The following is a 118,626-nucleotide window of genomic DNA, read 5'->3' as shown; positions in this document are numbered from 1 at the left end:
TTTCTGGCCAGACTCGGGGTGGCCGTATGAGCAACATAAACGGTGATAAGTTGTTCTCGCGACAGCTGGTCTCGGTTGCATCACTCCCCCACCTCTCAGCACTTCCGCCGCCACCACCCCCCCTGCTCAGTGCCAACACTAACCCCCCTCTCAACGCCACCACTATCCCATCTCAGTGCCACCACTAACCCCACTCTCAGCACCACCACTACCCCCCCGTGCCGCCACTAACCCCCCTTTCAGCACCACCACCAACCCCACTCTCATCACCACCACCAACCCTCCACCTTTCCTTTACTGCTCCCATTCTCACTTTTCTCTCAAAATGACGGTAATACCTCTTTGCCTCCTGTAAACGCTGTGAGAGTAGCTGAGTTCCTCGAGGATTTCTGTGTTTTTACTACAAACATAGCATCTGCAGACTTTTTTGTTTCACTCACTTTTCTCATTCCTCATCCCCTCTCCAACCACTCTCACCCCCTCCCTCCCCACCTCGGCCTCTGCCTCCCACCCCTCATTTTATGCTTGTTCTCTCCTTCCCACTTCAGTCTCAATAAAGGGACCTGACCCAAAACGTTAAATGACCCTTTCTCTCCACAGATGCTGCCTGATGTTCTAAGTGCCTCCAGCTTCTCTATGTGCTCCCAAGATTCCAGCTTCTGCAGTTCTCACGTTTCTTTTCCTCAAATGCCATAATTGTTTCAATGCAGCCACTTGCATTCATATACAACACAGCTAACATTTCCAAGGTTTACCATAGGTTGTTCTATTGAGCCTCGTTAGGTCATTAGACAATCTACAGTTTTTAGAAAAGATGTGATGGCATTTAGAAAGAAGTACCCAGCAAAGAACTACCTGGCAGATACCAACAATCAGAGACCTGTGCTTGCAGGAAAGAAAGTCGGTACACTAGAAGCAGCTGAGGGGGAATATTAGAGAAGTCTTTAAGATTCACAAAGGTGAACGTAATTTGAATCCTGAATCGTTGAGCCAAAGTTCAGTTGAAGGGAGTTTTCAGATATAATTATTTAAATCAGTGGGGAGATGAGTGGAATGGAAGATCCGAGAGGTGATAAAGGCACACAACATTCAATTAATTTAAAATAAATTTGTTTACATTTTAGTGGATAAATATGGTGTTGGTGGAAATTTGGATTTTAATGTCAATATTACATGCCAAAGATAACCAAATATATTCTTAATTGTCTCCCTGGGCTCAAAAAGACTGCAGATTTTACCTAGTCAGTGCAATTATCGATGGAGTGGGTTCATAGTTTGCACTTCAGAAGGGGAGGAATACAGAGAAGGGAGCTTTGGATCCAGTGGAGAACAATTCCTGACTCAGTTTCTCAAGCGGGTTAACTACTCAGTTTGCATGGAAATTAATTCAACCTTTCATTGTCATTCCCAAAGTGCCTTGTAAGTTATTGTTTTCTCTTACCAAATTACAGTTCGGCGGGCAGCAACCTCCTTTGAAGAAGACCGCAGAGCCCACCTCACTGACAAAAGACAAAGGAGGAAAAACCCAGCACCCAACCCCAACCAACCAATTTTCCCTTGCAACCACTGCAATCGTGTCTGCCTGTCCCGCATCGGACTTGTCAGCCACAAACGAGCCTGCAGCTGACGTGGACATTACCCCTCAATAAATCTTCGTCCGTGAAGCCAAGCCAAAGAAAGATAGTCCGCAAGGCAGAAACCAAACAGTCAGGTCGGCTGATTGACAGCTGGCCAGGTGTTGCTTTGTCCCCATGCTCTTCTGCAGGTACAGAGGTTGCCCCCTGCAGTAGGCCAGTGGTACACCACCACATTCACCCCCTTCTTTAAAATTGACCTGGGGTGGCGGGGGGGGGGGGGGGGGGAGTTGCAGTAAAGCCCCAAAACATACACAGTATTTACAGATTAAGATGGTCCGGTAGCCGTCGGAGTCTCTGCGACCGTTGCAGGACTGGTTCCTGGTTACTGGTTGGGGGGGGTGTGGGGGGAGGGGGCTGGGGCAGGGGCTGGAGCAGCTGGCGTAGTGCAGTGTGGAGAAGTGGCTGGGGGAGAGGGGTTAAGTCATGTGTATCGCACAATCTAAAGTCAGGCATGTACTTAAACATAGTCAATGACCTTACACTCGATCAGCAGATAAATTATGGGCAAAATTAACATCTAGCAAATGATACGCAGGCAATTCAACATATTGCATTTAGTCATCAACAATACACATTCCTGGTGATTAAGTTCATTTCTTCTTCAAGCACAGAACAGTGGAAAACTGTAGGAGAGTAAAAGGCCCTTCAGCCCATGTGATCTGTGCCAAATTATTTATTCCACCTGGTCCCAATGACCTAAACCCAGATCATGGTCCTTCATACCCCTTCCACCTGCGGGTTGATTTATGTGTGGAAATAGAACCCGAATCCACTACCTAAATAACATATGCTGGTTAGATCATTTCATTCCCTATGGAGTAAACCTACAGACCAACATTCCCAGTGTGTTCTCCCATCGAAAACAGACCAGGCCTGTGTCTGCAAAATGTTGCTTCTCTTTGAAGCTATAAATTAGGATGATAATACTACAAGAGTAACGCCTTAGTCAATTAAAAAAAAAATTTAACTTACAGCATGGTAGAAGCTGATTCCAGCAATTGAGATCTCTGCCACTCAATTAACTGTATATTTTTGGAGAGTGGGAGGAAACAGGAGCACCCTGAGGAAATCCACGCAGAACATGGAGAGAACGTACAAATTCCCTGTGGACAGCGGCACGCTAACCGCTGAGCTAACTATGGCGCCCAAGTGATCAGTCAGCACAAAGCTACTCATGTTTAATCCTTTCAGATCTTACTCGAACACAGCCCCATGAGTATCTTGGTAGATCAAATGCCACCCTTCCTTGGGGTGTGAACACTAAATTTAGGTACACTGAATATGATAAAACCCTTGCAGCACATCCTGGGTCCTCAATCTCAAGATTCAAGATTTTTTTATTGTCATGTAGTAACACAGAAAATGTGATATTAGAAAATATTTTGCATTTCATAATTTTTCTCTCTCTAGCCCTATCGTATCTAATCACTTTTTTCAACCCTCTTTACATGACAATACTTTTCAGAGATGGTAGAGAGAGGGGATTTGAAGCTTTAAGGATCTGTTCATTGATGGACATTTGTAATCATTTGAACAGATTACTGCTAAATTTAACTTGCCCAAATCTCAATTTTTTAGATATTTACAAGTCCAGCATTTTCTTGAATCCCAAGATAGTCTGAATCAAATTTTATAGATGAGTTTTTATTTAGCTTAATTCCTTCTCGTAAAGATTTAGTATCTATTATGTACAATAAATTGTTATGTTTAAATCAGGCTTCGTTAGTTAAAATCAAAAATGCTTGGGAACAGGATTTGACTATTGGATGTGGATTGGGGCACAATTCTTAAATTGGTTAATAGCTCTTCATAATGTGCTCAACATTGTCTATTACAATTCCAGGTGATACATGGAGCACATTTGTCTAAGGCTAAATTGTCTCATTTTTATTCTGACGTGACTCCCTGGTGTGACAGGTGTACGAGCGGAGAAGCGTCATTAATATGTTCTGGACTTGTCCTAGTCTAGAAAAATACTGGAGAGAGGTTTTCCATACTCTACCAAAAATTCTCAATCTAGATTTAACACTGAACCCTTTGGTGGCCCTGTTCGGTTCAGAGTCGCGGCATTTCTTTGCCTCTCTTTTGGTGAGGCAAGTGATTTTACTGAAGTGAAAGGGTGCTGCCCCATCTATTTATGATCAGTGGTTGCATGATATCATGTCCTGTTTGAACATGGAAAAGATTTGTTATTCATTATTAATTCAGATATAAGATTCTAGATGTTATGGGGGTTATTTATGATTCAAGGCCTTACTTTATAATTTTACTCCAATGTAATTAAATTGTTCAACTTGTATCTTTTCCACATTCCTTATATTAATTTTTTTAACTTCATTTCTCTTTTAATACAAGTCACATATAGCATTTGCCACACAGTTAGAGAAGGGGTTCGTTTGTCTCCTTTACTATTTTCTTCTTTCCTTTTTTCATATTATTAGTTTTTTTCTAAAAAAAAGCTACTTACTATTGAGAATATGAATTATGGATATGATTTACAATTTATGTGTTAATGATATACAGAATGTCTTATTTAGTTTATGTAACTGTCCATACTGTCTGAATGAACTGTTCCCTTTTTGTTTGTATGGTCTTTATTAAAATCAATAAAAATACTTTTAAAAGAAAATGTGATATTACACAAAAATTCCTTTAGCTTATTGTAAAGCAGACAAATATTCACCATCATCAGAAAGTGCCCATTGCCCCTTACAAACAAAGCAAAAGAGAGTTTTCCCTAGAGTCACTGAATGTCCATTGATTCATCTCAGCACCCTTTCACATCTAGTTCTGGTACCTGATACCCCTTCAGCCTGTTTCGAACCAGTCTCCAGAAGTCCACCGCCTGGTGTGAATCCTTTGACTGCAGTCACCAGCAGCTCGCATCGTGCGTGGGTTCCTCGTCTCAAGTCATCGACAGTCTGTGTGTTCTTCAGCCACAGAGCCACTTGCTGGTCCACCGCTGTAGTCACTGTCCTGTGGGTCATCTCCTCTGCTTCGCCTTCTCAGATGGGGATGATCTCCCCATTTTATGGTGCCTGGTACCAGTCCTCCACCCCCCCCCCAAGAGTCTGCAACCCCTCATGGCTGCTGCCATCATAGGTGTCGCCATCTTGGGGGCAGACCCAGCGGTCGCGAATTTTAAAATAAACCACCGTGAACTCCTTTACCAGGCTGTATAGAGTCGGACTGGGTGGATGGACCCTGTGGGGGGGGGGTGCTGTGTCTCCGCTCCCCATGTCTGCACACCAGCGGCAGCGCTGCCGCCACCACAGCTCTGCAGAGTCATTCTGTCCTGGGTACCTCTTGCACTGTCCTTGGTGAGGATTGTTGGCCCTCTGGCTATGCAGCAAGATGGCATCGACTGAATCGGGCAGGATTGGAGTGTTCTTCCTCATAATTTTCAACATTCCTTTCCTGCCTTGGAAGCCTCAATGAAAATCTCCCCTTTCGAATCTACCTGAGGCAGGAAATCTTTTTTAAAAGTCTTCAAAGACTGAGAGTAGGTTAGATACAAACCAGAGGACATGATGAAATGGAAAAAATTTAGGGGGAACTTCTTCACACAGAGAGTGGTGGGGGTGTAAAACGAGCATGTAGCTGAAGTGGTGAATGCGGGTTCAATTTCAATATCAAAGAGAAATTTGGACAGGATGGGATGGGAAGGTATGGAGGGCTGTGGACTGGGTGCAGGTCAGTGGGACTGGACAAAAGAAATGGTTCGGCACCAATTAGAAGGGCTGAAGAGGCCTCTTTCTGTGGTGTAATGTTCTGTGGTTCTGTGATTGTTAATTGTAGATTTGTGGTTTCACTAACAGCATCACTCAATTGTGCCACACATCTTCTGAAAGCCGATGAAACACTGCAGTAAATCTGAAACAGTCCAAAGCACGGCTCCCACCTGAAGGACGTTACAGTGCCAGAGCAGTGCTCACAGTGCCCTGGCTCCACACACAAAGACCAGCTCAATCGGGCTTCAACGTTTCACCATTTCTACTGGAGCCCAGATATTGAAGTGAGTGAAGTCCTGCTTCTGGCTTATTCTGCTTATTCCTTGAAGAGGGGCTCAGGCCCGAAACATCGGCAATGTATCTTTGTTTCCTGTGGATGCTGAACGACTGACTGAGTTCCTCCAGCACTTCAGTGTGTTCTTTTCCCCCCGAATATTTTTTTTCTTCTTCACAGATTTGTTTTATTTAAGGTCAGGTTGGTCACGGAGGACTGAACCTCAAATTCCCTCCCTCATCCACCTTCTTCCTGGAGAATTCAAGATTGTATCCTGTTTCTGTTTGTACTTGGAGCCAGCTTTGTTCACACGTTTTTATTGGAATTATTGTGCACTGTGGATTTGGATGGGATAACAACATAGTGAGCAAAACCCTTGCTGTTTATGGGAACTTGCTGTGCAGGGTGACACAGTTGGCGTAGTGGTTAGTCCAACACCCCTACAGCGCCAACAATCGGGACCAGAGTCCGAACCCCAGCGGTGTCTGCAAGGAGTTTGTACACTCTCCCCATGTCTGTGTGGGGCTCCAGTTTCCTACACCGTACTGGGATGTAGGTTAATTGCTTGTAAATTGGATGACACGGATTCATGGCCTGAAATGGCCTGTTACTGTGCTGAATGTCTGCATTTAAATTTAAACTGCCTGAAGTATTTCCTTCATTATGACAGGTGCCTGCACTTCCGGACAATCCAAGCACCACATTTGATAACATCCGCAATCACAACATGATTTCAAATGAACAGTGGACAAATAGAAGCAAAATGCCAAGTGCAATATATGGCAAGCAAATTGTGTTCAACATTAATTCACATCATACATCGAAGAGAAAAAGGCAAAAGCACACCAACACACGCAACTTCATGACCTTTGACTCTGTTCCAATTACTGAGAAATTAAATTAGATTCTCACAAACACAGATTTGAAAAACATCATGATTTACTCAATGTGATATAATCAATTGGAGGTCAATGGAGATTTTGCCTCTTCCCCGATGATTCCAGACCTGAACACAAAATTCCAGAGCGATCCTGAGGGAGGGCTGCACACTCTGATCTGCCATTGGCAGAAGCTTTCCAACTTGAATGAAAAAAAGTTTCTGAAGGAACTCGGGCAGTGTCTGTGGCGAGAGGTGGAGAATTGACTTTTCAGGCCCAGGACCCTTCATAGGTCATTCACAGATGCTGCCTGACCCACCGAGTTCCTCTGAGTTTTTCTCCAGATTCCAGCCCTTGTGGTCATATTCTTGTATTGTACCTGGACTGGAGATTTTCCCCCCGAATATTGAAGGAATACATCAACAGCCACTCCATAACTATCCAAATTTTACTTTAATAACTGTCTGTAGCTTTGTGGCCTTCTGTGCCAATGCAGAGGTTGAACCTGTTGCTTCACCAACGTCACTCCAATGTTGTAAGAAACAAACTCAGTGTATGTGGGGGTAAAGGGATGATTGGTGTTTCTGGCTGGGACCATGAATTGCCTCCACAGACATCATGAGTTCTTCCAGCAGGTTGCATTTTGCTCCAAATTCCAGCAGTGCCAAAGAACTCAAGTGGACAAAGGGGACAACAGTAGCATTCCAGCAGACCAAAGATGCCCTAGCAATCTCTTGTGTCTTCACTTTAATGTTGGACTCTGAGGGATCGTAGTGTTGCAGCAACACTTGCGCTGGAATCCCCTTGAACTGCCTGTGACAGATCCAATGAGCCTTGGGGGCAGCTTCCTTCTTCATTTCAGAGGAAGGGAACATCTGTGAAGAACCAAGGTCAGTAAATGCCGGCGTATAAGGAGGTCCTGAATGTTTAAAATGTCACCCCAAAACCAGAGGTAATCTTATATGCCAAGCACAAAATCTAAACCTTAACAGCAAAATCTCATAATTCCCCTGTCAAGTATAAAATACGAAGCTTAACAGCAAAGTCCCTGCACTCCCCCGCAGGGTCCATCTGCCAAGTCCAACTGCTGTCAGCTCTGTACAAGCTTTAAACTGCCTGTTAAAGAAGCCGACTGAGGTGCATTTTAAAATTCTGTATGCTTATAACATTTAAACCTGAACTGGGTAATTTGCATTTAAAATATTGTGAATTTGTGGACACAAGAGCAACTTGTCCGTGAATTACTCTTTGCGGACGATGCCGCTTTAGTTGCCCATTCAGAGCCAGCTCTCCAGCGCATGACGTCCTGTTTTGCGGAAACTGCCAAAATGTTTGGCCTGGAAGTCAGCTTGAAGAAAACTGAGGTCCTCCATCAGCCAGCTCCCCACCATGACCACCAGCCCCCCCACATCTCCATCGGGCACACTGAACTCAAAATGGTCAACCTGTTTACCTATCTCGGCTGCACCATTTCATCGGATGCAAGGATCGACAACGAGATAGACAACAGACTTGCCAAGGCAAATAGCGCCTTTGGAAGACTACACAAAAGAGTCTGGAAAAACAACCACCTGAAGAAACACACAAAGATCAGCCATCGTCATACCCACGCTCCTGTTCAGCTCCGAATCATGGGTCCTCTACCGGCATCACCTACGGCTCCTAGAACGCTTCCATCAGCTCTCTCTCCGCTCCATCCTCAACATTCATTGGAATGACTTCATCACCAACATCGAAGTACTCGAGGTGGCAGAGTCCGCAAGCATCGAATCCATGCTGCTGAAGACCCAACTGTGCTGGGTGGGTCATGTCTCCAGAATGGAGGACCATCGCCTTCCCAAGATCGTGTTCTATGGCGAGCTCTCCACTGGCCACTGAGACAGAGGTGCACCAAAGAAGAGGTACAAGGACTGCCTAAAGAAATCTCTTGGTGGCTGCCACATTGACCACCGCCAGTGGGCTGATATCACCTCCAAACGTGCATCTTGGTGCCTCACAGTTCGGCGGGCAGCAACCTCCTTTGAAGAAGACCGCAGAGCCCACCTCACTGACAAAAGGCAAAGGAGGAAAAACCCAACACCCAACCCCAACTAACCAATTTTCCCTTGCAACCGCTGCAACCGTGCCTGCCTGTCCCGCATTGGACTTGTCAGTCACCAACGAGCCTGCAGCAGACATGGACGTACCCCTCCATAAATCTTCGTCCGCGAAGCCAAGCCAAAGGAAGGAATCACAGTGGACCACGATGAAATAACCATGCAAGATCTTTTTTGAGTGAATCAAACGTATTTACTCTTCAGAACCCGCTCAATCTTTTAAAAGCCTGAATCCCGCCTGACATGCGCTGACATCACATGGCAGCTCGATGCCTTCTAGGAGTTGTAGTGCTGCCATAGCCCCACCCCCCAGCCCAGAACCAGCAGAAAAGTTTGTCTGTCTTTTAGGTGGTCAACCTCTGCAACGAACTGTTGGCTGCTGCAGTGGGGAAGATGTCCACATGAGGTGGTCTAAGCATGTCGATAGTGAAAGACTGTGGCTTTCCTCCAATGTCCAAAATACAGGTCGACCTAGTTTGTCTGAGTATCCTATAAGGTCCTTCATAAGGCGACTGCAAAGGGTGACCAAATGTTCCTCTATGGACGAAGACATATTCGCAATCTTTGAGCACATAGGAAGAGTGTTCTCCAAGTGAAGATGATGGTAATAACGAGTGGTGTCCAACTCGACTTTGGGAAGATGAAATTGTGCTTCAGCCTGTTGGAACCACAGTTCAGGCTCAGCTGTCCAGAAAGTTGGCAGCTTCACAGTAACGGCTGCAGAGTCCACGTTTCTCCAAAAATACGTTTTTGGATTCATCGGGGTTACCAATTGTGGCCACTTGAATCAAAGTGGACACGACGAAATAACCACACAAGATTTTTTTGAGTGAGTGAATCAAACAGATTTACTCTTCAAAACCCCCCAACCTTTTAAAAGCCCGAATCATGCGCCCATCACACACTGACGTCATCATGCACTGATGTCACATAACAGATTTGATGCCTTCTGGGAGTTGTAGTGCCACCATAGCGCCACTACAAATTAGTATATTAAATATGCCTCACTTGGGGTAGTCTTAATCAGCTCAAAACCTACATTTTAGGTGGAAATTCAGGGGGTCTGTGATAGTACAGATTCTATCACCAATGTGTATATGTACATGTGTACAGATGGTAGTGTAGGATGACCGTGATTGGCTGAGAGAGTAGCCACACCTACTGGCAGGTCTTAAAGGATTGCTCCTAGCCAGACCAGGTCATTCTGGACTGGTCGACCTACTTGTGATATGCTCCAGTCTTTTAGTTAATAAAATTGTAGTGCACATCGAAAGAACCATGGAGGGCCCAGGTAGTGGTTGTTCAAAACGGAGAGAAACCGTGGATGGTGGTTGACTACAGCCAGACAATCAACCGCTTCATGCTCCTGGATGCGTACCCCCTTCCACGGATCACGGATGTGGTGAATCAGATCACCCAATACCGTGTATTTTCCACCATTGACTTATGTTCGGCCTATCATCAGCTCCCGATCCGCCAAGAAGACCGACCTTTCACGGCCTTCGAAGCGAATGGGCGACTGTATCAATTCCTCAGGGTACCCTTTGGGGTCACTAATGGCATCGCGGTCTTCCAGCGGGAAATAGACTGGATGGTGGACCAGAATGGGCTGACTGCTACTTTCCCATATCTGGACAATGTCACCATCTGCGGCCATGACACATGCCAACCTTGAGAAATTTTTTCAGACTGCAATTCGGCTGAACTTGACCTACAATTTTGACAAGTGTGTCTTCCGGACCACTCAGCTCACAATTCTGGGTTATGTGGTTGAGAACGGGGTGGTCATGCTGGACTCTGACTGCATGCGTCCCCTCATGGACTTGCCCCCCCCCCCCGCCACACCCAGAAGGCACTCAGATGCTGCCTGGGTTTTTTCTCTTACTATGCCCAATAGGTTCCACACTATGCCGAAAAGGCATGGCCACTCATCAAGACCACCTCCTTCCCCCATCAACTGAAGCCAGAGCGGCCTTTGACCGCATCAAATCGGACATCGCTGCTGCAACGCTGCATGCCATCGACGAATCCATTCCATTCCAAGTTGAAAGCGATGCGTCTGACTTTGCACTGGCAGCCACTTTGAACCAGGCCGGCCGGCCGGTAGCCTTCTTCTCCAGAACCCTCCAGGGTCCTGAGAGCCAACACTCCTCTGTTGAGAAGGAGATCCAGGCCATAGTCGAAGCAGTACGTCGTTGGAGACAATACCTCACTGGTAGGCGCTTTACGCTGCTGACCGACCAATGCCCGGTCTCCTTCATGTTTAGCAATATCCAGCAAGATAAGATCAAGAATGACAAAATTGCCAGGTGGAGAATCGAGCTCTCCATCTTTAATTATAACATACTGTATCGGCCAGGTAAACTCAACAACCCGCCAGATGCACTCTCCAGGGGTACTTGCGCCAACATACAACTGGACAGGCTGCAGAAACTCCACGAGGAGCTCTATCATCCAGGCGTCACTAGGTTCGCGCACTTTGTAAAAGCTCACAACCTGCCCTACACGGTCAAGGAGATTTGCTCCATGACGCAAGCCTGCCCGGTGTGCGCTGAATGCAAGCCCCACTTCTTCCGTCCGGAGAACACCCACGTCATCAAAGCTACCCGCCCCTTTGAGCGTCTCAGCGTAGACTTCAAGGGGCCCCTACCGTTGACCAACCGTAACACCTACATCCTTATGGCCATCGACGAGTACTCCCACTTCCCGTTCGCTGTGCCCTGCTTGGACATGATTGCCTCCTCAGTTATAGGAACCCTGCATAACATCTTCGCCATCTTCGGGTACCCCAGTTACATCCACAATGACGGGGGTCCTCCTTTATGAGCGCAGAGCTGCGGCAGTACCTTCTAGAGCGTGGTATTGCTTCAAGCAGGACCACCAGCTATAACCTACGCGGTAATGGGCAAGTCGAAAGAGAGAATGCCACCATCTGGAAAGCGGTTACGCTTGCCCTCCGGTCCAAAGGTCTCCCCACCTCTCACTGGCAGAATGTGCTCACTAGTGCTCTACACTCCATCCGGTCCCTCCTATGCACCGCGACCAATGCCACCCCCCCATGAGAGGATGTTCTCTTTCCCGAGGAAATCCAAGTCGGGTACGACCATTCCGGCATGGCTGATGGTTCCCGGTCCAGTCCTTTTACAATGCCACGTCCGGTACTCTAAGAACGATGCCTTGGTTGACCGAGTGACTCTGCTCCATGCAAACCTGCATTATGCCTACGTTGAGTACCTGGACGGACGAGAGAACACAGTCTCGGTAAGGGACCTAGCCCAAGCCGGATCAGGCACAGCAGTGCCTTTAACCCAACCTCCCCCTATTTCTTCTCTCCCAGGTCATGTGCTTGAACAGAGGGACCAGCACCAACCCACCAACTCAGGTCAGACTGTCGACAACGCCATCGGGGAATTGAGCGAAGCAGTGGCCGCACACTACGGGCTTGCCGGTGACATGACTCCAGTGACCCCAATCCCGGCGCCACGGCGGTCACACCGTATGGTCAGGCCCCCTGACTGGTACAGCCCCTAACCTCCATCCACCCTGGGGTCGGTTCTCAAATAAGGGGTGAATGTGATAGTACAGATTCTATCACCAATGTGCATATGTACAGATGGTAGTGTAGGATGACTGTGATTGGCTGAGAGTGTAGCCACACCTACTGGCAGGTCTTAAAGGATTGCTCCTAGCCAGACCAAGTCATTCTGGACTGGTCAACCTACCTGTGATATGCTCCAGTCTTTTAGTTAATAAAAACCTTGGTTTGGATCAACAAGTCTTTGGTTCTTTTGACGCGCACTACAGGGTCATCTTAAACATGAATCGTCTCGTACACTGACCGGCATGTACAGTAAATGGTGTTAAACAAGAAAATCTTCCCACGCTGGGGTAGAGTGTAGTACACAAAGGTGCTGGAGAAACACAGCATGTCATGCAGCATCCAGAGGAAGTAAAGGATAACCAACATTTTGGGCCTGGGTCCTTTGGTACGAGCAAAAATCAGGCAGGCACCTGAAAAAAAAGGTGGGGGAGTGGGGAGAGGAGGAGGGACGAAGGGGCAGGGGTAGGAGCACAGGTTAACAGGTAATAGGTGGATACAGATGGGAGGTTAGGAAAGAAAAAGCTGAAAGGGTAGAGGCCAATAGGAGAGGGTAGGGAAGGAGACAGATGGATAGGGAAAGAGAGAGACTCGGGGTGGAGGAGGGGGGGGGGGAATTTAACCAAAGTTGATGGTCAATGTTAATGCAGACTGTTTGGACAGTGCCCAGACAGAATACAAGATTATTATGTATTAAGTGTATTGATTTATTACATTGGAGATTTCTTGAATTTTTTTTCAGTACTTTTAATAGTTTTGGACATTTCTGAAAAATTCATAATTTTTGACAACATTGAATACTGGCATGGTGAACCAACATAGCATGATGGGCTGAGTGGCCTCATTTAGTGCTGTGTCCATTTAATGCCAGGGTTAGTCACTTACAGCGAGATTTTCCAGCTGTTCTGTGAGTGAGGCTTGTTCAGTATCCCACATCCCTCTCCCCACACTATGACGTTCATTGTGCCACAATAAACAACCAGTGTTGTGGTCAGCTCCATCCAATGGCATGAGGCAGAGCTGGCTGCCATCCTCAGGTTCCAGTTGAGGAAATGCAAACTTTCTTCAATGGTCAACTGTGGACAAAGTTGGCTAAGATATTGGTGAGGCCACATTCAGAGTATTGTGTCAAGTTTTGGAAACCTAACTACAGGAAAGATATCAATAAGATAGAAAAAGAGCAGAGAAGATTTACTAGGAAGTTCCTCGGACTTCAGAAATTGAGTTTCATGGAAAAATTAAACAGATTAGGACTTTATTCCTTAGAGAGTAGAAGAATGAGGGGAGATTTGATTGAGATATTTAAAATTATGAGGGGGGTAGACAGAGTAAATGTAGACAGGCTTTTTCCATTGTGGGTGGGTGAGATACAAACCAGAGGACATGGGTTAAGGGTGAAAGGGGAAAAGTTTCAGGGGAACATGAGAGGAAACCTCTTCACACAGAGAGTGGTGGGAGTGTGGAACGAGCTGCCAGCTGTGGTAAATTCAGGCTTCAATTTTAACATTTAAGAAGAATTTGGATAGGTACTTGGATGGGAGGGTTACGGAGGGCTGTGGACAGAGTGGAGGACAGTGGGACTAGGCAGAATAATAGTTTGGCACAGACTAGAAGGGCCAAAGGGCTTGTTTTCTCTGCTGTAATGTTCTACTGAAGCTTTATAGCAGATAAGAAATACAGAAAAGCTGTAGATGCTGCAATCTTTAGTAGACAGAGAATTACTGGATTAACTCAGCAGGTCAGGGGTAGAAATGGTCAGTCAACATTTCAGGCCTGAACCCTTATTAAGGCTAAAATAGAATTCATGAAATTACATATTTAAAGAGGGCCCCACAGGTGATAGAGTACAGGACAGAGGGTATGGGGGGTACAGTGACAGGTAGGAGACCATTGCGAAGGAGAGTGGGGAAAGAAACATTAGAGAGATGAAATAAGTACAGGAGTAGGTAAAGGAGATGAAACAATGAAAAGAGATGGGGATGTGGTTACCTGAAATTAGAAAACTCCACGTTGCCGTTAGGTTTTAGGCTGTCCAGGAGGAACATAATGGGTTGTTGTTCAAGTTCACGCTTCACCTCACCCTGACAATGGATGATGCCAAGAACAGACCTCTCACTGTGGGAATAGTCAGGAGATTTATGGCAGGTTGAAAAAGGCAAGGGTGTGGGGCTGATGGCTCATTATTGAGACATGATGGGCCAAAGGTCCAAAGGTCACCGATTTCACAAAGTACCCGCAGCGCCCAATTACACTCAATTGACCTACACCCCCAGAATGTTTTGAAGGGTGGGAGGAAACCAGAGCCCCCAGAGAAAACCCACACAGACGTGGGGAGAACCTTCCAACTCCTTACAGACAGCGCAGGGATTCAAGTCCCGGTCCCGATCGCTGGTGCCATGATGGCCTTGCACTAACCGCTAAGCCAACCGTGCCGCCCCGATAATAAACAAATCTTGCATCTAAAAGCACGTTCGGCAAAAGATATTTGAAAATCTCCCATGTAAATCAGGTGCCTGAGCCTGTAGTCACATTCTGGTCATGACATTTGGGAATGTTGCCATTTCTCAACTGGTGGAATGACAAGTTTGGTTTGAAAACTTATCAACGGAAGTTGGCAGACTTTGTACAAAAAAGCCCATTTAAAGAAAATCAATTAATTTGGTTGCATCCGATATTAAATGACAATTAATAAATTGTAATTGTAGCTTTAAGATTGATGTGCAACAGCGCTGTTTTGAATTAGTAAAGGTACTCTGGTGTTTGTCATCATTATATTTGTCATGTGCAGTGATTATATCTAGCTACCAGGATGATAGCTATGTTTTCAATATGCTTTTTATCTTCATTCAAATTTTTGTAATTCTTTCTTGATAGTTGACAGATGTTAGGGCTCAATTGCAATGATATTATCTCCAGAGCAAATTTCCATGAAACTGCCTGAAAACATGAGCTTGTCCAACATGACATTGTGTCGTTGTTTAATGTCAGAAGCATTTATTTAAAGTTTAGCGTGACAACACTTTGCAGAATGGATTCACCCCTCACCATGCAGCCTCTCTCTCTCGAGTGGAGCCTACACATCAAAGGGTGGCAGTGTTGATCTTTTCCCAGTCTATCACGAACAACATACAAAAGGTTTTGAATTCAGTTCACTCTACTCTTCACAATGGTCATGTTATAAACAGTGCTGTCTAAATCACGAGATAAGTCAGGGGTCTCTGTAGCATTCTATAGACAGAAGAAAAATCAGCACCCGACCACTACCTGTCACGATCATGCCTTCCTTCCCAACAATTGGCTGAGAGTTGTTCAAGCTCATGAGTTCCAAAACCCGTGGAGCAGATTGATCCCCAGGATGAATAGTTAATCCTTGATCCATATGTGGGATTTCTTTTGAATCAAAGATCTACTTCAGGGACTTCCAATACCTGATCGTGGAAAATGCTGTCCTTGGGAATCCCAGAAATCAGATTAAAAGCCCACACACCACCTGCATAGCACCATAGCTGAGAAGTTGGCAGAATGATCCAAAGAATGAAGATCTACGCGATCCAGGGCAAAGTCATCAAATGGATCAGGAATTGCTTGGCAAAATAAGGCTGAGGGTGGAGGGATGTTTTAGTGATCGGGTGCCTATGATTACTGATGCTCCTCAGGGATCAGCGCTGAGATCCTTGCTGTGTGTTAAACACGTGAATGATGTGAATATAGGAAGCATGGTCTGTAAGTCTACAGATTGGTGAAGTCGTGGATAGTTTGGAGGGTCGTCTTAGAGTGCACAGTGATAAAGGTGTGTTAGTGAAAAGGGATGAGAAATGTCAGGTGGAGTTCAATCCAGATAAATGCGAAGGATGCATTTTGGGAAGACTAACGAGGCTAGGTCATCCACCATGAACGGTGGGGTCTTGATGAACAGAGGAATCTTGGATGTCCAGACACCCTGGGAGGTGGCAGTGTAGGTAGATAACGTGGTTAGAAAGGCTTGTGGAATACTGCCTTACATTACTCATGGTTCAAAGCAGGGAGATTATGCTCCAACTTTATAAATCTTCATAAGGCGTCAAAGCCTGCAGTTCTGGGTACCAGACAGATGCGATAGTGCGAAAGCAGGGGGTGCACAGTAGATTCACTAGGACATTGCCTGGGATGGAGGAGAGACTAAAGGACTTTGGTCTGTTCTCCCTGGAGCAGAGGAAACCAAGAGGGAACATAAATGAGGTGTATCAAACTATGAGGATATAAATTGGGTGGATGCAGTAACCATTCCCCCACATCAGAGTTAGAAAGTCAAGAGGAAAACATTGAAGAAATTCAGAGGTGATATTAGGGAGTCCCTTTTTCACCAGAGTACTTGCAAATGGATCTACCAAGTGTCTAGATACACACTCGAATCACTGAGGGACAGAAGCCAAGAAGTGGGAGATGGAATTAGTGTGGGTGGATGCTCACAGTTTCCTGCCTCTTAACTATAAATAGAAACAGAAAGTGCAGGGAATCCTCACTGGGTCAGATAGTATATGCAGAGAGAGAAAGACAGTCTATGTCTCAAGTTAATAACCTTTTCCTCAGAACTGCTCTTCACTTCTCACCAACCAACTGGCCTGCTGAGTACGTCCAACGTTTCCTATTTTTAAATATTAAATTGAGAGAGCAGCACAGTAACAGGTCCACGAATCCGTGCCACCCAATTGACCTACAACCCTCTGTGCGTTTTGAAGGGTGGAAGGAAGCTGGAACCCCCAGGGAAAACCCACACAGACACAGGAGAACGTACAAACTCCTTACAGACTCCAGTGTGGGATTCAATCTCCGATCCCGACCGCTGGCGCTGTAACAGCGTGGCACTAACTGTGCAGCCTCTGAGATCAGATTTCCAGAATCTGCCTTATTTTGGTGTAAGGAGGAGATCTTCAAGATGTGAAATGTTCTGATAAGTAGAATTATATTGTGTATGATGGCCGGATAATGACAAGGAATCATTTGATTGAAGAGGAAGATTGAAGTATTTCTTTAGCAGATCAGGTAATTAGAATGTGGATTTTCTTTTGTCATTAAACATTGTGGGAGTGAGGAAAATCTGGTTTTAATCGAGATTTGAGAGTGTAAGAGATCTGTCACAATTTTCATTGTCTGGGCTCACACAAGAACCACAGAAGCCCTGGTACCCATCCAATGTAGTCAGAGAGGAAGGGAGTGACAGAGAATAAATATTTGCAATCAGATAATATCCATTTTCCATCCAGGTTTCTCCACATTGAAATGAACCGCTAAGATGCCAACATTATTCTGGAATTGCACATTAGCGATTCCAAATCACAAGATTCGTGTGACTTGTGGAGCCCTTTCAGCTAAGTCCTCAGCTGAATTCTGTGGATGCATTCCTTCCAACTGAGGTCAACAAGAAACCTCCAGAGTCGAAACCCTGGCTGATCACCCCTCACTTCAATGTCAGGAAGCAAACTTGTCCATCTTGCGTGCGGGCCATTTCTGGGTTCCGTTTCCCAGGTGTGCGTCAGAAAATGGGTTCGGTATATCGTGACCATATCGTCACGGTCCAGAGGTAGATGGTTCTAGTCCTGGAGAAGCTGCTGAGGTAGAACCGACTGATTCTAATTCCATTCAAACATTTTTTTTTACAAAATAGCAGGCAAATATTCAGCTATTCTTCTAAAATGTCTTTGAAGCACTGAACGCTCTCATTGGCACCCTTACTCTCTGTAGTGTGCGTCGAAAGAACCAAAGACTTGTTGATCCAAACCAAGGCTTTTATTAACTAAAAGACTGGAGCATATCACAAGTAGGTTGACCAGTCCAGAATGAACTGGTCTGGCTAGGAGCAATCCTTGAAGACCTGCCAGTAGGTGTGGCTACACTCTCAGCCAAACACAGTCATCCTACACGACCATCTGTACATATGTACATATACACATTGGTGATAGAATCTGTACTATCACACTGTCCTAGGCATTTTTTTGGCAATGCGGAATCTCAGGGTTGTATATGATGTCATGCTCGTACTCTGACAATAAATCTGAGATCTGAAGTCTGAGATAGTCTTGTTCTTCTGCATTGCCAAAAAAACGCATTTTAGAAGGACAAACCAAGAAAGGACGCACACGGTAAATGGTTGGGCACTGAGGAGTGTGGTAGAACAGAGGGATCTGGAAATATGGAGACATAATTCCCTGAAAGTAGCATCACAGGTGGATAGGGTTGTAAAGTTTGGCATATTGGCTTCATTAATCAACATATCGAGTATAGGTGTTGGGATGTTATGGTAAAGTTGTATAAGTCATCGGTGAGGCCAAATTAAGATTATTGTGTGCAGTTTTGGTCATCTAACTACAGGATAGATATCAATAAGATTGAAAGAGTGCGGAAAAGATTTACTAGGATGTCACCGTAACTTCTGGAATAGAGTTAAAGGGAAAGGTTAACAGGTTAGGACTTTATTCCCTGGAGTGTAGAAGAATGAGGGGAGATTTGATCGAGGTATTTAAAATTATGAGGGGGAATAGACAAGAGTAAATGTTGGTAGGCTTTTTTTCCCCCCCACTGAGGGTAGGTGAAATACAAACCATGGGTTAAGAGTGAAAGGGGAAAAGTTTAGGGGGAACGTGAGAAGAAACTTCTTCACACAGAGAGTGGTGGGAGTGTGAAATTAACTACCCGCTGAAGTGGTGAATGTGGGCCCAATTTTAAGAAGAATTTGGACTAGTACATGGATGGAGAGGTATGGAGGGCTATGGCCTGAGTGCAGGTCAATGGGACTGGGCAGAAAAATAGTTTGGCACAGACTAGAAGGGCCAATAGGCTTGTTTCAATGCTGTAATGTTCTATGGTTCTACAAATGTCTTCAAAGCTACTGCTCATTCTTCTAACTGATGCGTTTACAGTGCCATAAGGACTTCATTGCTTTACTTTTCAACACAAGATTCAAGCAAGTCAGTGATACCAACCTGGAACTAAACTTGATTACCATTCTTATCTCGGAAAAAAGCCTCAAAAGTCACAAGCTTTGATGCTTTTTCTTCATATCAAAATCCCCGTTATCCAGAATTCAAGCAACCAGCAAAAAAAATCATGCAAATAGATAAAAAATACTAAAGTTTAAAATTGGCACCCCTAGCGGTCATGCAACACACAATCTCAAGCAACCGGAAAATTAACTTATCTGCCAATCCCCATAAAAGCCAGATACTAGGAGTTTTACTGTATCTGCTCTTTGCTTTATCTTGAATAAATATCAAGCAAACAGGGTTGAGTTTGAAATCTGAACCAAATGTTTCCACCGCATTGATCAAACCACTTTGTAATGATGGTAGCATGCACCGGGGCCAGTCCTTCCAAGAAGATGCCAAACATTGAATGACCAAGACACAACTCTGCCAACTTCCGATGGCATCTCTCCTTTTCAAATCACTTAATTTCTATCCATTTTCTCTTGTGATGGTTTTCCTTAGAATGCACTCCCGTCATATGTGTTCCTTTGGTTTTGGGAGTCGCGATAATGGTTATTTAGTGTGATTTAGTAAAGCAGTGTCTTTAAAGAACCAAAACACTGCTCGGCCAGATGGTGCTCCAATGATGTCCAGTGTTTGTGTGGGAGGCCGGAGTTGATTTGAATCAAATATTTTCATTGGCTGATGCACAAATAGAAACCAGTCCTGCTATTTATGGGAATGGACATGGGTAAGTATGCTGGACTTCAAGATGGTTCATATGTACAAGTGTCCATAAATCAACCAGTGATGGCTTCTATGCTAAATGTTGGTTCTGTATCTTTATCTCTGCTATATAAAGGGCACTGTTTGACCTGCTGAGTTTCTTCAACATTGTGTTTTTACTGCAGACTTTCATGTTTTACTCCTATACCCCAGCCTGTTTCTGCTGAGTTAGCTGGGCAGCTTGACCAACATAATTTTAGGGCTGTTGGTCTGATGCTGCCCCAGCTTCTACCCCACCTGTTCATTGTCCTGGGTGTCACTTCAGCGATCTCTGTCCACTTCTGCTGCCGCGCGATGTGCTGGCCCAATCTCCGCAATTGCAGGCCGCCACAAGATCATCGATATCGGAAAGCTTCTGGGAAATGCCCAAGATCATCGATATCGGAAAGCTTCTGGGAAATGGCAGGCGCAGAAATGACGATTGAAAAGTTATTTTTTAGCCAAGTTCAAAGGGATTTTTCTTTTTGACTCTTTGCTAATTTCTACACATTGACGACAAGAGGCGAGATCACGGGCTAGCCTCCACCTTGTCCTTCACGCTGCTGATACCTGCATTTCAACTTGGACGTAAAATAGCTCCTGAAAATGAGCATCAAACGGGAATTGTTGCGACGATTAAAATGTAACTCTTAAATCGTTTGTGTCATAACATAACATAACAATTACAGCACGGAAACAGGCCATTAGGCCCTTCTAGTCCGCACCGAACCAAACACCCCTCTCTAGTCCCACCTCCCTGCACAATGCCCATAACCCTCCATCTTCTTCTCATCCATATACCTGTCCAACCTTTTCTTAAATAATACAATTGACTCCGCCGCCACTATTTCTCCCGGAAGCTCATTCCACACGTCAACCACTCTCTGAGTAAAGAAGTTCCCCCTCATGTTACCTCTAAACCTCTGCCCCTTAATTCTTAACTCGTGTCCTCTTGTTTTAATCTTTCCTCCTCTTAACGGAAATAGTCTATCCACATCCACTCTGTCTATCCCTTTCATAATCTTAAATACTTCTATCAAATCCCCTCTCAACCTTCTACGCTCCAAAGAATAAAGACCTAATCTGTCCAATCTCTCCCTATACTCTAGATGCTTAAACCCAGGTAACATTCTGGTAAACCTTCTCTGCACTCTCTCCACTCTGTTTATATCTTTCCTATAATTAGGCGACCAGAACTGCACACAGAACTCCAAATTAGGCCGCACCAACGTCTTATAGAATCTCAACATCACCTCCCAACTCCTATATTCCATGCAATGATTGATAAAGGCCAGCATACTAAAAGCCTTCTTCACCACCTTATTCACTTCTACCTTCAGGGAATGATGTACCGTTACTCCTAAATCTTGGACAAAAAAAATGACAACCATGGGAGGAGGTATTCAATTGTCCATTTATTATATTTAATACATTAAAACAGCATTTTGACATTAGGAACCATTAACAGTAAAATGTTAATAACATTTTAAAAAATAATAGCTTTTTTATATAGATCAGGTTGTATCTTTGGTCTTTAAAGCATAAATTGTTGCAAGCTGTTGAAAACAAATATTTACAAACTCTAGACATTTGAACATACGATGTGACCATCACAAACCAGGCAACAGTAACCGTCGACTTGTTAATATGGACATACGTGATTTGGAAGGTTGAGCCCAAAGCAAGTTTGAAACTCTCCCAAGAAATCTCCAGCCAACTCCTGCTGCGGCTTTAAATGGATCTATCTTCACTTTAACTGGTAATTAGTGCAGATTTATTAGCAATTTGGTGGGAATCTTCAACGTGCACCTGCTCTCTCTGCCTAATTAGTGCAAATGCCATCAGGAATTTGGTGGGAAGTTTCTGCATCTCTACACACATGTAAATGTGTTGAGATTTCCAGCATTCATTAACCGCGTGCCCACCTGTTTTCACTAAATGTAACAATGTGCAGGGTGGAAAAGATTTCCTTATTTTCATTACCAGCTCTACAGCTGTAGAATTTGCAGTATGACTATGTGCAACGTGACGTCAGTCAGCAAGCTGGAATAACACACACAGGATCTGATTTCTTACACCAGTGATGCCACGCTTATATAAAAGGAAACAGTTATGTCTTACATGAAGAAATCCCTCTGGCTATATCTGAAGTGTGAAACATCGACTTTGACCAGTTGTTCCTTTTGAACTTTCACTATAACATTTTTTTTTAAAATTGATGCTCCATGTTTGTTTTAAATGATGCGATCTCCACTGAGAAATCAAGTGTGGCATTGATGGAAAAATGCTCAGTCCTTCTGGATGGATCAGAGAGTCATACAGGATAGTAAAGGGCCCTTTGGCCCATCTGTACAAATTCCATCCACCATCTCTTGGCCTGTATATTATTATCCCTTGGTGGTTTGAGTGTTCCGACTGATGCTTGTTAAATGTTGTGAGAGTTCCTGCTTCCTTCTCAGGCAGTTCTTGAAGCTGATTCTATTTCAGCATCAGGAAAGGGGCAACAGATCCCCCCCCCCCCCCCCACAGTCACCAATTATTGCCTTTTAATTGGTGAAGACGTAGCTATGACTTATCGGTTGCACTTTCCTCTCCGGGTTAAGTTAGTTTCCTTCCTACATCTCTTCCTGGCAGGCTTACTATTCAGACAACAGCCATGCCGCGGGACTGATGCACTTGAATAACTCAAGACTTAACAGTGAAGGCAAAAATTTCAGATAACCAGGCTTTCTCTCTCCACGGATGCTGTCGGATATGCTGAGAATCTCCAGCTACTGTACTCATTCTCCCTCCATTCACACTTCCTCCAGGCAGATTGATTGTAATTAACCAGCCCTCACTAGGTGTGTGCAACAAAGTCCAGAGAAGCATTGTTTGGTCTGGTTGTAGACGTACACTACAATAAACTTGAACAACCCTTTCTCAGCAAGCACCACCACCTTTTGTGTCATTCAATCCTCTTTGGTCTGCCCCCATTGGAAATACCCCTCCCCTTTCTTTACAACCTAAAATGGGTTTGACCCAACTTGTCCAAGGAGCGATGAATGATCATTGACCAGAAACAGGGTTTCTCTCTTCCCAAATGATATCTGATCTGATGAGTGTTTCCAGCCCTTTGTTTTTGCTTCAGATTTTCAACATCATTTTCCATCTCAGGTGGACATTCAGGAACTGTGGCAGTGTTAGGGAATCCTTACCTGCCAAACAGTATCACTACAATAAACAGGTTTGATCAGATCTTCCTGTTTTGGCTACCACCATTACAGCATTGATCATGTTGATCAGAGAATGCTTTTGGAGGTTCTGAGTGAAAGGAACTAAATTGACTTTGATTAAACAAATAAAGGTAATCTACTTTTAAGTTCAAATTGCTGATGGCTTTTTAAGGTAGCACTATTGGTAGACCAGTTAAACCCCAGGTGACCCAATAACTGGCTGGACTGGACACCACCATGTACCTCAATGCAAATTCCAAAAGCTGCCCCAAGCCACACTGCATTTTAACTTAACCCAGATTTCAGCTGTTCACATCTTCCCTTTTAGAGCATTTGAGCTACATTCGTCTCAGCCACAGTGCCTGAAGTTTTCCGACTTTCTGAACAAAGTTACGTCCGCAACATTTCGATGCGCCCAAAGCTAAAAAAGTATTCCATGTGAGCACTTTGCATCTTCTTTCATTGAAGCTGCTTAAATAAATATTTCAGCCAGAAACCGACTGTCTAACAATTCCCTTTCAAACAGGCCTTGGTTAAACAGACAGGAAGATCTCTCAGCTTCATTGTGGGATCAGAGATAGATCTTGCTTTCATTTCTTTGCTGCCCTCCTGTCCTCCCCAATGTCCTTATCACTAAGAACCAAATGAGCTCCATATCTGGCTGACCATGTTTCAGGGGCCTAACCAAGTTACTTCCACGGTGATGAATTTGAAGTCAGTCTTGCATCACGTCAACACACCCACTTATTTTCACTCTCTTAACTTTAAAAACAAATCAGCGGTTTATAGCAAAAACACAAAGCTGAAGAAACTCAGCAGGTAATTCATCTAGCAAAGACAAAGATACATAACTAACGTTTTGGGCCTGTGCCCTTCATTAAGGTACGAGCAAAATGTAGGCAAGCGTCTGAAAGGGGTTTCCAGCTTTTACTTTTCAAAAAAACAGCTAGGTGACAGCAGATTGTTGATTGGAACCTCATTACAGAAAAAAGCACAAGCCTACATATCAGGAGAAGTGCAGCGGTTAGCAAAACGCTGTTACAGCACCCGGGATCGGGATCCAGGATCTGAATCCCACACTGTCTGTATGCTTTCTCCATGTCTATGTGGGTTTACCCCGGGGGCTCCAGTTTCCTCCCACCACTCAAATCATACCGGGGTATAGGTTAATAGGGTACAAGTTGGGTGGCACGGACTCATGGGCCAAAATGGGCTGTGTGTTTAAATTTTTTTTTAATTTAAAAAAAAATTGAGCCTGTTCAAGATAACGACTTCTCTGATTGTAACCTTGAGTTCCCATCCCTGCCTACTGCTAGTAAACTTTCCTCTCTGACTTATCCTCGCTTCCACTGGGCTTTGGGGAAGAGAGTTCCAAAGCCTCACATACCAGAGAGAAAAATAAAACTTCCCCTCCTCTAAGTGGGACATCCCTACTTCCTGTAGAATATTACCCTTCACATCCCATTCAACAGTAGCGTTGCCAATTTTTAACCAACTCCGCGAAACCGAGCACGTGCGCCAGAGCATCATTTCACTTCTTCAATTAGCAGTGAGTTACAAGGTGAGGGAACAGGAATTACATTGGCACCACATTTAGCTCCAAAGGTTAAATATCAGGCAGTGGCATATAGAACAGTAACTGACATTATTTGTCAATGCAACAACATCCTCTCAAGAATAATTCTGTAAAACCCCTTTAATAATTGGCATTTCTGTATCACCTTAGATTTAAAAAGCTTCCATTCTGAAACCAAAATAACAAGCAGATAAGTTGTAATACAAAATAAGAATAATAATAAATAATGTCCATCGATGATCTCATGCACCACCCAAAATGTCTGCTGTGCATGGATTGGTGCAGAGAAATGTTGCTCTTCACCTTAAATGTTATTGCACTTTTGGAATAAAGAATCACCTTCATACCAAACCATTTCTCAGCAGCACCAGCTCGCGTCAAACTAGCTGAAGTTCTGCTGTTGGTTGTCCAAAGAATGGGAAGGTCAGGATATCTCTCTCTGCAGACTTAATTCCATCAGCCTCATGTAAGGGGTGGATGCCTTTTGGCGGTTCGTCACTGTCGTAACCCTGTTGCAGAAAATAAAGTCTTTAGTCTTCAGCCAAGTTTGAAAGAAGCACAACCTTAACTGGAGGTGTGGGACTCAGGCAAACATGGAGGTGTCCCAACCCAGGACTAGCCCACGGGGCCTTGGGTCAATAATTGCAGGAACATGGTTAAAGGGAGCAGCAATCCACCCGTCAGAGGAAGTGAGATGGTAAAACTGCAGCAGGCATATCATTGGGAGGAGAGTTTAGGAGGACAACAATGATTTGAGTGTTGTGACAGATTATATCATATTTTATATTGTATATAGATATGTTTTTGAAGGAGATAGATTGTGGGGGGTTTTAGTGTAGGTCACAAGCACTTCACAAAACAGACCTCTTTTAAAATGCAGGAGCTTTGCTGAGAGTGAGTCATGCAGGTGCCAAAAGCCTTTGCAAAGACAATAAAACAAGGAGACTGCTTTGCTAAAGAATTTCAAAAGCAGGTGTAAATGGATTATTGTTTTGAAAGCAACGGATAAATGGGCTCAGAAGTTTGGATCTGGTGCCACAATCTTTCTGGTTGCAGTTTGCTGTTCTAAGAAGGACATGTGGTTTTGCAAGCAGAGAGAGAGAGAGACCAAACAAGCTTTCTTTGTATGAGAGTGTGACATCATGGCAAGCTGGCAGCTTGTGGAAACCCCATTTTGAAGACGGGTTGTGAGTTCTGAGTTCAGACTGTGGAAAACCCTTATGGTCTATACAAGAGGAAACAGCTGGCTAGAATGTTCCACCTGAAATAAGGGAAACAAAAGGACCTGCAGAAAAAGAGGCTATTATTTGGAAAACCCTGATGGGGCAAGTTTCTTCGTCAAGACACTGAAGTGGTTGATCAGAGGGAATCAGTTTGTGTGTCCAACGAGCAACATATCTCTCTCTGAAACAAACAAGAACCTTTCTGAGCGGTAACCAATTACCTTTAAGCACCAAAGTCTGGTGAAAATTCATAAATGTTAAATTCTGTCCACAGTATAAGAATTGCCTGAACTTGAAGGAGTGAGAAGTGAGATTGGACTGTGAATCAAAGAACTTTTCTGAACTTACACACATACACATTACATACATGTGCACTTAGAAGTAGAAGGGGGGGTTGTTGTTAATAGTAATAAGTTAAAGTTTAATCCTGCTTTTATGTTTAAAGAAAATTAAAAGTAACTTTTGTTTAAGTAACCATTTGTTTTGGGTGAATTTCTATTGCTGCTGGATTTTGTCCTGCTGACCATGAACATAAGCTTAAAATTTTCCTATCACATTCAATTTTTAGATATGATTTCCTTTCCTATTTTATGTCCACTTCAAATATACAAAACCATGAAATGCAACGTTATTGAAAATTCATCTTTTCCGTTCGCACTTGGACATCTTCCCTGCTGATCTTGGTGCCGTCAGTGACAGACAGGGAGAAATGTTTCACCGGACTTTGCACCATGGGAAAGCGGTATCAGGGCAACTGGAATCAGATGCGGAGTACAAATGAAAATCAGCGGCAAAACATTTTGAGGTCAGTTGAATTATTGCAATGGGTCGAGCATCGTTATGTGATTAAACTGGTGAAATTCAATACAAGTTAATTTAATGTTTCTCCAACTTCCTACGTGATTCAGCAAATCTGAAATTATCTTTGTGTTCAGCTTGAAGTTGTCTATCCCCAATTTTTTTTTCAGGAAGAAAATCTTTTGGGGAAACAAAATTGTTGCCCAGTGTTATCGGTGTCTTATGGAGGGCAGAAGACCATTCCTATTGATTCTTGTTTCAAAAGATGTCAAAGAAAAGTGTTATAAACCTAACTGTTATCCACCCACCCCTCGCTCCTCATGTCATTGGGAAATCCACAACGGTATCCCACCTAGGCAAAGAATCACTAACAGTCAGGCCCCAGTCAGAGATAGACCTGTGCAAGGCCACAGCCATTTTGCAATGGGTTCAAGACTAGACAGCAGCATCTTGGGGTTGAGGGGAGCAGAGTCATTTCAACTTGTAGTATCCCAGGTCTCTGCCATGCGGGCAACCTATAAAGCCATTCCAGTTGTATCCAGTGGGAAAGCCATGATAATGCAGTAAAAATTAAGACAAGTACAGGTAAAGAACAGCATCTGCACATGCTGGGGCCGAGTGCAGCACATAAAAGAGCAGGTGAATCTCAGCAGGTGACGCATTCTCCAGAGGAAGTGAAGGGCAGTCACCTGAGCCCTCCGTCAGGAGTTAGAAGTACCGAAGGTGAGCTCAGGCCTGAGACATCAACTGCCTTTAACTTTCTATGGATGCTTTTCCGGCACTTTTGTGCATTGCTCCACGACAAACACCTTGCATGAAGAACCTGCAGACGAGAGCATTGGAACCCACAAACTCTGCTGCTTTGCTTTAGAAAAATACACCACATTTATTGGCTGATTTCCACATTCTCTTGGTTGCCTTCCTCCTGTTAACATTTCATACTTACAGCCTTCTCATGGGCTAATTCATTCAGTTAATTTGCTCATTTTCTACATAAGTGCAGAGTGACAAGAATATTCTGTTAACTTTTCCAAACTCCCTGGTTATCGCGAGCACTGTTGCCCAGTTCTGGGAATCGGGGATTTCAAGGGCAGGAAAAGCTGCCAAAAAAATGTATTAGGAATAGTAAATGGTGTGGGGGGGAGGGGGGGCAGGAGGTTTAAATGATGTGGAGAGGTTGGAATTCTCAGAGCAGGGAAAGGTGAGGGGAGATTGACTGGACGCTGAGAATTATGAAGTGTTTTGATCGAAGAATCTAATTTCAGTGGCAGGAGGTTTAGTGATATGAGGAGACAGATTCTAGATGATTGGCAAAGAGAACCATTTCATTCCTCACACGGAATTGTTCCGATCCGGAATACAGTGGATGGTGAAAGAAGATTCAATGTTAACTTTCAAAGGGAAATTAGATACATAATGGAAAAGATAATGAGGAACCAACAGGCAAGCTCAATCTGTTGGATGGCCATTTTCCAAAAGCTACCCGCAAGCAAACAGGCTTCTTTTGCATGATATTCTGCTATGTTTCAAAATATGCATCTTTCTGTTGCTTGGCACTTTCAACATTTTGGCTATTTGCAGCGTTAGATGGTGGGCAGAACACCGTCACGGTTGTCGTTTCATCCCACCCTGAGATTTCAGCACAAAATTCCTGGGTTGATTCTCCAGTGAAACCCTCCATGATCATCCCCTCCAGAAGGTAATTTAAAAGATTCCACGACACTCATTTCTAAAAAGGGCTGTGGTGCTCTGTGGTATCCCCGACCAAGGAGAATATCTGGTCTGAAAAAAAGGGGCCCCAATTGAACCATTTCCCTCCATGACTGCTGCCTGACCCACCTAGTCCCTCCAGCCTCTCGTGATTTGCTTGTAGATTCCAGCGGATCTTGTGCTTTTCTGGGACCTCTGATCTGCTACATTCCCCCCCCCCCCCTCCCCCCCAACCATGACATTTCAGTCACTAAAAACAACTAGAACACCCGGTCTTTCTTTCCTTCCCTGAAGCAGGGACCAGCAGTTCATGGCTGTCATTGTGCAGGTGCTAGAAGGAGAGGCATGCAAGGGAGTTGTCGCCTGGTTATCTCGGGACCCCATTTCCAACTCAGCTTACGATAGAGCAAGCTGCCTTTTCTCACCCTCCACCCCAATCCCATCTCATCCCCAACCTGCGCTCTCCCCTCCCGACAGTGGGTAAAAGTCTGTGCCGTCAATTTATATCGTTTTAAACTGGCTCTGACTTTCCCTGCGGTTCCAGAGGACGAGGTGGACACAATTATCGGTTACCTGGAAATATCACAAGACACAGCTTGTTCCCTGGTCTGCACCAGTCTCGGTCCATTCGGTAGTGACATCATGTAGTCCAATTTGTCTTGCAGCTCTTTATTCTACAGATGAAATGCACCAGTATTACATCACTGACTTGCCATTGAAACTTTGATCAGCAGAGATCGGTTTCAGATAACTTGTGATCCCCATATTCAACTGAGAATCGTTGCAGCATACTTATCTTGGCTAAGGAGATCCTTTAGTCGACATGTAATGTACTTCCTGGAGACTGGGATCAACTGATCACACGGTGGCACAGCGCTACAGGGTTTGACCCTGACCTCCAGCGCTGCCCGTCCTCCTTGTAAATGCCTGGGTTTCCTCTCAAAAATGGTGAGCAGTAGAACTTGGGCAGGTTATGGCTGGGAATCAATTAGGTTCAGGTAGAATTTGTGTAAAATAAGGGCGTAGTGGTGGAGACAATCTGAGTGGGTCAAAGAACCTGTTTCCATGTTGCATCTCTATGACTCTCGGACCATTCTAATGGTCCAGGACCCAGTTCGGTTTCTGTTGTGGCCTTTTGGGCTTTCTAGATGCCCAAGCAGAAAATACATCTGGTCTTCAAAGGAGCAGCTCAGCGATGGAAAGATTAAACCCACTAGTGTAAATTATAACCTGAAAGGTGTTCTTTATTTTTTTTATTCCATCCTCAGCAATGAAGATGCAAGTGAAATCTAGACCAAGCTCTGAGGAATGGGAAAACCATAAGTGTTTTCTTGCATTCCGCTTTTAAAATGTAATTTAGTGATACAGCCTGGTAACAAGCCCTTTACACCCACAAGCCCACACCACCCAATTACACCCTTGTGATCAATTAACCCCATACGTCTTTGGAATGTTGGAGGAAACCAGAGCACCTGGAGGAAATCTACACCATCATGGTGGGGTGGGGGTGGGGGGAGCATACAAACTCCTTCCAGATTCAAACCAGGGTCACTGGCACTGTTATAGCGTTGCGCTAATTGTGCTTTGCTTTCTGAATATTTGCATACGTTTTCTTCCTTAGCTCTTGAAAGAATTGGTGTGGCCTGTTGTTCAGTAGCCTGGCCCCAATCATTAACTCGATGATGCTTGAGCCAGCCAGGTGTTCACGGACTTCTCAGGAGTGGGAGAAAACTATCTCCCGGGTGCCACAGTCCACGCTTCCTATCCACAGCCCCCCAATCTTGCTTCATCCCATTCCACCCTACAATCCCAATAAAGATATTCCGGCTCACATCAAATTCCTTCATGACCTCAGAGATCTCCTGGTCCCCACTTCCAATGAACAACTTCTTGTGGTCATGCTTTCAGTTACTTAGACTACACGCTCTGGAATAAACTCCCCCCCAAAACTCTCCATTTCTCCATTGGCCTTCCTTAAATCAACACAATTAGTGTAGCGATTAAAATAACAGCATTACAGCACCAGTGACCCAGGTTCGAATCTGGCACTGTAATGTTTTCCCATGTGGGCTTTCCCCGGTGGTCTGGTTTCCTCCCACCTTCCAAACACTTTTGGGCTAAGTAGGTTAATTGGGCAGGCACAAGTTTCAAAGGCCAGAATTGACTTCTACCATGTTGTATCATTAATAAATAAATCTCAAGCTTTTTTCCCTCAATTTTCCATCTCTTATTCAGCTCAACATCCATTCTTTATCTGTTTGTAGAACTACAAAGGATTTATTATGGCAGATTGCTATTGTCACACATGTGAATGGTGTCCAGCGGAGAAGAGAACTTTGATTGAGCCTCCCATCCTTAATTCAATACCACCTTTTCCACTGGCACCCTGTCCCAGGAATTAACTGGAAATTTATTGGGACAGGGTCCAGTGGAAAAGGAACATTGTCTGAGTGCTGACGTCAAATGATGTCATTTCACGTCGGGGATCAACTATCTACCTCTACTCATATTCCTGGCGCCGGCGTGCTGATAAAACCAGTGGGAAAGGGGACAGCAGAAAGTTACCCGTTTCCAGTTGAAGGAAGAACACTCCGATCCCCAAGGATGTGGATTCAGTGGAAAAGCCATTAGTGTCCCGTTTAAGGGTGGCCCAGTGGAAACAGCACAAAGGGCTTCCTATCCCGGGACACTGCACGCCAATTAACTGGGATGCCAGTGGAAAAGGGGCTAATGACTCCATTTGGAGTTCTTCCTCCAGTTCCCAATTCCCAGGATGCTGCAGTATTTAAACACCAGCTTCTGGGATACTGTTCTGAGTGTCTCACAAGGAAAGCAAAGAGCTATGTTGAGGAGGGGAAAAAACACTTTCATAACTTCAGTTGTTAGTTAAAAATAACCTAACTTTGGGGGGGGTGGGGGGGGGGGGGAGGGTTGAAGGCAAGGTAAGTGGCAGCTGAAGTCTGGCGTGGTAACACAGGTACCTGTGAAAGGAGAATTATTTTCTTGAAATATGAACATTAAGACCTTACCTCAGCTTCCAAGAAAGAAATCCTTTCCACGTTGTCCTCAATAATTGCATCTTTGTGTTGGATTTTACTTCTAAGAATTTCAATCTGTAGAGTTCAAGAACAAAAAAAAAATATAAGATACAGTAGGACAGTCAGCATTAACGTGAGCAATATTATCACGAGGTGGGAAGTTGGGATATCAGGAACAAGTCGAGTTCATGTTTACAATGCCACTGCTCGTAAAACATAATATTTGATCTGTGGTTGCTCAGGAGTTCCACATTATATCATCTCCATTCTTCATTCAAATAAATGTCCTCACTTTCCCTGCGGGCAACGAATGGAACCTCAACTCCAACCTTTCTCTGTTAATTCGTTGGTCACTTTTCCGCCAATGTAAAGCTACTTGTTGGCCAGCGATACCTGCAATGAGTGGGCATAGCCAGGGGCAGAAAGAATGACACCCTTCAGATTGGGCTGGAGGGGAAATCTAGGCTTTCCAAATCTACATTTGACTTGTTCTCCATGCATCCTCCTCATCAATCATTCCCTTCAACCTGTGCCACACTAATGCAATCCCAAGACATGTTTAAAGAAATAAATCACAAAAATCTGCAGATTCTGCGGTTAAAGTAAACTCAGCAGGTCAAACAATGTCCTTTATGTAGCTAAGGTAAAGATTCATAACTGATGGTTCAGGCTTGAGCCCTTCATCAAGGGATGAGCAGAATGTGGTGGGGAGGAGCACAGTCCCACAAGCAGGAGGTAATAGGTGGATAAGGGAGGGAGGGGAGCAGGGGGAGGGGAGGTGGCTCTGTGAATGGAGAGCGAAGGGGATGGAGAGCTGAAGGAATGGAGACAGAGGGAAAGGGAGGGAGGGAGAATGGAGAGAAGGCTGGCAGATACCAGAAGCCAATATTAAGGCCATCCGGTTGGAGAGTGCCCAGACAGTAAATCAAGGGTTGTTCCTCCAATTTGCGGGTGGTGGTTGTAATGTGGAGGAGACGTGACCTCCCTGTCTGAAACGCATCAGAAGTCACATCACCCCTCAGTACGTGATGTACTTTTTGTTTCACTCAAGGTTACAAGTTGCAGATAAAGTTACAGTTTGCTGGTGGAGTGCCAGTTAAGATTGGGCTCCAGCCACAAGCTCATGCACACCTTGCCATTGGCTAATTCAAATCACCTAACGTCTTTATTGGCTGGAGCCCAGCACAGAGGACATTCATTCTCTCTGCCTCATGGTGATAGCCCCGGACACTGCTCCATGTCAGGTCGCTACTGCAGACAGCCCTTGGAAGGGCCATGTGAAAGGTGCCCACTGCACTGAAACTGAGCCACGATACTGCTATAGATCAACACTGGCAGTAGAGTCACTGCTCTCAACAATCAAGCATCCGAGAGCACGTGTACACCCCTGCGGGTACTCGAGCCACCAGTGATCAGGGGTCTGGGAGAGTGTGTAGAACCTCTGCTTATTGTGTGTGAATACCTGACTTAGTAATTGTGTACCGTTTAACGTTCTCCCCTATTTGTTTCCCGCTAGGTATTTCCAACACTCCTTTATAAATTGTGCATGTATTTTCCAATGTTCTTTTATTTGTACGTTATTCCCACTATGATTTTCCCACTCTCTTTATTAATTGTTGTGTTAATAAAAGTTGCGCTTGATTGCAAACCCTTGTGTCTAGACTTTACTCTCTGTGAACTTACTGAACCTGGCACTTGGGATAGAACATGACGCCATGGACAGACATGTCAACATGGGAGTGGGGAGTGGAATTGGGTGGCCACTGGGAGATCCCCATCACTGATGCAGAGAGCGAAGGTGCTCAGTGAAGCAATCTCCCAGTCTCTCTGATGTAGATAAGCCACTCAAGACATGTTTGATGGTACATCCCAAACCTAGCATATCTCCTCCCAAGAACAGATAACATGGGATTACAGTACAGCAAGTCCTGTTGACAAACAGCAGACCATTCTGAATTGAAAATGCACCTAGTATTTCAATGTACCCACGCCAAACCCCCAATTAATACTGAGGAAGGACAAAGGCAAGAGGCACTGCAGTGGTTCAAAATGGGTAGCTCACCACCGCTTCCTAGAGTGCAGTCAAATAGCAGAGATATCCTGTCCCTATATAAGCCTGCCAGTAACTTAGAATTCTGGTGACTTGACAAAAGTGGCATGAAATGCTGGAGGGACTTGGCCGGTCTCGCAGCACCCAGAGGAGGTAAAGATATATAACCGACGTTTCGGGCCTGAGCCTTTCCTCAAGGTGTGATAAGTCCATTTTTGCTCATGCCTTGAGGAAGGGCTCAGGTCCGTAACATTGGTTATATATCTTTACCTCCTCTGGATGCTGCGAGACCGGTCGAGCCCCTACAGCATTTCTCCATTGGGCCTACGATTTAGCACACCAGTTTCTCCTGCATTGGACCCCAGCCTTTGGCTCCATCTGAGCATAAGCAAGCGTTCTGTCCCACTGAGGCGCAGGCTCTTGGCTCCCCCTGCTGGCTGGTTGTTCACAGTGCCGGTCCCAAACCAGGTCAACTCATCATTCGTTGGCAAATCAACAGTAGAGAAATGTCGAAAAAAAACTGCCCTGTTAAAGCTCTTCAATGTTTGCACCATTGCATGGTTGAAGCCGTTATTTGTTTTCAATCAAGCAGCACAGAAGCCAATCTTTCTAAGTGGATGTAATAGCGCCAACATGTTTAATAAAACAAAGTTTCTCAGATCATTGAGGACCCCATCCATGCTGCTCGACAAAATTAAAATGGGCTCAATACTCTGTATTTCTTCTAACAAACATTAAATGAAAGCAAATGTAAAAGGTTCAAAGCCCTTGGTTGAGGTTTAAATTATTTCCAAAGAGCACGGGGGAAAGAGTACTGTATTATTAATGCACACTTTACAACATCATTGAGCTTGAAAAAGATAAGTGATGCAACAATTCTTCAAACCGACGAACAGTTGCCTTTCTCCCACCTCTTCAATCATGCGTTTGACCTTCCTCTGCTGACACTGAACCATGTTGTCCAGGTGTTGAATTCTTTCCCGCAGACCAGCAGTTTCTTCCTCCACTCTCTGGGACCTGACACAGCCGGGAAAATCAACAGAACTTGTGTCAAATGATGCAGAGGTTTCCACAAGACCATAAATCTGACTGCCGCTGCTCTGCCCCCACATTCCTCCCCGTTACTGGAGTGCCTCGTGAAATGGAATATGATTGATTACCAATCTCCAAAGTCAATAGGCGAAATTCCAATTAAATAACTGGAGCAAGGTGCAGGGGGCCCCAGTGGGTCTGTATTCCCCTGGGAGGGCTTAATATTCCTTGGAGAGTTTCGTTTCTTGGCGAGAGATACAAACTGTTTACCCCAGCAAGAGAGAAAGGGCAGACACAAAAAGAAATGAATTAAAAGAGAGAAAAGGAGAAAGAGAAAGGGTGAGGGAGGAAGGTAATGGAGGAGAAGGGAAGGGAGGGTGGAAATGGAGGGAAGGGAAAGGAGAGGGAGGAAAAAAGGAAGGGAAAGGAGGAGAGGGATGGGAAGAAGGAAAGGAGCAAAGGAAGGGAGAGTGGGGGGGGGGGAGAGAGAGGGAAGGAGGGAATGAATTCATAACTCCTCGACCAGAAATACACTCCCAAGTAGAGATGAGATTGTATAATTATCTTTCTGATGCCCACTGGAATATTATTTGAACCATTTGAAATAAAATGCTTTATTCCACAGTCATGATTTGAACTGTATGTTCAAACACTCTGCCATTATCCTGACTATGTTTTGTATTTATCTGAGTAACAAGGGAGATATCCCATCGGTACTCTGTGGTTAGTAAGAGAATACTTTGAGTGGGGAAATAAAAGGTTGCGAATCACTGGACCTTCCCAGAGATGCTTCCCCATCTCGCTTTGTCACTAATTGTCAACGAACTGTTCCAAATTCTGAGGAAACAATGATGTGCCAGGGGAAGTCAGTCAGTCAGGCAGCAACCATGGGTAGAACTGGTCGACATTTCCAACCAGGATGGTTCACTGAGAGGGACCGGGAATGTTGACTGGCCATTTTTCCCCACGGGTGCTGCATGCCCCACTGAGTTGTTCCAGCAGCTCATTGTTTCCTCAAAGTTCCAGCATCTGCAGTTTTTCTACTCTGTTCCATTGTGACCATTTTTACAAATTAGACTGAAATACAGTCATGACCCCCACCCTTCCCCACTGTCAGCTTCATCCTCCTGCACCATGTCCTATCCTTCCCCATCGTCAGCCCCACCCTCCCCCACCGTCAGCCCCATCCTCCCGCACCATCAGCCCCACCCTCCCCCACCGTCAGCCCCATCCTCCCGCACCATCAGCCCCACCCTCCCCCACCGTCAGCCCAACCCATCAGCCTCGTCAGCCCCACCCTTCCCATTAGCCCAACCCATCAGCCCCAGCCTTCCCCACCGTCAGTCCCATCCTCCAGTACCATGACCTACCCCCACCATCAGCCCACCCTCCCCCACCATCAGCCCCACCCTTCCCCGCTGTCAGCCCCATCCTCCTGCACCATGTCCTACCTTTCCCCACCATCAGCCCACCTTCCCCCACCGTCAGCCCAACCCATCAGCCCCATCCTTCCCCACCGTCATTCCCATCCTCCAGTACCATGACCTACCCTTCCCCACCATCAGCCCCACACTTCCCCACCGTCAGCCCTATCCTACCATCCCACACTTCTCATCCGAATCCCATTGTACTTGCTTAAGGAGAAGGAAACATTTGAATAGTATACCACCCTGATCCTGGCCACAACCCATGCCCAGTAAACACAACCACAAACATTGCTGGTTTTCACATCCCGTCCAATGCATCTTGGCTCCCTCACTTGCTCCTAACAACAGTGACTCCACTTAGAAGTATTTATAGGTTGTGAGCTGTGTGGAATGGCTTAAGGGCATAAGAAGAAATGCTATAATGTGTGTTCTAATGGGGCAACAGAGAGAATTAAAATCCATCACTCAAGAACCAAAGTATTGTGTGGCAACCCTGTGGCCAATCAGAGCCATTCTTCATTATTCTATGATGTAATGTTATAAACAATAAAAGATGAGGTAAGTGAGAAAAGTAAAACACAAAAGTCTACAGACACCATGGTTGAAGTAAAAACACGACGCTGGAGAAACTCAGCAGGTCAAACAGTGTCCTTTATAAAGCAAAGATAAAGATACAGAATCAACGTTTTGGGCTGACCCTTCATCAAGGTCTAAGCAAAATGCAGGAGGGCGCCTGAACCGGGTTCCTGCCGCCATTTTGTCCACACTTCGATGAAGGGATCATGCCCAAAACATTGGTTAAGTATCTTTATCTCTGCTACATAAAGGACACTGCTGAGTTTCTCCAGCTTCGTGTTTTTACGAAAACAATGAGGTAAGTGTTGTATGCAAGTTTCAACAGTATAAATGTAGTCCAGAAATGTGAGTGAACATCAAGGACTTTGGCGAGAAAGAGAGAGAGAGAGATTTAAAGCAATGTACTGGGAATTAATTAATTCAGAACTGTTTATAAAATTATGATAGTAAATAAGCAGTCTTTCGTGAAAATGAGAACAATTCTAATCAAATTACAAAAATCCATTGCACATCTGTGAACAATGCAAGGCTGAATCTGATTTATCTGCACCTCTCATTGCTCCGAGCATCTGGTTCATCTCTCTGTCTGAGCTGCCGGAGCTGTTCCTCTTGTTCCTGTAACCTCTGCTGTAAGAGGTGACGCTCCTGTGGCAAGAGATGAACACTGGTCAAATGTCTTCATTAACGCTCTTTAATCCAAATAGAGTCAACAATCTTCGAAGCACGCCAAACATTGCCACATTTTGGATCAGGTAGCTGGTTGCTTAGTTTTTGAAATAGTTAATTGAGCTCCCTTTAAACCTGAAGTCAGTGAACCAGCAGATAAACGGGGATCTGCTCTCTTGACCGTGGCAGTGAGGAGTTTAGTTTCCTACCTTACCTGTTGGAGTCATTAGCCGCTTTCAGGTGCTCAGACGCAGATAATGGGCCCGCAGATGCGGCTGGGGGAGTACAGCTGGGACATTCAGGTGGCCGTGGAGAAGATGCTTTCTGTCACCTGAGTGTGCCTGCTGTAGGAAAGCCGTGACCGAGCAAACGCCAGCTCCTGTGGACTGTGGCCGTAATCCCACTGCTGGAGATTATACCTACAGGAGGAGGGTTATGCAAGTGCTCCTTCTGGCCAGGTTCTCCACTTTCAGGTGGCCACCGACAGCCATATTGGGGTAGAATAGGCGACTTCACAGTCAGGTATTCTGGCCACCTGAAATCCATGTTTAATAGACTGGTCTGCAAATCCACTGCCTCAGCTGGTCAGTTGATTCTTGGACACACGTATCCACACGCATCTTCTGGCTGCAAGTTTCGGGCAGGAAGTGTGGTTGGGAGCATGCAGCAGAAACCATTCCCCTCACATGCTTCATCCACATCCTACCCTGCAAGAGGCCTGGGCTACTTTAACTCCTGCTCTTCTTTGTATCGTGACCTAGCTAGGACTGGCTGGGGCAGTGGACATCAGTCACTCTGGAAGCCACCCCTTGTGTCAGAACAAGTAGAAGATCGTTTCCAGGGAGTCTGACCAAGTGGAGTTCCACGCTTTCTGAATGTAACCCAGAGAAGCTGGCTTCTCAGTGAAAGTCAAACAACTCCCGGGCAGATCCTACCATCCTGCAGGCTAATTTCCTCCGATTCAGATGAGCCCCATGTTCTCCCCTCCCAAAGGGCCTTGCAAAATAGGTATATGTTTCAAAGGGAATCATTTGTTTCAGAACCGTTTATAAATGTGGGGTCTTTTTGGCTGAGGTGACGTGATAGCAACAAAACTTGCTACAAAAATGTTCCCAGAACACTCCATCAAATCACAGACCCTTCAGCCCACAATGTTGTGCTGACCTATATAACCCTACTCCACAACAATCTAAACCTTCCCAACCTCTATTTTTCTTGCATCCACGTCCCTGTCTAAAAAACGTTTGAATGTCCCCATGGTACCAGCCTTCACCACTACCCCAGCGATGCATTCCCAGCCCCCACCCCTCTGTGTGAAAAAAAACCTACCTGACATCTCCCCTAAACCTTTCTCCACTCACCTTAAACCAATGTCCTCTGATATTGGCTATTGTCGCCCCAAACTATGCCCCTCATATTCTTCTGTTAAACCTCCTCTCATCCTTCTTTACTCATCTGCATCCCCTCTAAAACATCGACATCTTTCCTACAATGAGGTGACCTGAACTCAATGTGATATTCCATGTCTGGTTTAACCAGGATTTTATAGAGCTGCAACTTTACCCTCACAGCTCCGAAACTCAGTCCCCTGAAGAATGCAAACCAGCAGACCAGAAGCCTTCTTAACTATTGAATCCACCTGCGTGGCAACCTAAACCAATCCATGGACCTGAACCCCAAGATCTCTCTGTTATGAATGCTGCCATTAACAACGTACTCTGCCTTCATTTGACCTTACAAAATGCATTACTTCATCCTTATCCAGATTGAACACCATCAACCTCATACTGCATCCTTTTGATATCCTATTGTAACTGACAACAACCTTCTACACCAGTGATTCTCAACCTTTTTCTTTCCACTCACATACCATTTTAAGTAATCCCTCTGCCATTGGTGCTCTGTGATTAGTAATGGATTGCTTAAGGTGGTATTTGAGAGGGAAGGGAAGGTTGAGAATCACTGCTCCAGACCCAATTGTTACTGAAATATTTTGCTTGAGAAAAATTGTCATTTCCTTTGGAGTTCTGAAATCGTGCACATAACGAGTCAATTAGGTGCAATTCAAACTTTTTCTTTCCACCCACATACCACCTTAAGCAATCCCTTACTAATCACAGAGCACCTTCTCATAATCTACCCACTGCAGCACCCGGGTAAAACCCACAGAGACTCGGGGAGAATGCATGAACTCCGTACAGACAGCAAAGATGTGACAGTTCCTTGTAGTTATGCTGGTTGAGAGATAAACATTCACCAATCACCACGTACTCTCCTATTCTCCAAAACAGTGCCTTTCACCATCCACCTGGAGAGCAGACAGAGCCTTGAGTTCAATTGGTGATGTTACTCAGAGTTATATAACACAAAGGATCTCAGTTATAATGCTTTCACTAGAATTCACTTTTGGAGCCTGAAACGTTGGTTCTGTATCTTTATCTTGGCTAAATAAAGGACACTGTTTGACCAGCAGAGTTTCTCCAGCGTTGTGTTTTTACTTCAACCACAAGTGTCTGCAGACTCTCGTGTTTTACTCCTCCATTAGAGTTCTGTGTATTTTTTTTTTACTGGGGGTGATGGAGAGTTCCAGTCATTATGATCAAAAATTCCTGTCCACGTATTAGCTGGACACAGATAAACAGGGAAGTTTGAAGACGCTGTGGTTGAATGCAATACACAAAATGTATTGCATTAGCTGGAAGCCACCCTCAACCTAAGGGGCTGAATGGCCGCCTGTTATGTAAATGACAGACTAAGGATACATATATTTAAATTTAGACATACAGCAGTAACAGGCCCCTTCAATCCATGCCACCCAAAAATGCCAATGAACTTAAAATCCCCAGTATGTTTTGAAGAGTGGGAGGAAACTGGAGCACCCGGAGGAAACCCATGCAGAAACGGGGAGAGTGTACAAACTCCTTACAGACAGCGCCAGATTCTAACCTGGGTCACTGGCGCTGTAACAGCGGCACTCTAACCACTACGCTAACTGTGCAGCCCACCTTCACATATAATGGAGCATTGGTCTCAAAGTGAGATTGTGCAGGGGTGCTAGCAAATTTGAGTTGGGGAGAGGGTTTAATCAAATGTAATTAAGGGCCCTGAACTTCTGCAATCGGATGTTAGTATTTGTTTTGCTGGAGAGTTTCCAGAAATTTAGAAATTTGACTCAGTGGTGAAATGACTTGCTTCAGTTGTGAAGTAACGAACTCCTCTGCATCTTCAATGATGTTCACTGCAGGGAGAGCTCCAACGGGTGGTTCTATCTACATGGGTCCCTTCGAATGTGTTAACGTTGCTGGGAAAATTCACACACTGGAATTTGAAAGCAGCCAATCACCAGTTTTACTTTTTACATTTTTTTTTTCTTTTTAAATTTAGACATAAAGCACGATAACAGGCCCTTCCGGCCCACAAGCCCTTGCTGCCCAATTCCACTCAATTGAGCTACAACCCCTGGTAGGTTTTGACCACCCACGCAGACACAGGGAGAATATTCAAACTCTTTACAGGCAGTGCCAGATTCGAACCCAGGTCACTGGCGCCATAATGGCGTTGCGCTAACCACGCCACCCCACAGTGTTTCTTGGAAGACACTGTGTTTCTTCACGTGCAGATTGGCAGATCTGTGCCACGTAACCCTGGCCCGAAATGACCTGGTTCCCAGATGCACTTTGGTACCACGGACATCACCCAAACCAAATGGGCAACCCCCCCCCCCCTCAAACCACCTGAAGGGTCTGGAGTTACTGCAAGAGAGGAAGACCTCGTGAAGGTTGCAGCTTTCTGCTCTGAGGATCAAGCAGATCATCAAGGCCGTGTCTCCTTGGACCGTGCCTGATGCCAGGACCAGCACAAGGCAATGAAGTCCACTCTTCACAATGACTGGAGCAGAATGTCCAAACTTTGTCATACCTCCAGCATCCTAGCGATGAACTGGTCCATTTCCTGAATCCTCTGGTCTCTCTCCGCAATCTTCTGCTCTGCTTCCAAGATCTTCTGGTTGGCTTCTTTCAGCTCTTGGAGAGCCTGGTTTATTCGTGCCTTCAATACAAAAAAAGGATATGGTAATCATTTCTAGGCCCAGCACAGAGTTCACAGAATAAACACAAGAAACTCCCCTTAACTCTTTAACCGTCTTTCATGGTGTCACTGCCGTGACGTCAATGCACCTGGTGTCACGGCAGTGACGTCAATGCACCTGGCGTCAAGGGAGTGACGTCAATGTACCCGGCGCCATGGCAGTGACGTCAATGCACCCGGCATCAAGGCAGTGACGTCATCACACCCGGCGTCACGGCAGTGACGTCAATGCACCCGGCGTCAAGGCAGTGACGTCAATGCACTTGGCGTCAAGGCAGTGACGTCAATGCACCTGGCGTCAAGGCAGTGACGTCAATGCACCTGGCGTCAAGGCAGTGATGTCAATGCACCTGATGTCAATGCACCTGATGTCACGGCAGTGACATCAATGCACCTGGTGTCATGGCAGGGATGTCAATGCACCTGGTGTCAAGGCAGTGATGTCAATGCACCTGTTTTAGAGGTTTGAATTTAACTAACCTAATTTACCTTAAACTGTGGCAATTTGCATCGGATGAATAATCCAAATCATTTTACTTCTCTCGAACACAAAATGCCCATATGTTGAAGCAGTTAAAATCTCCATCAAAATAAGAGGCTGGTTGAAGGATCATTAGTAATGTTACTCTGGAGTTTTTAATTTAGACATATAACACGGTAACAGGCCATTTTGGCCCACGAGCATGCACCACCAAATTACACCCAGTTGACCTACAACCTCCAGTACGTTTTGAATGGTAGGAGGAAACAGGAGCCCCCAGGAAAAATGCACACAGACACGGGGAGAACATACAAACTCATTACAGACAGTGCAGGATGTGCTGACCATGCCGCCCATATTTGCCAATATGGTGGCAAGTACAGAAAGTTGTTCCAAAACATCTGGTCCTGCCACTGAATCATCTGAGTCCTCACCTGGAATTCCTCCTTTCGAGTTCAGAAACATTCCAACCTTTCCCTTCATGCCCTCTTTCCAACTTTGACCCAATCAGCACAGAGTTTCCAAACACCAACAACACCTGGTTCCTTCCTCCTGAAACGTTTAACTGAGCATGGGTTTAAAAGACCTCCTGTCATCGACAAGCACATCAGCCAATCCCCTCATTCAATATTGGCTGTTGCACCTGTTGACGTGACGTGATAACTAATGTTGAATGTATTCAGAATCCTCATTCCATTTGTGGTTGGCAGTCCCATCAAGGTGGGGTCACAGAACAGCACGATCATTAATAAAATGCTGGAGGAACTCAGCAGGTCATGCAGCATCCACGGGAGGTATAGATATCTGTGGACCTGAGTCCTTCATCAGGGTACGAATAAAAATGGAGGAGGGAAGAAGGGGCAGGGGGAGGAGTGCAGGCCAACAGGCAAAAGGCCACATCTGGACACGGTTAGGAGGGCAGGAGAGGGAAAGTGAGAATTGATCGAGGGAGAGGGGTGAATGCAGAACTGGAGGAAAGGGGACAGGGAGAGACGGAAGAGGGGGGTGGGGGGTAACAAGAACAGGAGGTCAATGTTAATGCCATCTGGTCGGAGGGTGCCCAGACGGAATACTAGGCGTTGTTTCTCCAGTTTGTGCATGGCCTGAGGCCATGGACAGATGGGCCATTGATGAACCTGCCCTGGACAAGTGCATGCGCTTCGTGTGGAAGTGTTTCAAATTGGAGAGTGAGACTTGAGAAGGGTGAAGGTGATCTGTCGTCTCACACACGGGGAACAAGAGGGACGGACCTGAAGGGCTTCCCTTTCAGCTTGATGCTTGCATTCAGCTTCTTTCAGTTTATCTTCGTATTGGTTGTAAAGTTTCCTGGTCATGTCCCGCATTGCGCTGGCATTGGCCTCCTGAGAAGATTCTACCTGTAAAACAACGACAAGTGAGCTGTGCAAATTAAAATTGCCTCTTTTTTAAAATAAAATACATAATGACCATGCAAAAGCATAAAGAAAGAAGATACAATGGGGAGGTTCTCCAAGATAAACTTACAAATGATCCAATGAAGCTCGCCCAGTTTCTATTACTGGTTGAACAATTAAACTTCTGTGCTGTCCTTGAATAAGTACATTGTGTATTCAGTGCAGCCATTTAGGAGATTCACAGTGGGCCTCTCAAACTCTAGATAATAGTAACTGTTTCCACACTACCAAATAGTGAGAGTAAACTTAAGACTGAGAGGGGACTTAATCCAAGTCTACAAGATTATGAGAGATAGATTTAGGGTGGACAGCCAGTGCCTTTTTCTCACAGGATGGGAGTAGCAAACTCCAGGGGATAATTTCTACAAAGTGAAGGGAGGGAAGTTTAGGGGACACGGCAAAGTAAGGATTTTTTTTAAAACACAGAGAGTTGTGGGTACCTGGAATGCTTTGCCGGGGTGGTGGTGGAGGCTGAAACATTAGGGGTATTTAAGAGACTCTCAGATAGGCACAAGCATGAAAGAAAAAGAGGGTTACGAGGCAGGGAGGGTGCAATACTTTTTTTTGGTAGGAATATCTAGGTTGGCACAATATCAAGGGCCGACGGGCCTGTACTGTGCTGTAATGTTCCAGGAAACTTATCCTTGTTTTTACCAACACTAGAAGACACAGTTGGTTGGAAGACTCGATGGGTTAGGTCAATGGTTCTCAACCTTCCCCCCATGGGATAGGATGTCATAGGTGCTCTGTAGTTCGTGAGGGATTACTTAAGATGGTATGTGAGTGTAAATCTTCCACATCTCTGGTGCTAAAGATATTCTGCTGCTTCAAACCTACATGAAGCAACAGTACAAAAGTGTTCCATGGCCATAGGAGCGGAGTTAAGCCATTTGGCCCATCGTGTTTGCCTCACCACTCCATCCATTCTGCCTTCTCCCCATAATCCTCGATTTCCTCTCCTAATCAAGAACCTGTCTACTCCTATCTTGAATATATCCAATGACTTGGCCTCCACAGCCATCCACAGCAATGAATTCCACGTTCACCACCTCTGGGAAAAGAAATTCCCGCTCATTCCTGGTCCCAAGGAATGTTTTTGAATGCTGAGGCTGTGCCTTCTGGTCCCAGACTCCCCCTCAACAGTAAACATCCTCTCCACTTCCATTCTATCCAGGCCTTTCAGTATTCAATCGATTTCAGTGTGATTTCCACTCCCCTCAATTCTTTTAAACGAGAACAGTCCCAGAGACTTTAAACACTCCTCATATGATATCTCTGTTAGCCCATGGATCATTCTTGTGAATGACCCTCTCCAATGCCAACACGGTTGATGTAGCGGTTAGAGCAATGCTGGTACAGCGCCAGCGATTGGGATCGGACCTGGGATTGAATCCTGTGTTGTCTGTAAGGAGTTTGTATGTTCTCCCCATGTCTGCGTGGGTTTTCTCTGGGGTCTCTGGTTTCCTCCCCACCCTTCAAAATGTACTGGGTTTAAATTGGGTGGCACGGACTCGTGGGGCCGAATCGGCCAGTAAAAGTGCCATATGTCTAAATTTAAATAAAATTTACATCCTTCCTTAGATAAGGGGTCCTAAACTGCTCACAATACTCCAAGCAGGATCTGACCAATGCCCCATAAAGCCTTAACATATGATAGAAGGAGGCAGGAGCTGGGAAGTGGAGCTAAGGCAAAAGACTTCCATTCATACAGCTAACAAGAAGCAGGGGCAACTGTTGACCAGGAGCTTAATAGATTTTGGTTCAACAACATTATGGAAAAGGGGAAAAAATAGGCCCATGGACTTTGATAATCTCATTGAATCATAGGACAAGCTCAATGGCCAAATATTCCCCTTCTGCTCCTCCTTGAGAAATGCCAATTTCACAGGGTCTTCGCAATGGGCACCTGCTGTATTCAGGTGGGATTTTACAGTCCGATGTATCTTCCAAAATTCTTCAATCGAATCAATAAGTAGCGGAGGTTGATCAACAAGGTAGAAGCCAATTCTGCCCATCGAGTCCCATGCCGCCGAATTCCACCCAATTAACCTACAACAACTCCCCCCCCCCACCCCCCATATGTTTTGGAGGGTTGAAAGGAAACCCACGGAGGTCACAGAGAGAATGCACAAACTCCTTAAAGACAGCAGGAAATTTGAACCCCGGACGCAGGCTCTGTAATCGCATTGTGCTAACCACTACTCTAACCCAGTCACCATTCACAGATTCTTAATTACACATAAATTACTGTTAGTGTGTATTGCATAGCTGGGAAGTTGCAGACAGGAAGACATTCAGAGCATCTGTACACTGTACTTCTGTATAGGACAATTCATCAGTAGCCATGAACCAGTGGGAAAAAGGTACCAAGCACATTGGACCAGCAAGTTCAGCACCAGCAAGTTCCTCTCCCAGTTGGACACATTTGTCTCTTGAAAATGCATTATTGTCCTTGGTGCAGTGTCCGAGAACCTAACAGCACCTGACCTCCACCGTACGCACCATGACAATCTCGGGCCAGAGACGTGCTCCAGAACCTGGGTGCCCACATCCATGAATAATTACAAGCAAACTTTCTCAATATCACTGGATACGGCCTGAACTATTCGACTTGGCCCAGAGAATCACTGAAGTATAACTTCCGTATATACTCTGAAGTTCCCAAGTCACTTGTTGATCCATCAACTACTGCAGGTTATTTCTGAACCATTGCAACATGTCGACAAGAATTTGGACAATACAAGCTTTGATAACTTCACCTCTTGCCCCCTCAGAGTCAAGCAGCACAGAAACAAGTCCTTCAGCCCATCAGGTCTATGCCAGCAGTAACTACCTACCCGTATTCAAGCCATTTACCAGCATCTGGTTCATAGTCTAATACCCCTTAACAATTCAAGTACTCATACAGATAGTTGTTAAAAGGTTGTGAATAAATTGGATAGATACATGGATGGGAGAGGTCTGAAGGGTTATGGGATAGATGCAGGTCAGTGGGACTAGTGGAATGATGTTTTGGCACAGACTAGAAGGGCTGAATGGCCTGTTTTCCATGCTGTGGGTAAAAACATTCTTCCTCATCCAGTTCCCCTCTAAGTCTCTTACCCCTCACCTTAAGCAGTACTCTCTGGTCTTGGCTGCCTCTGCAATGTCCCATTATCTACTCGATCTATGCCTCTCATCATTTTCTCTCCCCCTAACAGGTACCCCCTGGACCCACAAGGAAAAGAATCCTAACCTCTTCCCATGACTAAATTCCTCCAATGCAGGCCACATCCGGGTGAATCTCCTCCACCTCGTGTCATTCCCACCAAGTGGTGACGAGAACCAACTGTGGCCGAACCAGATCTACCAGCAAATACCTTGCACGTCTCATTAAATTAGCAGTGAAATCATTTACTTAAAGCCACCACTCGCATCTGACTACGCCTAAAAGGTAAACATTAACCTGCCTTTTAAATTGTTTTCTTAAAATCTTAGTGCATTCAGGAAGCAACGGGAATCTCAAATATCTAAGTAGATTCTATTAAACTGCAGCCCTCCTGGGACCTGGGTGCAATATCTGAAGCACCTTTTAAATTGCAGGGGGGCGGGGGAGAAAAAAAAAAAAAATCGACCCATTAAATCTCCAACCCAGCGATTAAAGGAGGATCCCACCCCCGCAATGATGCTTCACGCACTCACCAGAAGTATCGCTGGATGCTGGCTGCCCGGTGACGCACGCACGCGCTGACGCCTCTGGAATAAGCGGGTCGGCCATGTTAGTTTTCAAATCTCCTGTGGACGCGACCTGGGTAAGTTTAACTGGGTTCCCTGACCTATCTCGGAGGTTTGGGTTCTGACCCTTTCTAACTGCCGTGTAACTGGGGTGCTAACTGGGCAAATTGCCCGATTAACCCCATTGTACACAGCAGTTTGAAAGGCCCCTAATGACTGCACTGACATTAATAATGCAAAATAGTGGGTTTACAACTGGCATGTAAATTACAGACAGAAAATGCCTGTGAACAAAGGTATTTTAAAGATAATGTCATTCTTTTTATTTTAAATGGCCTGAATGACGAGTTGGATTTTATCATGCATTAAAGCCGTGTAATTCTACACCGATCAACTTGTTTGTATATCACTGAATTTGTCAGAGAGATTTGTCAGGCATTGTAATTTTTTTTATATAAAGCTAAGCCGATCTCAAAGCTGGCAACATAGAAGGATTATTTAATGCTAATACTGGATAAAGGTCACAAAATTTAAAAAAAACTGATATTTTTTCCAACATTTGAATTTAGACATACAGCACACCAACAGGCTCACGAGCCCATACGGCCCAAATAACCTACAAATGCCACATGTTTTGGAGGGTGGGAGGAAACCAGAGTGCTCGAAGGAAACCCATGCAGACACGGAGAACGTGCACACTCCTTACAGACAGCGCCAGGTTCTAACCCAGGTCGCTGGCACTCTAACAGCATTGTGCTAACCGTTACACCAACCATGTTGCTCATTGTTAAATCATAGAGACATTGAGCCTGGAAACAGGCCCTTCAGCCCATCTTTTCTATACCAATCATCAGCCCCCATCGTTAACTCCAAGTCATTCTCCCCACATTCCACCCAACACCCACACACCAGGGATAATTTAGAGGCCAACTGACCTGGCAACCTGCACATCTTTTGAATGTGGGGGGAAACTGGAGCACCTAGGGGGGAGTGCATGGAGTCCCAGAGAGAGTGTACAAACTCCACACAGGCGGCACCCAAGGGCAGGTATTTCCCTGGGAGATTGGAGTAATGAGGCCACAGCTGCACTGTGCCCTGTGTAATTCTAGCAGGTTCTATTCCTCTGTGTTGAAGGCCTACACAAAATCGGGTCGAATCTGACCACACTGGCTAGACCAGGCTGCAATTATTCTTTTCTGCCCAAAAATTTTCGACGTAACTGTCCTCAATGTCTCATGACCAATCTGACCCTTGACGCACCAGTGAATTAGCTGACTGGAAACTTGATTAACTTTGGATTATTGGAAAAGAGGGTGTTTCACCATCAAGTATTTAAAATTAAAACTCTGGCAACACGTGCCATATTGGCCAGTAGTGCAGAACTCCGTCCGCACTGTTAACGGCAGCCGAGGTGCTGAAGATCACAAACTTTTCTACTGAGAAGTTTAACCTTCATTCCTGCCCTGAAGTGGCTGACTCAGTCCGGCATGCAGTTTCTCAGAGGGGAAGGAGGGAGGGGTTCCTCCATCCCTTACCCTGCTGAGATCACAGAAGCAGAACAAGTTATGGCACAGGATCGGGCAGATTTGTGCCAGCATTCAGCAAAATAATCCCAGCTGAGGCACTCCACCTCAGCTCGTAAACCAGTCCCTCCTGTGTCCATCCAATTCTGTTTCAAGGTACAGACCGAATCTCTTACCCTTGAACGCATCGAATTCCAGGTTAGAACCTGAATCAGAGAGTTGCTTCCCATCCTCCTACTTCCTGACACCCAACATTTTCATTCTCTATCCCTTGGCTTTGTTCCATGTGGTGATCAGGTCTGGATATAATACATTTTACATTTAATATTACAGCCTGATTCTGTAAATTAGCCTCTATTTTTCAATAACAAGATCTCATTTGCTTTACTAAACCACCCTCTGAACATGCCCTGCCTCCGTCAAGGATTTTTGTCAGGTCTAATTGGGAATTTAGCCTGGGATCGTACCTACTACAGGTCAGTGTGTGAGCTTATTAAATATGGACATACAGCACAGTAACAGGCCCACGAGCCGTGCCGGCCAAATACACCAGATTAACCGACAAATCCTGTATGTTTTGAAGGGTGGGAAGAGACTTGAAGCCCCCGGGAGGAAACCCACACAGACACGGGCAAGACATACAGACTTACAGACATTGCAGTATTTGAACTCGGGTCACTGGCACTGCCATGGCGCCATGCTAACCGTGCCATTTTTATTAACCGGATTCCTTCAGGCTTCCACGACTTCTCCTGCAGGGTCTGGTTACTTGGAAGAAAACCCGAGGACTGGCAGGAAGTGGGACCTTCCTCAAAGTGCCTTGTGGAAATTGCGGAATCCATGAACATTTATCAACAAGATGCCGGATCCCATTCTTCTGCAGCAACTTTCATTTTGGAATGTAAAAATGATGAGAGGCATTGAGAGGGTGAACAATCCAGAAGGTTTTCCCCCAGGAGAAGAGCGTCAGACCCACGAAAGGACATGCGATTAAGGTGTGATGGGGGGGGGGGGAAGGTATATATATATATATATATATATATATATATATACTTTTTTTTTAGACAGAGTGGTGGATGCCTGGGTAGAGTTGGAAGCCGATACAATAGCAGCATTGAGAAGGTTTTTGGACAGACGCAGGTAATGGAGGGATCTCTTTGGCTTGGCTTCGCGGACGAAGATTTATGGAGGGGGTAAAAAGTCCACGTCAGCTGCAGGCTCGTTTGTGGCTGACAAGTCCGATGCGGGACAGGCAGACACGATTGCAGCGGTTGCAAGGGAAAATTGGTTGGTTGGGGTTGGGTGTTGGGTTTTTCCTCCTTTGCCTTTTGTCAGTGAGGTGGGCTCTGCGGTCTTCTTCAAAGGAGGTTGCTGCCCGCCAAACTGTGAGGCGCCAAGATGCACGGTTTGAGGCGTTATCAGCCCACTGGCGGTGGTCAATGTGGCAGGCACCAAGAGATTTCTTTAGGCAGTCCTTGTACCTTTTCTTTGGTGCACCTCTGTCACGGTGGCCAGTGGAGAGCTCGCCATATAACAGGATCTTGGGAAGGCGATGGTCCTCAGGTAAAAGCAGCAGAGTTTTAGTTGGATTTGGACATCATGGTCAGCACAGACACAAGGGCCGAAGGGCCTGCTGCTGTGTTGTACTGTTCTGCTTATGTTTATTGTCATCTGATTGTACAAGAACCGACGAAACACTGTTCTCTGGTCCTCGGTGCAAAAACACACAGACACACAACCAGACATAACACACAGACAGACAAACAATGTACATGCAGGACAAGAATTCAGATCTACAAATAAATAAACATTGCTTCATGAATACGAGAGTCTCGGAGGGTGAGCACAAGCAGTTCCTTTGGTCGTTCAGCCTCCTCACTGCCCGTGGGAAGAACCTGCTCCTCAACCTGGTGGTGCTGGCTCTGATCCTCCTCTTTCAAAGATACAGCACAAGCGATGAGAAAGGCAACCCAAAACAGAGAGTCTGGAGACCGATTCAGGCCCCTTGGTGCAGCAATAGCCTTCACCTCGTTCAGAGGGGAGGTAGATCACTACAGGAAAGAACCAAACAGTGCTTGTTCTTTGTTCTCTGATCAGAAAGTTGAGGCGTGTTTCAATGAAAACTCCTACGTAAAGATACTGGAGATCAACCATTGACACTGATGCGGCCAAATCAGTCACCCTGTGAGCAGATGACATTCGAGCAACATTAAAAAGCTGTTTCACTGATGCTACATTCAACGAAGAGACACAAAGATCAAAGTCAAAAGCCAAACCTTTTAAGTTTCAGCAAACACTGTTCAGGAATAGTAAAAGTGAGAAAGTGAGTGATACCATATCCACCAGCTGACAGATCAAGGAAAGATTTGCAAACTCCCACATGAAACGAGCTGAATTTAATTTTACATGTTCCACCCAACCTTGATTTAATTCTTCAACATTTTGTATGGTTTTGGTGGCCAGTAATGTAGTAAAGTGCTCGCTGGCCGCCAACTTATGCGCTTGGAAACTCTTTCCTCGACCGTCCCAGCACGATTTACCTTCAGGTTTAGGATCTGGTTCTCCATTTGCGCGTCCTGGATCTGATGATCCTTTTCCTTCAACAGCTGCAGCGACTGGTGATATGACGTCTGCAGATCTCTCATCTTCTCCTGCCTCTCACTGGAGTCCATTGCCGAGTCCAAGAGGGACCGCTGATAAAAACAAAACACCTGTTAACAAACCACTCCTGCTGTGCGAGTTGGAAGCAAACCTGAGCCAACTGTCCTATTCGTTTTTTACACCCGTTAACTTTATTAATATTTTGTGCAGTAAAGTGAGGTGCAAGAACAGCGCACATTACAGCACAGTACAGGCCCTTCAGCCCACGATGTTGTGCCGGGCTACGTAAACCCACGCCATTGCTATCTAATTTGTCCTGACCTCACACCCCGAATCCTCTATTCCCTTACATCCACGAGCCTGTCTAGGTCTCTTTAAATGTCACAGCCTCCACCACCACCCCTGGCAATGCATTCCAGACATCCACCACTCACTATGTAAAAATCCTTCTTCTGACGTCTCCCCTACACTCCCCACCCTCGCCATTGGTGTATCTGATACAGCATTAAGGTTTCTCCACCTTTGCATTCCAGAGCACATATTCTTGTAACAGAAGGTGGTCTCTTGCCATGACTCACGGACGTGCTAATCTGTCATCAGAAGATCCCAGGACGTTGATCCCTGAATAACTGCAGTCATGCAACCTTAGGAACGGTGTTGGAAGGTGACCACGCAGATTCTGGCTCACGGTTTGATGGTGCCTGAGCACAACCGGTGAACATCTGAGGACATGATCAGGATTCCTAAACTTTAGAATCCTCTTGCCCACAAATCTAACTAAGGTCTTCAAACACTTGAGATGGCAAGGTGATCTGGGGCGGATTGGTTGGGATGGAGGGGGTTGGAATAAGGGCAGTTTTTTTAAAACTTGGGGCCAATCTATTCCTTGGTGGAAAATTGGATGACCAGACAAAGGCATCTTCTCCTGCCCACTTCCCAGCCATATTTTTTAAATCTGCAACCACCCCCCTGCCTGATGCCGTCCAAACAAAAGACCAGTGAGAGGGGGTGGGGGCAGGAACAGGAATGGCATTTAGGAAGCATCTGGACAGGTCCTGGAATGAGCAGGGGATGGATGGATGGACACAGGGAGGTGGGAGAATGAAGGAACGGTAGCTGGCAAAGGCATGATGGGCCGAGGGGCCTGTTTCTATGTTGTACAACTCTGATCTTTCTCACTGTGTCAATAAATGAACCTGATTCAAATAATCCTCTCCAACCCCTCCCCCATACTCCTGCCACCCACTCCCCCACACTCCTGCACCCCCTCCCCCTACTCCTGCACCCCCCTCCCCCCCCCTACTCCAGCACCCCCCTCCCCCACTCCTGCACCCCTCCCCCCAACTCCTGCACCCCCTCCCCCTACTCGTGCACCCCCTCCCCTATACTCCTGCATCCCTCACCCATACTCCTGCACCCCTCACCCATTCTCCTGCACTCCCTCCCCATTCTCCTTCACCCCCCTCCCCCTACTCCTGCACATCCCTCCCCCCACTCCTGCACCCCCTCCCCCCAACTCCTGCATCCCCCTCCCCCTACTCCTGCACCCCCTCCCCCTACTCCTGCACCCCCTCCCCCTACTCCTGCACCCCCTCCCCCATACTCCTGCACCCCTCACCCATACTCCTGCACCCCTCACCCATACTCCTGCACCCCTCACCCATACTCCTGCACCCCTCACCCATACTCCTGCACCCCTCACCCATACTCCTGCACCCCTCACCCATACTCCTGCACCCCTCACCCATACCCCTGCACCCCTCACCCATACCCCTGCACCCCTCACCCATACTCCTGCACCCCCTCCCCTTTCTCCTGCACCCCCTCCCCTATTCTCCTGCATCCCCTCCCCTATTCTCCTGCACCCCCTCCCCCCATAATCCTGCTCCCCCTCCATCCTTAACTCCAGCTTTCTTCTACTATTCACAGCATATCCGTGAGGAGCTGCTTTGATCCCCGTGTGAACACGGGGCACCTCTCAAGACCATCTCTGGAAGCCACCTAACGAATCTCCCAGCTTCAGAGGTTAAGCGAGTCCCCTCAACATCCTTTATCTTTATCGTAACGTTACCAGTCTGAATGTTCCATGATTGCAGAACGAGTCTCTCAACACAAATCAAGTTAGAAACCATTGTATATATTTGCATATACTGATAGTGATTGGCTGAGAACCGTAGCCACATAACCATATGCAGCCAGGTCATAAAGGGCTGCACCTAACCAGACCCAGGTCAGTTTGGACTGGTCGACCTCGATGTCCTATGCTCCAGACTTTTGGTAATAAAAGTCTTGGTTTAAGTCAACAAGTCTTTGAATCATTCGACGTGCTACAAGCCCGAGCTGAGCCCTCGATTGCCTGTTGCCTGGACTCATAGATTTGCCGTCATGACCAGGCCCAATAACTGACCAAAGAGAACAGCCCTTGACTGACCTTCCCTTCTCTGTACCGGGTGCCCAAAGATCAGGAGTAGGCGGTGAAATACAACCCAGAACTTGAGGAGCAACCCTTTCAAGCCCGTGAGCAGGGGGCTGTTATCTGGGGCATTCCATGTATTGTATACCGGCCTCATCCAAGCAGCCAGAGTCCGTAAATAATAGCTTTAGGTAACACCCTCCACCCCATGTCCCCGATGTAAAGAGTGTCCCTCAACCTCGCTGGTTCTCCACTCTCGCGCCCCAGTGATGCTCAGCTACAGCCACCCCAGTGGGCGAGGCACCCCTGTACCTGCAGGTCTATGGTCAAGGTCGTCAGGGAGCTGTTCATCTTCCCATACTGATGCAGGGCTGAAGTATTGGTGCTCACCTCCTTCTGGATGGACTCTTGCCTTGCCTCTGATGCCTGGAACACAAAGAGGACAGCGACACTCCGTCAGACCTCAGAGGAAAACCATCGGATGGAACATGCAGGCCCGAGCAATTGGCGTTGCTCCAGGTCACCAAGACTGGATTCTCTCGCGTCTCCACTGGGCGGGTGGGTGGGGAGCTCCAGGCGATCGGACCGCGTTCCCATGGGCCTGAATACTTCCCACGGGTTCTGGCTGTGCAAATGTCGAACCAAAGACCCCAGTCACCTGAGAAATTCCAACGCCAGGCGCAGGGGAAAGCAAGAGACAGGGGGTGGTTCCAGACAAGGTGCAGTGACAGCTGGAGATGTGCATTCAGACCAAGAGCTGCAGCTGGTGTGAAAACAGACGGCTCGACTGGAGACTTGGCTCATTCCAACAGAGGGAGCCGGAACCCAGGGTCCCCACTGACAACGTCTGCAATGTTTATATAAGGCATGGCTGATTTAATACTCTTTCCAAACCCTGTCTTATCCCCGTAATCCTCGATTCCCATCCTAATCAAGAACCTATCTAACCCAGTCTTAAATATACCCAGTGACTGGACCTCCACGTCATGGCAATGAACTTCACAAGTTCGCCACCCTCTGGGTAAATAAATTCCTCCTCATTTCTGTTCTAAAGGTTTGTTTGAGATTTTGACATGCACCACAGTAACAGGCCCTTCCAGCCTAAGAGCTCACACCCACATGACCAATCAATCTACTAACCCTGGTACGTTTGGAGGGGGGAGGAAACCGTAGCCCCTGGAGGAAACCCACGCAGACACGGAGAGAGCGTATAAGCTCCTTCCAGACAGCGGCGGAGAGGTCACTGGAGCTGAAACAGCATCGTGCTAATCACGCCGCCCTTTATTTTAAGAGCGGAGTCATCCAAACAAATAATTTTGGAGCCGAAGGAGTCTCCACAGCCTGGAGCCTGCCCCACCTTTTCATCTGTTTAATTAGTCAGAGTCAGGGATCGCATGGCAAGGAGAGAGGCCCTGTGGCCCATCGATTCTACACCGAGCACAGTTTCTCAGTTCTGTGGATCTGCCTATTTCAGTTCCTCCCCCACCACTTCCCTTGCTGATGTGTCTGTTCATGGTCTCGTGCATGACCAGACTGGGGCCACTCATAAATTGGAGGAACACCTCATCATCTTCTAACAGGGCACCCTCCAACTGAATGGCATTAACATTGCCTTCTCTGGTTCTGTAAACAACACCCCCACTTCCCCCACCATCACTTTCTCCATTCCCCTATCACCTTTCCCCCAGCTCTCTCCCTCTCTCTCTCGGCCCTTTCATGCCAGGCCCCCGCCTGGAGGCTGGCTACAAGTGCGGAGGGAAAAGTATAAACTTACCTTTTATGGCCCTAAAAGGCTGCTTCTGAGCCGCATTCACATTGAGCGGCACCTCCGGAGCTGATGGAGGCGGGGCTACTGGTGCCGTAGCGCCGTCCACCGATCAACCTCATTCATTTTAAAAATCCCGCTCCTGCGTCTCAGGCAGACGATGTTGTCAGCCCACCCCTGGCCAGCCCCTAGCAGCAGCTGTATGTCCGTGCAGGGTGGTGGAGTGCAGCATTCTGCTGCTGGCCCTTCCCCCCCCCCACCCCGAGAAGGATGGGAGTCGGCGCCTTGGGGCCGGCCAGGGTGCATTCACGGATGTAAATCTCCCAACGCAAGGGCAGAGAATCTTCAACTTTATACTTGGGCTTCTGGATTATATGGAACAGCCTTCTCTCTTCTGTCCCCTCTCTCTCCTTTCACAGAGACAAAACAGTTCTCACCTCTCCTCTTATCATATCGAATTAACACCTTTCGATGTGGTCTGTACTTCTCCCCTTCCCATTCTCCCCCTTTGTGAAACACTGAAGTCTTCAGATGCTGTGATTGCAGTTAAAACACCAAAATGGTGGAGGAACTCAGCGTCCACAGGACGACAAGATATATTGCTGACGTTTTGGGCCTGAGCCCTTGTTTGAGGAATTTGCTTATACTTTGAAGAAGGGCTCAGGCCTGAAATGTCCGTAATACATCATTCTCTCCTCTGGACACTGCGAGACCAGCTGAGTTCAAAATACGAAGTGCCTCTATGAGATCTTGGAATTGAAGAAACCGGGTCATGCCCCCATTACCGGTTGTGCCAGCAGAGTTTTGGTACAGAAATACCCCTCAACACCAGCAGGTGGCACATGTTGTCCACATCACTAAGGACTGCCAAAGTCAATGCAGCGGGTGAGCAGATTCAGGAAGTATCTTGGTGCTGAAGTGTCTGTCACCTTGCTTCGTGATGGAAATGCAGCAACCCATTACCTCGTTAAACAAGAAAATCTGCAGACACTGTGATTGCAGTGCAATCTGAGGAAGGGAAACATTGGTTGCCCAGGACTTCCTCAAGATGCTACGTTGCCTGCTGATTTTCTCCACCACCTTCGTGTTTTGCAGCCAACAAGATCTTTCTCCAAGGGAATATCAATGCTTTATCTCCCAGACAAGTAGAATTCATCAGACAAAGGTCGCACCGGAGGTTGATCTATCTCCTAGCTGAGACCCTGCTCACTAATCTGTCCATCCGGGCACCTCCAACCAGATGGTATTAATGTCAACCTCTCCACCGGTTTGGTTAGCACCCCCACCCCCCCAATTTTTCCTTTTCTCCAGCTCTGCATTCACAGAGCTCTCCACTAACCCCCTCCCCCCCCACGATCAATTCTCAGCTTTCCTCTCCCGCCCTTCCATCCCCATCCGCCTTTTGGCTGTGGGCCTGTGCCCCTCCCCTTACCCCTCTGCCCCCTCCATCCTTTTCATTCAGACACCTGCCTGCTTTTTGCTCGTACCATGATGAAGGCCTCAGGCCTGAAACGGTAGGAACATATCTTTGCGTCCTCTGGATGCTGAGGGACCTGCTGTGTTTCCACAAGACATGGGAGCAGAAATAGGCTATGCTGCCCATCCAGTCTGCCCTGCCATTCAATCCATTTTCCCACTCAGTCCCACTCCCCAGTCTTCTCCCCACAACCTTTGATGCCCTGGTGAATCAATCCCGGCCTCCACAACCACCTGTAGCAACAAATTCCACAGATCTACCACCCTCTGGCTGAAGAAATTCCTCTGCATCTCCGTTCTAAGCAGACACTCTTCAATCCTTAAGTTGTGCCCTCTTGTCTGAGATTTTCCCACCTTACCACCCTGCAGAAGGAATTAGGCAGATTAGGAGATTGGGCAAAATTATGGCAGATGAGATTTAACATAGAGAAATGTACAGTTGTACATTTTGGAAGTGGAAATAAACAGGCAGAATGCTATTTGGATGGTGTGAAAATTCAGACCTCGGGTGTGCAAAGGGACTTGGGTGTCCTGGTGCAGGGAAACCCAAAAATTAATGACCAGGTAGGATTGGTAGTGAAGAAAGCGAATGCTATGTTGGCATTCATTTCAAGAGGAATAGTGTACAAGAGTAAAGAGGTGTTGATGAGGCTCTATGGGGCACTGGTGAGACATCATTTGGAGTAACTGTGTGCAGTTTTGGGCCCCCTATCTTAGAAAGGATGCGATGTTGTTGGAGAGGGTGCAGAGGAGATTTACTAGGATGATTCCTGGAATGCAAGGGCTAACGTATGAGGAGCGTTTGACAGCTCTTGGGTTGTATTTGTTGGAGTATAGGAGAATGAGAGGAGATCTCATAGAGGCATTTCGTATTTTGAAAGGTTTAGATAGAGTGGATGCAGGTAAGATGTTTCCCTTGGTGGGTGAATCGAGGACAAGGGGTCATAGTCTGAAAACTAGAGGTTATCCATATAAAACAGAGATTAGGAAAAACTTTTTTAGCCAGAGGGTCGTGGATCTGTGGAACTCACTGCCGCATACAGCAGTGGAAGCCAGATCACTGGGACCATTTAAACCAGAAATAGACCAGTATCTCATTAGTGAGGGCATCAAGGGATATGGGGAAAAGGCCGGAAATTGGAACTAGTGTAGAGTAGCTTAGTGCAGATTTACGGAACAGACTCGATGTGCCTAGTGGCCTGGTTCTGTTCCTTTGTCTTGTGGTCTTTCTAAATCTACACTGTCCACACCTTTCATCTTCCAAATGAGATTCACCCCCACCCCCCACATTCTCCCAAATTCCAGCGAGTACAGGCCAAGAGCTTCAAACGCTCCTCATATGATTCCTGGAATCATCCTGGTGAACCTCCAGCAGGTTTTGTGTATTTACTGCGATCACAGAGTCTCGAGACATCCTTGTTCCACTCGGAAATCATTGGGCCATCCTTCCACTCACTGGTGAGCAGCAGGGATATTTACTGAAGATTTCACATAGCTGATTCCATTTGCAAGTCCTCCCTGAGTGAAGCAGTACATTCCTTCATGAAGCCAGACGTAATCGGTATTTAGAGTCAAATGAGGAAGTCCTGCAGCCCCCACATAAGAAGTAAAAGGCAACCAATGTTTCAGACCTGGGCCCTTCTTCAAGGAACTCAGCAGGTCCTGCAGCGTCCACTGTAGGTAAAAACATAAAACTGACGTTTCGGGCCCGAGTACTTCTTCAAGGTGTGAGCAAAAAGCAGGGGAGAGGCTTCTATTAAAAAGCTGGTGAAAGGGAAGAATGGGAGGGGGGGAGGGTGGGGAAGGAGTGCAGGCACCTGGTGAGTGGCAGGGAGAGCGGATGGGGAGCCGTGAGAGGAAGTCCCACAGAACTCCCTTTGGAGGCAGGTATTGCTGACGCACTCTTTCGCGTTTTACTCCTTCGTCAAGATCTTGGTCCTGCTGTGACCAGCGTTTGGGCATGAACTGACCTGTGGCAAATGACATGAGTGCCAGAGAACTGCCAGACAATGATCCTCTCCATTAACTGAGAGGCTAACCACCAGCCCTTGCGGTTACTGAGTGCTCCGCCAACAATCTCCTGGGAACCACAAACTCCTTGGAAAAATAACACCAAGACGACTGTAGCTGTCTGCTAAGGTCTTCCTGGTTCAGGGGACTGAACTCCAGATGACCCAAAGCCCCTCCAATGACAGGCTATGAGTCAGGACTGCAATGGAGCAGGGAAGTTCTGCTGAAACTGTACAACATACCAGTGAGTCCGCATCTGGAGCACTGTGTACAGTTCTGGTCTCCTTACTTGAGGAAGGATGGACTGGCTTTGCAGGTGGTGCAGAGGAGGTTCACCAGGTTGAGTCCAGAGATGAAGGAAACACACTGTGATTGCAGTAAACACATAGAAATGCTCGAGGAACTCGGAGTTGTGGGGGGGGGGGGGTTGGCCTAGGAGGAGAGATTGAATCGTCTGGGATTGTACTCATGGAATTTAGAAAATTCCATAAAGGACACTGTTTGAGCAGCTGAGTTTCTCCAGCATTTTGTATTTTTATCTCAGTGGCAGGGTCATAGGAGGTTGGGAATCCCTGAGGCAGGGACTTGCTGGGACTCTCCAAGCCAAGTGTCTGCTGGGATTCTGGTCCTGAGTGAGAAGAGCTCCACACATAACGCAGCGAGGAGCCTTGGCCCCATTGGGCCAACCCGATGGAGAGGACAATTGGCGGGCAGCACCCATGGCCCCAACTCACCTTCACCTCCTCTGTCAGCTGCTGGATTTGTGCCTTCATTCCTCTGAACTCACCGAACATCTGTTGCCTGATCTGCTCCAGTGACTGTCGAACCTGGTGCACAGACAATACATCAACACCCCTTCTCCACAGTTGCCCCTCATTGTCAGTGCATTCCCACCCTCTCCCCGAAACGTGCACAGAAATCTGAGTTCGAATGCAATGTGCGGGGAGGAAAGTTCAGGGTAAATGTAAGAGGCAAGTATTTTACCCACAGAGTGGTGGATCCTGGAATGCACTGGCAGGGGATCATGGAGGTTGGAACATAGGAGCTGAGCTGGACGTAAGAAAAATGGAGCTTTTTGGTGATTAGATCAATGGTTCTCAACCTTTTTTTTTCCACTCACATCCCACTTTAAGTATTCCCTATGCCATCAATGCTCTGTGATTAGTAAGGGATTTCTTAAGGTGGGATGTGGGTGGGAAGTTTGAAATCCACTGTTTTAATTGTCCCTAATTGACTTGTTTGGAGTTTCAGAACTCAATGACAATTTTTGTCAAGCAAAATATTTCAGTAACAATTGGGTCCAGAGCAGTGATTCTCAACCTTCCCTTCCCTTATCTGGTATGTGAGTGGAAAGAAAAAGGTTGAGAACCATTGGGTTAGACCACATGCATTCATTTCTCGTTATCTCATTACAGGAAGGATGTGGAAGCTATGGAGAGGGTGCAGAGCAGATTTACCAGGATGTTGCCTGGTTTGGGGAACGTGTCACATCAGGCAAGGTGACTTCTCTCTTTGGAGCAACGAAGGAGGAGAGGAGACTTAAAAGAGGTACATAAGATTATGAGGGGCTTCAATCGGGGGGACAAAGCAAATATCAGAGGTATTTCTTTTGTTTAAGATGAGTGGAATGTTTATGGGGGATGTCAGAGGTAAGTTTTTTTTTAACAGTGTATTAGGTGCCTGGAATGCATTGTTGGAGGTGGTGGTTGAGGCTGGTACAACACGGGCATTCAAAAGCATCTTAGACAGGCACATAGTTGAAATAAAAACACAAAGTTGTGGGCATGAGGGAGGGAATAATTAGCTTGTTGTGGCGTAGGTTTACATGGGACAGTACAAGATCATGGGCTGAAGGGCCTGTAGTGAGCTGTAATGTTCTGTTCTGTGTTCCAGGTCTCTGGTTGAAACCTGACAGGGTGTTGTTCCAGGTCTCTGGTTGAAACCTGACAGGGTGTTGCTCCGGGCCCAGAGCAGTGAAATCACTGACCACTGGACCTCGCGAGATTTGAGCCATTTCATCAGGCCAGTGCCCGTCACCCATGGAATCAACCAAGCATCTCACCTCCTTGATGTACTTCATTTCCTCTCTCAGCTGGTTAATGGACCACTCGTACACTACCACCTCGGCCTTGCTTGTCTCCACCCTCTGCACCACTCCGAACACCGGGTCTTTGGGAAGGGAAACGGAATCGGAATCAAAGCCATTGTGAAGAGGCTGGAAGAAACAACAGATCGATCAGTCACAGGGTCACACAGGGAAGATCGGGCACCTCAGTGCCACACGGGACAGATATGAACTGAGTCCAAAGTTTTGACATTCATTTAGAATCTGGTCAGGAACTACAGAGCAGGCCCTTCACTACCCTCCCCCCTCCCTCCCCATTCTCTGATGACCATGATGCCAATTTCAGTCAGATTTTATACACCTCTGTCAGGACCCCCTCAGCCTCTGGCACTCTAGAGAAAACAACACAAGTTTGTCCATCCTCCCCTTCTAGCTCATGCACTCTAATCCAGCCAACATCCTGGCAAACCTCTTCTGCAACCTTCCAAAGTCCCCCCATCCTTTCTGCAATGTGCCAACAAGAACAGCACATAATAGTGACCTGAGCAAAGTTTTAAAGAGCTACAACACGACTTCCTCACTTTTATCCAGTAAAATCCCTGCTATTCAGAATTCAAGCAACTGGAGGGATCGGGTCACTTTGTTCAATTGCATTACCACTTTGTTCAATTGCAAAGAACCAAGCCTTTCAGCCCAACTTGTCCATACTGACCAATTATCCCATTCACTTCATATCCCTCCCTACCTACATCCTGTCTAAAAGTCTTTTGAACATTTCCATTGTCCCCATCTCTACCAACCCCTTGGCAACTCGGTCCACATACTCTCCACCCTCTGTGTGAAGCAAGTGTCCTTCAGGACTCCTTTTAAATCTTTCTACTCTTACCTTAAATCTATACCCTCTAGTTTTAGACTCCCTTATCCTAACGAAAAGATTATGACCATTAACCTTATCCATGTCCCTCGTTATCTTATAAACCTCAGTAAGATCCTCCCTCAGCCCCAATGTTCCAAGGGAAAAGTCCCAGCATATCCTCATAATTCAAGACTGGTAGAATTCAAATGCTGGTAACATACTTGTGAATCTTTTAGGCATAATGATATCTTTCCATTAGGTGGGGAACCTATATTCCAAGTCTCACCAACATCTGAACAGCTGTAACATAATGTACTCATTACCCTGACTGATGAAGGCAAATATCTTCTACACCACACTCTCCACGTGCTTCACCACCGTCGTGAAACTACGTACCTGTCAAGGACCAGACAACAGGAGCAGCACACAAAAGGCTGGTGGAATTCAGCGGCATTTAGTGTGTGGCTCCAGTTTTCCAGCGCCTGCAATCTTTCAGGTCTGTGGAGGGCTCTCTGCTGCATCCCACGTTCCCATTGGGGTCTCCTCTACATTGGAGAAGCTGGACTTCGTTGAGCACCTCGACTCTGTTCGTTGCAACAATGTGAATTTCCCAGTGGCCACCCATTTCAATTCCCCACCCCGTTCCCTTGCCGACATGTCTGTCCATGGTCTCATGCACTGCCAGACTGAGACCACCAGAAAATTGGAGGATCACCATCTGGGCACCCTCTAACTGGATGGTATTAATATCCACCTCCAGTTTCTGTTAGAAGCCCCACCTCCGATATCTTTTCCCTCTGTCTCCACAGAGCAAAAATCAATTCTCATTTTTTCTCTTATCATATTCAATTAAGACTTTTTGCCTGTTGGTCTGTCCTCCTCCCCTTCCATTCTTCCCCCTTTCTCTCCCCAACCTTTAATTCAGACACCTTGAAGAAGGGCTCAGGCCTGAAACGTCGGTAACATATCTTTACCTCCTATGGACACTGTGAGACGTGCTGAGATCCTCCAGCATTTCTGTGTTTTGACTACAATCACAGCATCTGCAGACTTTTTAAGTGTTTCAGTCTTTCAGGTTTTCCATGACGGACGTCAGAGTATCATTATTCAAGGTGGCCATTTCAAACGGTCGCATTTTGAGCACATTATCGAAGTCATGTCACATGGTTCCCTTAAGGTACATTTGCATTCATATAGAGTAAAAACACAATGCTGGAGAAACTCGGCAGGTCAAACAGTGTCCATTATGTTGTAAAGATAGATACATAACCAGGCCTGAACCGGGCGAACTTGATGCATTGTGTTTTTAACTTCAACCATGGTGTCTGCGGGCTTTGGTGTTTTACCTACTGCATTCGTATGGAGGCAGGTATAGACAACACTTTCCTTATTGTAATATATCCTCTTTTCAAAGCATCATCTTCCAAAACATGAGCTTCGATATCCCAAATTTCGATCTCTTTAATCCAACAAATCAAACTCTGTGGCTGTTACTTTGTGTAGTTTTAATTTGTTGATAGCTTCGCATTAAGACTTTCATAATGATGAATAACAAAGTATTACTGTATGATAGAGATACAAAAGGTATTTAAAGAGATACAAAAATTCAAAGAAAAATTTCTTGTGCTCACACTTCCTTCACATCTTGTAGAATGAGCAAGCTGTTACCCAGGGCAGTAACACTACAAACAATTGAGACAGGCACAAAATTAACTAAGAAGCAAAAACACAAGGTTTTAACCTTTACAAAAGATTCTGAAGGTGGGATTTGAGGGGTCAGTCGAGCAGCAGGAGAGTTGGATGATCCAGTAAATAAGGGTGAAACAGGAACCTGAGGAAAAGGAATTGCGAAGGTTGCCAGTGTCGAGATGGCTCTGTCAGCGATCTGCCACTGGATTGAGTTCAATGGTAATCAATAGGGACAGTAGCTGGCTCATGGTGGAGCTCTGGAAGCCTGTGGACATGAAAGCCATGCCAACCACATAGGCCTGAGGTGAAGGAGGGAGAAGAGAGCTCGCAAAAAGGTTGGAACAGTTCCTGAAGTGTCAAACTCCAAATGAGCTGATGTACTGTTCTCACAATGAATCGCTGCAGGCCATCAGGAGAACGTTGATTGCAGGAAGCTGGATGTCTGGGAAAAATAGAAAGGAGGACTTCATGTGAGGATGGAAAGAGGAAAAGGGAATCTGGAAATTCATGACCCACTGTGAGAGATAATAGAATATAGGAAGTAAAGCTAGTATGAATGAAATAAGGGAGAATACTAGACTAGATTAGAGGAAGTTAAATTAAGTGCTGAGTAGGGATGAATTCTGATAAGGATGAATTCTGATAAGAGTGTGAGGAAGGGTTACGCAAGTATAATAAAATAAGGGTCTTATAGTGATAGAAAGAATTAGCAAGTTCTGCTATAGAATTAGTAAATCCTGGGGGTTGAGATGTGTGAATAAGGACAAAGGCAGATTCATGAATAAGGACAATGACATGATGGGATCCAGACAGAATTACCAAATGCCAAACCAATCCAGGAGGCAGAAGAATGGTAAGGGGGGGAGGGTACCTCTACACTGAAATGAACTGTATAAAAGTTGGGTGAGCCCCAGTATGTGTGTGATATTCCCAGGGTAAGGGGAAGCACCCAACTTTGCACTGTTGCACAATAAATGTTCTTTGTTCTCAATTTTTGTCTCAAGCGAAATCTGTGAAGGTACTTCTGTTTCTCATTCCACTGTTACTGTGGGAAAGGAACTCAAGCACAGATGGGTCGAATCCGCCACCTTCATCCTCGTCACAACATTGAAGAGCAGGTAGTCATACTTAAGAGTGGTGGACAACAGCACATGCTTTATGTTGGAGCCTTTCTTTGGGCTCACAGCTGGTGGGCAAGTAGTTTTTTGTCTGTAACACTGCCTGTGCCCATCTTGAAGAAGAGGATGAAATCACTGACTGACGATACTCTTTGCAACCCAATGAGACTCTCAGTCAAACCAAAAGTTCAAGAAACCACCAACTTGACGGGGCACTCAACGCAGGTCAGAAGTTGAAGCTCAGGGAAGCTTAGATAAATCTGCCCCTGGCAAATTTGGCCTCATAATTAGCGCCAAGAAAACAGACTCTCTTTGAACATCACTAAGTGTTTCAACATGCATCCTGGGTGCAAGTACATGGTCTTGTTTCACACAACTGATGACTGGAAATGGGTCAGAAGGCTCTCCATCGTCCATTGTTTTGGCCACCTTACAGACCCGGAAGTAGTTGGCCAGTTATGAGGATCCTTTCAGGACAGCCAGCTCACAGCAGCCCAAAGTTTTATATCACTCTTATACTCAATGGCCCAAATCTCTCCAGAATCACGTCCAAGATATCAACTTTCGTCTCAATCTAACATGCCCAGTTTCAGGTTTTCAACAACATGTCACTTTGTAACCTCTGTCTGGAAGTTAGAGGTTGTGAGTTCAAGTCCCACCATTAACCCCCATCTCCCGTCTCGCTGATTGTTTCCTGCAGCTTCCTGCCCCTTCTTTCTCCTATCAGAGAGCCACCCCCTTCCCCACCACTTCTCAGTTTCTCACTCTCCTCCCTGTATCCACAAATTACCTCCTTCCCCTCCCTCCTCCTCCTGCCCCAACTTTATATTCCGTCATCTACCTGTTTTTTCAGATTCCCAAAGGGCACAGGCCTGAAATGCCTTTTACATCCTGTGGACGCTGCATGAATGAAATAAGGGAGAATACTAGACTAGATTAGAGGAAGTTTCTCCAGCACGTTTGTACATTGCCTGCGACCCCAGCCTGTTCTCGTTAAACTGCTTTTGAACAAGTCATTAGCCCTTTCACACTTACAAGTGGTCCCAGAAATTAAAAGGCCAATTGGCCAAAAAAGGGTCTAGTGTGAAAGCAAAATCATCTCGATGCCGGCATCAGATTGACGGCCTCGATTCCTAGTACAATCCCCGGCATCGGTACACACCGGCGTTGCAATCAGGCAAGTGTAGAACAGGCAATTGTATCGTGGGATTGAAATGACCCAAGATTTTGCGTGAATGCAGGAACGTGAAGGAAGAAAAGATTAAAATGAAGGTATAAACTTTGCTGTGGGGGAGGGAGGGGGGAAGAGAATAAATAAATAGCAATCGTGGACAATTTTTAAACAACGTGGGAAATTTGGTAGCACTAAAGCACCCAATTTAAAGGCGGTGGGAAAAAGCGATGGCCAACCTGACTTCCCAGAATGCAGTGAGGCTGAGAAACCCCTCCATGAATGCTTCATGCATGCAGCCATGCATACAGCCCTTTCCCTGCCGCATAGAATTCTGGGAGGGTAGGTCCACCTTCGCTTTTCCCATGCTATTTATAAATTGAGCGCTATAACGCTACCAACTTTCCCACGCTGTTTAAAAATTGTCCACTATCACTATTTATTGCTAGCAATAAAGGTTTATATAGGTTGGCACATCAACAGGGGCTGAAGGGCTCAAACTGTGTAGTGCATAATTTTGTTCAAATATAATCATAATACATTGATCAGGATTTAGGGCAGATCTACCATCGCTCGATGCGTTGTGACATGACTGGTAGAAAGTTGAACAGTCCTAACCCTGAGGATGGCCCCTTGCAAGTGTGAACGCATTCAGTATCCCAATTAGAAGTGATTAAGTGTGAACAGCAAAAACGCCATTCCTATCCCGGGATGCTGAATGGCCAATTTAGTGGGATGCAAGTGTAAAAGGGGCTATAGTTTGACTGCCCGAATATTTCCCTCTTTGAGTGAAGGTCAAACATTGGGCACTTTTACACAGCCACTGAAAAGCAGAAAATTTCTGCTCCCTGGGCAGTGTAAAAAAAGTCGGGACAGAATCTTTTATGAAAAATTCCATCCCATAACTTTTCCACTCATACCCCTACACATTTTTATGGAGCGGCTGCAAAGTCAATTGACCGCAGCAACTCTGTAAGAAACAGGCTCAATGAATAAGTTTCCCCTTCCGACAAATTTTGCAAAAGAGGAAGGCTGTGTAGAAGAGCTCCTGTGTAAACGACCACATTGGGACACACCGGAGGTAAATTTAGGACAGTAAATTAGGGAGTAGATTTAGGACAGAGATGAGGAAAAATAGTTTTTACCAGAGAGTAGTGAATGTTTGGAATTCTCTAACCAGGGAAGTGGTTGAGGCTGCTTCATTAAACATATTTAAAATTCGGTTAGATAAATTTTTACATGATAGAGGAATTAGGGGATATGGGGAGAAGGCAGGTAGGTGGAGTTAGGTCATAAATTAGATCAGCCATGATCGTATTGAATGGCGGAGCAGGCTCGATGGGCCATTTTTGGGCTACTCCTGTTCCTACTTCCTCTGTACTAATTTTTTTTCAGAATAATTCCCAAGATTTTGTGTTAAAATGCCCTTTGTTGATATCTGAAAGCTACTTTAGATGCTTTACTGTGATAAAGAGGCAATGTAAACGCATTTTCTAACTAAGATTAGCAATAATGAATTATTCAAACGGAAATCCAACACCTCCAGCATTTAAGACATCCATTGTGTGAGATCCACCACAGGGTGAAATTCCATCCCAGACGCCAGCTGTCGAGGCACAACTGTGGTCTCTCCCCACTGTACCTCGTTTCTGAAATGCACTTCCATTGAATCCTAATTTCGATAATGGACTATAACATTCAGCTGCTGTGGTCACCCATGTTAGAACCAGGGCACTGTAGAGCACTACAGCACACAAACAGTGCCTTTGACCCATCTGGTCTGTGCTTTACTGTTATACTGCCTTGTCCCAATTACCCTCACCAGCCCCCTAATAAACCTCCCATCAATTTTTGTACAAATTGTTTTTAAATGTCAAAATCCAACCCACATTCATCACTTCACCTGGCAGCTCACTCCACATTCCCACCATGAAGAAGTTCCCCCTAATGTTCCCTTAAACATTATCACCTACAAATAACATGCACGGTTCTCCTCTGATTCGAACCAACATGGCAATGTTTGACTAAAACGGACCATTATTCCTCTCCTTGAAGACAATGAATACTGGATAAAACCACAGCTTAGCCAAGACTGGATTTTGTCTCAGCTAAAAGCAGCACCAGGTGTGATGGTATCAGGGTTTGGGAATCAGGGACCAAGGAGACACTGGATGGGACAGGAAGCCATGCAACTGATGGGGGCGGCATCAGAGGAAGTGACAGGATCCATGGACTCTCGGTGTCTCCAAAGGGGCTCTTCTACTTCTCTTTGGTACAGCATTGGGCTAGTGGCACCTCTTTGTGTGACAATGAAGGAACTTTAACTTTACAAATGCACCTGAGGCAGCAGATCTGGTCTCAATGATGTAATCAATGAACAGCAAGCCCTTAACATTGGTTACCAAATGGGACAGTTGGAATTTGGCGAGTCTCTCTCCCCCTCCTCTCCCTCCCCCTCTCTCTCCCTGACCCCTCCTCTCCCTTTTCCCTCTCCCCTCCCTCCTCTCTCTCTCTCTCACTCCCTTCTCCCTCTCCCCCTCCCTCTCCCCCTCCCCCTCCCTCTCCCCCTCCCTCTCCCCCTCCCCCTCCCCCTCCCCCTCCCCCTCCCTCTCCCCCTCCCCCTCCCCCTCCCTCTCCCCCTCCCCCTCCCTCTTCCCCTCCCTCTCCCCCTCCCTCTCCCCCTCCCTCTCCCCCTCCCTCTCCCCCTCCCTCTCCCCCTCCCTCTCCCCCTCCCTCTCCCCCTCCCTCTCCCCCTCCCCCTCCCTCTCCCCCTCCCCCCCTCTCCCTCCTCTCTCTCTCCCTCCTCTCTCTCTCCCTCCTCTCTCCCTCCTCTCTCTCCCTCCTCTCTCTCCCTCCTCTCTCTCCCTCCTCTCTCTCCCTCCTCTCTCTCCCTCCTCTCTCTCCCTCCTCTCTCTCCCTCCTCTCTCTCCCTCCTCTCTCTCCCTCCTCTCTCTCCCTCCTCTCTCTCCCTCCTCTCTCTCCCTCTTCTCCCTCCCTCCTCTCCCTCCCTCCTCTCCCTCCCTGCTCTCTCACTCTCTCTCTCTCTCTCCTCGAAACTTCCAGCAATTGCTCCATACATTTCACAGAGTTCCTTCAATTATTCCAAGATGGTATGTGGTGGAACCTGAACTCAAACAGATCAGATCAGATACTATTCAAAAGGGTAACATGATATAAAAATTCCAAATATGTGGTCCTGCAAGTCACTTCTCCTGGAGGGTGTTATAACCCCTAGATTCCAACAGTTTGGAATCTAGGGGTTACAACAAGGGGAAACTCAGCAGATCATACAGCATCCACAGGAAGTTAAAGGGTAGCGAACGTTTTGGGCCTGGTCCTTTTGTCGGGCAGGCGCCTAAACAAAAAGGTGGGGATGAGGGGAGAAGTTGAGGGAAGAAGGGGCAGGGGGAGGTGCACAGGCCACAGGTTGTGGGTGGATACAGATGGGAGGGCTGAGAAGTGATGGGAGAGGGTCACTCCCTGATAGGAGGGGGAAGGGAAGGAAAAAGGATAGGGAAAGAGAGATACTCAGGGGAGAGGCTGAACAGAAATCAGAGAAGTCAATGTTAATGCTGTCTGGTTGGCAGTTTCCAAGATGGACTAGAGAGATAGGGGGAGAGGGAGGGGACCCAACCAGGACAGTTCCAGGAACGGAGCAACAGGAGTGGAGTTGGAGTGGGGTGGGGGGAATCCCAACCAGGACAGTTCCAAGTCAGTGATGAAATTATTGGGACAGCAATTGCGGTGGAGGTGGGGAGTCTGGGGGAAAGGGATGACACCTTTCCAGGAGACCGAGTGGGAGGAGGTGTAATTTGTAACAGACACTCCAGTTAAAGTCAAATTGCTTTGTTCTGGTTGTGAGCAGGTAACCTTCGTGTTTCAGTAGACATTTGGGATCTCCCGACACTGTAAGCGGAGCAGCAAACTCTCTCGTGGCCCAGGGCAGGACATGCTCAAACTGACTGGGCCTTGGTGCTGCAGGACCACATTGTTGCCATCTCAATGAAAGCTGGTGCTCAATACGCAAAACACTCCACAAGCAGTCCCCTGTAGAACCATCGTCAATTACAAGACAGAAATGGGCCACTTTCGGCCCATCTAGTCTGTGCCAAACCACTTTTTCTTGCCTATTCTCACTAAGCTGCACCCAGTCCATAGCCCTCCATACCTCTCCCATCCACATACCTGTTGAAATTCTTCTTAAATGTTAAAATTGAGCCCACATTCACCACTTTAGCTGGCAGCTCGTTCCACACCCCCACCACTCTTTGAGTGATCCTTGTGTGATCCTTAAACTTTTCCCTTTCACCCTTAACCCATGTCCTCTGATTTGTATCTCACCTACCCCCAGTGGAAAAAGCCAACCTACATTTACTCTGTCTATCCCCTTCATAATTTTAAATACTTCAATCAAATCCCCCCTCATTCTTCTACACTCCAAGGAATAAAGTCCTAACCTGTTCACCTTTCCCTGTAACTCAGTTCCTGAAGTCCAGGCAACATCCCAGAAAATCTTCTCTGCACTTTTTCCTGTAGTGAAGCGACCAAAACTGCACACAATACTCCAAATGTGGCCTCACCAATGTCTTATACAACTTTGCTATAAAATCCCAATTCCTGTACTCAATATTTTGATTTATGGGCCATTATGCCAAAAGCTCTCTTTACAACCCTATCCACCTGTGACGCCACTTTCAGGGAATTATATATTCACATTCCAAGGTTCCTCTCTTCTACTGCACTCCTCAGTCCCCCACCATTTACCATGCATGTCCTTTCCTGGTTTGTTGAAAAGTAGCGCACCTAACACAGATCTTGTGGAACACCACTGGTCACCAGCAGCCAGCCCAAAAAGGCTCCCTTTATTTCCACTCTTTGCCTTCTGCAGTCAGACAATCTTCCATCCATGCTAGTAGATTTCACGACATACCACGGGCCTCTATCTTGTTTACCACCCTTATGTGTGGGACCTTGTTGAAGGCCTTCTGAAAATCCAAGTAATGGCATCCACTGACTTTCCCTCGTTACGTCGTCATAGAACTCCCAAAGATTTGTTGGGCAAGATCTCCCCTGAAGGAAACCATGCAGACTCTGGCCTATTTTATCTTGTGTTTCCAAGTACACCAAAACCTTGTCCTTGGGTGAGATTGGAATGAGAGGTCATAAGTAACATAAAAGGAAGCTTCTTCACTGAGAGAGTGGTGGCTGAGTGGAATGACCTTCCAAAAGAGGTGGTTGCAGCAGGGTCAATTTTGTCATTTAAGGGAGGGTTGGATAGGGCCAAATGGCCTGTTGGATGTGAGGGGATTGGAGGGTTATGGACAGGGAGCAGGTAGGTGGGACTAGTGGAGTTCACTTAAATCGGTGTGGACTAGAGGGACCATGATAGCCTGTTTCCGTACTGTAATTATTATATGGTTAATATTAATAATAATCTCAAGAATCCTTTCAAGCACCAAAGTCAGGCTAACTGGATAATAATTTCCTGTCCTGTACTTCTCTCTCTTCTTGAAGACTGGAGTGACATTTCCCTGTTCTCTAGAACCATTTTTGACTCTAGCGATTCCTGAAAGTTCACTATCTCTTCAGCTCCGTCTTCCAGAACCTTGCAGCGTAGTCCATCTGGTCCAGGTGATTTATCCACCTTCACCTCATTACTAGTGTCTGCCCCCTCACTCTCTCAAATGTCCACTCCTCCCTGTTTTAATCTTTCAATATCTGAAAAAAAACTTTCCATGTCCTCTTTTATGTCACAGGCTAATTTTCGTATTTCACCTATCCTGCCTTTATTGCTTTTTTGGTGCCCTTTTAAAAGTGACCCAATCCTCCAGCTTCCTGCTAATTTTGCTTTCCTTCTGCCTTTCACTTCCCCCGATGGCCACAGTTGTCTCGTCCTCCCTTCAGAGCCCTTCTTCTTCAGGATGAATTGGCCTTGTGTTTCCCAATGATCCCAAGGGATAAGGTTTTCTTTAAATACACAGAGAGTTGTGGGTGCCTGGAATGTCTTGCATGCATTGCCAGGGATGGTGGTGAAGGGCTCAGGATTAGGGGCATTTAAAAGATTCTTAGACAGGTACATGGATGAAGACAAATAGATGGATATGGGTGTGAGGTCGGGAAGGTTGTGAGGTTGGGTTATATAGGACAGCGCAACATTGTGGGCCAAAGGGCCTGTACTGTCCTGTAATGCTCTAAACCAATTCCCCTGTTCAATGATGTCCTGACAAAAATGGTTTTGTAATTCGACTACTACCCACCTATTCCTTTCTCCCAATTCCTTTTCTCATTCAGAAGGGGGTCATCTGAATCCAATGGTTCACTGTTGCCGGCTTTCTGAACATTAGATGCAGAAGGGACACATTATAACTTTAAAACCCTCCTCAATCTCTTGCTTGCTTGCATTATGCAGAAACCTCTCTGCAGGTCGTCACATATCTTTGGAGCACTTTCAGTCTCGTGATGTTTTTACAAAAGAAAAATGTGTAATTGGAGTTCCTACAATTAGCTCAACATCCTCATTTTTTTGTGGGCCTTTGTTCTGTCCCCACTGACACAGAACCATACCTGTCAACAAACTATTTCTTGTTGATACACAAAGGTGCTGGAGGAATTCAGCAGGTCCTGCAGCATCCAGAGGAATCAGAATTGGTATTTGTTGTCATGAACAAGTCTCAAAGAGAGAGAGAGAGGGGCTGTTTTTTTTTAAACACACTGCTGAGAGAGAGAGAGAGAGAGAGGCTGTTTTTTTTTTAAACACACCGCTTCATGTAGATGTCCTCGATGGAGGGCAGTCTGGTGCCCGTGATGTCACAGGCCGAGTTAACAACCCTCTGGAGCTTTTTTTTGTCCTGAGATTTGGCGCCTCTGTACTAGACAGTGATGCACCAGTCAGAATGCATTCCAAGGTGCACCTGTATAAGTTTTTGAGAGTCTTCAGTGACACACTAAATCTCCTCAAACACCTGACAAAGGAGGCAAAGATCTATAACCGACATTTTGGGCCTGAACCCTTCGTTAATGTATGAAGGGTACACTGTGAGACCTGCTGAGTTTCTCTCGCACTTTTGTGTATTAATTACAATCACTGCAGACTTCCCTGTTTTACAACAAATTATTTCTGCTTATTTTGCACTGCAATAAACGTACTTCCACCAAACACAATTCTGTTTACAGTTCACAGGCGTTGATTTAACAATAATTTTTATGTGACTTAAATAAAGAAACATTTCGAATAATGAATGGATTGGACAGAGTGGATGTAAGATGTTTCCCCTGTAGGGTGATTCCAGGACAAGAGGGGACAGTCTAAGAAATAAAAAAGCCAATTTACCACAGAGATGGGGAGAAATTTCTTTAGCCAGAGGGTGGTGGATTTGTGGAATTCATTGCCACATGCAGCTGTGGAGGCCCAGTCATTGGGGGAGTTTAAAGGGGAAATTGATAGGTATCTAATTAGTCAAGTTATCATGGGATATGGGGACAAGGCCGGAACTTGGAACTAGATGCAAGAACAGTTTAGCTCAGGGAGGTTTCACGGAGCAGACTCAATGGGCCAAATGGCTTGCTTCTGTCCCCTTTTTCTTGTGATCTTGTCATTGAGGGTTTAACGAGATGATGGCAGGTTATTTAATGCAGAGAACAAAGGGACTCGGGATATTGATTCAACAAACTTCTCAGTGGCTGTGTAAGTGACAGGAGAATCCTCCCAGGTTCAATCATTGATTTGTTTTCTTCTCTTGCCCGTGTGGAAGATGAAATGACCTGACTTTTCAGCACCATCTCCTCCGTGGAGAAGGCAATTCAGCTTCTCCTGTTCAAAATTTACCATCTCAGGTAGCTCATTGTCACTCACTAAGTCCTCTCGAGTGTGCATCTGTTAACACTTTCACACAGACATTGAACAGCAGAACATTTTGGGAAATTTTCTGCACCGGCAGTAGCGTAAATATGTCAAGACGGAATTTTTTATGCTAATTCCACCCGTAATTTTACAGAGCGGCTGCAGTGTAAATTGACCGCAGCCACTCCATAAGAAACAGGCCCAATGAATACGACGTTTCCCCCTCCGACAAACTCCGCAACACAGGAAGGCTGTGTAAAAGTGCCCCTGTGTAAAACGACCACATTGGGGCATGCCAGAGGTAGGTACGCTAATTTCTTTTTCAACATAATTCTGAAGTTTCTGTGTAAAAATGCCCAGTGTCTCCCTGCAAATGGGAGTCAGAAGTTTTCAACAGATACTCTGGCAAAACTCCAGGCTTCACCTCGTCCACTGACTCCAAACAATGACTTTTCTATTCGTAGTGCACAAATATTTTTGCTGCTTATTACCAGCATAGTTCTGCAGGTTCCTGTTAAGAATGTACTTTCCAGCTCTCACAGAAGGGGTGTTCGAGATTGACGATCGCGCCGCAGAAAAGGAACGTGCAGGAGGAAGAGTTCACCGATAAGGGGAATGAAAATGTGAATGAACTGTTCAGCATACATACATGGGCCAAAGGATCTGCTCCCTGTCCAGTTCCAAGAGTATGGCACACAGAGTGGTACAGCGACCCTGATCTCGGGTGCTACCTGCATGGAGCTTGCACATTTTCCTAGACAACTTGGGTGCTCCAATGCGTTCCCACATCCCAAAGACTTGCGGGTTGGTGGGGAGGGGTAGTTGGCCACTGAGATTCCCCCTGGTGGGAGGGGAATGAACGTAAAACATAGAACATAACTGCACAGTACAGACCCTTCAGCCCACGATGTTGTGCTGACCTATATAAACCTAAAAAATGTTAAGCCTTCCCTACCTCATAACCCACTATTCTTTCACCCATGTGCCTAATGTTCCACCATCCCAGGCAAGGCAAGGTGTAAAAAAAAGCTTACCACTGATATCTCCCCTAAACCTCCCTCCCTTAGCTTTGTATGGATGTCCTCTGGTGTTTGCTACTCCCACCCTGGGAAACAGGCACTGGCCTTCCACCCTATTTATGCCTCTCATAACCTTGGAGACCTCTATCAAATCTCCTCTCATCCTTCTTCTCTCCAAAGAGAAAAGTCCCTGCCTCATAAGACAGTGTATAATCCAATCCTAGTAAATTTCCTCTGCATCCTCTCCATAGCTTCCATATCCTTCCTATAATGAGGTGACCAGAAGGAATTGGGATAAAAATTCCACAGATTTACCAACCTCCGGCTGAAAAAATCCCTCCACATTTCTGTTCCGAGTGGCCGCCCTTCAATCCTGAAGTTGTGCCCTCTTGCCTTCGACTCTCCCATGATGAGAAACAACCTTTCTACATCTACTCTGTCCATGACATTTCAACATTGAAAACGTTTCAACAAGATCCGCCCTCATTCTCCTACATTCTCGGCCAAGAGCTGTCAAATGCTCTTCATATGATAACCCTTTCATTCCCAGAACCATCCTTGTGTACCCTCTCCAACATCAGAACATGAGGACCCCAAAACTGCTCTCAATACTCCAATTAAGATCTCACCAGTGCCTTATAAGGCCTCAACATCACATCCCTGCTCTTATATTCTATTCCTCTTGAAATGAATGGCATTTCCCTTCTTCACCACCATCTCAACCTGCAGGTTTACCTTCACACAATCCTGCACGAGGATTCCCAGGTCCCTTTGCATCTGGGTATTTTCAATTTTTCCCCCATTTAAAAGTCTGCTAGTTTATTTTTTCTACAAAAGTGCATGACTGTACATTTTCTGACATTAAATTTTGTTTGCCACTTCTCTGCCCATTCTCCTAATTGGTGTACATCCCTCTGCAGCCTCCATGTTTCCTCTACACTACTTGCCCCTCCTCCGACCTTTGTACTTTCCACAAACCTGGCCACAGGGCCAATCATTCATAATCTAAATCATTAATATACAATGCACAAAGATGTGGCGCCAACCCCGACCCCTATGGAACATATGTACAGTCAGATGATGTTGATTATGAACTTGAAAATGACAGCACTTCATATCCTAGTTCTTTCAGATCCACAGAGACCCAGAAACAGGTGTGACAGAGTATTTAGAGGTGGTTTGGCAGGAATTGTTAGAGCAGGTTGCACACAAACATTTTAAAACACAGAATATTTGCAGGACTACTTTTGCAAAATGCTTTTTGCAAAAAGAGCAACAAGGTTGCAGCATACAGCTTGTCTGGGACAGTATGTGATTTTTGCAGACAGAGACAGAAGTTTTGCTCTCAGAGAGAGAGGATGTGAAACAGAGAGAAATCAGTTCCAGAAGGACAAAGCTGGCAAACTTTGGAAGACTGCCTGGTCAAAGGAGAAGAATGGCTGTCTGAAAGGTGACCTGAAAGAATGAGGATCATCTGGAGAACCCTGAAGGGGGCAAGTTTTGTCAGCAAGACTGATTAAACAGGAATCAGGTGCGCATGTCCTGGAACAAAAGGAAATCTTTCTCTGAAGACCAACAAGAACCCTCCTAAGTGATAACCATTTGCTTGTTAAGCACCAAAGACTGGTGAACTTTGTTAATGCTAACTTCTGTGCACAGTACAAGAATTGCCTACAACCAATGAGATTGGACTGTGATCCAAAGAACTTTTCTAATCTTAAATACACATTACACACACCTGCGCTTAGTATTGGGTGGGGGGGGGGGGGGATTTAAGTAGGTGAAGGAAGTTGATAGTAACAAGTTAAAGTTTAATTCTATTTTCTTGTTCAAATATAATTAAAAACTACTTTTGTTTAAGTAACCCTTTGTGTTGTGGTGCATATCTATTACTGCTGGTTTTTCGTAACACAGGTCACTTAGCCATGCTCTTGATCAGTTAGAGTATGTGAACTTCCAAGCAAGAATGATCAGAAAAATCGTTGGAAATTTTTAAATATGTACCCCCGATAGTCGTCAAAAACAAAGTGCCTGGCCGTAATAATGACTGATTGGTTTGGAATTTATTACAGGGTGGACTAGTTTTCAAAGAACATTATTGAGACTTGTGTAGCTGAAGTCTGCAGCCCAGATATCCCCACCCAGTTTTGCCATTTTCTTTTTCCCGTGTTCAACGCAAAATCACAACACCCTGTACAAACGATTATGAAGTCCATGTCTCCTCAGTACTTGGTATTGGCTGCACACAGCAAGGCCAACCCACAAGATGTGTCATATCACAACTCACATTAATCGCCACGATGAGATGAGCAAGTCCATATCTTTGAGAGCCTTTAACAAGACAAGTTGTTCTTACAACAGCATTTCATAGAAAAGGTACAAAACGCATTATAAAAATGTCTAACACCACAAACCTCTGACCTTCTCTGTTAGCCTGTGCTCCTCCCCTTGCCCCTTCCTCTCTCCTCTTCCCCCCTCCCCCACACCTTTTTACTCAGGCACCTGCCTGTTTCTACTTATACCTCGACGAAGAGCTCAGGCCCAAAACATTGGGCCTTTACTTCCTCTGGATGCCGAGTATCTCCAGCACATTTGTGTGTTGCGCTCGACTCCAGCATCTGTTAACTTTCTTGTTTTTTAAAAAAAAATATTTTATTTATTAGAAAACAAATTAATAACCATAATTACAAAATTAAAAATATTAACAAATTATCCAAAAAAATTTCATGGTTACATAGAAAAAAAATCTAACAAGAACTACAAAGAATCCTAAAAATTACCTAACCACCCCCCCCCCCCCATTTACCCCTCCCTTCAACCAAATCATACTCCCTGAAGAAAAAGGAAACTAAAAGAAAGAAATAAGGAGACTAATTCAATCAATCATTCATCCAAGCTGCACTCACGGCCAGTCTCAGATTTTAAAATTTGAATAATCCAAGTATGGGCTCCAAATCTTTTAAAATATATAATATTGATCTTGTAGATTATGTTATCTTCTCCATTGGTATACAAGACCTCATTTCCGAATGCCATCTTTGTAAATTAATCTTTCCATGAAACATCTATACCTTTCCTTGCTACTGCTCGAGCTAATCTCAAGAACGCCATTTGATTTTATCCAATCTGTTTAACAAAGCCATTTCAGTAAGTTCCCCAATTAAAAAGATCTTTGGGTCTAGAGAAAATTGTATTTTCAGGATATCCTGCAGACAGTCTCTTAATCTAGTCAACTTCCTACAAACAGCTGAAGTACCTCGATATCATTTTTAAAAATTATTGAGGATTTTTTTGATAACCATTTTCAACTACTAGTCAAGACATGACACACAAGACATTGATTAAAATGCACATTTTTGTGATAACCTATTTTTAAATTGCATAATTAAAACTGCATCAAATGCTCTTGAATGCATTATTTGTAGCCAATCTTTTTTGAAAAATGACTCAAAACTGTGCAATTTAATTGGCTGATGCTGCATTTGTTCATATTTAAGGGAGTCCTAATGGAAACTAACGAAAAAAAACACTTGCACAATTTCGAGTGCATGCAATTTGTATTCAGATGGATCAAAGTGCACGAGGTGGAAAGCCTCAGTGAATTATGACTGAATCATATTATTGCACAAGGGTTTACGTACAGACTCTGGAACAGTGGCATGCAATGTTTTGCCATTGTCCATCTTTTCGCACCTGCCTCAAATGTACTAGAGCAGAAACAAAAGCTGGTGAAGGGTGAACTCGGAACAAACCCATCCTTTTATTAAAAGAGAGTCTGTTCAATGTGGAAATTAATAAGAGAAATGGCCTCGTACTTGTTGACATTGATTTGAATCTCACTGCCTCACCCATTTCACATTACCGGTCCCCTCTCTGTGCCAAGTGCTCAGTAAAACGGTCCAGAACAGGAAGATAGAAAACACGACGCTGGAGAAACTTGGCAGGTCAAACTGTGGACTTTATAGTGGCAAAGAACCAACGTTTCAGGCCCAAGACCTTGATGAAGTGGGCATGGTATAAGGTACAGAAGGTTGTGATGAAAATATTATTTCCTGACTGAAATCTATGATCCATGGTGTACTGCAGGGATCGGTAATGATATATACATTATCGGTAATAAGATATACATTAGCATTAAACATTCTTTGGAGGTGTGAGTGGTAAATTTGGAGTTGACGCAAATGTTGGTGGTGCTGTGACTAGTGAGGAAAGTTGCCCAAACGTACCACGAGACATAATCAGATGGAGTCAGCAGGACGACATTTGATCCCCCAGCAAGTACAATGTGATACATTTTGGGAGATCTAATGAGGATAGGACACATGCAGTAAATGGTCAGACTGTAAAGAACAAGCAGAGAGGGACCTAGGGGTCCAGGTCTACCATTCCTTGTACGTGGCCACATTGTGTGGTGAATAAGGCAAATGGTATGTTTGCTTTCATAGGTTAAAGATTAGTGTTACGATGGATGTTATGTTGCAGTTTTACAAAGCACCTTAGACTGAACAGAGTACCCTGTTCAGATGTGGTTGTCACATTATAGAGGAATGTGATTGCAATGGAGAGATGTGCAGAGGAGATTGACCAGGCGATCACCGCTGGATTGGAGGGCTTCAATCAGAGGGAGAGGTCTGAAAAGCATGGCCTTGTTTCCCCAGGAAAGGAGGTGACAGAGGAGTGGCCAGATAGGTATAGATGGGACAGATCGTCAAATCTTATCCCATAATCGAGTTGCCAGACTCAAGGACATCTACCAGTTTCTCAAGAAAGTAGCTTCCATCCTCGAGGACCCCCACTCTGCTACCATCAGTGAAAAGGTACAGGAGCCTAAAGACAAGCACTCAGCGGCACAAGGACAACTTCCTGAATAACCAACGAACCACAAACACTGCCTCCTTTTATCCTATTTCTTGTAATTTTTTTGAAATGTAATTTATAGCAATATTTGTACCTGTGACGCTGCCGTTTGAAGGTGCGAGGAAAGGTGATTAAAGGCTTTACACAGAGGGGTCCTTCCACCACAAGAGAATTGGACTTTTGTCACTTTGTCCTGCGCCCCTCACAGAAACCTACAACACCTGGTGTTCCAAGGTAGTCTCCCCTCCAAGTACTAACCAGGCCTGCTTAGCTTCTGAGATCAGACTATCTCAGGCATGTTCAGGCTATTGGGCTTCTGTCCAACTAAATGGACACAGAAGGATACAGACCTAATGTGGGCAAATCTAAAGAGTGTAAATGGGTAAAAACGACAGCATAGATGTGATGGGCCAAATGGCCCATTTCTGTGCTCTACAACACTGCCAACTCAGACCCCACAGTAGCAGAGTGAACACGAATCAGTCTCAATCTGGAAAACTGTCAAAGAAAGTTCAGTCACTGGGATATACGCTTGAAATATTAATTTCTTAACAGCCTGGTTGGTGGTTTATTTATATGTCTGCTTAAATCATGCAAATTTTTATGAGTATCAAAACATTTAGACCCATTCTTCTGAACTTTCTCCAAACTGCGTTATCCAACACACCTGGCATTTGAACATGGCTCCGAGCTCTTTCAGTTTGTTCAACTGTGGTTTCATTCGCAGTTTCTGACCTGAATACTTTTACACAGCCTATTTGCTATGCTCATATTTCCCAACAATACAGAAGGATATTCAGCCCATTAAATATTTGCCAGGTCTCAGAGCAATCCCATTCCACCCATTTAGGTCCCTGTGACCTGGTCAAGAATCAGTCACAATCTCATTGAATGGTAGAGAAGGCTCCAGGAGCCACACGTTGGACTCTTCTTCATTTCCCATGAGATTACATGGCTGATACAGTCCACCAATTCTCCCATTACTCACCCATGAGTAATCTACGTTGACCCATTACCCTACCAGCACGTGCTGGAGCATCCAGGGTATGTCAAGCGGTCACATGGTGAACTGACACATTCTACGAAAGCAGCACCAGGGCAAGGTCATGAGGACTCTGAGCAGTATCTCTGCCAGCTGCCCCACCCTACTGGCCAAAGTCTTTGGCATGGAGATTGGAACGCTCTGTGGCAGCATCAAAGCTCCTTTTCCCACTTGGAGCACCAGTCACCCCAATGCCAAGGGTTTACAGTAAACTTTGCTATTATTACAACCAGCATGGATCTCAAATCTAAACATTTACTCTCCACTCCAGCATTAGTACTTTAACAAGACAAAGGATTCCACTGCATTGTGAAGGTATCACCTTTTCTCTCCTGCCATCCTATCCATCTCTATCTATGGCCTCCTGGCTATGGGGCAGTGCTCCTCTCCCCTGCCCCTTCTCCCCTTCCCTGCTCCTTCCCTTCCCCCTACCCCTTCTCCCCCCTGCCCCTTCTACCCTGCTCCCGCCCCTTCTCCACTCACTTTTTTTTTTAATTCAGAAGCCTGTCTGCTCTTTATTCATTCCCTGACAAAGGGCTCAGGCCCGAAACATTGATTTTATGTATATATTTACCTCCTATGGACATTCTGGGATTTGCTGATTTTCTCAAACACATTTGTGCACTTACTACAATCACAACACCTGCAGACCATGAACAGATCTCATGTGGAGTATTCAGTTCAGGTCGCCTCATTACAGGAAAACTGTAGATGCTTTGGAGATAGTGGAGAGGAAATTTACCAGGATGCTGCCTGGATTGGTGAACATGCTGTATGAGGCAAGGAATACACAACTGGGGATTTTCTCTCTGGAACAACGAAGGTGGGAGGTGGAGAGGAGGGAAGAAGAGGTAGGAAAAAGGGAGAAGGGACAGGAGGAAGGAGAGGAGGAAGATGCAGGGGAAGGGGAAGAGAGGAGGGAGGAAGGGGCAGTGATTAGATGGAGCAGAGATAGGGTTAGTGCCGGGGGAGGGGGCATCAACAGGCATTGACCCCAAGCAAGGTGCTATTCCCCCCCATATGGTTGTTGTCAGACCCACCCTCACCCTCTGCAGCCGAGTTTGAGTTTTTCACAGTCTCTTCCCACCCCAAACACACTAATGCCCCCCTCTAACATTCATTCTGCCATCAACACTGATTAGAGTGGGCAGTCAGCACCTTCTCCTGAGGCAACATTACCAAATATTTAAGGTGAGTGAAGGAAAGTTTAGGGGAGATGTCAGAGGTGGGGTTTTACACAGAGTGATGGATGCTTGAATTGCCGGGGATGGTGGTAGAAGTTGATACAATAGGGACATTTAAGACTCTTGGACAGGAACATGGATGCAAGAAAAATAGAGGGTTATGGGTTTGAGGGAGGCTTTGATTGTTAAATAAGATTAGACAAGTCAGCATAACCTCGTGTTAAGCTGGTCCACGTTCGGACAGCTCCCCAGGAGAGACAGGTAGCTGATGGTGAGGAATTGTCTGTGAAGAAGATCAGGGTGATGGCTCCAGTCTTCCCATGACTGGTCACCCAATGCTGGGTAACTGACAATTTAGGGAGAGAAGAGGTCTGGGGATGGGTGGTGGGAAGGTACAGATGGGTAACCAGGGGATACATTTGTTTTATACCAAAATAGACTTTATTCACAATAAATTATTTACAAAAAAAAAAACCGTTCAAAGTATTTTCACACCTTTCATTTTATACCCATCACTGTACATTGTTACATTCATTTTGATTTACACCATTACACCACCTGTGGCCCCCGTCGCTTCTCCCCACCCCCACCATTGTTTGAGGGACGTCCCCTCAGTCTCAAACTCTCAGCGCCTAGTAATGGGAGGACTCTAGACTGTGGCCCTTCCCCACAGCGCCCTCACGTTGGCTGCGCCCAGCCTCAGTGTGTCCCTCACCACGTAATCCTGCAGCCTGGAACGTGCCAGCCTCACCGACATCTCCATGTGCTGGAAGCCTAACAGGTTTCAGGCAGACCAGGAGTCTTTCGCCGAGTGGATGGTATTCCAGCAGTTTTTTTAAATTTAGACCCTTTTCGGCCCACGAGTCCATGCCACCCAATTACATCCAATTCACCTTTCGAATGGTGGGAGGAAACCAGAGCCCCCTTGGAAATGCCCACGCAGACACGGAGAGAACATACAAACTCTTCACAGCATAGATTCGAGCCCTGGTCCCAATCAGTGGTGCCGTAACAGTGTTGCGCTAACCACTACGCCAACCGTGCCGCCCCGTTCTGGATGTCTGATTTTATCTGAGTCCCTGGGAACAGCCCATAAATCAGAACGACCTCTGTTCATGCTGCTGCTGGGGAATCAACCATCACAAGGACCCTTGCATCCTCTCACACACCTGGAGGCCGAGGTCGCATTGCTGAACCATGTTCAGGGAGAAATGGAAGAGGGCTCTGAATAAATGCACAGTACACAGAGGGAATTGTGTGAACTATGCATTTAACTCCTGCTCTGAACTGAGGTGGGCTCCTGTCAGGGCAGGAATTCATGTCACTGGACTTACAGAAATGTAGGGCTGGATTTATTCCCAATATCAATACCAATGTTCAGGCACTCGAACTCCCAACTGTTGTTCATTAAACACTCTCCAGGTGTGGACAGAGAAACAAAACCATCTCCAAAAACAGTGGCGTTCCTCATTAGACTCGCTTGGGCAGAGATAACAGTGCACTGCTTTGTCCTGGGCTGCCTATCGATCAATAAACAGTGGAGGCTTCAGACGAGTGGGGGGAACTCCTCACATACAAAACCTCTGTGGACGAACCTCAACCTTCCAGCTGAAGGAAGGAACATTAACTCGACAAAATGAAGCTGTTCACCGTGAAATAATGATTTAGATAGGGCTGCCTTCATGTGGATAATCAGTTTTAATTGGAAGTGTTCTATGCAGAGATATTAAATCTTGAACAATATCGCAGCAAATAATGCTGGAGGTATTAAAGATCAGCTGATCTCCAGTACATAAACATTAACAAAGACCAGAAATTGTAAACGGACTGCTTCTGCTCATACCAATCTATTAATACAGCAACTAAATTGATGTCTTTGAGCCAAACCTTTCATTTAAATCTAGGGAAACAGAGTTTCTAATATTGGCATCCAAAGATATTCTGCCATCATCTTGTCTATCACATGTCGATTGGGTAGAAAATAAACTCTGTGACAGAAGACAAGAATGTTAATGAAATTTAAAGAGAATAATACTGTTGATGATTCGTTAAGGTTCCCTTTGGTTTCCTGGAGCACTGTCTGGGAGACGAATGTCCAACTATTTAGGGCTCAAACAATTACTGAAGATCCCTACCATCGAGCACACAGTGTCTTTGACCCACTAACACCAGGAAGGAGGTACAGGAACATCAAAAATCAGGCTGGTAAATAACTTCTTCCTGCAGGCTGTGAGGTTGATGAAGAGTGTCCTGTAACCTTGGGTATCTTATTAATTTACAAAATTGAGTGAATTATTCCAGAATATTTATATACATATTCACTTTATATTTTTATAGATGTGATTATTATAAAAGAAATGTATTATGTGTGTAGGTGTGTTCACCAAGGCCCAGAGAAATTTCATCTGGCTGTATGTGCACTGTTCAGGTGATAATAAACTTGAATTCCTGAAGCCTAGAGGAAACTACATAATTTCTTTCCTCTTTCACAACGTTAACATTCCAAAGCAGTGGCGTCATTTAAACCCAGTCTGAGCAACCACAAGACAAAAGGTTAATCAAGCAGTGAAGTTCAAGGTTACCTTTAAGAAATCAGGAGTAAAACATGAAGGTCTGCAGACCTCGTGGTTGAAGTTAAAACACAATGCTAGAGGAACTCAGCAGGTCAAACAGCATCCTTTATACAGCAGAGATAAAGATGCAGAACCAACATTTCGGGCTGAGTGCCTGTCTGCATTTTGCTTAGACCTTAATGAAATGCTCAAGTCTGAAACGTTGGTTCTGTACCTTTATCTCTGCTATATAAAGGACACTGTTTGACCTGCTGAGTTTCTCAAGTGTCAGGTTTTTCCCTTTAAGAACTAATTATACCTCACAGTACAATTGTCATATTTTGGAATGCCAAACGTTACTGTTAAGTTAATCATTTCTTCCCATCAGCATTCATTGGCCAAAATGACATTCATCCGTCTACCTCTTCAGAATGGCCACAGAAACCCAGAGACTGAAGTGAGAGTGTCTCAGAGGAGGAGAGAAAGTTTCCTCCAATCGCAGAGACCTCAGTCACAACCTGACCCCAGGCTTTAAACATCCAACTGTCCCTCGATCCTGCCCTCCTCAAAATCATCCTCTGTCCATTCCGACGGAGGATCCTTGACTAGAAGCTTCTCTTCCCACAGATGCTGCCTGGCATTTCCAGCATTTTATTTCAGATTTTGAGCATCTGCTGCACCTGCTATTTTCAATCATCTGCTGCTGTGTCTTCTGGCCATCACCCGACCATGGCAAACCTCCTCTCAGTGCAGCCCGATGTCTCCTTTCTCTAAATACTTTACAATTTCACTACCCACCAACCCCTCCACCCATCTCATCCTGCTTTTGGAAACTTCACTCCCCTTCCTTCTTCCCATTCCCACCCAACACACTCTCCATTGACTCATATCATTAATGGTTCCACTACCCACCACAATTTATCGCAATCCCTCATAAGCCACTGTCCTATCTTGAAAACCCTTCAACCCACTAAAGTCCACAAAACCCAAATCTCCCCCTGTGGAGCTTCCAATGCTGTCCAAACATTCTGACCAATGTGACCACTGGCTGGTGAATTGTTTCCACCCCCATGTATTGAATCAGCTCATTCCATCATTAGTTACACATCGGTGAGGTATGCACTGCCTATCCCCTCAGCTCCCCCTCAGCTCCCCCTCAGCTCCCCCTCAGCTCCCCCTCAGCTCCCCCTCAGCTCCCCCTCAGCTCCCCCTCAGCTCCCCCTCAGCTCCCCCTCAGCTCCCCCTCAGCTCCCCCTCAGCTCCCCCTCAGCTCCCCCTCAGCTCCCCCTCAGCTCCCCCTCAGCTCCCCCTCAGCTCCCCCTCAGCTCCCCCTCAGCTCCCCCTCAGCTCCCCCTCAGCTCCCCCTCAGCTCCCCCTCAGCTCCCCCTCAGCTCCCCCTCAGCTCCCCCTTATCCCCTCAGCTCCCCCTTATCCCCTCAGCTCCCCCCCCCCCACCCCTTGCCGGCCCAATGCCAATTGTCATCTCACCCTATGCCCAGCGTTACATCTACTTGCACCCAGTTGGAAGCGAGCCCCTGGGTGAAATTGGGCCAGGTCAGGACATCAGGTCATCAATGCTCCTGGCTCTGGGGTTTTTGGACAATTGTCACGCAGGAGGTCACGTCAGCCATTTCTGCCACAGCCCCCCGTTGTGCTTACCGTGGCTGGGATTCCAGTGTCCCCAGTCTCCCTCAGAGGTTCCCCTCACCCCAAGGGAGTCTCCCTCTCCTTCAGGGGTTCCTGTTGCCCCACCCCCACTTTGCTCCCCAGTTCTCTCCCCTGCCCCCTTTCCCCTCTCCCCCAGGGGTTCCCCCCCCCCCCCCCACACTTCTAATCTTCCCTTTCCTTCAGCTTCCTAATCCCCCAGCTCTCCTCTTCCACAGGGCTTTCCCTTCTCACCCCCAGGGGTTCCCCCTCCTCCCAACCCCCTCTCCCCTTGACCCACTTCCCTGTCCCCCAGCTCCATCTCCCCTAGACCCCTCACCTCCAGGGGACCCCCTGTCCCCCTCCCTCAAAATGTTCCTCTCACCACCACCACCCCTCACCCCTGCCCTCTCTTCCCATGGGGATCTCCCTCTCTCCCAGGGGTTCCCCCTCACCAATGGTTCCCCTGTCCCCCCAGCCCCCTCTCCCCCAAAGGTTTCCTCTACCCCCAGACCCCTCACCCCCAATGGTTCTTCCACACACCCGCTCACTGACCTCGTTTCTCCTCGGGGCTGGGCTGCCCTTGCCCTCGGCGTGTAGGGTCAGGCGGACTCTGCGGACGTGATCCTGAGGAGCAGACACAGGGTTTAGCGGGCAGCAGAAAGCCAGAGAACCCCGAGCCCCCGGACGCCCAGGCTCCGGACCCCGCGCCGCAGCAGCCGCAGGGGCTTACCCTCCTGGCCGGCTTCGGCGCCTCGGAGATGGTGCAAGTGGACGCCGATTTAAACTGCGGCATCGTCCCTCCGAGTCGGCTTGAACCTGGTTTGCACCGTCGCCGGTCTCCCAAACTCCCGCTCTGTCTGCGACCAGCTTCAGGTCGGCGAACTGACGAGTGGCTGTCCCGTGCGGGCAGGTGCACACCACGTCCCACCCGACTCCACACAGACAGCAGAAGGCCGATAGGTCTGTAGCAACACCTGTTTTATGACACAGCTGCAACCAGGTTCTCACCCAACTTGTCAAACTGCATTTTACCTTCCCTCATCCAAATATTTTACAGGGGTGTTCTCCCATTCCAGCCTTATCAGGGACGGCTCGATTTGGGTTGGCTGATTATCTTCACAGCCCTGCAGAGAAAAATCATTTGCTTCTTATTTGTCCAAAATAATCTTTGTAGCAGAGTCCACTTCCACTGGCTTGAATCTCTCTCTCTCTCTCTCTCTCTCTCACACACACTCTCTCTCTCTCACACACTCTCTCTCTCTCTCTCACACACTCTCTCTCTCTCTCACTCTCACACTCTCTCTCTCACACTCTCTCTCTCACACTCTCTCTCTCACACTCTCTCTCTCACACTCTCTCTCTCACTCTCTCTCTCTCACACTCTCTCTCTCTCCCCCAAACACACTTTTTCCCTTCTGTCACAAATGCACACAGAGCAGACACAGCTGAAAACAAGCCCAGCCTCAAGGGCACTCCTGTTCATTTGTTTAAGTGAATTGATAGGCAACACCTTGGCCTCAGCAGGAGTCAGTAACCCTTTCTGGTCGGGAAGCAGGGTGGGTCAGGAGTCAGTAACCCTTTCTGGTCAGGAAGCAGGGTGGGTCAGGAGTCAGTAACCCTTTCTGGTCGGGAAGCAGGGTGGGTCAGGAGTGCTGGCAAATTTAGCAAATCGGGTGCTTGTAAAATGAAGCTTCTTACATTTCCAACTTCAGATTGCAGGAGTAAAGCCTGAAAGAGCTTCATCAGGCCCAAAAGACCATCTTCTTCCATATCCACAGAGTGCAGCTGTTAATAAACCAGACCTCAACCACCCCCCCCCCCCCCCCCATTTCAGCACACAATTATCCATCTGGAGTTGAGAACAAAACAGCAGCTGGTCTTAGAGATGATCTCCATGGCAACCACCAGATTGTTCTAAAAACCCATCTGGTCCACTGATGTCCTTCAGGGATGGAAATCTACAGCAGAATTCGTGTGACTCCTGACCCATCCCATGAGGTTGACTCTTAGATGCCATCCGTACAAAGTGGCTCAGACTGGACAGTTGCCCAGCATCGACCTCAGCACCAAATCTGGCAAAGTGTTTCTCAGTGTAACCCATTCAACATCTGGGGTACTGGTGTCCAAACTGGGAGAGTCGTCCCACAGCCTAACAAGGGGCACTCACAGAATCAGACCTCTCAGTGATGCACAGGACTCCCGCATCACAATCTCTGGGTACATCTTCTCCCCACCCTGACTGGAAGCACAGAGGTGGGCGCAGGAGTGCGAATCATCCTCAGAGTTATTAATCAGACCCTACAAAGTGTGACCCCCCCACAGGTCATACACATGGGCAGGGAACCTTGTGATCATCAGCTCCTGACCTCTCTCAGCTGAAGAATTCATGCTCATGCAGGTCAAACAACAGCAGAAGAAGCATTAAACATAGCAAGGGCATAGAGTACACTCTTGGTGGGGGACCATTGCCTACCACCAAGAGCGGCATTGGCGGCATTGCCATTGAATTGGATGACTCCCTGAATTATTGGTTCACTGCAGGTCATGAGGGAACCAACACGAGAGATAAACCTAGCTTATCTGACTACCTGTGGCAGGTGCATCTGTCCAGCGAGTTGGCAGCACAGAGGTAGATACAAGGCAGCGAGTAATCCACAGAACCACCAGCATCATCACCAGACCCCTCCCCACATGAATGCTAGCATTGCATTTGCTTTCCTTACCACCTCTTTGCACTTTGACCCAGTCCTCACTGAGGGCTCAGTAGTGGAGAGGGTCAAGAACTTCAAATTCCTGGGTGTAAACATCTCCGAGGATCTCTCCTGGAACCTCCACGTTGGTGCAATCACGAAGAAGGCTCGCCAGGGCTATACTTTGTGAGGTGTCTGAGGAGATTCGGTATGTCACAAAGATTCTTGTAAACGTTTACAGGTGTACTGTGGAGAGTATTCTGGCTGGTTGCACCACTGTCTGGTACGGAGGCGCCAACTCTCAGGCAAGAATAAACGCCAGAGGGTTTTTAACTCAGCCTGCAATATGATGCTGCCACAAAACACCGAATTTCATGACTTTTTCATGATTCCGATCAATTGTATTTCCCTGCCAGATGTCCATCAAGTGACATCGCGGTGTAACTCTCCTGTCACCCATGTGATCAGTGGACGTTGTTCTGAGCATGTTCCAATACTCCACTAAGGCTGCTTCCCAACCCCTTCCCAATGAGCAGCCGGCCCTCAAACCCAATCCCCCATCACCCACCTTCCCCGATTCACACTCCCTCAAAAACTACCACCACCATTTTCTCCACCAGACCTCAACTGTACCTGCTGCTGGTTCACCGCCAGTTACTTTCCATTGTGTCCCGTTCTTCCAGCTCCTCCATCTCCAATGTGGCCGACCCAGGGATGAGACATTCTGCACAGTCACCTCTGAAATGTCTTCCATCTACCTGCACCATGGCTTCTCCTGTCCTGAGGTGCAGAGACCCCTTCAACCATCACATTCACTTCCTGCACCTTTGCTTTCACCCTTTTCCTCCCTTTTTTTCAAATTTTATTTAAAAGCTTTTTTAAAAACAAAATACAATCAAATAACAGCAAGAAATTTTTAGATATATTTTAAAAAACCTTCCCCACCCTCCCAACCCTTCAGCTAGCTCCCTTAAGGGGAGCCAAATACAAAAACAAAACAGAATATAGAATATATAGAATATTTCAAAGTATTTTCAAATTCATATAGTCCAAATAAGAAGACCACATATTAACAAAGAAAGAATAATTATCATGCAGGTTACATGTAATTTTTTCCAATAGAATACAAGCTCTTAATTCATTATGCCATCGTACTATGTTAATCTCTACATTATCTTTCCAAGTACTAGCTACACATTTTCATGCTACAGATAACGCTAAACGTACAAATGCAATTTGAAATTTATCCAGCCTCAATCCCTTCAAAGAAACCATATAACCCAACAAAAAAATCGATGGGTATAATGGTAATTTAATCTTAAATAATTTTTCCAAGACCAATCTAATTCCTTCCCAAAATGGTTTTACTTTAACACAAGACCAAACAGCATGTAAATAAAGTTCCACATCTAAAATAAGGGTCCGAATTACTAAACCCATATTTTTTTCAATTTCTCTGGAGTCAAATATAACTGATGTAAAAAATTATAATTAACCATTCCAAATCTTACATTTATCAATTTAGTTACACTGTCGTGGCACATAACTTCCCAATTGTCTTCAGGAAAAATATGTTAAATCATTTAAGCCTAGATTTCTCCCATCCCGGTTTATCCATACTATCTTGTAACAATTGATACATATCTGAAATATAATCTTTCTTTGGTATAGAGGAAATCAAAGACTCAAATTTCGTCAACATAGGTAAATTCATCTCTTTACCATAATTCTCTTTTATCAAAGCTCTGAGTTGATAGTACACAAATAAAGAATTTACAGACATATCAAATTTCTCCCTCAATTGAGTAAAGGAAAGAAACTGTCCTTCAAAGCAATCCTGAACTATCTTTATACCCAGAGAATTCCATCTCTTTAAATGATTATTAAATATTGAAAAGGGAATAAGTTGATTATGGTACAAAGGAGTTTGAATTGATAGTTTACCCTTCAACACCAAAACCATATTTCTTTTACTCCATATCTTTAACAGGTGCATGTTACATTCCCATAATAAATTCATATTCCATTTAAATATGAACTGATGTACCTCAACTTCAGAAATACAAGCCATTTTCACGTTCACCCAACTCAGAGGTTGGTCCATATCCATCAATCTACTAACAAATTTCAACTGAGCTGCTTCATAATAATTTTGAAAATGAGGTAATTGAAGACCACCTTATGCATATTTCCATGTAAGTTTATGTAAAGCTATTCATGCTAATTTCCCCTTCCATAAAAATTCCCGTACTGCACTATTCAAATCCTGAAAGAAACTCATTGAAAGTAAACAAGGTATCGACTGAAACAAATATTGGATTTCAGGAAAAATATTCATTTTAATACAATTTACTCAACCAATTAACATTAATGGAAGATCTTTCCATTTAATCAAATCCATTTTAATCCTTTTTAATAAAGGAACATAATTTAATTTATATAAAGATTGGTCATCTGCATTTACTGTTACTCCCAAATATTTAATTTTATCTGACCATTTCAATTTTATAATATTTTAATATTCCGAATAATCTCCTTTCCCAACTGGTAATATTTCACTCTTATCCCAATTTACCTTATATCCAGATAACTCCCCAAATTTCAGCAAGCAATCTTGCAAATATTTCAAAGACTGCTATGGTTCTGTCAAATAGACCAACATGTCATCCACAAATAAATTGATCTTATATTCATCATCTGCAATTCTCATCCCTTTCATCTTATCATTCTGTTGTATTGTCTGAGCTAATGGTTGAAATAGCCAATGCAAACAAGGCTGGTGATAATGGACAACCTTGCCGAGTCGACCCCGTTAATTTAAATGGTAAAGAAATTTGACCATTTGTCACCTCCCTAGTGATTGGGTTTTTATATAAAGCTTTAACCCAACCAATGAAATAAGGGCCAAAATTAAATTTCTCTAACACCTAAAATAAAATATTCCATTCAACCCTGTCAAAAACGTTTTCCACATCCAATGCAATCACCATTGGATGGTTGGGTTGCCGTCTAGGTGCATTGATCAATGTAATCAATCTAAGAATGTTATCAGATGCATTTCTATTCTTAATAAAACCTGTTTGATCTACATGTATCAACTGAGGTAAATATTTAGCAAGACTATTCACCATAATTTTATAATCTACATTTAGTAAAGAAATAGGCCTATATGAAGATCCTTTCAGTGGATCCCTATCTTTCTTTAAAATCACAGTAATTATAGCATACGAACAAGATTCTGGTAACACCTGATCCTCAGTTATTTGCTGCAGAACATCTCCAAATACTGGGATAAATCTTCATAAAATATTTTACAAAATTCAGCAGAAAATCCATCATTCCCTGGTGACTTCCCATTTGGTATCTCTTGTATAGTTTCTTTAATCCCAAAATCTATAAATGTAGCTTTTAATTCCCTAACCTCCTCCTCTCCTAAACCAGGTAAATTTAATTTAGATAAATAAGAAACAATAGAACCAGCTTCCTGCTTTCCCTAAAACTATATCATTGTTGATAATATGAGTAAAACTGGTCATTAATTTCCTGAGGTTTAAAGGTCACTATTGAATTTGTTTTAACAGCATTAATAATTCACGATGACTGTTCTGTTTTTAATTGCCATGCTAACACCCTATGAGCCCTCTCACCTAATTCATAGTAATGTTGATTAAATTGATTAATTAAATGCTCATACTGATAGGTTTGTAGTGTATTATAATGTAGTTTCAACTTCGCTAAAGCTGACTTTTTATCTTCTGTAACATTTTTCTGAAATTCCTTTTCCAACTCAGTAATTTGTTTCTCCAATGTTAATCTTTCTGCCACATATTGTTTTTTAACTTTCATAGTATAACTAATAATTTGCCCACGCAAATATGCTTTCAAAGCATCCCATATTATAAAAGTACTACTTACTGTATGAATATTCTCAGCCAGAAATAAAGCAATCTGATCCTTAACAAAAGTAACAAATTCTGGTTTCTTTAATAGCATTGTATTAAGCCGCCATCTATAAGACAATTGCACCACTTCCGGACTTGCACAAGAGAAAAACAACATGGAATGATTCAATATGACCCGGCTTTTATATTCAGCTTGAAGAACTCTACCTTGTAAATGTGCCAACACCAAAACAAAATCTATTGTAGAAAATAAATCATGTCTAAATGAATGAAAGAAGAAATTTTTCTCTTTAGGATTTACTCTCCTCCAAATATCAATTAAATTCAAATCTTTCATCAACGTTCCTAATTGTATTGCCATCTTTGATTTCCTTATACTTTTCGGAGACCTATCCAACAAAGGATCTAAAACACAGTTAAAATCTCCCCCAACCAAAATATTTTCCTTGGCCTGATTTAACAAGAAAAAAGCCTCCGACATAAACCTTTCATCATCCACATTAGGTGCGTAGATATTTAACAAAGTCCACGATTCAGCAAAAATTTTACAATTCAACTTCAAAACCCTCCCTGCACTACCTTCAAAGGATTCTAATTCAAACGGTAATTTCTTATGGATGAAGATCACTACACCTCACACCTTGGAATTGAAGGAAGAAGAAAATACATGACCAACCCAATCTCTCTTCAATTTCATATGTTCTTTTTCAATCAAATGTGTCTCTTGCAAAAAAGCAATATCAACTTTCATTTTTTGAATATAAGCCAATACTCATTTACGCTTAATAGGATTATTCAATCCCTGGACAATAAAAGATGCAAAATTCAAATTAGACATTTCAGTAAAAAGTCTACTATAAAATATTACTCCCCTTTCTAATTCCCTAAATATGCTAAACCCCTCCCATATAAAAATACCACAAATCAAAAAAATATATAAATTTCCCCTCAGTAAACTACTAAAAAGTAGTAACTCCCTAAAAAATCTGGGTGTGGTAAAACCCACTAGTGGCAGACAACTATCAGGTCTCAGTGTCGTCCACCCCCCCAATCAGACTTTCACAAAATAATTATAAAGACAAATTCAACCCAATGATTCCAATCTAATGATTGTTCCGGGTCTTCAATATCAAGAAGACTTTGCGTCAATTCAACCTTCTTTCCATTCTTTCCATGTTTCCCATTCTTTCCATTCCCATTTCCATTTACCCTCCTTTTAGGCGACAATAATTTGGTAACGAGTTAGTAAAAATTAATGCATCATGATCATTTTCAAAAAATTGAGACTGAAAATTCCCATAAAAAACTTTAAGTACAGCCAGGTAACGAAAGGAAAACTTGTAACCCTTTCACCACAACACTTCTTTAGCTGAATTAAATTCTCAGCACCTGCTAATAATTTCTTGACTCAAATCTGCACAGAAGAACATTCTGCTATTTTGAACCATCATTGGAATCTGATTTTGCCTTCTGCACCGCAACTCATAATATCATTTCTCTATCTTGATATTTCAAACAAAAAATCAAAACTGTCCTCGGTGGTTGACCTGGAAACGGTTTTTTCCTCGATGCTCTCTGCGCTCGGTCCAACTCCAGACCATCCGGAAAAAATTCCTTGCCCAGTACCTCAGGAATCCATTTCTTAAAAAACTTTACCACATCTGAACCTTCCATATCTTCTGGGAGACCTACTATTTTTACATTATTTCTTCGACCTTGATTCTCTAATGAGTCAACCTTCTTCAATAATTCCTTCTTCTGAATCCCCCAATCCATGAAAGAATCCTCCACTTTTTCCATTTTTTCTCTATTATAATCCACTTGGTTCTTACATTCAAAGAAAGTTTCTTCAATTTTTTTTAAATTATCCTGTACAGTATCCACATATTTTTATAAATCTACTAACATCACTTTTAACTACAGCCAGATCTTTCTTCATAGAGGTCATCTCTTCACACATATTGTTCATTTTAGTTTTCACTTCCATAAATCCTTGATTTATCTGAGTAGACCTCTGCATTGACATATTTTCCATTTGATGAGAAATCCCTTCCAATATTGTAAATACAGAATCCAGTCCAGGTTCCATCACTTCCCCTTGAGGCCTACCTTCTCTGGTCCCAGTCACCATATATTCTTCCTTTGTTGATTCCAATAAAACGCTGGGCTCTCCTCCTCTTCTGACATAGTAGTTCCTCTTCCATTGTGGCTGTGGGTCTGGATACCCATCGACAGCAGGACGACCTCTTCAGCCCGCTGTCTTTCAGGTTCCCCCACAGCTCACATCTTCTCTAATAAATCCCAAACTTGCGATGCACTGCACATGCCCGGAAGAGTCACTTTCTGGTGAAGCAGTGATTCACTTGCACTTCTTCCAATCCAGTGACCACATTCAATGTTTATGATGTGTCCCCCCTACACTGGAAACCTAACACAGGTCGGGCAATCACTTCTCTGAGCTCCTGTGTTCAGTCCGCAGAGATGACCCTGAGTTTCCTGTCACTGACATCTAAACTCTCCATCCCCCCACCATCCTGACCTGTGGCCTCCTGTATCTGCCACACTGAGTCCCATTGCCAGCTCGAGGCACAGCACCTTGTCTTCTGCCTGGACATGTGGCAGCCTTCTGGTCTCACTAATGAATCCTGCAACTTTATACAACTCAACCTTTCTGTTTGAAAAAGATCTGACCTTTTTAAACTGCCATCCTTTTTCACTCTATGATTAGACTCTACAACCGGTAAAAAACTGCTACTTAACTGCCCTGTTATCTGATCTAAATCCCCTTTCTTCCATCTCCTCTATCTCCCAGTTCCAACGAAAGGTCCTGGACATAATTGTTAACTGTTTCTTCTTCCGACCTTAGCGGCATTTTATGTTTGCATTTCAACAACCATATTTGGTGGCCTCCACCCGCAGTGCTAAACTATGCTTTCCGTAGCTACTGTTCACTTCCCCCGCTGAGAAGATTGACTATGGTGGACCCCGGCAGCAGCACAAGAGGAACCCCTTCACCAACTTACTTGTAAATACACTAAAAAAAATTCTTAATATTCCCTGCTGAAAGGAGTGGAGTCTTATATGCCCGTGAGTCTTGTATGCTGTTAAATAAGGTAATTGCAGTGGCAACAGGAAAAGGTCAAAGGCGAGATATTCTGTGGCAAGTTGTAGGTCCTAACACAGTGGTTCTCAAACATTTCTTTCCACTCACATACCACTTTAAGTATTCCTTATGCCATCAGTGTTCTGTGATTACTTAAGGTGGACTTTAACCCCCTCCATAAATCTTCATCCGCGAAGCCAAGCCAAAGATATGGGTGGAAAGAAAAAGTTTGAAAACCACTTTTTAATCATCCCTAATTGACTTGTTATGTGCACGGTTTCATAACTCCAAAGGAAATGGGGAAATTTTCTCAAGCAAAATATTTCAGAAACAATTGGGTCTAGAGCAGTGATTCTCAACCTTCCCTTCTCACTCACATGCCACCTTAAGCAATCCCTTACTAATCACAGAGCACTGATGGCATAGGGAATACTTAAAGTGGTATGTGAGTGGAAGGAAAAAGGTTGAGAACCACTGCTTGAATATCTCCTGACATCAACTACCAGCCAAAAGCAGGCTTTCTTGGAGAGATTTTGGTCACCTAACTACAGGAAAGATAGAAGATTTACTGGGATGTTGCCCGGACTTCAGGAACTGAGTTTCAGGGAAAGCTTAAGCAGGTGAGAACTTTATTCCCTGAAGTGTAGAAGAATGTGGGGAGATTTGTTAGAGGTATTTAAAATTATGAGAGGGACAGAGTAAATGTAGGTCGACTTTTTCCATCAAGGTGAGATACAAACCAGAGGACATGGGTTAGAGTGAAAGGGGAAATGTTTTGGGGGAACATGAGGGGGAACTTCACAAAGAGATTGGTGGGAGTGTGGAACGAGCTGCCAACTGAAGTGGTGAATGTGGGCTCGATTTTAACATTTAAGAAAAACTTGGACAGGTATATGGATGGAAGAGGTATGGAAAGCTATGGCCTGGGTGCAGGTCAGAGGTGAAGTGCCAGTTAATGAAGAAATCAAAGGCTGTGTAGTTAACCAGGAATCATGGCTTTTATTAGTAGAAACTCAGTAATACAATAATGAATGATAATGGCTGCGTACACAGTTATACCCAACGTATAAAGATAATACACGTCCAATGTCAGCAGGCTAAGCACAGCGAAAGACTGACAGGAAAACACAGATTCATCACAAGAGGGACTAGGCAAAAAAAATGGTTTGGCACAGACTAGAAGGGGTCTGTTTCTGTGCTGCAGTGTTCTTTCTATGGTTCGAGGTGTTCGAGCATGAAGTGCGGAGTTGACGTCTGACCTCCGAGCTGGTGGGTTCAGAAACGATTGAAGTTAATGCTATATGGAGAAATTTAGCTTCAGGCCCTGGACAAAGCAGGACCTGCCCTCGCACATCCTCTGGCCAGAGCCTCAAGTTTTTTTGTTGGCAGTGAATCATCATTAAACCCCCACTATGGGTGCTGATAAAGAGCTCTCCAGCCTCCCTCTAGCTCCAGACCAGGATCTCAGCCCTGCACCTCAAGGTCCCACAGCCACAACCTGAAATCAGAAACCTTGACCGACCTCTACATAGGTCCTGGTGGAAGGTGTGCTGACCGGCTGAATCACAGCCTGGCATGGGAGCACCAATACCTTGGAGCAGAAATCCCTCCAAAAGCTAGTGGACACAACTCAGTCCATCACTGGCAAAACTCTCCCCTCCATCAAAGACATCTATGGGGAACGCCACCATCGGAGAGCAGCAGCAATCATCAAGGATCCACACCACCCAGCACACTCTCTGTTCTCGCTGCTGCCATCAGGAAAGAGGTATCGGGGCCACAAGACTCGCACCCCCAGGTTCAGTAACAGCGGCTCCCCCTCCACCATCAGACTTCTCAACAATAAACTCAATCAGGGACTCGTTTAAGGACTCTTATTATACATGTTATTTATTTTTGAATATATTTTTCTGTATTGAATAGTTTGTTTACATTTTTTCTTTGTTTATATTTCTCTCTTTTGTCAAGTTACAGTAGTTTTCTTCAGTACAGACTTTTTTGCACTCCTGATAAGTGATAATTCTGTCTGGCCTACAGGTGAAAGGAATCTCAGGGCTGTATGTCTGTATTCTGACAATAAATTTGAACTTGACGTTAACCTCCAGCAACTTCTTTAACCAAAAGCTTTGCTTTCTCCGCCAGCCATACAAGTCCTGAGTTCCAGATCTTCATTTCTCTGTCATCACCCTCTAATCTCGTTGCTGACCAGTTCAAAATGGTGCTCTTGGGTTATTGCCCATCTGCTGAGCCATCAAGGCTCTTTCCGTTGACTCCATCTCAGTCGGTTTTAATTGCATTCAGCTCAATTCATGTCCCTTTGTGCCAAACAACCCCTGCCCACCCATCGTTGGCACAAGTGCATCAGTCCTGGTCAGACACTGCTCCCATCCAAATACTCATCCAAGGCCTCCAGCTTGTACCTTCTGGGGAGTTGGGTTGGGGTTGCTTTCCCTGAAGCAGAGGAGGCTGAGGGAGGTCCTGATAGTCACACTGTGTGGAAACAGGCCCATCTGCCCATGCCCACCAAAATGTCCCACCCACACTAGTCCCACCTGCCTAAGTTTGGCCTACATCCCTCTAAACCTACATCCCACTGTTCAATGTTTAAGAAAGAAACTGGACAGATACATGGATCTGTCCATTTTCTTTCTTAAACATTGAACAGTGTATGCCTCAACCCCCTCCTCCAGGAGCCCGTTCCACACACCCAACACCCTATAAAAACGTTACCCCTCAGTTTCCTGTTAAATCTCCTTTCACCCCCCCCCCCCTCCCTGTTAAACCTGTGTCCTCATGATACTGATTCCCCAACTCTGGGCAAAAGACTCTGTCTTCACCCGATCTATTCCCCTCATGATTTTGTCCACCTCTGTGAGATCACCCCTCATCCTCCTGCGCTCCAAGAAATAAACCCCCAGCCTGCTCAACCTCTCACTGTAGCTCAGGCCCCCGACTCCTGGCAACATCCTTGTCAATCTTCTCTGTGCCCTCTCCACCTGGATAACATTTTTCCTGCAGCACGGTGACCCAAACAGAACACAATCCTCCAAATGTGGCCTCCCCAATATTTGATGCCATCACAATATAACATCCCAACTGCTATCCTTCATAGTGTGACAGATGAAGGCCCTATCTATCTGTGATGCCACTGCCAAGGTCCTATGTACCTGTACCCCTCGCTCCCTCTGGTGTACAACTCTTCCCAGATCCCCACCTTTCACTTTGTAGGTCCTACCTACATTAGGCCTCTCAAAATGCCACCCTTCACATTCCTCCGTGTTAAATTCCATCAACCATTCTTCAGTACTCCCGCCCAATCCATCAAGATCCTAAATTATGTGGGGCACAGAAAGAGTAGCTAGCTAAAAATAAATCTTAACAGAGGACCCGGGCACAAAGCACCACATGGGAGACCGGAACACACTGGCGAAGCATGTGGAGCAGGTATCTTCGAGTGCTCGAGCCGTGGACCAGTGCTGGTTTGGGAACAGTACAGTTGCCATGGACACAGTAGGCTGTGTCCTTGAAGATTTTCCTTGATGAAGGGCTCAAGCCCAAAACATCAGCAATATATCTTTAGATGCTGAGAGGACCAGCTGAGTTCCTCCACCATTTCAGTGCGTTTACTACAAGCACAACATCTGCAGCCGATCGTGTTTCACACAGTAGGCTAAAGGACCTGTTTCGGCACTGCATGAGTTTAGCAGCACCTGACAATAAGAGTTGTAGATATGACTTTTAGTGGCTATAAATAATGAACAGGGATGTGGTTTCGTTGGTGATGGGCGTTGGCTGAAGAACCGGTTGTGAATCATGCACAGTATGTGCGCTCCCAATTTTTCAGATGCAGAAGTTATGCAGTGCCACAGAAAACAATTGGCTTCAGCTTTCATTTATTTTGGTGTTCGAAATTAGACAAATTTCCCTCCCTCCTCCCCCATCCAGCCTTCATGAGATGAGCTGGATCGGAGAATCCTCCCTCGGCATGACTACTGTTCCAACCCGAAATCACCCCTGGGCCTGCGGGAGAAATCTACTCCGCTAAGCTAGCCCGAAATGTCAGTTCTGTACCTTTATCTCTGCTCTCATCCGGTACCGCACGGATGGCAGTCTTCAATCTGAGGCACCTGCAAGCTCACACCAAGACACAAGAGAAACTTGTCCGTGAACTACTCTTTGCAGACGATGCCGCTTTAGTTGCCCATTCAGAGCCAGCTCTTCAGCGCTTGACGTCCTGCTTTGTGGAAACTGCCAAAATGTTTGGCCTGAAAGTCAGCCTGAAGAAAACTGAGGTCCTCCATCAGCCAGCTCCCCACCATGACTACCAGCCCCCCCACATCTCCATCGGGCACACAAAACTCAAAACGGTCGACCAGTTTACCTACCTCGGCTGCACCATTTCATCAGATGCAAGGATCGACAATGAGATAGACAACAGACTCGCCAAGGCAAATAGCGCCTTTGGAAGACTACACAAAAGAGTCTGGAAAAACAACCAACTGAAAAACCTCACAAAGATAAGCGTATACAGAGCCGTTGTCATACCCACACTCCTGTTCGGCTCCGAATCATGGATCCTCTACCGGCATCACCTACGGCTCCTAGAACGCTTCCACCAGCGTTGTCTCCGCTCCATCCTCAACATCCATTGGAGCGCTTTCATCCCTAACGTCGAAGTACTCGAGATGGCAGAGGTCGACAGCATCGAGTCCACGCTGCTGAAGATCCAGCTGCACTGGGTGGGTCACGTCTCCAGAATGGAGGACCATCGCCTTCCCAAGATCGTGTTATATGGCGAGCTCTCCACTGGCCACCGTGACAGAGGTGCACCAAAGGAAAGGTACAAGGACTGCCTAAAGAAATCTCTTGGTGCCTGCCACATTGACCATCGCCAGTGGGCTGATATCGCCTCAAACCGTGCATCTTGGCGCCTCACAGTTTGGCGGGCAGCAACCTCCTTTGAAGAAGACCGCAGAGCCCACCTCACTGACAAAAGGCAAAGGAGGAAAAACCCAACACCCAACCCCAACCAACCAATCTTCCCCTGCAGCCGCTGCAATCGTGTCTGCCTGTCCCGCATCGGACTTGTCAGCCACAAACGAGCCTGCAGCTGACGTGGACTTTTACCCCCTCCATAAATCTTCGTCCGCGAAGCCAAGCCAAAGATAAGGGACACTGTTTGACCTGCTGAGTTTCTCCAGCATCATTTTTACTTCAACCGCGGAGTCTGCAGACTTTCATGTTTTATTTCTGGGGCTTTATTCCCTGCGAGTGGAGATTGCAGTGATGATGGTGTTTGACCACCTGCCTTCATGGGTTAGGCCACTGAGTACTACATTCCTGATGGTACATACCTGTATACAGCTGGACAAAACAGACCATGGTGCGTACACATAATCAGAGCACATCATAATCACATATATACATAAACATATAATGTAAAATTTCAGCATGCACTGGGGAGTCATGTTATAAACAAACCATTGGCACTGCCAGACCTGTGGTAATGGCAACCTGCCTCTGATGTGATCCCATGGAGCTGGAACGGGAGACACAGTGTTCCTCCACGGGGTCCTACTGCTGATGACACCATACCTGGGGTAGCGGAGATACAGCGCTCCTTTGCAGGGTCCTACTGTCTGGTCATGATGGTGATGACACCATACCAGGAGTAGTGGAGATACAGCGCACTTCTGCAGGGTCCTACTGCCTGGTCACGATGCTGATGACACCATACCTGGGGTAGTGGAGATACAGCGCTCCTCTGCAGGGACCTACTGCCTGGTTGTGATGCTGGTGGCACCATACCTGGTGTAGCAGTGATACAGCGCTCCTCTGCAAGGTCCTACAGTCTGGCCATGATGCTGGTGGGCCCATACAAGAGTTTAAGAAGCTAGTTAAAGGGTTGACAGTGTTTGTTTTAAAACATCTGCAAATCCTTGGAGGTCTGTGCCCAAGATGGCAGCATCCGTGCTGAGCACCAGGGATTTTGGCTCCAGGGAAGCAGATGACTGGTGCAGGGAGAGCCTGCTCCCCACCCTGCCTGGAAGACAAGCCAAAGGGTAGGAGACCACAGCAGCAGACCAACGAAGGGCTCAGCATCCAAAGGGACTCACAGCAGGCCACTGGAGACCAACTTGTGGGACTGGCATCCATGGGGGTGACAAGGGCAAGAATAGCTCCTGAAGGGCCTCACATTCTGACAGCTTCATGATTGTATCAGGGGGCTCGGAACCAGGAGCTCGGGATCACTTGCAGTCTCTCTCCTTTGCTTCTCCCTCTCCTATTGGTGTGGACACCGGGCTAGTCGTGCTTCTTTGTGTGTCTTTTTGGCAAGCAAAAGTTGACAAATTTTGTATACTTTTACCCAACAACAAAGGAGTCTTGAACCATATGAGTCTTAGTTGAACGTTCTAGTTACCTGGTTATAGGAAGGATAACATTAAGTTCGGAAACAATTCACAAGGACGTTACTGGACTGTAGGGGCTGAATTTTGAGTTACAAGAGACTGGAAAGGTTGGGACCGTTTCCAAGGGATGACGTCAAAGAGATACACATCATAATCAGGTGGGAAAATAGTGGCCAGAGCCACTGTTGCGGCAGTGCTGTCACTGGTACAGACCCGTGGGGAGTAAAGGAGCGGAGTTGCAGCGCTCCCTTGGGGTCCAGCCGCCCAGTCGACGGCCATCGGTTCTGTACGTGCTTTGAACACCTGTTGAGGGAGCCGAAAGGAGTTTTATTTGGAATCCTGTGACCGCGGGTCTGCTCCCAAGGTGGCGGCGCCTATTAACTGGCAGTAGCCACGAGGGGCTTCAGACTCCAGGGAAGGGGGAGACTGGAGAAGGGCACCAGAGGATGGGAAGATCACTGACATCCCCCCCGTCTGAGAGGGAGAAGTGGAGGAGACGGCCCACGGGGACTGTAGACCAGTGAGGGAGCTCTGCGGCCGAGGGACCAGTGCATGCGGCCAGCTGCTGGCGACTCGAGGCGAGGAACCCACAGAAGCTGTGTCTCACTGGATACAGCTGTCGGGAGACACATGCCGGGTTACAGACTGCCGGAGACTGGCTCTAACCAGCTGGAAGGGCACCAGGTATCGGAACCGGGATGCAAAGCGATGTTGAGGGTGCTGAAGGTTCCTGACCGTGTCGGAGGTTCGGATCTGGAGCTCGGGTCACCGATGGTTTGGACTGGCTGTGGAGCCTGCGGAAGCACTGGAGGTGAATCCACGGACATTCAATGACTCTGGGGGGACTTTCTTTTGCTTCTACCTTTCTGACCGTAAGTCTGACTGTAAAGCCGCTTTCAGGTGGAATAGCTGGGAGAATTCGGCTCCGGAGCCGGCTGCAGGTGTGCACAAAGCGACATTCAGGTGGCAGCGCTGAAGGCTCTATTCTGGCACCTGAGATGTCCGCAGCGGGGAGAGGTGCCGTGGAGCAAACGCCGGCTCCTGTCAACTGTGACTGTAGTCCCACCCACTTTCAGGTGCCTAGGGGGAGCGCTTAGAAGCGGAGAATACACCTACCCGAGGAGGGTTGGGTAAATACTGCTTGGGTTAGGGTTCTCTGCTTTCAGGTGGCCTCCCAACAGCCGCATTCAGGTATTTTATGTGGCTTAAAAGGCATTTAGGTAATGAATCTGTCTCCCCTGCAGCAGGCAAAAAGAAATTTCATGTAATATGACACTGTTTTATTATTATGCCAATAAATTGAATCTTGAAAGACACAAATAAACGGTCAGTCTTATTCCAAGGGTGTGGTAATCTAAAACTAAAGGGCACCAATTTAAGGTGAGGGGAAAGATTTAGAGAACCTGAGGTGCAGGTTTTTCACATGGGATCAATGGATTGAGGTCCCAGAGCAAGTGATCAAGGTGGGTTCAATTACATTTAAAAGACAATGAGAGCCAGAAATAGGAAAGGTTTGCGGCACATGGGCCAGGCCCTTGTAAATGGGACTAGTTCAGGTAGGCAACTTGATCAGCAAGGAAGAGTTGGGCCGAGGGGGTCTCTCCATGACCCTACATACCTTGTTTGTTTATCCTTAAATGCTCTCGCTGGGCTTCCATGTTACCCCCATCCACGAGGGGCATCCACATTGTCTCGCCTCTCTCCGCACACAGCTCATGACACAAGCACGGGCTTGGGTTGATGGGATTTCTGTGCGTCACCGAGAGATGTAACGTTACCTCCTCCTCAAATTCTGTGGAAGTTGGTGTCGAAGCAGAAGGCAGAGGAAATCAACTCCTTGGACACAACAGCTGCCATTCCTTTTAACATCAGATGGACCCATCTTTAAAAACATATCCAAACTGCGCAAGAGCTGTGAGAACAAATGGTCAGGCACCAGGGGAAGTCGGTTGAAGCTAGACGCTGCTAATTATAAATGAATGACCTTTTCTTGCGATAACGTAGAGTTCTTCCCCCCACCCCACCCCAGAAAGGCTGCAATTTCAAGATTTCAATCCATAGGTTGATGCTGGAGCGAGGGCCATGTGATTGTGGCTTGGGTTCGATTAGAATGGAGACACGCGAGACAGTACATGCTGGAATCTGGGGCAGATAATAACCTGCTGGAAGAATTCAGCTGGTCAAGCAGCATCTGGGGGGAGTGGAACAAACTGAGTTGTCCTGGTTGAGACCCTGCATTAGGACTGAGAGCGGAGGCGGGGAGTGGAGTTACTTGGGAGACAGATGGAGTAAGATGTGCTGGGGAAAGTGAGATAGCTGGTTGAGGGGGATAAGTGGGTCAGTAGTTAATGGTGGTGACGGGGACCATCAGGGAGAGGTGAAGGACAGAAGGAACAAGATGGTTCAGGATTATTGCCACATGTACATATGAGAAAGGGGCAAAATGTGCATGTTTTTATACTGAGGACTGTCGTTATTTATACAATTAAAAGATAATAAACTAGAATTTGAAATGATGTGAAAGGCATCCTACTGAATCAATGTGAACAGGAGAAGCTGGAGGGACTCAGAGGGTCAGGCTGCATCTGTGAAGAGAAAAGGAACCATTTATCGAGAATATCAAGTTATGAATGAAAAGCTTTCCTTCCACTTCTTTCATTGGATCCTGCTCGATAGCTTGTTGTGAAACACAAAGTCTGCAGACCCTGTGATTGTAGTCAAAACACAGAAATGCTGGGGGAACTCAGCTGGTCTCTCAGTGTCCAATGAAGGTAAAGATATATCACCGACATCTCGGGCCCGAGTCCTTCTTTGTCTGTGTTCCGACTGCCTGATCACTTGACCAGGCTGCCCTCTGATGGAGGGTGCAGGAGAGGGCCGCCAAAGCAAGTGTGTGCAGAATGAGATAGTCCACGTGGGAAAACACCCAGAGAAACCCCTCTCCAAACCTCTCAACAATGGAGAAAACCTCATCAAGACGTGCAAATTTAGAATAGATTAAGTATCAATCGATAGTGTTTTTACTGCTTGTAAAGAATAATAAAAAATAATTATTCCTGGTGTATGGAAAACTGATTATGAGTTAGAATTACTGACTCATTTTATTCAAATTACTTTTAAGTGGCCTCGGTTCGATAAATGAGATGTGATAACTTTATTTAGAACACGTCTTTGGAGGAAAATTACCACAATTTCTATCGATTTTGAGGATGTATTTCACAAATAACACTGGACAATGAAGCAATGAAGATTTTGCTTCATTGATTTTGCATTGGTGGGGGGATTTTGGGCTGCTGATCACAAAAATCCCCTTAAAATTTTCCAATCCCATAACATTTTTTAGATATAACCTATTTCTGTGATTTCTTGCCAATATTTTAAATGGACTTCAAGCCAACTGAACCCTGAATTGCAACATATCATTGAAAATTCATTTTCTCCATTCGCACTTGGACCTCTGGGTGCAGTCAGTGACAAACATGGTGAAAGGTTTCACCAGGACATTGTGACCATGGAAACGCAGATTCAGGGCAACTGGAATCCATCAGTGCTGGCTGACTGTTGTTGGACACTGACCCGAGAGGCATCAGATGCTGAGTACAAATGGAAATTAGCCGCAAAACATTTTTAGGTCAGTTGAACGAACGCAATGTGACAGCATCGTTATGCGATTAGACTGGCTAAATTCAATAAAAGTTCATTTCATGTTTCTCCAACTTCTGATGTGACACAGCAAATTTGAAATTATATGTGTGTTCAGCTTGAAATTGTCTATCATAATCCCCAATTTTTTTTTCTGGAAGCCACCCTTTAGAAAAAATTTGTTGTCCAGTGGAATCTGTCCTTGCAGACATTTATCAAAAAGTCAATACCTGCTAACAATAATATTAGATCACGAGAAAACCAACACCAGATCATTCATTGACCACAGCTCAGTCTAATGATGAAGTTCAGGGACTTGGGACTCAGTCCATCCCTTTGCAACTGGATCGTCGACTTCCTCGTCGGCAGTCCCCAATCAATGCCGATCGGCAACATCACCTCCTCCACACTGACCATTCACACAGCAGCACCCCAGGGCTGTGTGATGAGTACCCTGCTCTATTCCCTGAACATACATGATTGCAGAGACGAGTTCAGCTTCAATATATTTGATACATTCACTGACGAAAGGAAATGAATCAGAATACAGGAGGGAGATCGAGAGTCTGGTCGTGTGCTGCCAGAGCAACTGTCTTGCTCTCAGGACTAAGGCGATCTTGCAGATTTTAGAAGGAGAGGCTGAAGGAACCACTTATCTGCCTTTTTTGGCAGGGCAGCAGTGGTGAGGATTAGTACCACGCTGCTGGGAGTCCGCACATTGGAGGATCACTCCAGATGCTAGCACATCGAGGTGTGATGAAGAAAGCACATGGACAATCAGCATGCTGTCCAGAAATCTTTCAAGCTTCTGCAGGTGATCTGTAGAAAGCAGAGACGCTTGAGAGACTGCAGATGCTGGAATCTGGAGCAAAACCCACCAAGTGTCGACCTGTCGAGTTCCTCCAGCAAGCCTATTTTATTTACCGTGGAAAATATTCAGACCACGGCCTGGTTTGGAAACTCGAGTGCTCAGGAACACAGAGGTTGCACCAAGTGGCAAACCGAGCCAAGTCTCTGATATCCCATGCACTGAATGCATCTATATGAGGCACCGCCTCAATCATAAGGAAGTCCAGTACCTCTAGGTTCAAAAACAGTTGCTTCCTCCAATAGCTATCAGGCTCTTGAACCTCCCCATACTAACCTTCCCATAAAGTTACTTCAGGGCCACCAAAAGATTGTCTGCACTACTGAAACATCACTCTTTATCTGCACTAACTATAACTGTGAAGATTTATTTATCTATGCTTTTATATTTTTGATGTCTTTTTCTGTCTTGGCATATTGTGGCAATTTAATTTATACAACTGTGGTTGGTGTATCTTACATGCTGTGTGGCTGCAACAAGTAAGAATTTCAGGACATCTGTACATTGTACTTATGTATATGACAATAAAGTCATGTCCATTACATCATTACATTCCTGAATGTTGGTAATATTGTATGAAGCAAGGCAAAGGATTGTTCACGGTGAGATAGAGTATCCACAGGACCATGAGAGTGGCAGAGAGGATCACTGGAGTCTTCTTCTCCCCACCATCGACGTGATCGACTGGGATCGTGGTCTGAAGAGGGCGTGCAAAATCATTGAGGACCACTTCCACCTTGCACACAGCACCTTTCACCTGCTGCCATCAGGGAAGAGATCCAGGAGGATCAGAACCAGCACCACCAGGCTGAGGAACAGCTTCTTCCCACAGGCAGTGAGCATGTGAATGACCCAAGGAACTGCTCGCCCTGACCCTCTGAGACTCTCATATATTCATGAAACAATATTTATTTATTTTTATAGATAAAGTATTTGTCCTGCATATGTATTGTTTGTCTGCATGTGTGTAATGTCCGGTGGTGTGTCTGCGTGTTTTGCACTGAGCACCGGAGAACACCAATTGTACAAGTCCAGTTGTACTTGTACAATCAGATGACAATAAACTTGATTTGACTCGTTTATTGTCATACACATTGTTCAATGTACATATGCACTGAAATTCTTCCTTGCTGCAACTGGGCAGTTCCTTTGTTTAAAAAAAATAGTCTACTTAACTAAATTAAGAAGAGACCATAAATACTTAATTACACAATAAATAAAAAATAAATATTTACAATAATCCTAGTGCAAAAAAGTGACTCGCAATATTGCACGGTCCTTTTGTGGTGTCGGAGTAGTCACTGATTAGTGTAAAAAGGGGTAGCTCAAGAGCCTGGTGGTTGTTGGAAAGAAACTGTTCTTGAACCTAGTGGTGCTGGTCTTCAAGCTTCTGTAACTTCTACCTGAAGAAAGCAGTGAGAAGAGGTTGGGACCAGGGTGTGAGGATCCTTCATGGTGCTGGCAGCCTTCTTGAGGCAGCGCCTTACGTAGATGTCTGTAATGGATGGGAGGTTGGAGCCTGTGATAGTCCTGGCTATGTTTGTTGCCTTCTGCGCTTCTGGGCACTTGAATTCCCAAACAAGCCTGTGATGCATACAGTAGTAACATGAAAAATGTTATTCAAAAAACTAATTTTTGACTAGTTGTTATTTGATGCAAGAATTAAACAGGCCAAATAACTGACATATTGTTAATACATGATGTTGGTAATTTTTTTGGAACAGATTACAAGCGGCAAGTTCACACAGGATCTAATGTTATTTTTTGAGTATATAACACCCAAATTAAAATTACTATGTATCAAATTGAATTTGTGAAGTTTCTAGGAAATGTATAGCAATATCATGGAAGTCAGATACAGATTTAGGTATTGGAAGGTGATGCGCAGAAATTCATAGCTGTATACCATTAGAGAAAATTACTTATAGTTTACAAAATAAATACCATTTGCTTTGGAAAATATGACACCAATATTTAGAAAATGTGGGTTTGTACTTCTGATAAACTCTCTCAAGACCTCACTTGGTGGAAACCAGCAATATTAGACTTTATGATATAAACCCTTCTCCAGTACTTCTTTCTTCAATCTTTTTTTTCTTACTTTTCTTTTTACTTTCTAGGGGTTTTGGGGGGGGGGGTGGGGAGGAAGATGGTGGGGGGGGAGGTGGGAAGAGAAGGGTTTTTTTCTTATAAACCACATATAACCATATATATAACAATTACAGTATGAAAACAGGCCATATCAGCTCTTCTAGTCCGCATCAATTTAAAGGAAACTCCACTAGTTACACCTACCTACTCTCTGTCCATAACCCACCAACCCCCTCTCATCCATGTTCTCAAACAACCTCCTCTTAATTGACAAAATTGACCCTGCTGCAAGCACCTCTTCCGGAAGGTCATTCCACTTAGCCACCACTCTCTGAGTGAAAAAGCTTCTAAAGTTTTGCCCCCTAACCCTTAACTTATGACCCGTCATTCCAATCTCTCCTACCCTCAAGGGGAAGACCCTATTCACATCTACTCTATCTATTCCCCTCATAATTTTATATACCTCTATCAAATCCCCTCTCAACCTTCTACACTCCAATGAATAAAGACCCAGTCTACTCAATCTTTCTCCGTATTCTAGATACTGCAATCCAGGCAACATTTTAGTAAATCTTCTCTGCACCCTCTCTACCTTATTGATATCTTTCCTATAATTTGGAGACCAGAACTGCACACAATATTCCAAATTTGGCCTCACCAATGCCCTGAACAGTCTCAACATAACCTCCCAGCTCCTAAATTTAATGCTATGATTTATAAAGGCCAGCATACCAAAAGGCCTTCTTCACCACCCTACCTACATGGGAATCCACCATCAAAGAATGAACTGTTATTCCAAGATCTCTCTGTTCCTCTGCATTCTTCAATGCCCTCCCCTTCACTGCATATGTCCTATTTTGGTTATTCTTCCCAAAATGAAGCACCTCACACATCTACATTAAACTCCATCCGTCACCTTTTATCTCACTCTTCTAAGCAGTCCAAATCCTTCTGCAGTCCCTGAAAACCATCCTCACTATCCACAACTTTCCCTATTTTCGTATCATCTGCATATTTACTCACCCAATTTACCACCCCATCATCCAAATCATTACTGTAAATGACAAACAACAAAAGATCCAACAACGATCCCTGAGGCACACCGCTCGTCACCAGCCTCCATCCTGACAGACAGTTGTCCACCATGACTCTCTGGTATCTACCTTCTAGCCACCGTTGAACACTTCTGACTATCTCAACATTAATCCCTAGTGCCTGAACCTTCCTCACCAACCTTCCTTATCGAAAGCCTTACTGAAATTCATGTCTAACTTTCTGAAATAATTTTTGAATTTCATAAAATGTAATTAATATTGTGGTTTAAAATTTATAAATAAAATAATTTTAAAAAAAGTTAATACTTAACCAAGAGGTTTTAATAAAGATGCTTTACATAGCTGGGAAGAATTGTTGGCAACTTATTGTTCACAGCATCATTCAAAGAATTTGGTTTTTTACCAAATGTACAGACAAAGCCATGATTAAGAATGGTTTGAAAACTTTATTTATTATAAGTGGTGTTTTACAGCTTCTTCTGCATGGAGGTAGCTTGAGAGTTTCAAAACAATGGACGCTTCTAATATCCAAATGACAAACGGTAGTCGTTGCATAATAACACATTAGGCAACAGTGGTGTTTAAGACAAAAACATTTCTTCCTGTTACAAAAAAATCATGTTAAATGTCTGCAGATACATCACACTTTACTGATTGTCACTCGTGCTTTAATCTAACTTCCTTTGTACATGACATGATAAAAATCAGCATTTTATACAATATATTTATAGATATAAAACTTTCTTGTTATGCAAATTAAAATAATATTGAGTAACTTACACATATAATAAAAAGTCAGATCTATTTTGAATAACAGGGTTACCATCACTAGGAACAACCAATGTCAGTGTTGTCCACACTTTAAGAAAGATTTAAACAATCAAATGTTTGTTACACAATAAAAAGAAATATTCAGAAAAAGGCATCCTTTTGTAAAAAGAAGTCGAGGCATAATTTAAGGGAACTGCATTAGTAAAACTATTGCAAATTTCTTCCAGTTTTTGGATGAGATTGATTTTTGGACAACACAGGAGAGGAACACACTGCCTAATTGTTGACCATTCCAAACGTCTCTCTTACCACCCCCCCCCCCCCCCCCACCTCCATTGTTGTTTACCCCTCCACAAAGCAATGATATTCCTGGAGATCTTTTCACATCCTTATCCCTCAAATGTGGGCAGAGATTGATTGAGGGAGATGGAGAAGAAGCCAAGGAGGGTTGGCCAACCAGATCACTGCATTCCCGAAGGCTCATGTGGATTCATGGATACAGCTGTTCCCAGACAGACGTGCATGTCCCTGGAAAGCCAAGGCTAGCTGGGGTTGGACTTTCGACGTGGGGATTGAAGGAAAGCGGTGGACTTGGCTGGTTGTGGCTCAAGGGAAAGGACTTAGAGCGGGGATGGTCATGGTCCAGTGTCTGTTATTGCTGGGGTTAATAGCTATCATGCAGAGGGGCAGGAGGCAGAGGGATGGTGAAATGTGAAGAGACGTGGGGAAAACTGCAGAGATGGATAGTGGCTCCTACTTCCTATTGGTTTGCTTATTAGACCTGCCGTGGTTCTTGTTGGGGCCAGCTATAGACCTGCAGGGTCTCCCCAGACTCAGAAAACCCAGAGACATGGACTCAAAATGTAAGGCTGCAGCCTCCATCAAAAACTTCAACGGACTCGCCATCATCCTGCTTCACTGTATAACTTGCTGGGTTTGAGTATTTGGAGCCATTTAAAGAATGAACTGAAGGTCATATTTCACTGTTCACTCATTTTGCAGAGAATTTAAAACATTAACAAAAAAGATGCTGTCTTCATCTGTACTCTCATAACAATCATAATCATTTAGAACTGAGGATGAAACCTTCGCCGCTGAATTTTTACGTCTGTCAATAAAAAAAAAGTAAAAATGTGTTTTTCAGTAGCCACAAATGAACTATGCAATTTTTCCACTCTCTCCCCACAGCTCACACCCTCTAATCCAGGCAGCATCCACGTGAACCTCACTCTACCCTTTCAGTGTGCGGGGTAGATGCAGGTTGCTGAACTTAAACATCCATTTTGTGGGACAGGGATTTCAAATAACCAATTGAATTTGAGATGTACACCCTCATTAAAATATCACTCCACAACCGTGAACAAGCTGGACCACAAATGCCCAACATGGTTCCATTGGTGGAAAAGTCTGCAACTTCTAATTGTCCTTTGAGGGTAAATTCTCCCCCAATTCCAGTTGTGCTGCCACGTTGGTAGATAGTGAAACAGACAGCACAAGCACACACACATTCATATACACATCGGTGGACACACACATGTGGACAGGACATACGCACCCAGACACGGGTACCCAAATGAACAGACACCTACAAGCTCACAGACTTGATCATACAAACGCACATTCATACATGTTCACACGCACAAGCACCCTCGCGCAAACCTGTGCATTCTCATGCCCACGCTCTCCCACGTGAGCCCAGGCACATGTACGTGCGCGCACAGATTAGAGATGAGCACGCAAATCAATGGTACCTAGTGTTCAGATGTATCCATCTAGTGACCAAGGGTGATTTTTTTTTTCTCTCTAAATATCTTCAGAACACAAAATTTAGCAAGGAAACCACAGACATTGTTGGCACTGTAAGATTTAAAATTATAAAGGGGAAAAAAAATCTCTGGTGTAAATTTATTTACACACCCTTTAAAATCTAACTGCCAGTTTTTTTTTTGTTAATGTTTTAAATTCTCTGCAAAATGAGTGAACAGTGAAATATGACCTTCAGTTCATTCTTTAAATGGCTCCAAATACTCAAACCCAGCAAGTTATACAGTGAAGCAGCAATAAAGGTCAAGGTTCATTATTACCACATAATTCCTACATTTAGAATGTAACATGCTCCATCGTAAGGCAGACAGAGAGTCGCCACTTTGCCCAGTGCCCCCCAATAAAGTCTACATCAAGGACGCTTCCACTTGCCAAACTACGAAGGGTTTCACAACTAAAATTTAGGAGCACGTCACATCAGATAGAGTTAATTTTGTCATTTTGGAAAGATATATTAATTAGCCCATGAAATTCCTCTTCCCTTTGCCTCGTCGTTAAGCATCATGTGAGTTTACAAATGACCTTCCCTGGATGGTGTAAACTCTGAGTCATAGATGCTGTCTTCATCTGTACTCTCATAACAATCATAATCATTTAGAACTGAGGATGAAACCTTCGCCGCTGAATTTTTACGTCTGTCAATAAAAAAAAAGTAAAAATGTGTTTTTCAGTAGCCACAAATGAACTATGCAATTTTTCTACTCTCTCCCCACAGCTCACACCCTCTAATCCAGGCAGCATCCACGTGAACCTCACTCTACCCTTTCAGAACCTCCACATCCTTCCCAATAATGGGGCAACCCGAAATGCGCGCAAATCAGAAGTTTTAAAAAGCTGCAACGTGACTTCCTTACACTTATAAAGCAAAAATACCACACCGTTCTACCAGCTAGCTACTCGTGTGGCCACTTTGAATCAGCTATGGATCTGGATCCCCCAGACCACTCTGCACCACAATGCTTTTAAGAGTCCTGTTATTAACTGTATATCTTTGGCTTGGCTTCGCAGACGAAGATTTATGGAGGGGTAAATGTCCACGTCAGCTGCAGGCTCGTTTGTGGCTGACAAGTCCGATGCGGGACAGGCAGACACGGTTGCAGCGGTTGCAGGGGAAAATTGGTTGGTTGGGGTTGGGTGTTGGGTTTTTCCTCCTTTGTCTTTTGTCAGTGAGGTGGGCTCTGCAGTCTTCTTCAAAGGAGGTTGCTGCCTGCCGAACTGTGAGGCGCCAAGTTGCACGGTTTGAGGCGATATCAGCCCACTGGAGGTGGTCAATGTGGCAGGCACCAAGAGATTTCTTTAGGCAGTCCTTGTACCTCTTCTTTGGTGCACCTCTCTCACGGTGGCCAGTGGAGAGCTCACCATATAACACGATCTTGGGAAGGCGATGGTCCTCCATTCTGGAGACGTGACCTACCCAGCACAGTTGGATCTTCAGCAGCGTGGATTCGATGCTGTCGGCCCCTACATTTGACCTCCTCAAGTGCAAAACCTCATACTTGATCAGATTGACCTCCATCTGTCTTTTCTCTGTCCATATCTGTAGCTGATCAATATTCTGTTGTATTATTTGATAGCCCTCTATTCTGTCCAAAATGCCTCCAATCCTTGTGTCCTCTGCAAAATTACTACCCACTTACTTTTTCAACCAAGCCATTTCTGTACTACATTTTCACAAACGACCAGGGTCCCAACACCAATCACTTGGGAACACCATTGGTCACAGGCTCCATCGAGGAGAACACCCTCTCGCATCTATCCTATGAGCCAACCAATTCTGCATCCAAACTATCCTATGGGTCCCACTTTACAACGCTATCTACAAATTTACTGATGACATCATGGTCGTCGGCAGAATCACAAACGACAATGAGGAAGTGTATAGGAGGGAGAGAGATCAGCTCATTGAGTGGTGTTGCACCAACAACCTTGCACTCATTAGCAAAACCAGGGGGATGATTGTGGACTTGAGGAGGAAGTCAGGAGAACACGATCCAGTTCTCATCGAGGGCTCAGTGGTGGAGAGGGTCAAGTAGTCCTGGGTGTTAACATCTCTGAGGATCTGTTCCAGAGCCTCTATGACGATGCAATCATGGAGGAGACTCGCCAGCGGCTATATTTTGTGAGGAGTTAGAGGAGATTTGGTATGTTACTGAAGACTCTTGAAAACTACATGAGTACTGTGGAGAACGTTCTGGCTGGTGCATCACTGTCTGGTAAGGAGGTGCCAACACTCATGACAAGAAAAAAAACTCCAGAGTGTTGTGAACTCAGCCTGCAACATCATGGGCACCAGTCTTCACTCATCGAGGACATCTACATGAGGCAGTGTCTTAAAAAAGCAGCCTCTATCCTCAAAGACCCCCACCACCCAGGCCATGCCCTCCACTCTGCTACCCTCGGGAAAAAGTTACAGGAGCCTGAGGATGATCACTTAGCAGCACAAGAACAGCTTCTTCCCCTCATATTTTAACCTATTGACATGTTATCTATAAAATTATAACACCAATTTTTTTACATATATGAAAACCAAATTCTCAGAAATTTATCATATCAAAAATTATATGTATTCTTTTCCAAAGATATACAACTTCATATTTCTCTATACCTGTTGAAAAATAAATCTATTAATTGGTCTAAAAGGAATTTGAATTTGATCCATGTAAAGTATATAAGCATATCGAAATCCTGTTGACAGCAAAAAGCACTTTTCTGAACTGTCTGACTTCAATCTATTAAGCTTTATCAGTATACTATATAACTAGTGTATAAAATTATAACGTATCCTTCTGTATCTAACATTTGTTATATTTTTCATACTATATCTGCCTTGTTAACAATCTTTAATAGATTTTATTCCTTTTTTTCTTGATCAGTTAATAAAATTTATATTATTCAAGATAAATGGGGTCAATTTCTTTTGTACCAACGGCCTTCTTATTTACTCACCTATTTTATTCATTTCTATATTAGCCCAAATCACTTTTTCTCCTTCCTCAAAAGGAGAAGAAAGAGATTGTAATTGGGTCACTTTATAATAATTCTCGAAATTTGGAAAAGTATAGTCCTCCCAATTCAAATCTCCAAGATATTTCCCCTTCATCAGTCCCCAGCTCCTCACTAATCTCTTGTGTCAAAAATATCCTAAAATCCAGTGTAAAGATAATACTTGATTACATACATAGAAGAAAAAAAGAAATATAGGAAAGATTCCACCGCCCCCCCCCCCTCTTCTCAAATATTGTTGTGAAACCCCTAGACGAAGCTACTGCATTCCATTTTTCAGGCTGCGACTAAAGTCGCAAAACAACGTCGTTGTAGGGATGTCACAGCTTGCTGGGAGGCCCTCTTCACCTGGTGAGATCTTCCAGTCGTTGTTCTTTCATTTTCTCTGTACTTTCTTCTACGGCCTCACCTCTTGAAGACATACTGTCAAGGCCCCAGCAATCTCCTCACTGGCCTCTTTCAATACCTGGGGATATATCCCATCTGACTATGTGGGCACAACCATTTTATTGCTCTTCTGAAGATCCAACATCACCTCTTTCTTGAATTCAAAATGTCCAAACACATTCGCATTCTCCATGCTGCATTCACCCTCTCTACCATATTTACCATCCTTCTTGGTATGTTCCACATAAAGTACTCATTAGTTCCTTGCCCCTTTCTTCTGACTCCAAGCATATTTTCTTCTTTCTTGAATGGTCCTCTCCTTTTCCCTAGTTATCCTCTTGTTCTGGGATGCTGTGGATTAATTCTCCACTTCTCCCCCACAGCGAGGGAGCAGTTGAAGAAGATGAGCCAGGAAGCCCCGGGGTCAAGGATGAGTGGCTTCCCAAGGTGACTGCCACGTCCTTTGGTGTTGGATATGACAGCAGCCAGCGTCTCACTGATGTCCGCCTCCACAGTGCATTAAATTCCAGAGGTTCGCCCTCTCTGACTAAAGTATTTATTTTTTAAACAGGCTCCTTTTCAATCCTCACGTTGTTCCCTCTTGTCCGAGACTCCCTACTGTGGGAAACAACTTTCCCATCTCTACTCTGTCAGCCTATTCCTGTCAGATAGTCAGCCTAATTCTGCCTTGATGGCACCATGTATCAGTTCCGAAGATGCGAGGTGGAGGCTGGAATTCATTGCGAGCACTCTCCACAGCAGCTTCCATCACTTTGCTGCTGTCGGTGAGCAGATGGCTAGGGGTGTCAGGCTGCACTGTACAGAAATTATACAGCTGGGCAGGTCCCCACGTGGTCAGTTGTAGCTGCCCCAGAGCTCTACAGGCATGCCAAAGACAAGAGTACATTCCTTCCCCTATCAGAGAGCCACCCTTCTTAGCCTCCTGCCCTCTCCCACATCACTACTCAGTTTCTTTCTCTTCTACTGTAAGATTACAAGGAGCAATAAAGCCATTGGGCCCTTTGAGTCAGCTACACCATTCCATCTCCCACTCAGCCCCACTTCCCTGCCTTCTCCCCATAACCATTGGGCCCTTTGAGTCAGCTACACCATTCCATCTCCCACTCAGCCCCACTTCCCTGCCTTCTCCCCATAACCTTTGGGCCCTTTGAGTCAGCTACACCATTCCATCTCCCACTCAGCCCCACTTCCCTGCCTTCTCCCCATAACCTTTGGGCCCTTTGAGTCAGCTACACCATTCCATCTCCCACTCAGCCCCACTTCCCTGCCTTCTCCCCATAACCATTGGGCCCTTTGAGTCAGCTACACCATTCCATCTCCCACTCAGCCCCACTTCCCTGCCTTCTCCCCATAACCTTTGGGCCCTTTGAGTCAGCTACACCATTCCATCTCCCACTCAGCCCCACTTCCCTGCCTTCTCCCCATAACCATTGGGCCCTTTGAGTCAGCTACACCATTCCATCTCCCACTCAGCCCCACTTCCCTGCCTTCTCCCCATAACCTTTGGGCCCTTTGAGTCAGCTACACCATTCCATCTCCCACTCAGCCCCACTTCCCTGCCTTCTCCCCATAACCTTTGGGCCCTTTGAGTCAGCTACACCATTCCATCTCCCACTCAGCCCCACTTCCCTGCCTTCTCCCCATAACCTTTGGGCCCTTTGAGTCAGCTACACCATTCCATCTCCCACTCAGCCCCACTTCCCTGCCTTCTCCACATAACCATTGGGCCCTTTGAGTCAGCTACACCATTCCATCTCCCACTCAGCCCCACTTCCCTGCCTTCTCCCCATAACCATTGGGCCCTTTGAGTCAGCTACACCATTTCATCTCCCACTCAGCCCCACTTCCCTGCCTTCTCCCCATAACCTTTGAAACCCTGACCATTCAGATACCTCTGCCTTAAAGACACCCAATGACCTGGCCTCCACAGCCATCTGTGGTAGCAAATTCCAGAGGTTCACCACTTTCTGGCTAAAGAAATTCCTCCATAACTCTTTTTTAAATGGATGTCTTTTAATCCTGAAGTTGTGCCTTCTTGTCCTAGTCTCACCTACAATGGGAAAAATAACTCTGTCCAGACCTCTCAACATTCTTCTATGAGGTCCCCCCTCATTCTTCTGAACTCCAAGGAGTGCAGTCCAAGAGCCATCAAATGTTCCTCAAATGCTAATCCCTTCATTCCAGGAATCATTCTTGCGAATATTCTCTGAACCCTCTCCACTTCCAGCACTTCCTTTCTTAAATAAGGAGCCCAAAACTGTCCCCCGTACTCCGTGAGGCCTCACCAGGGCCTTGTAAAGCCTCCCTGCTCTTGTATCCTATTCCTCTCGATATGACACCAACAAAGCATTCGCCTTCTTCACCACCTGGAGCTTAACCTTTAGGATGTCCTGCTCTCCCACCTGTACCTACGGATGACATCTCAGCTGTTAGTCTGCCTGATTTTCCACATTCCTGACAAAGGGCTCAGGCCCGTAACTTTGGTTCCCCTTTCCCTCCCATGGATGCTGCGCACCTAGCACGTTTGTCTATCACAGGTCACCCGACAACTTCTACTTAAAATCTACTTCTTCTGATCATAAGACCATAAACTTTCAGTGTATCCTATACCTTATTGTGGAGATGGCAGCAAGGTTCTTTCCTGTTACACAATTGTCTTCCTTAACATTTCACTCCAGACACAAATATTCCTTCCCCACAAATAATTTTCTGACTTCAGGTGTAACACTAGAACCGATCTTTGCTTGCAAAAGAAAAATAACCATTCCTAATTTAAAAAAAAATGAGGAATAAAGTATCTTTCCCAATGTTTCAATAGCTGTTGAGATTAAGGTTCTTTAACTGTATAAGCTGAGTATAAAATCCACAGCTTTCACTTCTTTACAGCACTGACAATAGACTCCGGCACCGTGACAGAATTCCCCAAGGAGAATCTGACTCCCACATCCTTACAATCAGACCAAAGATATTAAATTCCATTGGCATATTTACTGAAAACAGAGCATGGGTGTGTAATTTCATTACACAATTCTGAGTAAAATGACTTTGTATTGTTCAAAACCAGCTTCACAAGTCGAGTAATTTTG

At 45.3% G+C, this 118,626-nt stretch overlaps 2 protein-coding genes across 5 annotated transcripts in view; both read right to left on the bottom strand.

The window, feature by feature from the left end:
• Window positions 1–21,313: 21,313 nt before the first annotated feature.
• On the bottom strand, window positions 21,314–87,090 carry LOC138749682 (myocardial zonula adherens protein-like). 2 transcript variants are annotated; one of them, XM_069911416.1, is made up of 13 exons: window positions 86,504–87,090; window positions 86,326–86,397; window positions 60,796–60,948; window positions 59,468–59,560; window positions 53,873–53,908; window positions 51,009–51,161; window positions 43,049–43,174; window positions 41,150–41,278; window positions 37,116–37,210; window positions 34,442–34,547; window positions 31,472–31,555; window positions 29,016–29,116; window positions 21,314–25,220 (listed from the first exon to the last, which is right to left on the bottom strand). In XM_069911416.1, the coding sequence occupies exons 1-13, from the start codon at window positions 86,564–86,566 to the stop codon at window positions 25,136–25,138; spliced, it is 1,296 nt and encodes a 431-aa protein (XP_069767517.1). In that variant the 5' UTR covers window positions 86,567–87,090; the 3' UTR covers window positions 21,314–25,135. The 2 variants fall into 2 exon arrangements, with proteins under 2 accessions (XP_069767517.1, XP_069767516.1); XM_069911415.1 differs by having other exon boundaries at window positions 53,795–53,908; window positions 86,504–87,086.
• A 22,870-nt stretch (window positions 87,091–109,960) lies between these two features.
• cgnl1 (cingulin-like 1) overlaps window positions 109,961–118,626 on the bottom strand; it is a 185,005-nt gene continuing 176,339 nt past the window's right edge. For all 3 annotated transcript variants that reach the window (XM_069911434.1, XM_069911436.1, XM_069911435.1), the window contains one exon: window positions 109,961–112,764. In XM_069911434.1, the coding sequence (XP_069767535.1) occupies window positions 112,641–112,764 (124 nt within the window). In that variant the 3' untranslated portion in view covers window positions 109,961–112,640. The remainder of the gene's footprint in view (window positions 112,765–118,626) is intronic.

The sequence above is a fragment of the Narcine bancroftii genome, chromosome 14 (assembly GCF_036971445.1).
Source record: "Narcine bancroftii isolate sNarBan1 chromosome 14, sNarBan1.hap1, whole genome shotgun sequence".
NCBI classification, from domain to species: Eukaryota; Metazoa; Chordata; class Chondrichthyes; order Torpediniformes; family Narcinidae; genus Narcine; species Narcine bancroftii.
The sequence above is the reverse complement of the archived record's forward strand: the minus strand, read 5'-3'. Positions and strand labels throughout refer to the sequence as shown.

Coding starts and splice junctions, on each gene's coding strand:
- LOC138749682 (XM_069911415.1), bottom strand. CDS start 86,566: ATGCCGCAGTTTAAATCGGCGTCCACTTGCACCATCTCCGAGGCGCCG. Junction 53,909..59,467: donor AGCTGACAGAGGAGGTGAAG/GTGAGTTGGGGC, acceptor TTTGTGTTCCAG/GCATCAGAGGCAAGGCAAGA. Junction 25,221..29,015: donor GTGTCTTGTGATATTTCCAG/GTAACCGATAAT, acceptor TTTCTGCAACAG/GGTTACGACAGTGACGAACC.